The sequence below is a fragment of the Acipenser ruthenus genome, chromosome 41 (assembly GCF_902713425.1).
Source record: "Acipenser ruthenus chromosome 41, fAciRut3.2 maternal haplotype, whole genome shotgun sequence".
Taxonomy (NCBI): Eukaryota; Metazoa; Chordata; class Actinopteri; order Acipenseriformes; family Acipenseridae; genus Acipenser; species Acipenser ruthenus.
Window position 1 is genome coordinate 2268965 of NC_081229.1, and position 121896 is coordinate 2390860.

Below are 121896 nucleotides of genomic sequence, written 5' to 3' on the forward strand. Positions count from 1 at the left end.
GGCTCAATTTGATTAATCCAAACAGCTTCTAAATCTGTTATGCAAGCATGCTTGTGTAAACAGCACAGTACTTCTCATGATTAAAAAGCTTTAAAAAAAGGTATTTAACTGGAACAGCTTGGCTGTTTATTTATTTATTTATCTGATTGATTTATATAAAACAGAGGCCTACTCTTTTCATCCTTTCCCAGTGAAAAGTTCAGACGTTCAGTATCTCAATGATTTTAAAATGGCCAGATCTGTATTTTCTGTTAAAATCCATGTAACAGCTTCCCCAATGCGTTTATGTATGTATTATTATTTAATGTGTATTTAAGCATTACAAATAGGCTACTGGTGTATGTATCTATCACCCCTAACTGTCAAACCACTGCATGCTGGTATAAAACATAAAGAAACCAAGTGTCTTTAGTCGTGATGGTAGCCCTAAATGCTATCTATTTATTAGAAATTCAGAAGGACTGGGTAGAATATTTGTGCTTCATTTGTAACTTAAAATTCATACGTTGCCATTATGCAAATAGCGCACAATCTGGTGAGGACCTTTCTGCAGTTGCCCATCATGCCTTGAGCATTGTAAGGTTTGCGGTGCAGCAGTTTGGGTTTGAGAGGTCAGTGATCAGAGAGTGTTGTGTGTTCCTCCTTTTGTGCCAGCTACCTTACCCTGGTGTCGCCTGAAATTACAAGATCGTCGGGTTAGTTATTGAATTTGTTTCCTATTCATGGCGCCACGCTATTTCCTGACCTCCCTGTTTTTATGCAGTAATATCACGAGCGCTCATTTTACACAGCTCGTTTTATTTTGAGTCCGATTCTTTATTTCACTGTTGCTTTGGTATCATTAGTGTGCAATCCTGACATTTCAATACTCGCTACAGAGATCAGTTCCATGCCGTGAGGTTTACTGGATTTGACGTAACTGCATACAAACTGTTCTCCAGTTTCTGCAAAAAAAATAAATCATGTGCACTCTTCTCAAATCCACTTTTAACTTGCCTATGTAAGCTTTTATCTGACTTCTGTGATGGTCCTATTAAAAATGAAAAGCGTATCGACAATTCCTGCAGGGGGGAGGGCTAAGAGTTAAGAGGTAAGAAAGTGGATTCTGACCTCGTCTAGCGTCTCTTTAATCGGATCAAGTTGATGGCATTCCAGCATTCTCGTGCTTTACCTGAGAATAACTCGCTCTGCTACAAGAGTGGAAATCCCGATAATAAAAAGCTCGCTTGCTCAATCCCTTCCTTGACAAGCTTCAATCCCACTTGGCATGGCGGGGATTGATCAGCCTCGACTCCACTAAACAGAACGAAAGAGGCGGAGGGCCCTGCCAGCCTCGCTCCCTGCCGTGTATTACACAGAACCCTGTGGCTAGGCTTGCTGAACGCTTCAGAACTGGTGCTCTGGTCTGGCTGAATCTTGCAGACCAACGGAAAATGAAAAACCCTACGAGCTTCGGAAGGACTCTGGGCTTCGTCCTCATTCTGTGATTCTCTAATTCCGCTCTCTCTCGTTGTGAACTCATTATTACTAACACACTTAAAAAAAAACAGCCCTTCAAAAACGAATAGGGCCCAGTATACTACTGACAGATGATCCTATTATAAAGGGCAGACTGTCTATTTTGAATACATGCCATATCACATGACAGTTGTCTATGCTATTCACCTCCATTGAGACTCTAAATCCTGTTATTCTAGGATGACATGGTACAGATAAACAAACATCACAAAGGCTCCCATTAACAGCACACAGCAGCCAATACAAAACCTCTCTGCGTCTGATACAGAACAGAGAGCGTACGCAAACAACTGTTTATTAAAATCCAAAACAAATACAAGCCCAAAGCACTTAAGAGATTTCAATAGAGGATCAATTAAGTGGACTTGGAGATAACCGCCTACAGCACTAACAGAAAACCTCAGCCTGTGTTTAAACACTCCCTTAGCCATCTCTAGTTGTCTCTTAAAGGCTAACACAATAATGACCTAATGTAAGCGAACCCCACCGGCCAGGCGTCCAGTGAGCTCGGGCGGACACCTGCAGGGCTGGCCGCCATCCTCCAGAGGTCAAATAATTGGACACTCTAAAATCAGGGGTCTTCAACCCTGGTCCTGGGGGGACCCCTATCCAGCAGGTTTTCGAGGTGTATGTACATCATCAGTGGCTAAAGATCTGGAACATCTGTTCATCTTGACTAATTAAGCCAATGATTGGTTCAATTAAGTAGCTGAGAGATTGGTTGAAACGAAAACCAGCAGCCACAGCAGCTCTCCAGCAGGGTTGGAGAACCCTGCTCTAAATTAATAAAATAAAATACATGTTTAACATAATGTGTGCATCTTACAGGTGGGAACATGGGGGATCCAGGAAACGATGTTCATGCGTATTCGATGTAATGGAATCATTCTGTTAGCTGTGTGTCATTTAAATCTAGCTTCTTCATATGAACGTGATTGTGCCACACTGCAGCTTAAACATCGTGAATAAATATTACACAAGTGAAAGCAATGCAGCTTGTCATGGGTTTCATTCTGTGTATGGAAAGCATTGCGTTATTCCCCTCCACTCTCCTCTAATTTAGCATCACACTGAAATAATAATAGCAATGTCTTGTCACTCGTCCAATACTGCAGATTAGCACTGGCATTGTCACAGATGGATGCGTTGGCGCTTATCTCCGGTTCTTCCAATAGGGGGCGGGGGGAGAACTTTCAGCATTAGCTTTGCCCCTGCAGGAGGCTTGGTGGTCCAGTGGTTAAAGAAAAGGTCTTGATGTCCCTGGTTCAAATCCCAGCTCAGCCACTGACTCCCTGTGTGTGACCCTGAGCAAGTCGCATCACCTCCTTGGGCTCCGTCCTTCGGATGAGACGTAAAACAAACAAGCTCCTATTGGAAGAGACTCTGCAGCAGCAGTTGGGATGCATAGTTCACCCCCTAGTCTCTGTAAGTTGCTTTAAATATAAGCATCTGCTAAACGACTAAATGATAATAATGAGAACAGAAAGGGCAAACATGCTTCAAGCAGTCCTGACAAGTTCAAAGAGGTCAGATCATTTGGTTATGACCAAAAGTTTTGCATAACATAATTCAGATCTTTCATTTCATATAATCAAAGAAGCTGCAAAATGATATCGCGAAAGTCTACCGGAAGCCATAATACTGTGGTCAAACTCTCTAGGGGGCCCGCGATGAGCGTTCTAATATAATTCTAACAAAAATAGCCACATTACAAAATACAATTTTACAAATAAGTATAACATTTTTTTTTTGTTATCAGTTTGCCTATTATAGTCTAGTAAAACTACACTAAATAATTCAGAGGCCCGATGGCTGATTTTGTGTTCCCCCTGCATTGTCCGCTCATTCAATACATAATACACGCTGCTTTTAAATTCAGAGGTTTTATTTTTAATATCGGTGTAATCCGAATGTGGAATTGGAAGGCGTGCATTGTGTTTGCAAGCATTCCTTGCATAAAGTTTGGAAAAAAATGATGCATGGAGTCCTATTATGAAACCTCAGCTCCTTTTGACAGGAATAGCTGAGCTCCATGATATGAAATATTAATCGTACACTATTTAAAAGCGGAAGGGAAGGACGTGGTACTCAGTATTTCTGACAGCAATGCTTGGTGAAGCTCACAGACTGCAGTCTTTCTACAGGCAAGTCCTTTATTAATGTCTGCTATAAACATGCATCATAACTGTGAGAGGTGTACGGACAACTGCTCCCTTAAATATCTGTAAAAAAAAGGGAAATTTCAAAATCTAACATGATTGTGATTACACGATAAATAAAAAAGATCTAAATTATGTTCCTATAGTTTTTTTTTGTTCTGTCTCAATCCTAAAATTCTAGGTGAAGTTCTGGTCCCAGCTGTAGGTATGTAAAGCCATGCTTGTCTCTCTGTCTCTTCACATGCACTGTGTTATAGTTCACTATTCAATACTTTACTTCTGTGGTTAATTCAAGGGTAGATATTATTGTACAAGTCCTATATTTCCCTGTAATAGGCTGCTTCACCAGTACACTGTTTTCAATATGTTTTTTGAAATAGAAATCCAATAGTGATATGACTCAGTTGTTGTAATGAAGACCACTCACAAGAATTGCAATCGTGCCACATCTGAGAGATGGAAATATTATATATATATATATATATACTGTATATATATATAAAAAATGAACCTTGGATTCCACATCACGTTCACATCGGATTATTGCTTATCCCAGGAACGGTCGTGACCCGTGAAACCTTCAGACAGAGGTGTTTGTCCTGTTTGAAATGATTAAACTAAAAACTGAAAAAACACATACAAACTAGACCTTGTCTTGCTGATGAGGCTGAAATTATAGATAGATAGATAGATAGGTAGATATGAATTTGAGTGTACGGTTTTTTTATACTGTTGCTCTGCAGAAGCGTCAGCATTTCACGTGGCAGTCAGGCGGTTAAAGACCTTGTCCCTGTTTGAAACTGAAAGCTGTGAAAGACACCGCAGCCTGCCTCTCTCTCTCTCTCTCTCTCTCCTTCCCTTCTCTCTCCCTCCCTCTCTCTCTCCTCTCCCTCCCTCTCTTCTCTCTCCCTCCCCCTCTCTCTCCCTCCTCTCTCCTTCCCTCCTCTCTCCCTCTCTTCTCTCCTCTCCCTCCCTCTCTCACTCTCCCTCCCTCCCCTCTCTCCCTCCCTCCCTCCTCTCTCCAATCTCTCTCCCTCCCTCTCTCTTCTCTCTCTCCCCCTCCCTCTCTCTCTCCCTCCCTCCCTCCCTCTCTCTCCCCTCTCCCCCTCTCTCCCTCCTCTCTCTCTCATATTGAGGATTGTGCAAGGTCAGCTGTGTTTTGCCACGCTGCTCATGTATTGATCACTGCAGTATGCTTCCAGGACAGGGCTGCATTGCAACACAGAAGGAGGGGGAGAGGGGGGAAAGGGGACATACAATACTTTGGACCCACCCATGGCTTTGATTCTACACGAAGTGGACCTCAGTCTCGGACGCGACTCTGCAGCCGACTCACCCCCCTCTATGTCGCGTTGGATAAAATGACCCAGTCATAATAATAACGTGCTTGTTTTTGTCTGCAACCCCCTCATAAACGTTGACTATAATAAAAGCATAATTAAGCAACGTTAAGGTATGGGATATGGTCCGTTTATGAGGGCAGAAGTGGCGGCTTGATAGCCCTGGACAGTAGAGACTTTTACTAAAGCAGGGGTGCCCAAACTTCCTGACCCTACGAGCCGCATACCAACATTTCCATACTGTCGAGAGCCGCAAGACACGTACTGTAAAACGTGACATGTTTGCGAGAGCAAGACATTTTAAATACTAGCGTCACTGTGCAGTACTTGATGGCAGCAAAATACGCAAGAACAAGGGATAGAACATTGCCTGCACAGGTTCTGTGTAATCTGTATTGTACTGTAGATCTACAGTGTATTAAAATTCAAATGTAACACGGTGCTGTTTTCCCATTGTTTCTGTTTGTAAAGACAATATAATTAGTTATTATGAAGCAAAATACAGTAACCGACCTGATTACACTAAAAACAGACATTTTTGTAAGGATTTTTTTTTGACAAGCTCTTCCCCTGAATGCTGGGTTTAAAAAAAGACGCATTTTTGTGTATGGCTGTTAAATACTGTTCAAGTTTTGTGGATGTCAAATGCACTGAATTAATTTTGACAGGGATTGCACTCGGTACCTGCTCATGACGAGACGTAAGAAATACAATATGAATTTTAGACCTGCAACATAACGCGTCAACATGCATCCTCTAGTCTAGCGCCAACATCACCATTTTATAAAAAGTTTCATTCATCTGAATAAGGACGTTTGCCACGAGCAGCACCTTTACTTAATATTCAGATGAAAATGTTGTTTTTTTTCCGTGACGTTTGAGGTTGCTCGCTTTACAGGCGCGCAGGATTAGTGAAAGCGAACTCTTTCTCCCAAGTCTGGTTTTAAAGCCTCATATTTTCGAACGAGCACTCAGTTCAAAATTATGAAATTTACTTTCAACTGCACATCCGGCTTCGAAATACGCATGCGCCAGCGAGCCGTGTCGAAAGTGCAGCTTCAAAGAAACCGGCGAGAGAGAGAGAGATAAGAAAAAAAATAATTAACACGAATGAATACAGAGAACGCAAATCACAAACGTTGTGTTTTTTTTTTTTTTTTACTTTCTATCTTTTTGTTTTTGTTTGTTTATTCTTTCTTCAGTTCATTCGAGCCCCAAAGCGTGCGTCACCCAGCGTTTCCAGCAGGGGTCGCGCTTGAACTGCGAAAGAGCCGCGGTTTGGTCACCTCTCTATAGTAAAGAATAGCGACTGCGAGAGGTATAGCTTACTGGACTGCAGCGAGGTATAGCTTACTGGACTGCAGAGAGGTATAGCTTACTGGACTGCAGCGAGGTATAGCTTACTGGACTGCAGCGAGGTATAGCTTACTGGACTGCAGCGAGGTATAGCTTACTGGACTGCAGAGAGGTATAGCTTAGTACCGGACTGCAGAGAGGTATAGCTTACTGGACTGCAGCGAGGTATAGCTTACTGGACTGCAGCGAGGTATAGCTTACTGGACTGCAGCGAGGTATAGCTTACTGGACTGCAGAGAGGTATAGCTTAGTACCGGACTGCAGAGAGGTATAGCTTACTGGACTGCAGAGAGGTATAGCTTAGTGGACTGCAGAGAGGTATAGCTTAGTGGACTGCAGAGAGGTATAGCTTAGTGGACTGCAGAGAGGTATAGCTTAGTGGACTGCAGAGAGGTATAGCTTACTGGACTGCAGAGAGGTATAGCTTACTGGACTGCAGAGAGGTATAGCTTACTGGACTGCAGCGAGGTATAGCTTACTGGACTGCAGAGAGGTATAGCTTACTGGACTGCAGAGAGGTACTCAAGGGAAGCCCTGGTATATTTAGGATGCTGCCTTTACGCACGCTGTCCAGAGTATTGAAATTGAAGCGCTGATATTAATTTCCGGCAGTGTTTAAACGAACGAACTGGTAATTAGATTTGTGTCACTCGAGGGATACAGACTTGAGAGAATCGCGTGACTTTTGAGAGGTAATCAAGTCTCTGAAATCGGTTTCCTTTCCACTCATTAGCACACCAGGAAACGATCACTGGGCCCTCTTTTCTTCTTTTGAAGATGTTGCAGTTCTCTGATTTTTAAATGTCTATTGAAGAGGCTGTAGCTTTTTAATATATAATGGTGTTTTCTTTATTTTTACTGTATATAAATCTTCCCTGTCATGCCCTTTCAGTCACTATATCGGTCTGAAATGTGCTGTTTTGAAACACACATCATTGCAAACATCCATTTTCCTTATAAAACACCTGCCTTTCAGGAGGCCTCTCACTGCTTTACTGCCTAGGCTATTTCACACCAGCAATGCGTTAATGTAATCGAATTACAATTTTTAGTTATAGTTACTTGTAACTGTAGTTACTTTTAGCGACATCATTATTAAAAAAATAATAATAAGGAGTCGGTTCAATTGCAGGATCTTCAAAGACTATTTCGTGCTGCAGCCTGACCACGAAATATCTCTGTACCCGAGTTATCATTTGTAACTAACTAGTTAAAAATAAAAGTCAAAGTAATAAGTCACTGTAACAATTTTGTTTGTGATTACTTTAAAAGTAACTTCCCCACACGGTTCTCATCTCTCTCTCTCTCTCTCTCTCTCTCTCTCTCTCTCTCTCTCTCTCTCTCTCTCTCTCTCTCTCTCTCTCTCTCTCTCTCTCTCTCTCTCTCTCTCTCTCTCTCTCTCTCTCTCTCTCTCTCTCAGCGAGAGTCTGTTGGAGTGGCTGTGTGGAGGTGGAGTCCAGCACGGAGGCGGTCCTGGGACAAGGGTTCAAGCTGGGCTGCATCTCCTGTAAGCAGCGGCGCGAGGTGGAGGCCACCTCGTCAGTGCAGTGGTCCTTTAAATCCAAAGACGATGCAGACTTCAATTTGGTAAGACAGCGACACCGTGCTTCCTTCCAAATTTGTGCCACCCCACCCACCCATGCAATGTTAAAAAAAAAACACCCATCGCCATCCGCCATTGTCTGATTAATATGTGCAGCAGTATTATTTTTATTTAGTGTGCCTAATCAAAAAAAAAAAAAAAAACCCACGAATGCAGACAAGCCTGGCTGTTTTGCATTGCGGTCGCCAGTTAGCTCCCAGCCTCCTCCCTGTTTCACCATTCGATGATGGGCTTCTGCACAGCACAGTTTGGCCCCGTTGGGTATGAGATACAAAACCATGCTGTCTGAGGTGCAGCTGAGCGCCGGTGGAAAGACAGCCAGCTGCACCTCATCCAGACCCAGCTCAGCTCTACCAGGGGACACGCAGTGGAAACACAGCCAGCTGCACCTCATCCAGACTCAGCTCAGCTCTACCAGGGGAGAGGCAGTGGAAACACAGCCAGCTGCACCTCATCCAGACCCAGCTCAGCTCTACCAGGGAAGAGGCAGTGGAAACACAGCCAGCTGCACCTCATCCAGACTCAGCTCAGCTCTACCAGGGGACAGGCAGTGGAAACACAGCCAGCTGCACCTCATCCAGACTCAGCTCAGCTCTACCAGGGGAAAGGCAGTGGAAACACAGCCAGCTGCACCTCATCCAGACTCAGCCCAGCTCTACCAGGGGACAGGCAGTGGAAACACAGCCAGCTGAACCTCATCCAGACCCAGCTCAGCTCAACCAGGGGACAGGCAGTGGAAACACAGCCAGCTGCACCTCATCCAGACTCAGCTTAGCTCTACCAGGGGACAGGCAGTGGAAACACAGCCAGCTGCACCTCATCCAGACTCAGCTCAGCTCTACCAGGGGACAGGCAGTGGAAACACAGCCAGCTGCACCTCATCCAGACTCAGCTCAGCTCTACCAGGGGACAGGCAGTGGAAACACAGCCAGCTGCACCTCACCCAGACTCCCCTCGGTTATACCTGGGGGACCCACTCATCCATAAGCTGTCTCTTCCCTCTTTTTTCAGATCTACCAGTACGAGGATTACGAGCAGGAGATATTTGACGATCGGTTCGAACGCCGCCTCGTTTGGAACGGCAGCAAGAAGACAACTGACCTTCTGGACGTCTCCGTGTACATCCTCAACGTCTCCTTCGATGATGCCGGCCTCTACAAGTGCTACGTGGAGCGGACACTTTACTACGAGCACTACGAGTTCCACACCAACGCTTCCAAGTTCGTCAAGCTCACCGTTGTCCCCACAGGTATCCAGAATTTATTTATTTATTTATATTTTGTTTATTTAGCAGACGCCTTTATCCAAGGCGACTTACAGAGACTAGGGTGTGTGAACTATGCATCAGCTGCAGAGTCACTTACAACTACGTCTCACCCGAAAGACGGAGCACAAGGAAGTGACTTGCTCAGGGTTACACAGTGAGTCAGTGGCTGAGGTGGGATTTGAACCGGGGACCTCCTGGTTACAAGCCCTTTTCATTAACCCCTGGACCACACACTGCCCCAGAATCGGGGGCAGAGCGGCCGATAAATCGATTTGGTCGCCACTTTTAAAAATCAAAATCAATAAACGTATTTGATCATGTCTGCTGCTCTATCGGAGACCCCCGCCCCTGAGGGATAAAGGGCAGCAGTGTGGAGTAGCGGTTAGGGCTCTGGACTCAATGGGTTCAATTCCAGGTGGAGGGACACTGCTACTGTACCCTTGAGCAAGGTACTTTACCTAGATTGCTCCAGTAAAAACCCAACTGTATAATTGGGTAATTGTATATAAAAATAATGTGATATCTTGTAACAATTGTAAGTCGCCCTGGCTAAGGGTGTCTACGAAAAAAAAAAAAAAAAATAATATTAATAATAAAGTTTGAATGGTATCTTAATGGTCTCATTATTAAGAGGAATGGATGTGTGCTAATTCTGCAAGAATGGAACGCTAACCTTGCAGCGGTTCGCCTGGCTAGCTCACCACTTAGAACAGAGCAGTAAAATGCAAATGTAGAAATAGATACATGAAATAAAGACGTGAGAATTTTTAAAGTTTAGTTTGTTCAGGAGACGCCATTATCCGAGGCGACTTACAGAGACTAGGGTGTGTGAACTATGCATCAGCTGCAGTCACTTACAATTACGTCTCACCCGAAAGACGGAGCACAAGGAGGTTAAGTGACTTGCTCAGGGTCACACAATGAGTCAGTGAGTGAGCCGGGTTTCGGACCGGGGACCTCCTCGTTACAAGCCCTTTTCTTTAACCACTGGACCACACAGCCTAAAACACTTGCTTGGATATTTTTTGTTAAACTGTTTATTTAGGTTCTGCAGTGTTACATGGGAACGGGCTGCCACTGTGTGCTTCACAGTCAAAACTGGGTGCACAGTAGGAAAAAAAAAAAATGACCTTAAAACACGTGCCTGGATCTCACTGTCCTTTGATAAGAGTGTCCGTGTGTGTGTGCAGTGAACCGGGAGCTGACCTCGATCATAGGGGAGGTGATGATGTACGTCGCCAACATTGGGCTCACTTTCTGGCTGCTGGTGGAGATGGTGTACTGTTACCGCAAGATCGCTGCCGCGGGAGAGGAGGCGTTGCGGGAGAACGCGTGAGTGATGTAGAGCTGCACGATCCATTTCAGAGAATACATCTAGTAGCGTTCAGCAGGCGGATCGACGCAGGTGTACCAGTTGTGATATTGATGATCTACACACCTGCAATGTAATTGTAATCCCCCCCCCCCATCTTTTAAACAGAAAATGTCAGCTGTAACATGTGTTTCTTTCTAAACTCCACATTGAGACTAACAGCCAACGGAAGTGCAATTAACAGGTTGTGAAATACATCATTACTTTGTTCGCTGCTGCACTTGGTGTAAGATCCTTACACAGGGATTTGACTCCTCACACAGGGCTGAGTATCTGGCCATCGCCTCGGAGAGCAAAGAGAACTGCGCCGGGGTGCAAGTGGCTGAATAGCACTGAAGAAGACGGGAGGGGCAACTCAGACAGGTGAGCCTGCAGGGGAGAGAAATGTGACCCTGTCTGTCAGCGATCTGGTCAGATATTAATGCAGTTAAACAAAGCAGCAGGCCTGCTGAGCAATTTTGTTTTGGATTTTTTGCTCAGATCTCAGAGAAAGCTCGGCCGCTGCAGGGGTCTGGTCGGTATTTGTGTCTGGATCTGGTTTTAGTAACCCTGCTTTTCATTGGAGGGAAGTCTTACGCTGATGTCAGTATGAACTCATCACCAGCTGCTAGGAGATCTGTACAGCAGGGCCTCTCTTACTTCGGGCTACCAGACGTCCCGGGACAGCTGGGATAGTCCCAGTTTTAAGAATTGATTTTATCGTCCTGGTTTTGCTGTTTTGTATTCAGGTTTCTTTTTTATGAAACAATAGTAGCGGGCTCAGCAAGTTGACAGCACAGTTGTTTATTTTATACAAAGATAAATAAAGAGTTATGGCTTACTAGTTTAATAATTCTGATTGTGTTTAATAATTCACTTTTTTTTTTCAATATATTTGAAGTGCCACCAGCTAAGTTAACCTTTTGAGTTAGTCCCAATTGTGTGTGTGTGTGTGTAGTGTATATATAAATTATATAATATATATATATATATATATATATAGACACACACACACACGTACGTTTTTGCTCAAAGAGCCAACTTCCCAATGTTTCGGTACGTTTAACATGTTTTTGTCAAGGGAAAGTGTGTTTAAAAGGGAGGTATTAATAGGCTTTTGATGCCATGGTAAGCACACATTGATGTCTCTTTACATCTAATGTCTTTCACTACATAGCAAGTGATGCAACGGTCTACTGTTCCTTTCTATTTAAACCTTCAGGCATCGTGCTAGCTAGTCTATCCATCGGTTTTCTTTACTGTACATTATCAAATTTTATTTTCTCTAAAACCACAAACTTCAGTTCTTCCAAGGTGTGTCTGTTCTTTGTAAAGTGCTGAACTATTGGTTCATTTACATTATATTTGATGGGTGGTTCTGTATATGTATCTGTAGTTTCATTTTTAAATTATGATTGTGTTGTTATATACTTATTTTAACTGCTTCAGAGTTGCTAGAGCTTCAATGAATTGAAGAAAAAAAGAATAGCGTCCCTGTTTTTCTTTCTGGAGATCTGTGATCCCGTGTGCGATCCGTCCTAATTGGTGCTGGTCTGTGTGTCTCTTTCAGAACGCGACGAGGAAAACATGCTGAAGAAGGAGCAGAAAAAAAACTAATTCAAGAGAACGAACGAACCTTTGCAAACCTGCCAAAAGGAACGGAATGCTGCTGTAGAAAAAAACATACTAAATATATCATTTGGAGAGAAGGTTTCCTGGACATTTTATGGACTAGAAAAAAAAAAAAAGCATGTTCAGATGTTTTCATAAAAAAAAAAAAAAAAGAAGAAAAAAAAATATGTATTCACATCACCAAGCTTAACATCTTTTAGTTGGGCTTCAAGCACGACGAAAAACACAATTTAACGAAACAATTCTGAAGTGATGCGTGCACGACGAGTTACCAATACGAACCTGCAACCTTGTAATGCAAGTGGTAGAATCGTATACTACTTTTGGAAATATTAGAGATTTTAACTGTGGAAATGTTGCTTGCTTAAAAAACAAACAAAAAAAATAAAATACATGTGCTAAATTATCGATTTGTCATCACTCAATCAGAAGTCACCTTGATTCTTTTGAACCCAGTTTTTCTTTGAAATCAGGAGCCAAGGTGTATTTGTGTGAAAGTACAGGAGTTTTCACAGGTGGGGTTTCCATTTTCAGTTCTGGACGGACAATTGCGTCAAAAGTGAGGACAGACAGAAGTATTGCATTTCATATAGACAGTGCAGTTGTGTCACATGACCTCTGTGTGAAACAATGCAGAAATCCCTTCAGATTAACCCACTGAGTGCTGCTTGAGGACAGACTACATTGTAGTTTATTTGGCACATTTTTAACTGGCACCATCTACCTATAATTTCAATGTTCTCTCTAACTATATTGTAATGATAACTTACAGCAAAAGTGAAGTCTAAATGCAAATGCATCACATAACATACACAGCTTAATGTTCTGATTTTCTTCCAAAGAAATGTATTTGGTATTTAATGGGTTAAAATCAATTCATATTTTTGTTAAATTGAAACAAGCCTGAGTTAAAAGAAACCCAATAAATGAAAACACATGAATGAAAACAATCTGTTTAAAAATGGATTTACTAAGATAGCTGTCTTTATCCTGGTATTTTTTTTTTTTTACAGCTTAATTTCAATGCAAGGGATGAGTTACTACAATTCCATATGTATGGGACTCGAGATACAGAGATTCAATCGATTAATTGATCATTCACATGCTCCGATTAAAAAATCGATTACAAGAAAAACTTCCAAGATTACCAATTAAAATCTATAAAAAAAAAAAAACAACCAACACACAACACACGCCTCTCCTCAAAAACACACAAATAAATAAATAGGATTGTTCTTTCGAACTCGGAGTTCTGAACCGCACAGCAGTCACACTCCGGACGCCTTCAGTGCATTGGCAGGGAGTTTCACTAGGGGGAGAACTGAAAATCAACAAACCAACATAACAGTGTAGATTTCCCTTTTAAAAACGACACTAACAATAATAATAATAATAATAATAATAATAATAATAATAATACAAACAGTAGCATCATCAACAACAAATAAACACATAAACTGTCAACAGTTCAAGTCAGTCCGGAACACCTTCTGCATATTGAAATCCTTTTTTAAAAGGACACAGGGTCTTCTTGATCAATGATCTTGTTAGGTGGTTCAGTAACTACATCTCCTGGCTCGCTAGCGAAGTGTTTGCTTGCTTTGTTTTTGTTTTGAAATACAGCACGGCTGTTCTGGGAGATCCCTTCCGTTCGGAGTTTGTTTCTGCGAGGGAACGGAAGGATCTAGATAAGAAACGGTTCTCTTCTAGAACGAATCCGTCCCCATTTTTATTTCTGGTTTGAAACTCGCATTCAAGTTAGGAAGTCCAAAAACAAACAAACAAACAAAAAAAAGGTTCCTGTATTTTTCTTGTTTTAGTCTTGGTCCTCCCAAATCAGTCAAAGTTCGGAGAATGTGAAATCTAGAATAATCTAGATCAAAATCTACAGCGTACTCTTTATATATATATATATATATATATATATATATATATATATTTCAAGTCAGAACTAATACCGTCTGTGGTAAAAAAAAAAAAAAAAAAAAAGAAACACATCATTTTCCGAAATCTGTGGGAACTATTCCATGAAATATTCCACCACTCCTCAGTTTTTTTCCCCCTCATCCTCTACTTCTGGCACTACAGCAGTTGATCTCTGGGCTTTGCCATGTATTTGGGGGGGGGCGGGGGTTATTAAGCCCACGGAATTGCACGTTGCTCCAAAGTCTCTAGTGGCTCCGTGGAGTCGGATCACTGGGAGAGAGGCTCCTCTCCGCTCCCCTCGGATTCAAACGGGGTCTCTGCTGTCAAGATCCCTCTGTTCAGCTTCTCCAGAGAAAACTTCATCTGACAGAGAGCGAGAGAGGGAGAGCGAGAGGGTGAGAGAGAGGGAAAGAGCGAGCGAGAGAGCGAGAGAGAGATTGATTAATTCAATATATGAACTATTGTGAACACAACATATTAACTGCAGCTTCAACACTGCAGACCCACTGCCAGTTCCCATCCAGTGCTGCACAAAACAACTACTCAGATTGAGCTCTCTAATAGAAATCGGGAGGGTCACTGCTGTCCAAATCAGGCTAAATTTACCATTCAGAGTGAAAACGAGCAAAGAAACAGCTGTTCGGATTTGTGACGACCGACAGTGCGGAGAACGGCGAGCCACACAAACCCAAGCAGATGTTTTTCCCCTCCTTTCTCTCGGAGCGGCGAAAATCAGCCCGATCGACACCGACAACCCTCCTCCGCGGATCTCTGGATCCCAATAAGGACCGGTTCTCCAGCCGCTCACCTCGTCCAGCAGCCCGACGGAGGATTTGAGGATCTGCTTCCACTTGCAGACCTCAGCCTTGTGGAACTGCTTCTGCAGCTCCAGGATCTGTGCCCACTCCGAGGCCGTCTGAGGGAGCTTACTGTCGGGGAGAGAAGCAGAGACTGAGGCCCTGTGCCTATGTGTTTAAAATAAATAAATAATAAATACAAGCAAGCGTGCATGGTGTTCTCACCCTGTGTCCAGCATGTGTTTGTGTGTCTGGAGGTGTGTATTAAAGAGACAGAGAGGTTCTCTCTCTGTGCTGTGACTGCAGTGTGTATATGTCTGGTGTGTGTGTGTGTGTGTGTGTGTGTGTGTGTTGAGAGAGAAGGGAGGCGCTCTTACCCGTCTGAAAGTGCGTAGGAGTGCCAGGTCTCAAGGGTGTGTGCTGCCCGCTCCATGGACCACAGCTTGTAGAAGAGGAGTACGTTGAGAGCCACCAGCACCACCAGACTGAGAGGAGAGGAGAGGAGAGGAGAGTCAGACAGCACAGCACACAGTCCCACTGCCACGACCAATTCAGATGCATTACTGGCGATGCCTTTGTGTTTAGAAATATTAACAACATGATTGATTCTTGGGTTCGGAGTGGAGCAGAATTATCTTTTTTTTTTTAGTGACACTATTTCCTAATCTCTTGCCTTTAACCCGGGTTCAGTCTTGCAATTACACGTCTTGGGAGAAAATGAAGAAAAGATGAAAACAGACAGAAGGAAAGAAAGAAAGAAAGAAAGAAAGAAAGAAAGAAAGGAGAAAATGGCATTTGCATAAAATGTGGCAGTATGTACCACACCGGCTATTTAAAAAAACAATCAAAAATGATTTTAAATGACATCATACATTTTTTAAATTTGAAGTTTTTATTTTAAAACAAAACTCAGCAGTGCCACTTACAGTACTCCCTAAACATCAAATGTTACAAGGGTGCCGTCTGCTAGCCTTTCAGCGATGTACCCTATAGCAGTGACTGGACCTTCACATGCACCTCAACAGGGGCACAGAGCCCGGACTCCAGGGGCACAGAGCCCGGACTCCAGGGGCACTACTGGGATTCCTGTCCAAGCGTTTCTCACGCTGTGATCAAAAACGTGACTAAGATCACATACAAAAAAAACAGGCCTTCAATTAACCCCACTGCTCTGATCAGTTAGAGGGGAGGAGGATATGAAACCTGAGCTACAATAGAGACACTAAGACGAGGGTGATGCTGTCGATACAATACCTTATACAGATCCTATTGGGAAGCAGGAAAGGAAAGAGAGAAGACAGACACTCATCAGAACAGCCAGACATTGAGCTCAGACTCACAGGAACCTTTCAATCCACTTTGATTACGGCAGCTTGTCAGCTAGCCAGCAAACATTCAAGAGAGGGACTTTCTTATTAATTAAAAAGATCGATCACGACAGTGCTGGCCACAGGTGTTGCATCATCACCCTCTACAGAATTAACTAATTTCATAAAGTCGAATGAAACCTGCTGAATAATGTTACGTTAACATATTGAATCGCACACCGGCGCTTTGTAGTTTTCCATATAACTTATCGGAAAAAAACCTGACACATTAAAAAATGTGACATGTCGAAATCTGACATGAAATACTACTGTACTACTATTATGGCTTCCGGTATCATTTTGTAGTTTCTTTGATTACATGATGTTAAAATATCTAATTAATGTTCATACATATACATATATATATTATATAAAATATTTAAATTAATGTCTCAATCCTAAAATTCTAGGTGATGCAAAGCTTTCGACCCCAGCACCCTGGGCTGTGTGTTGCATTCTGGGGGGGTCAGGAAGCAGACAGGCAGACTCACATGAAGCTGATAATGAGCAGGATTATATTGATGCCATTTCGGATGCCAGGCTTCATGTAGGGAGAGCCTGCAATACAAACCAGACAGCAAACCAGTCAGCCTTTTACTTTATACACACGTCCAGACACACTCATGCAATACCTTTTTTCTCCACTTGGTCTCCCTTTCACCACATTTTCATTTTTTCTTTTCCTTCAAAATGTAATCGATGAAGAAATATTAATTTAAGAATAGCCAAGTGGATGACCGCAGTGGATGATCTTTGTAAGTGTGAAGAAAAAAAACAAAAACTGCTAGAGAGTTGCAATTTAAGTCTCACACACACACAGCTATCTCTCTGATCTCCACACTCTACTGACTGTTAGATATTTTACACAGCTGTGTCAAACTGTATGCCTGGGGTAAGGAAATTGTCGCCTGTCTTATTCGCTTATCTTGGTTTAGAAAAGTTTCCAAAAACTAAAAAAAACAGGACTGCTTCCAGCGATTGCAACTAACAAAATAATCCTGTAATATTTCTCATCCAGGCACACCCATTTATTATAAAAAGGTCTCAAAATGTGGAGTTTCGAAAGAAACACGTTGTGGAAAACATGTGTTAATTTTGAAAACATGATCTGGTACTACACTAGGTAAAAAGAAATCTCAGTTTGCAGGCCAAGCAGGGCTTCCCATCCCTAGTCCTGGGGACCCCCTCCTGTCTGCTGGTTTACATCCCAACTGAGCTCTCAATTACTTAACCAGACCCTTAATTGAACTGATAATCTCCTAAAATGTTGCAGAGTTCAAGTTATAAAATGTTGTAGCTGACTTGAAATCTGCAGCTGTTTAAGAGCTGAAAACAAGTCATGAATTGGAATGAAAACCAGAAGACCCTGCGGCACCTCGGGGACTGGAGTTTGACTCCCCTGCTCTAGAGGGTGAGGGGACAGATCTCGTACCTGCTCCACGGCCCCCCCTGCTGGTGCGCTCCTTGTCCGCCCCGATGGCTCCCAGCCCCTCCCCGAGGTGGGTCTTGCGGATCAGGTTGCGTTTCCTGCGTCGCAGTGCCGGTAGTTTCCCGAGATTCTCACTGCCGACCGTGTCCGCTTTCAACAGGGCCTCTACCTTCGACACCTCCAGCTCTGCACAGACACGGGTCAGGAAACACTCAGTCCACTGCACTGAATACATACAGCCACCCGGGCAGGGAAACACTCAGTCCACTGCATTGAATACATACAGCCACCCAGGCAGGGAAACACTCAGTCCACTGCACTGAATACATACAGCCACCCGGGCAGGGAAACACTCAGTCCACTGCACTGAATACATACAGCCACCCAGGCAGGGAAACACTCAGTCCACTGCATTGAATACATACAGCCACCCAGGCAGGGAAACACTCAGTCCACTGCATTGAAATACATATAGCCACCCAGGCAGGGAAACACTCAGTCCACTGCATTGAATACATACAGCCACCCAGGCAGGGAAACACTCAGTCCACTGCACTGAATACATACAGCCACCCAGGCAGGGAAACACTCAGTCCACTGCACTGAATACATACAGCCACCCAGGCAGGGAAACACTCAGTCCACTGCATTGAATACATACAGCCACCCAGGCAGGGAAACACTCAGTCCACTGCATTGAAATACATATAGCCACCCAGGCAGGGAAACACTCAGTCCACTGCATTGAATACATACAGCCACCCAGGCAGGGAAACACTCAGTCCACTGCACTGAATACATACAGCCACCCAGGCAGGGAAACACTCAGTCCACTGCACTGAATACATACAGCCACCCAGGCAGGGAAACACTCAGTCCACTGCACTGAATACATACAGCCACCCAGGCAGGGAAACACTCAGTCCACTGCACTGAATACATACAGCCACCCAGGCAGGGAAACACTCAGTCCACTGCATTGAATACATACAGCCACCCAGGCAGGGAAACACTCAGTCCACTGCATTGAATACATACAGCCACCCAGGCAGGGAAACACTCAGTCCACTGCATTGAATACATACAGCCACCCAGGCAGGGAAACACTCAGTCCACTGCACTGAATACATACAGCCACCCAGGCAGGGAAACACTCAGTCCACTGCATTGAATACATACAGCCACCCAGGCAGGGAAACACTCAGTCCACTGCATTGAATACATACAGCCACCCAGGCAGGGAAACACTCAGTCCACTGCATTGAATACATACAGCCACCCAGGCAGGGAAACACTCAGTCCACTGCACTGAAATACATACAGCCACCCAGGCAGGGAAACACTCAGTCCACTGCATTGAAATACATATAGCCACCCAGGCAGGGAAACACTCAGTCCACTGCACTGAATACATACAGCCACCCGGGCAGGGAAACACTCAGTCCACTGCATTGAATACATACAGCCACCCAGGCAGGGAAACACTCAGTCCACTGCATTGAATACATACAGCCACCCGGGCAGGGAAACACTCAGTCCACTGCACTGAAATACATACAGCCACCCAGGCAGGGAAACACATAGTCCACTGCATTGAATACATACAGCCACCCAGGCCAGGAAACACTCAGTCCACTGCATTGAATACATACAGCCACCCAGGCAGGGAAACACATAGTCCACTGCATTGAATACATACAGCCACCCAGGCAGGGAAACACATAGTCCACTGCATTGAATACATACAGCCACCCAGGCAGGGAAACACTCAGTCCACTGCATTGAATACATACAGCCACCCAGGCAGGGAAACACTTAGTCCACTGCATTGAATACATACAGCCACCCAGGCAGGGAAACACTCAGTCCACTGCATTGAAATACATACAGCCACCCAGGTCAGGAAACACTCAGTCCACTGCATTGAATACATACAGCCACCCAGGCAGGGAAACACTCAGTCCACTGCATTGAATACATACAGCCACCCAGGCAGGGAAACACTCAGTCCACTGCACTGAATACATACAGCCACCCGGGCAGGGAAACACTCAGTCCACTGCACTGAATACATACAGCCACCCAGGCAGGGAAACACTCAGTCCACTGCACTGAATACATACAGCCACCCGGGCAGGGAAACACTCAGTCCACTGCATTGAATACATACAGCCACCCAGGTCAGGAAACACTCAGTCCACTGCATTGAATACATACAGCCACCCAGGCAGGGAAACACTCAGTCCACTGCATTGAATACATACAGCCACCCAGGTCAGGAAACACTCAGTCCACTGCACTGAATACATACAGCCACCCAGGCAGGGAAACACTCAGTCCACTGCACTGAATACATACAGCCACCCGGGCAGGGAAACACTCAGTCCACTGCATTGAATACATACAGCCACCCAGGCAGGGAAACACTCAGTCCACTGCACTGAATACATACAGCCACCCAGGCAGGGAAACACTCAGTCCACTGCACTGAATACATACAGCCACCCGGGCAGGGAAACACTCAGTCCACTGCATTGAATACATACAGCCACCCAGGCAGGGAAACACTCAGTCCACTGCACTGAATACATACAGCCACCCGGGCAGGGAAACACTCAGTCCACTGCATTGAATACATACAGCCACCCAGGTCAGGAAACACTCAGTCCACTGCATTGAATACATACAGCCACCCAGGCAGGGAAACACTCAGTCCACTGCATTGAATACATACAGCCACCCAGGCAGGGAAACACTCAGTCCACTGCATTGAATACATACAGCCACCCAGGTCAGGAAACACTCAGTCCACTGCACTGAATACATACAGCCACCCAGGCAGGGAAACACTCAGTCCACTGCATTGAATACATACAGCCACCCAGGCAGGGAAACACTCAGTCCACTGCATTGAATACATACAGCCACCCAGGTCAGGAAAACACTCAGTCCACTGCATTGAATACATACAGCCACCCAGGTCAGGAAACACTCAGTCCACTGCATTGAATACATACAGCCACCCAGGCAGGGAAACACTCAGTCCACTGCACTGAATACATACAGCCACCCAGGCAGGGAAACACTCAGTCCACTGCATTGAATACATACAGCCACCCAGGCAGGGAAACACTCAGTCCACTGCATTGAATACATACAGCCACCCGGGCAGGGAAACACTCAGTCCACTGCACTGAAATACATACAGCCACCCAGGCAGGGAAACACATAGTCCACTGCATTGAATACATACAGCCACCCAGGCCAGGAAACACTCAGTCCACTGCATTGAATACATACAGCCACCCAGGCAGGGAAACACATAGTCCACTGCATTGAATACATACAGCCACCCAGGCAGGGAAACACATAGTCCACTGCATTGAATACATACAGCCACCCAGGCAGGGAAACACTCAGTCCACTGCATTGAATACATACAGCCACCCAGGCAGGGAAACACTTAGTCCACTGCATTGAATACATACAGCCACCCAGGCAGGGAAACACTCAGTCCACTGCATTGAAATACATACAGCCACCCAGGTCAGGAAACACTCAGTCCACTGCATTGAATACATACAGCCACCCAGGCAAGGACGCTGCGATATCTTCCTGTACAAACCGCGAGAGTGAAATGACTAATGAGAAATCCTCTTTTTCTACTTTCAATTGAGGACGAGACCTCCGAGGTCTTGAAAGCTTGCAATTAGTTATCGGTCAGTTCGTCCGATAAAAGAGATCGCCTCTCCTACTCTTTGTCTCTCATCTCTGGGCTGATACGGCTCCAGTTTCATCGAGCGATCAGAAATGAGACACACTGTACTGTGCTCCCTTATTTTGCTGTCTTGCACATCAAAAAAAAGAAATAAATTATGAAGAGCAGAATATGACAATTTATTGCGTAACTGCGAATTAGCCCGAGTTCGTTAATTACCGAAGGGAGAATTCTACGGACTTCTTGTTAAATAGCTTCTTTGTAATGTGTCTGAACCCTGTCTCTTACTCACCCAGAATTCTAATACTCTCAGCACGTACAGAACAGCATGCAAGAAGAACGACAATAGGATCGGTGATGTGTAAGCCCTAGATGTGATCAGGTGTTAACATCAGGGCGCAGCACATTCAAACAGGACTGATCAGCACGGTAGGTGGAATCACTGGTCGTGTTCTGAAGATGCCCGCGGCAGTGACAATGCTCTCTGAAGCCTCAGGGCTGCCCACCTAGGTGTCTGAAGTGCTCCTCAATGCCACTCCAGGTGTTCTTCTCGATCAGCACCTTCACCAGGTTCCAGGGCTGCTTCCGATAGCGGATATCGGACGACACTCTGGAAAAGAGGAAGAGGAGGATTGAGGAGGGTTACACACCCCGGGGAGGAGCTCAGGGGCTGCGTTACCCCCGCGCTACTGCACTGCGATTTGGTCACAAAAACTGCTTTCAACCCAACGCGTCGCTTCTCATCTTCCGTTGGATTCTAGTTGTATTTGCATAGCTGTAAACTATACAGTATTTAAAATGCTGTTTTTAGCAGTGTAGCATTGTATTGCCCTGTAACACCTGCAAAGCTTAATAATAATAATAATAATAATAATAATAATAATAATATGGAGTGCTGGGTTCATACGACGCAGTCATCGTCACTGATGTAACAATACAGTGCTGTCACAATACGAGGCGTATCGTGATAGAGAGATATGTATCGCGATAGACATATGTATCGCGATACATGCAATGGTCCTTATGGGCTACTTGTAAGATGCCGAATGCCGAATTATCAATTAATTGATAATTTAGTGATGGACCATTTTGTTAAAAGACAAGAATAAAATGAAATGAGAAGAGTATGAATTCATAACTATGAAAATTCACTTATTCTTCATTCGAGATTAATTTGGCGAGCTCTAAAACTGATCTCTTTGTGGGTTCACATTATTCCTTATAGCAACGGTCTTATTACTTAGCAGAACTGCAGCATCAGCCCTTTTACAGAGCGTGGTTAATGGATTGGTTTTTATGGAGTAAATGGGGGAGGTCAGCAGGTAATGGAATTGCTTTTGAAAGACACCGCCTCGGCAGTTTGTGAGATTGCTAGAGTTCTTGCTCTCTCTCTCTCTCTCCCTCGGGAGGCCGTGCAAACCCTCCGCACCACTCTGAGCTGCAGCCAATCAGCTCTCCTATGAATGAGGTCATCGCCAGCCAATCAAAACGCATTCCTTCATGAAATGGCCCGTGTGTCTGCATTATGATTGCTCAAATTCCATTATAAAATCAGATTTTAGTGGAAACCAAAAAAAGCATAAGCAAAAAACAAAACTGAATCCAGAATAAGATGAGAAGGCTTTGTGTAGAAATACCAAAAGAAACTACAATTTAATAAAAATGACATTGTAAAATCCAAAATCAGAACCGTTGAGTCTCTCAGTCTTTTTTTTATTTTATTTTTTACATATACCATTATGGAGGGTTTTATAGGATTCAAAAAACCCATGAATTGCGTTGTAGACCTGGGCGCCCCCTAGTGTTTACCTGAGGCGACTCTTGTTGCGGGAGACGCTGGTCAGACAGTAGCGGTGCATGGTGTAGAAGTAGTCCTGATAGGGAATGCCGTGAGTGATCACCTCCGAGTCCACCACATAACACTCATTCTTCTGACTGCTCTTATACAACGTCTGAGAGAGAGAGAGAGAGAGACAGCGAGAGAGAGAGGAGAGACAGCGAGAGATACAGAGAAAGAGAGACACAGACAGAAACACAGAGAGAAAGAAAGAAGAGAGACAGAGAGAGAGAGAGAGAGAGAGAGAGAGAGAGAGAGAGAGAGAGAGAGAGAGAGAGAGAGAGAGAGAGAAAGAGAGACACAGACAGAAACACAGAGAGAAAGAAAGAAGAGAGACAGAGAGAGAGAGAGAGAGAGAGAGAGAGAGAGAGAGAGAGAGAGAGAGAGAGAGAGGCGAGAGCGAGAGAGGAGAGACAGAGACAGAGACAGAGACAGAGACAGAGAGAGAGAGAGAGAGAGAGAGAGAGAGAGAGAGAGAGAGAGAGAGATACAGAGAAAGAGAGACACAGACAGAAACACAGAGAGAAAGAAAGAAGAGAGACAGAGAGAGAGAGAGAGAGAGAGAGAGAGAGAGAGGCGAGAGCGAGAGAGGAGAGACAGAGACAGAGACAGAGACAGAGACAGAGAGAGAGAGAGAGAGAGAGAGAGAGAGAGAGAGAGAGAGAGAGAGAGCGCGAGAGAGGAGAGACAGAGACAGAGACAGAGACAGAGAGAGAGAGAGAGAGAGAGAGAGAGAGAGAGACAGAAACACAGAAAGAAAGAAAGAAGAGAGACAGAGAGAGAGAGAGAGAGAGGCGAGTCAATATCTGTTTTTCAAAAAGCACTCATTCCAGCTGAGAAAAAAAAAAAACACCCTCATTGGAGCTGGATTTAAACCCAGGTCTCCAAACATGAGACGCTAATGCACTAAAACAGGCGTGTGTTCTTATTCCTTAGAAAGACTAGAAGAAACTTCAATACATTCAAATGACAAACGTTTTGACCAGACGTTTTCAATGACCTTCGGATGAAAACCCCAGGTCCTTGGGTGTTTTCATTCAGGCAGCATGTGGTTTGCATGTTTGCAATCATCCTCAGCATTATATTACACTGCGTACATCTCAATGCAGGGCAGGCTGTTCTGAAGCGAGAGAGAGAGAGCGCCTTGCACAGCCGCTGGTTTGGGCTCCTTACCTGCGTCTCCACAACGGGGGCGGTTTTTGGTCCCAGGGGGTTGTTGATGGCGATGGTGTAGGACAGCACACGGCTGGAGGTGCCACTGTTGTCCTGCTGCCAATCATTCAGCGCCAGATCTGAGGAGAGGAGAGAGGCAAGCATGGGTAGATGGGGACGGGACAGGAGAGGAGAGAGGGACCAAGATCTGAAGAGGTTAGGGAGAGATGGACCATCTTAAAAGAAACTACATCGCAAAACGATACCACAAAAAAAAATCTACTGGAAGCCATAACAGTACTATAGCAGTATTTCATGTTAGACTTCAAAATGTCACGTTGCAAATCCGTTTTCCATTAAGTACATGGGAAAACTACAAAGCGGTATGTAATTCAGTATGTGAACGTAACAGCAGGATTCATTCGACTTTATGAAGCAAAATGAAGCTAATTCTATAGGGCGATGCAAAACATTTGGCCACAGCTGTAGACTCATTAGTCAGCCCTGGGCTCTCTTTTTGAACCTGTGTGCTGCCTTCCTGACAGACGGTAAGGTACAGTAGGTTTGTATTGTATGGGGAGTGAGAGACGCAGGCTCGCTCTTACCGGTGAATCTGCGCTGCTCGAAGAGATCCTGCAGGAAGGGAGGGTCTGTGAAGAGGAGCTCATACAGCCTGTCCACGCTGATCCGGTACACGGCATTGATGTGCAGCCGCCCTTTCAGATCTGCACACAAGGACTCCACCTCCCCTGCTAGTACGAGAGGGCGGAGATTTCAATACGCTCCTCATATAGAAATGAGAATCCGAGAGTCACATGAACACGGACAATACGAGTCACAGACAGACGCAGCCCCAGTACCTTCGTCCTGCGTGTCCGAGGAGTCGCTCAGGTCAGTGGGTATGTCGTCATCGTTCACGAAGTCCAGCGACGACAGGTTCCCCAGAACCGCCTTCGCTCTCTCCGACAACGGGGTGATCGTCTGAGCGGACGAGTCGTCCTGCTGGCTTTCAGACTGAGGCTCTAGATCCTCCAGGAACTGGAAATGAAGGGGGGGGGGGGGGTTCAGAGCGTTTTAACCGCTGTGCAAGAGAGCTGGGCTCGTTTTTTTTTTTTTTTGAGAGCTTTTGACCTCATCTCATCTCGCCGACAGGGCACAGAATCCGTAACGGTAGCGCATCACACAACGCTGCCCGGGAAACCAACTATTTTTTTTAACGGAAGTGAGTGTTAGAAATGGACCCCTTTAAATTGTGTTGAAACACCCCTCCCAGTCTCACCGAAGGTCCCCCGTCGCTGCTCTCCACCGAGGGCAGGCAGCACTTGTTGGGTTGGTGGTCCACTAGCGGGCTGGCGTCCAGTTTGAGGTCCAGGCTGTTGCGAGAGGAGTGGTCATTGGGGAGGTCCAGCAGCTCTGATGCGACGTCATCACCGGGGCTGGAGAGAAAAAAAACGGACGGTGAGACTTAATAAACTGACAGGAACCCTGCTTGTACTGCAACTCCTACTAATGCAATCCTGCTTTCACAGAAACATACATTACATTAGCTTTTCAAAATGGAAAACTAAACCTTTTCGCTTTCTTGAGAAACGTCACACTCCCTTTGTATGCCTTTGGCAAGACTTGATTTCATACTGGATTAAAATGAAGGTTTCTCAAAATGGTTATCACTGTACAGCTATGGCCAAAGGTTTTGCATCACCCTGTAGAATGAACTAATTTGGCTTCATAAAGTCGAATGAAACCTGCTGAATAATGTTACGTTAACCTACTGAATTGCCTAGTGACTCGTGCGATACCATTTTAGAGTTCCTTTGAGAACATGATGTTAAACAAAATATCAATCCCCCCCCCCAAAATTATTAACTCAATCCTAAAATTCTAGGTGATGCAAAAACCCTTTGGCCGGAGTTGTAGATGCTGAAAGGACACGGACTCACATGATCCCGTTGATGTGGTCCGTGGGAGAGACATAGTCATCGTCCTCGCTGGTCAGTCCGAGCTCAGTCCCGTAGCACTGGTGGACAATGTGCCAAAGTTCCTTGGGGGACAGCGGCTTGAGGGGGGACCAGACGGGGAGGGACGCGTCAATTACAGTACAGACTGACAACCTTCTCAACTCTTATTGTTCGTAGTACTTTTTCAGTTGGGATATTTTCAGATATTCTCAGGGAACCCTTAGCCCTAGCCCCACCCCCACCACACACACGTACCTTCTCCATGAGTGCGTTCTGCCAAAGCCGGAAAATCATCATGTAGCTCCGGTCCCGCGCTCCGAAAGAGGTGAAAAAGTGCTGACAGAATCACAAGACGTGTGCGTTAGACAGGGAAACGCTCTACTGCCCCTCCTGGTGTTTATCTGGGTGCATTACATCCTCTAGTCCCGCCAAGAACTTCTCATCACTGATCTGGGTGTGTCTCCCCTCTCTTTCCAGTCTCCCCCTTCCCCCTCCCTCTCTCCATTCCCATCTCAATGCTGATCTGGGTGTATTACCCCCTCACCCCCCTGCCTTTCTCAGCCCTGATCTGGGTGTATCTTCCCCCTCTCCCCTGCCTCTCACCTTGTCCTGCTCCGCGCAGATCTGGATGGCGTTGGGAATGAGCTTGGCTGTCTTCTCCTTGGTCAGAGTGCTCACGTCCTTCAGCTGGAGGGTGATCTGAAGAACAGGAAGGGAACCTGTCACTGCAAAACTATTAGAAATGCACTGAAGAAAAACCTGGCAACGCTTTTATTGAAGCGGATCAAACAATAAAGAAATCCAGCCCAGTTTACCATCTGCATGCACGTCATCATGCAATCGCACAAAGGCTGCACATTATCCCAAGCACTTTGCTTACTGTGGTTTCCCAGCGGAAGATGTTGCTATGGAAACAGATCCAGTTCTCAGAGAGGTAGAGGCGGCCTTGCAGCAGAATGTCCTTCTGGAGCGCACAGGAGTAATCTGAGAGAGAGAGAGAGAGAGAGAGAGAGAGAGGAGGAGAGAGGAGAGAGAGAGAGAGAGCAGAGACAGACAGAGAGACAGAGATAGAGAGAGGAAGGAGAGAGAGAGCAGAGAGAGAGAGAGAGAGAGAGAGAGAGCAGAGAGAGAGAGAGAGAGGGAGAGGGAGAGAGGAGAGCGGAGAGAGATTAATCTAATAGGACTGCAGCATAAAAAAGCGAATGTTATTAAACCACGACAGCAATATGAATCATAATGATTCATCAACTCAAAATCCAAGGCAGTTCCTACACACCACAGGGGGGCGCTGTGCTATAGGCGGTTCCATTATTTGAGGCCTTGTCTAATCTGTGCACAGACACCTCCACTATATTCCTGCCCCCAAGATAAAGCTCTACAAATACCTTATTTGTAAGAAATGACCATCTAAACTTTAAAAACACACAAATCAGAAACTGAAAATAATGCTTTGACTGAGGTCTTTCAGTTCCCAAAACATCCCGTCTCTAGTCTCCTGCACAGACTTCCACCCCTGCGATGACGGCTGCAGTGCAAGACGCAAAAGAGAACAAACGTAAAGGAAGTAAGACACCCTGCAGCAAAAACTCACCAACTATGAGCCTTTCGGTCTCTGGCAGCTTCTTGAAAATCTTCCTGAAGTCTTCGTTCCGTTGCTTGTAAGTGGGGCTGAGGACCTAGGAGAGAATCAAAAAATACAAAAATAAAGAAATTAATAAAGAAATCTCCGGAGGTCTTGCGCTGGGTAAAGCCCTTCCTGCCCTCAGTGTGGCTCTCAATCCTGGGGTTCTCATCTGTAGGCCCTGAACAGGTCAACCCTTCAAGGCTTTGGGTGTGATTAGATCAATGTGCAGATTCACTGAAGGACATGGTCTAGTGCAGACTGTAAAAACGCTTTGTAAAGAAGGACTGGGGGAAGCTCCAAACAAAACAACCCAACCTCTATTCATCAAGCTACAAAAACTACAGCAACACCTTCTATTACCTGAGTTAACTGGGATGGGCTGTAGATAAACCAAACTGCACCTGTGGAATTGTTTATATGAATTTACACAATCAAGAACGTTTATCTGTAAATACTGTACTATAGTGCTGGACTGTTTTGTAAACACCACAGATATGAGGGCTGTATCATACGCCTACCAGCATGCAGCAGCAGCCACTTTTAATAATTCTGTAGAGCATTATATATATATTGGGGCTATATTAAGTATATCACATTTTATGCAAAGAACTTGTGTTGGCCACAGTGCTATAGCAGGGAAAGGGATGCTTTACTTTAACCACAGCACCCCCTGCTGGGTCTCCGGTGTACTGCACCCCAGTAGTTGACCGTTTATAAAGGTTTTTACCTCCGTGCTTCAAAAACTAATAACTGAAGCTTGATTTTTCTTTCGTCGGGTGGAATAGTTACTGTCCTCTATGAGAAACTGAAATATGGGATAGGAATACTTTCCGAATTTTATTTTAGACATATAAAAAAAAGATTTACTTACATTGTACCAGCTTTGCATTTTCTGGAAAAAAAATAAAAATTAAAAGTTATGCATTTGATTATAAAATCACATAAGAGATCAACTGTGTACAGTCCATACAAATCACTATGATTAATAGCAGTTCCGAAGAACAATGTGTTTAAGTTAATGGCTGACCCATATGAATTTAACTGGATGTAATACTTAGTATTTTTTTTAATGCATTTTATGTGATATATAGATGTATGCATGCATATATATATAGTCTTTGAAATTAACATATATATTAGTATTGTCATTTCTATTGCTACAATACCATATGAGACTTCTTTGAAATGTACTTGACATATCCTCCGACTAACTGATTCAGTCACACAGCCGTCCAACTTTCTTAGCTTAAAAAACCATGCAGACAACAACAACTCAAAAAGCAGCCAGATATCCCCAAATATTACACGACGCGCCCCTTGGTGGAGTGGCTACCGTCTCAAAGCGTACCTTGGCATTGCGTGTGAAGTTGCGTGCGGCGGGCGGGTAGTTGGGGGACTGGGCGGGGCCCTTCTCGGAGGAGCTGTCTGAACCCTTCTCCACCATGGCGTCCCCCTCACAGGAGCGAGACGAGGGCCCCGAGGCGAGCAGGCGTTTGCGCAGGGCCGGGGAGCCGGTAGGGGTAGTGCGTGGGGAGTTGCTGGCCGTACTGTCCAGGAGAGAAGAGACAGGAACATCGTTAGAAAACCACGCGTGTGAAATCAGCCACCGCTGTAGACATGCCAGAAGCACCCCTTCATTATACAGATGCTTGTTTTTGTGGTTCATATGATGTGTGTAGGGGGCCTCATTTTGCACAGTTTGAGCAGACCGAACAGTTGCCTGAACCGCATGACTTAAAATAAGGCACACCCTACACACAACGTATTAACTAAAACTAATACAAGCTAAAGAGGTGAAAATCACTCCAATACAGACCAAAACAAATACAGTATTTGAGTTCAAATCGCACAGGAGGATTGCAAAGGAGGACAGAAAAAAAAAATACATCTGTATAAAATCTCTATCTATAGCTCTATACATTTATACACTATCAAATCTCTAAAGCTATGTATACAGTATCTATCTATCTCTCACTACTGTATTTCTATCCTGTATCTAACTCTAGCTATTGTATACCTATATCTCTCTCTACATAGATCTCTCTCTATCTGTTTGAAGCTGCTTGCTGTTAAACAGCTGAGGGGGGTGCTTTACAGCTGCAGACTGAGTGACTGACTCACACAGGCAGAATGATCCCAGTGCACTGACAGCTGCTTTTCAAGAAGAGAAAGCTTTGAGAGAGGTTCCCTTGGTATTCACCTGTTGGCTGAACCAACTGGTGCAGAAGGGCAGGTGCTGCATGAAGGGAGCCCACCTCTCCCAGCACGGGGGCCCAAGCTTACACCGAGTCCGGAAAACTGGAGTTTGTCCGGCTGTCCAGATGATGGATTTTTTGATCAGAGTTAAAAAAAAAAGGAGGTCTACAAAAAGATGGCACAAAAAAGTTTACCCCAGCCGTTGCTTGATCTTTTAAATGGAACTACCGTACATGATATAACGAGGTTCGATGCGCAGGTCTGATCAAAGCACTTCTAAAATGAAGTTATTTCGGGATCTTTGTCATTAAGTGAACGTCCAACTACTCATGTGAACATTTTTTTTACACCGGATGAAAAACAATTTTTTTTCAGACAATCGCAACATTAAGCTTCCAATTCCCAGAAGAGCCAGTGCTGATGGAACGCTGCCTTGTTCCGATTCCTCTAGACGCGTCTTTGTGCAGAACAGTGCGATTGAGTCACACACTCCTTGCTGCTACTTGCCTAGTCGGCCTCAGAAATGAACTTTTGCCTTATTCTTCTCATTCGCGTGTCATCTAATACTGCAGCACATCATAAAAAAGCAAAGCTAATGGAGAGCTTCTCCTTGTTTTGATTGGCCACAATAATTCCCCAATACATTTGTTTAAACAACCTTAAAGGAGTTAAGAAATTAAATCTAACATGCCTAATTTGGTGATGTAGTGGTTCCTGTTACATAACCTCAGATCACAAAAGGAACTAGTCATCTCTTCAGCATTGCAACTCAGTATGAATGGCAGTGTGCTTGCAGCAGATGGCTCAGCTGCACCAAGCAAAGAGGCAGCTGCTCTCTACCATGAGACAATACAGGGAGGAACTCCCCCGGAGTGACTGGGACACACAGCACCGCGGAGGGCCGCCCCTCCTCCTCTCCTCCAGACAGCCCAGCACAGGCTGCAGGTGCAGGAATTATTCACAAATCACACTAATCAAATTGATTTGCATTATCCACACACTCGCTTACTAGGCGAGGACCAACGTGGAGGAGAGAGTTAGCTTCCTAGGAAAATGTAGGAGAAAAAGAAGCAGGGAGGGAAAGAAGACTACCACTGCATAGCAGTTTGATCCATGCCTGGTTTTACTAGTTTAAAAACACACCTGAGCTTGTTACCTGTACACTGTGGGCTAATCAAGCTCATAGTAAAACCTGGAATGGGCGACACTGCTTTGCAATAGGAGTCTTCTTTCCATCTCTGGGAAGCTGGGTGGGGGAGTAGTGACAATAGTACTGATAAAGGACAGGGAATCAGACTTTTGGACGGACCATTAACATTTGCTTTATATCCAACAAGCTTTAAAACTGTCCAGTATTGTCACCCTGCGTTCTAAAAAGGTGTTACCTGGTAGGCCTGCTTTCTGCAGAAGTAGTTCTGCTTGTGTTTTTAGAACAGGTTTGACATCCTGTTTTATAGGATTTACTCGCTCGCCACATCACAGTAGGGTAAATAAACAGCGGACACAATTGCCTGTAAGAGCTCTCCAAGAGAAGACAATGCTTTGTCATGATTTTAGGGTGCATTACATGCTCTTTAAAATGTCAAGGCTTTAAACTGAAGTGGTGAAATATCATATGAAACTGGAAGTCACTTCTCACCATCGCTACAGAGAAGAGCAACAGAAATTGTAACCTCAAGCTACGTGCGCTCATTAAACTGTGAAAAAAACACCAAACAGACCATCTCTGTCTCCCAAGCTCTATATCACAAGCCCTATGAAAGGAGTTCTCTTCCTCTTAGCACGGTTTGCAAACTAGGAGTAATTCAACAGCAACAGAAACACTTTTAAAAAAAACTACACTTCCTGTTAAACAAACCCAGTACTGGCCCTCCTAGGCTTCGCTAGCTGGAACACAAAGCACAGAAACTCTTTTTTCATGGTAATCCGCATCCCCCCCCCCCACCCACAATGAGAACGTCAGCAGCAGCAGGCTGGAGCTGTGATGTCACTGTTGCTAAGGGGAAGCGAGGCCTAGTACAGAATGTTACACCCGGTAGGACTGGCCTGTCTTTTTCTGTTACGCTCACCTGAATGCTTCTCTGAATGCACCGGTTCTATTTACCTATATATATTATATATATATATATATATATAAATTCAATGCTATACTGTGGGAGAGAGAAGTACTGATATAAATCTGCAATAACGGCAGTTTGTTTAATGCCTTCAAATAAACGCGTACACGTTGATGGTAGGGTGTACGATCACAGTGCTGGAGAGCTACTCCACTAAACCAAACAAACAATCTGAAATCCAAAAAAAGCAGCTTTTCAAAAATCATACAGCTACAAAAAACAAACAATGTAGAAATTAAACTAAAACTACAATGTTTCAACTTGTTTCAGACATCTGCATTGCTGAAGTGTCAGGACAGGCGCGATTGCCAGATCAGATGGTCCCAGCCAGGGGTCCTTGAATAAATAAAAGGTGTTCAGTCTGTGCCATGATAACAGTTTGGTTTGCTGCATCCCCTGTCCTTAATATTTCTATGCAATAAAATAAACAAGGTATGTAGGCAAGTTATTCCTGCACAGACCTTCAACCCAAAGCAGAAAATTATTAGTTGGACTGTTTCATTATTTTGAAAAAAAAAAAAAAAAATCTACCCAGCTAGTTCAGGAAACGAGGTGCAGCAAACCAGCCAATTTTTTGGGGGGTTGTCCTTACATGTGTGAATAATAAACCAGGCTCCTGCAGAACAGCAGGCAGTCTTCCAGGACACACACACACACACACACACAGAGTCTCGCTGGCATGCAGAGTGTTGAGGGCATGGCACTCTGTTAATTCATAGGAATCGGGTTGCTAGATCAATGAGGAATGAGGCACTCTGCGGTCCTGCAGGGAATGGGATGTTCTCCTCTGTTTATTAACAGTGACAGCCGGGAGCCACAGAGTGAAATGCATTATAAGGCTATGCTATTACAGCATGTATATACGGGTGGTGCTAAATACAGCAGCCCACAGGTTCCCAAAACCATTCCATCTTACACGAGAGCTCAATAGTCTCACTGGGCACGTCCGTTATGTAAACTGCTTTTACACAAGCTCTGTATTTATGTTCTTCATTCCCAAAGCCTGCTATTGCAGCACGTTCCGCTATGCAACACAAGCTCTTGACTGTACGGTGCACTGAGTCGGGCGCAAGACTCATTTTGCCATTGCCCGAACTTGAACAGGGAGGAGTGGAAGGGTGCGAAAACTTGTCGGTGCAAATTAAGCACAGAGCATCATACAAAATCAAGAGCTTGTGCAGCAAGCGTGGCGCACTGGAAAGAGAGTGTAAAACACACACGTGCTGGAAAAGCTAATCCACATGGAAACAGGAGTCAAAACGTAGCTGATAAAAATCAGCGTTCTTGTAATTGGACGGATCCCTCGGTCTGCTGGGCATGGCTTTGCCAGCCGTCAGGGATATTTGCAAGAGGCTGCTGTGCTTGTGTGTTGCATTCCCCTGTGGAGCAGTCTGAAGCTGAGGGACGTAGTTTCAGGACACTGTACGGCACACCAGGGGAGACTTGGGGGTTTTGATACAGCAATGTTGCATCAAACTAGGTGTCCTGGAACCAGGCTTCAAGCCACTGTTCTGAAAAAATGTCGCTTAATGAGCTTTATGGACTCCTGTTTAAGAACCGATGGACCAGACTTTATTGGAAAAACCGGAGCCACGCTACAGCCTATTCTGAACAGAAGCAATATTCTATATGACACCCGGTGAATTTGAATTTGAGTGTTCTGTTCTACTCCCCATTCGCTGATGTAAAAAGCCTTAGAATTGGTTGCATTTCACTATGCGGTACACGTTGTTCAATGATAACCCCACAGATTAGAGGTGATCCCCAACATCCTGCTGAGCGACTCCACAGCTGAACCACATTTGTTAAAGAAATGGAGAGACAGCAGCCGTGTGCGGAATATGAAATATAGAAAGGGCTTTCTTTGCAAACAGTACTTGTATTATTGCTGTAAAATTCAAACGTTAGTCTTTGCCCGATTAACCAGCGTCAAAAAAACACGCAGAGGTGTGTTAAGATAGTTTTAATTATCCAGCGTTGGCCCATTTTTTTTTATATTCAGTATTTGTTCACAGTCTCTCACACACAAATCCAATTTTAAAACGGACGGGCTACTTCTGATGGCTTTTAAAACATTCCCAACATGTTAAAACGTTTATGAAAATGGAACAGAAACGAACACCCTTAAATTTATAATCTAATCTGCTGTTTTTTTTTTTTTCTTTAATAGGGGTGTAACTAACGATGCACTAATGTCGCGATCCTGCATCGCTACACTGAATGCAGGTTGAAGTATAAAATGCATCGCCATGCATGGACCCAAGAGGCTACTTATAAGATCAGATGATCATTGAATGATGAGACTAATTAAATGATAGGGAGAGTATGCATTCATACCCACTGTACAGTAAAACACACTTATTCTTTATTCAAGAACTACATGGTGATTTGCAATGAGCCACATGGTGTCTTTGGTGTTGTATCCTGATACAAATGTAATAGAGGTATGCGTCGACACATCATGTTAAGCAATGATCTCCATTCATCCCTAGTTATTGAGGCTACATCTGTAGCTTGAAGTTCTCAACACATTCAAGCTGCTCCATAATGTATTTGACCTGCATCTTATGTGTATTGCAAGCTCTATTATTTTCTGCTTGGTCATCAGACCATTGGATTACAAATTAAAGAAACTGTTTGACCCGTACTTTGTTGTCTGTCTATCATTGGATTACTACACCTGCGCACTAATTACCACAAGGAGACATAAATCCTTGCACTGTGATCAATGCTCATTAAGCTTTCATTATCATTTGGACCATTCATGATGTGCTTGAAATCCTGAAGGTCGGAGTGAACACTGGGGTGCATTTGGTTTCACTGTGTCTGATCTGTTTATGTAGGCGATGGGAAGGGATGAGAACATGACCCCAGCTGAACAAAACCAGCAGGACTCAGCGTGCTGACTCTGCGCCAGGCTCTTCATTGGCAGGGGCTGGCTGTACGATCAACAGACACGCACGCAAAGCATGGAAAATCAGGAGGTAGGGTTACAGCATCACACAATGCAGAGTCAACCCATTTCTATTCAGCCAGTAACTAAGACATGAACCGACTCGGGTTTCCTGAACCGAGCGAGGAGGTAGGCTGGAGATCCCCAGTCCTGTTCCCCAATCGACTTAAAGCAGAAGCGATTGGGTATCGATTTGATCCGCTCGTCGTGCGCTTGCGTCTGTCACCCAGGCTGGCCCTGCTTTATCAAAAGCAGTGTGAAATCAAGTACCTGACCCGCATGTCACCAGGTCCTGACCCGGAAAGGTTCTGTCCCGGGTAGAGCATGCCAGTGTGAACGGGGCTTTAGATTAACTTTCTTTAAAAAAAAAAATATAATAAATAAAAGTATGCATGTAACTGTATTCCACTTCATTACCCTCCCTCTCACTGTGTTAAGCTGCATTTTAAAAAAGGCAACGTCAAGATAAATTTAGCCCTGAACGCAGTGGCATTATTACTGTCGCATTTCCTTTATAGAAATAATAAAAAGGGTTCAGTTCCCACGAAGCAGCTAGATTACAAACAGGAAGCAACAAGCAGAAATCCAATCTGTTGGTCACCTTCCACTGCGGCTCATCCCCAGAAATAGGTTTGAATTGAGAGAGTTGAGGGGGGGTGGGGGGGGGGGGGTTGAGGAAAATAACCTTGGGCAACCGATTTCTGAAACACAGCCAGCCGCATCTCAAGTCTTCATTTATCATGAGGAATAAGAGGCCGAGATCAAATTCTCACCATCATATATATTTTTTTTTTCAGTGCAGTCTCTCGTCAGTCGCTGTTTTTCTACCCAATTTAGAATGTCAGATCATGCCTCCTCAACGTAGCTCGGGAGAGCGGAAGGTCAGTAGGGGTCATCCGATCCGATCCAAACCCACGGCCTCTTCATGCCAAGGAGCTCTGTAGCGGATGTTTCTGATTTTGAATGTGACAAGGCTACATTTTGTTCTGTATATATTGAAATACCTACTTTAGACTGAAATAAGAGTAAAAAAAATAATAAAACACAGCCCGAATGACGATTTGAAGCCAGTGACCACTCACCCCCACCTCCCATGGGCAGCAGTGTGGAGTAGTGGTTAGGGCTCTGGACTCTTGACCGGAGAGTTGTGGGTTCAATCCCTGGTAGGGGACACGGCTGCTGTACCCTTGAGCAAGGTACTTTACCTAGATTGCTCCAGTAAAAAAACCCAACTGTATAAATGGGTAATTGTATGTAAAGAATAATGTGATATCTTGCAACAATTGTAAGTCGCCCTGGATAAGGGCGGCTGCTAAGAAAGAAATAATAATAATCTGAAACCCATTCCACCAATTAGTTTGTTGTTTTTGCCTGTTTAATTTATTTGCAATGCTTCACTGAACACACATTTACAAAACACACAGCGGGTCACTTGTCCTTGAAAGATCTAAAAAAGAAAGAAAGACTTTTTCTTCTCTCGCTCTCCGTGTTCTCCCACAGACTAAAGCTGCTGTCATCTTCAGCTGCCAACCAGGCAGCTCAAAACCTGGCTAAACAAATCAGTAACCACAGCGACGGCTCATACCGCTTCAGTGCTGTATTATTTCGTGTCAATCAGAAACCAGTGAACTGGCAAACTCGCAAAACAGCGAGATGGTACCATCCACCACTTCACCGTCTCTTGACAGAACATTTCAGAACCAGAACGCCTCTCCTGCGCCGCGAGGACCAGGTTTCAAAGGACGGATAATCTTAAAAGGGTCTGCAAGGCGAGAATGTTGCATGATGGCCTAGCATACCAATTCTAATTACTGCAGCATAATTAGCTGTAATTGAACAAAATATCCTTGTTATTTTAATTTCAGCAAACAATGCTGCTGTAAAAGTAATTATACATTGACCTCAGCTCTGGTTAATACATAGAAATAGATTATAATTTAGTGTAGAATTGTGTTCGGGACTCAGTCACAGGCCTGCTGGTCAAGCAAGGGTTAACAGCCTATTAACTACAGTGACCACTTTCAAGGGCAGCCTTTCTGCAGCGTGCACCTCTTAGGTGGACTGGAGATGCACAGCAGTATCATTACACCCCCTTTCCCAGCCCTGCAGCCCCTAGATAACAGCTGAAACACCCTCGACCCACGATAAAGGCAACCGCTGCAGATGCCTGCCTACTGAGGAACAGCTGCATGTTTTAACGGACGAGAAAACATGAGGAGGTTTTATAAAACCATTTAAAATGACATTGAAAGGCTTTATTTTTATTTATTTATTTTTTAAAAGAGAGAGCTTGCATCTTCAAATTACATTTCCCAAGTTTCAAAACCGCATATTGGAGATCCCCTGTACAACGAATGGATGTACACAACAAACAGGATTTAAAAGCATTATTTTGTACAGTTTGTTGTTTCCGTCCTTGGTTAATGTAATAGCTTTATATACTAATTTAAAGCAGAATTGCACGAAAATCTTTTTTTATAGCGGCCATGGCATCTTCAAAAATGATCGCGCTCATGCTTATATTGACAATTTAGGGCCCTGCATGCACCCTGTCATGGCACTAAAACACTAATGATCTTAATCCATTGTAAGCAATGGCCAAAAGTTTTGCATCAGCCTATAGAATTAAGTCATTAGAATGAAACCTGCCGAATAATGTTTAGGTTAACATATTGAATGTTAACTGCCAAGTAGTTTTCCCATATACTTCACACACAAAAAAACACTGCCAAATTTAAAAATGCGACATTTCAAAATCTAGGCTTCCGGGAGACTTTTGCAATATCATTTTGTAGTATCTTTGATTACCGTGATGGTAAATAAAAGATCTAAATTTTGTCCATACATTTTTTTTTTTTTATTAATGTCTATCTATAATTCTAGGATATGAAAGTTTTGGGCCAGGATGGCCAGGAGACGCCTATCTTCTAGCAGTTTCACTCAGAGGACCTGTTATGGTAACAAAGGGACTGTTTAGTTTATTGAGACCTGTCTCGTCACTGACAGTATACAGAAAAGAGCTGGACTCAATACTGAGTAAGTGACACTGCACACATCTCACTGTAGAAACGCTGCGGCTCACCTCTATATAACTTGGCATGCAGGGCAGAGGCTGACCGTGAACCGGTAAACACGCGAACACCTTAACCGCTGTGCAAAACAGCCAGGCTCCGCAGCATTCGTGTGTGTTTGTTCTGTCCCCGGTCCATCTCACGGACAGGGGACAGGACAGAATCCCTCAAAGCAGTGTATGACACAACACTGCCCGTTCCACATGCATATCACGGAGAACAGTTAAACGTTTGGGACAAATCCTTGGAAAATGTTTAGATTCTAAACAACTATTACCATCTGTTTCTTGCACAGTAGCATTTAGGACAAAAAAAGACTGCAAAGTATCTGTCAGCATACAGGTGTAAGATTTTGATTTGATTTTGCACCAGATTCTACTGTGTGGTCCAGTGGTTAAAGAAAAGGGCTTGTAACCAGGAGGTCCCCAGTTCAAATCCCACCTCAGCCACTGACTCATTGTGTGACCCTGAGCAAGTCACTTAACCTCCTTGTGCTCCGTCTTTCGGGTGAGACGTAGTTGTAAGTGACTCTGCAGCTGATGCATCGTTCACACACCCTAGTCTCTGTAAATAAACAAATAATAATAATAATTTGTGATGCAATTTCCATTAACAAAGTTTCTATTGTGATGTCATAATTAACATTCCACTTCCTAAAAAAAACAGGTTTTCCCTAAACAGCAGAACTGTGAAAATACATCTTCCTTTGTATCGTCATTCATGTGCAGTCTAAAAGACAATTAAATGGGATTTCTCTGGGCTTGATTTGATGCTGTTCCTAACTAACCCGTTCTTGAACTCTGTGTAATGGGTTAAATATGAATTATTAAAATGAACACATTAAAAAGCTGTTGGCTTACACAGTTGCAAAGGTGTTACATAATGAAATATAGTGGGTTTGTTGTGTAACTATATTGTTGGCATTATTTAAGGTAGTCAGATATTTCTATAGCACTATAGCCAGTTAGTACAATAGCATTTTTTTTTTTTTTTTAACTAAAGCACAACTTATCGGTCACCAACCTCTTAGAAATAACTTAGATGACAGTGTTTTTACTGTGTTAAATTCTGTTTGTAATATGTAGGACAATGGGAACTCAATCACTCCACCTTAAAATTAGCATCCTTTTTTCACGAGCATCCGGTGAAAAATTTTTTTTTTAAAAAAGACAAGAATTAAGACGTAAGACAACCAAACCTACAACAAACAATAAAAAACCATTCTGTATGTCTTTTTTTAAAACGTTAACAAAATCAGCCCTTTAGTGTTTTCTATCGAATCGATAAAACGAAACCAAAAATGACAATGGACTAAGAATGGAGATCTAGTTCCAGCACTGACTGACTGACAACGTTCATGTTATTTTTTAATGGCTCTCAAATATAACGTTTCTTAAAAGAAAAAAATAAATAAATAAATAATACATACATAAATAATAAAAACTTAATTATTAAACCCGCACGCAAGCGCGTTTACAAGTTACATACAGGCAATGTCATCTGGTCCAAAAGCATTTCATTTTTTTGTTCAGTTTTATTTTAAAATTTAACTACAGACTTAAAGCATCTACATTTGTTTTCCTCAGACAGACAGTAATAACAATACTTCAGAATTTGTACAACAACAAATACCGGCGTATAGGCAAAACACAATGAAACAAAGCCCCGAACAGCGATTGATGGATAACAGATAGCCGCTGGATAATAAAGACGTGGTTATTTAGAAACACAATGATTTTTCAGACAACGATAATATGGGAAGTTACAAAAGCGTCAGTTTTCTTTGCGTCGTTTTTGTTCTACGGGACTTGTCTAGTGACTCTAAGCAACAACGTAGTTACAAATGAAACCAGAAAGCAATAGTTTATTTACTTATTTTAATTTGCTACAGTTTCTTTCATTGAAACACCAAACGCTACCGTGAATATGTTTAATTTAAAACAAAATAAATAAATAAATAAATAAATAGCACCGAATTCAAACAAACCCCCCCTTTGTCGGCTACAGATACTAAAAAAAAATATATCTGAATTCTGCTCACGTTTTCAAATGCACCCAAAGCAATTCAGAACATTATCACCATACAAACATGTAAATACCCACCTAGTTTCTACACCACTGCCAAAACACAGCAAATAACGGGATTTATTCTCATGCACCGGTGAAAAAATATATATAAAATAAAAAAAAATACTACTTACTCGAACATGTCATGGAGGTTTACGATTTAGCCCGATTCCAGTATTTTGGCTTTTGTTCTAACGTCTTCGTCTTTTTTAAGCGGATGTGATGTAAAAGTCTTTATTTGAGACGCATCCCCTTGTTTCATAAAAACAACAACAATACTGCATTCAATAAATAAAAGTCAACGGCGAGCCCCCCGTTTCGCGTTGCGGTGTGAGGAATGGAAGCCGCCGGTCGGCCCTCCTCTCTCAGTACTGTTAACTCAAGAGCCAGGTCTTAACACAGCCTGGAGGTTTGCTAAAACAAGTCAGCCACCCAATCTCCACATGCACCGCCACCTACTGGCCAAGGCTGGCATTGCAGAAAGCAAGCCACAGTCACCCGCACTTGAAACTGTATTGCTACTTGGAAAAACACTGGGCCGCTGATTAAAACTGCTGAAAACGAACACTTAAAAAAAACTATATATATATATATATATATATATATATATATATATATATATATATATATATACACCACACACACACACACACATTTACTGGGCATGTGCAATACTTCAGGATTATTAAAGTCAAGGATGCGTGCCTTACAAAAATATGCAGCAGTGTATTTTGCTGTGCTGCATTGCGATATGAATTGAATATGATTATTACTGCAACAGACGCACAGTATGAATCAGTTGTCTGTACTATAGTAGTAATAGGATCAATGTTTCCTATTGGACGCATAGAGGATTTCTGAAGGAGAGTTTAAACTTTTATCAGCCCCCGTTCCGTTTGGACATGCAGAAGTGAATTGATACTACTAGCTTCACAGATTAGTGCTAATCAGAGTCTATAAAAACCAAGCAACAGTACAAAGATTCGCTTTGCCTAGGCCTTGCACCAAAAATAAGCTTTCATAACAATGTTAAATGCAAAGACAATGTTATTTAAAGCCTCTGTTTACTGACGCAAGTTCCCGCTCCTTCTTCCCCATTTCCCTGTGCTGTGGAGTTTATGTAAATCACTTTGTGTGTTATGTAAATACTCTGGGTTTCTGACGCCTGCATATCAGCCCTGGTCTGGTCTATCTCTCCTACCGCAGATCACACGAGGGAAATGTGGACCTTCCAAGATTATCTGTCCTTGAGAGTTTGATACCATAGGACTCTGTGTACACTGGGACAGTTTGGGACAGTTCAGGCTTTTCAGCTCGCACCCCAATGCATTCTGGTACACTTGACCTGTCTCCGGTACCTTTCACAGTAGAACTACACTTCCCAGAATGCATTGCAATGGGAGCTGAAAAGCCTGACCTCTCCTAATGTCCATGGAGTCATATGGAAACCCTAAATAAACCTCGACACACTGTGCATTGGAATTCCAGTGCTTTTAAGCCAATTGCAAATTTGACCCGTTTAATACAAAAGCCATGTTGCATTTTAACTTCTACAATGCACTACTCTGTTTTTTCTTGTTTTCTGCCTTTAAATGATAAACTTTACCTGCAGAGCCTTTTTTCAGGAGGAAAAAAAAAATTAAACAGATCATCGCCCAACAGGAATGCTTGATGAGGATGCCCAGTAAATGGTGCCTGAAACTACTGTACATATAAAAGTAATATATTCAGCTATCTGTATTGTGCCCCAATCCCTCAGAGAGACAAGAGCAGTGCGAGGGATTACAGCATGTAATAAACCACAAACAAATCTGATCCCCGCTGAACTGAAAACGTAATCTGTTTAGGGCTGCCGGCGCAGTGCGAGCTCGGACATATTAGAGAGATGAAAGACTGGGGGGGATAATGCGGAGCGTCGCTCAATCCCGGATTATTGCCATGCAGGAAAATGAATTAACAGTTTTATATCCCCACTGTAGCACTGAGGAATACAGCGAAGGCTGGGGGCCAGCCTTTAATGCTACGTAGCTCTAAATGCGATCTGGAGGAGATATCGTGCATTTAAAAGCAGAGGGAACATTGAGACAGGACATTGAGACTTTTCAGGAACAGTGTCTTGAAACCAGGTTCCGGGAGACCTAGTTTTGTGGCAACCCTACCTACTGCCCGCCTTGCAGACAATAACAGGATCGTATAAATGAACGTCCAGTGCTGTGGCAAGCGTCAAAGTGACAACAGTCAGGAAAACTAGAAAGACTTCACTTACGAGAAATCAACCCATCTAGTAGGACATCTCTTATGTAGAAGAAGCTGACCTTTATAGAACAAGATGATTTCTGGTAACAGTAAGAGACACTACGTGTTAACTTATTGCAAGCAGCCTGGACTGCTGCGCCTTTAAGAAGGAGAACAGCAGCGTCTCGTGATGTGAAGCCTCTCAGGTTCCAGCAGAAAGACGTTCTCATAACATGTGGAAAAGTTAGATCCTCCCCCCATAGATTTATATATAGAACCATATCTAACCACACTAAACGTTTCCGTTGAGCATAGCTTACAACAGGGCTGTCCTGTCCTGGGGACAACCAGCAGAGACAGGGGTTCATTCCAACTGAGCTCTCAGTGACTTAACTAAACTCTTCATTGAACTAATAATTTGCTTAATTAGACCCTTTTCCTTGTTTTCAGCTCTTAAAACAGTGGAAGATTCTATAAACATTCTATAAGTAATTTGAAATCTGCAGCTTTTCAGAAGCCCTGAGAACTAAACTGCCTTAAAAAAAAAAAAAAAAAAAAAATAAAAAGTGCCAAAATATTTAGTTTGTTGTCGACTTTCACCCTGTGTGGAGTTTTACCTGACTGAAGTTAGAAATAGTAAATAAAAATATAATGAGAGTCAATGAGGAGACCCCACAAATACAGGAATGCAAACATGTGTGTGAGAGAGAGAGAGAGAGAGCCCATTGGGATCTGTGAGATAAAGGCGCTATAGAAATGTGCATTGTGTTGTACTGTAGTGTATTGAATTGTATGGTATTGCTTTATACTGTATTATACTGCATTGCATTACAAATAAGTGGGACTGAAGCAGCAGCACCAACCTGCAGTCATCGCTCCCCCTGCCTCTGTCCCTGCGGTCCCGCTGCAGCCACTTCCTGAGCAGGAAACTCTGTCGGCGCGGGGAGGCGCTGGGGGTGGAGCAGGAGGACCAGGGCAGGGCCTCCTCGTCACTCGAGGGGCTGATCTCGACAGAGGGGGGCTGGAGGAGGGTCAGGGGTGGAGGGAGGGTCTCCGGGGGCGACAGCAGCAGGTTCACTGGTTCAGCCTTCGATTTCAGCCCCCAGTCCCGGTGCGGAGCCCTGCGGCGGCGCTTGAAGCTGGGGGTGGAGGAGCGGGACCAGCTGTCAGAGTCCGAGGTGGGGGGGAGGACTTTTAGAGACGGGATCGGGACAGGCCAGGCCATTGTATGGGTTTGGTGAAGTGAATGTGTTTTTTTTTTTTTTTTTCGGTCTGTGTTCTTGGCCGGGAACGTTGTTTCTTTTGATTGGGAATATCTGAAGACGGGGTTAAAATGCTGTGCAGGTTAGTGTTAATTGCTGCCAGCCAAGATAGTGTTGATTTTCCCCCAAAACTAAAAAAAGGCAACAGTTTGAAGGTTGAGAGTTTTGGAACACTCCAGGAACATTCTAGAATGGTTCCAGACACATTTTCTGTTTGCTGAATACTGCGCGTGGCAGCCACTGCCTCTTCTAGAGTCTTCTTTGTCAGGTTTTAACAGGTGATTCGTATGGATCCAGAAGATCTAGAGTTTTCCATCTCCACCACCACAGAACAGTTGCTGCAGAACACTGTTCTGTTACAGGTAGTTTGCAGTTATATAAATGAGCAGATTAATCTTACAGCAGAACCGTGTTACCTCCGCAGATTACCTTTAGGATAAGAAAATAAGGAAACCTGTTTGGGAATCAAAAAAAAAAAAAAAAGGGCAGTAATTCAGACCTTCAAGTAAACACCGTGATTTAGATCCTCCTGATTTTTCAACAGCAGAAACTAGATGTTTTAGGTCATGCCATTGCCACAAGCAGCAGAATGTGTTTCCCTCCTTTTGAGAAAACTGCATCCAAACAAGAAGGAAGAGGCCAGATGTGTCCGAGAACTGCAAGGAGAAACAGATGTTGCATCACCAGCGGTTATTTTGGAGAGTAAAATTAGAAAACTGAAACACGGTCACCCTACAGCTAGGGTCAAAGGTTTTGCATCACCTAGAATTTTAGGATGATGAAAATAGATCAACATAATTTAGATCTATAATTTCACATCATGTAAATGAAATAAAACTACAAAATAATATCGCAAAATTAATCTACTGGAAGCCATAATAGTAGTACAGTAGTATTTCATGTCACATTTTTTAATTTGTCAGTTTTTCTCTTATGCATATCCCAACCCCACCTAGATCTTTCTTAAGTGTATCATGTTGCCATGAAGGGTTGCTTATTTTAACTTGAAATGTATTTTGAAATCAAAGCGGTATTTTTAAAACGTTTGCATATTTGGAATCATATTTTGGAGACAGTTCGAACTGTCATACAGTTGCCATGAAACGGTCATGTCAGCTAAACTGGGTCACCGATGAGCTGTCCTCAGCATGTTTTGGGACAGGCGGACCAGCGCTGTCCTAGATGAAAGCAAAACGAAATGTGGAAAAACAGCCGGGTGGACTAACAAACTCAGAAAAGATGACACATTAACTTGCGCTAAAGTCAGTGCTTGAAGTTGAAAAGCATTTCTCTAAAAATCTGCAAACCTGTAAATTGTTACATGCATATGTACACACTGCTGTGCAAAAGTCTTAGACATGTTGCATTTTTCTACTCAGATGCATTATGAGCATCAACAATTTACTCAAAGCCTCCACTAGTGTTTTCTACTATTATAACAACCTTGCATAAAGAAGGAAACACATTGAGTGAAATAGCTTGCATCGCTCGATTTTCAAGGTGTGGTATCCGAAGCACAATCAACAAGTAGAGAGAAACATCACCTGTAATTGACAAACCCAGGACTGGAAGACCCAAAAAGCTGTCTAACAAGGATGAGCAATACTTGAAGATAATATCCTTAAGGAATAGAAAGAAGACAAGCGTTGAATTGACAACAGGACTGGTGTTCCAGTCCTGGGTTTGTCAAAAAATAAATAAATAAATAAATAACTGTTGGCTTGCATTCATATTTTAAAGGAGGCTGTGTGGTCCAGTGGTTAAAGAAAAGGGCTTGTAACCTGGAGGTCCCCGGTTCAAATCCCACCTCTGCCACTGACTCATTGTGTGACTCTGTGCAAGTCACTGAACCTCCTTGTGCTCCGTCTTTTGGGTGAGACGTAGTTGTAAGTGACTCTGCAGCTGATGCATAGTTCACACACCCTAGTCTCTGTAAGTCGCCTTGGATAAAGGCGTCTGCTAAATAAACAAATAATAATAATTTGCCTTAAGCATGCCCTTAAAAGGACTGAATCACAAGTATTGCTGTTCATATTTGGTATAGGACGTTTGTTAAACTAACATTGACACGATAGTGTTTGTACATTCATTTTGTATAAAGAGGTGCAATGGCTTTACAAACATGCCAAAGATCTTTAATCTAGGTAGCCTAGTGATTTATTTCCTATACACAAAAAAACAGGCATGCAAGTCTACAGAACACAATGATTGTATTCAGCATTAAAAAAGCGTTTTTCCAATCGCATTCGATGTGGTTAATGAGTAATTTCCTTCTCAATACGGTAACAAAAGGCGATTGTTTCCATTCCAAGTCTTATTCTAAATCAGCTAGTTATAATCTGGTTGGGAATGTGCGAGTTTAAGATGTTGACGTCTGTACGAAAACACACGTCTGGATAAAACTGCACAGCTTGACTGATCTGTTTCAAGGAAGTCAATGTTTTTTTTTTAAGGCTATGCTGGAACTCATATGACTGTGTGCCCCTAAAGGTCTTATCAATATGTCAACTTCTGAGATGACCGTTGATCTAAAGTGACAGTGAATCCATTTTACTGTCACTTCAATAGAAAACCTGTTAACACATTTAATCTCTTGTTATATATTTCCCTGGAGTGAGACAGTGAATTTCAAACCTAAACTACCGAAATGCATCTGACTGTACCTTTAGTAAAAATCCTTTTCAGTCCTTGTAGCGACAACACACTGCAATCTGTGCGACCCTGAGCAAGTCACTTCACCTCCATCTGCTCCGTCCTTCAGGATGAGACGTAAAACAAACGAGGTCCTATTGGAAGCGACTCTGCAGCAGCAGCTGTTGATGCATAACTCACCCCCCTAGTCTCTGTAAATCCCTTTGGAGAAAAGCGTCTGCTAAATGACTGATTAGTAATAATCTACATTACACCCCAAGTAAACACTAAACAAAGCTGAATGCAAACGAATTTACAGGACTGCTTGTTGAATATCAAATTGAGAACACGCCTAACACCCTGCAGATTCACACAGGCCGATTCAGAATTTGCGCAACATTGACTTGCGAAAACTGCAGGGCAAGCAACGCAGAAACGTCAAAGACAAGAGATACTGTGACCCCAGCAGAGGGCTGTTCAATAACGCCAACACTCAAGTAGAACAACGCAAAACAGCAACGTGGAATTAGGAAGCACACATACAAATACATCCAAATAAAATCACAGCAACGAAGGCTTGGCAGCGTTATGCTTGCCTGCACTTCGCAACAGCACACGTGCTCGGTTTTTGGTTCCCCGTTTCGTTTCGGTCATACGGAAGAGGATGTTTTTAAAAGTACTGTTATGAGCAAACCTGCCATCGCTGGTGTAAGAGGAGATGATCAAACACCGTGGTTTCCACAATCTTGTGTACAGATCAACAGGGGTGTCTGTGGGCGGGGAGGGGGTGATACGATTATAATAGGATCATCTTAATATGTAAAATTGTGGACGTGTAATCTGGGAGGGAATGCGTCAGTTGATCACCACGCTATGGTGATCTTGAACGGACACCTGCAGGGCTAGCCCTCCAGGGAAGGACAGCTGTGAGCTCAGGGGTGTAAAGAGGCAGGTGGACACCCACTGACCCTCAGCTCTCCTGGGCCGTTGCAGGGAGTCGCTTATGATTGATCACATGCCTCAACCACTACTCCGTAGGGCTGAATTGCGAAATACTAAATTCAACGGCAAACGTTTCGACTAGTCAATGCAATATTCCTGAGAGCCAGGCTGCACTGGGACGGTCTCTCTCCGCTCCGCACCCCAAGGCAAACCAGTTTTATGACATAGCCAGCGCGTGCCATTTCTGTGTATTAATTAACCAGGCAATCGAAGCCCAATGCTGTTGACAGCGCGGTGCTGTTCAAACGAGGGAAGGTTAAAACAGCACCCTTATCTCAAACAGCAGCACAATACCGATAACAGAAAGCCAGCCACGCTCCAGCAAAATGCAATGGATTCTATGCGCTACTACTGTGCAACAGATTTGATTCATTTGGCTATGAAGGTCCCCTATGTGCTAGAGAACATACAAAGAGAGAACTCTCTTAAGCTTCAGATATCATTGCATCTTACTGTTTTATGGCATTTTTCAATTATTCTGCAGGGTTGTGTGTCCTGTTGCTCCACTAGGATATTTTCCCTCCTCTAAATCTGCCTTAATCTGGGTTGAGTTGTCTGGACAATCCTAGACGCTGGGGCGATCAGGCTTTGTCAGTCCCAGCGTTAACTTTTTAATTAATTTTGCGTTTGCAAAAAGCGCCAAGAGAAAAACAAAAAAGTGAATTTCGCTACTTTTTAAAACCCCGCACACCACGATATTTAAAAGATAAATAACCCAAAGAACCACACAACGGTTTACGCGTCGATTTCGTATCTTAAAAACAAACTAAACGCGTTCTTCCCTACCTCACACGAGAAGCACATCCACTTGTGGTATTCCCCTCCGGTTCAATTTGGTAAACTAGCCTGGCAGTGGCTGTCGTAGAAATTAACTCGGTTTTTTCATACGAACACACCAACATTGTTGTCATTTTAGTCCGTATTTAAACGACAGCACACCGGTACTAGAATCATTCGCTTGGTTTGCGGTTATTACAATAATCCATTTAATAAATAGGTGTATTTATTATTTTTTTCAAATCTTTCCCAGCAGCTGTTCGGTTTTTCTTACACAAACTCTACCAAAGCTTTGGTGGTGGGTGGGGGGCTCAATATATAACTCCAAACTTTTAAACCAATTATATCTGATGAAATTAATCGGAACCTTGGATAAACATTGAGTTTAGGACGCCTTTAGAAATTCAAGTCCAATTTTATGATCTTTAAATGTATTGAAAAGGGTTTATTTAAACGTAACCCCAAATTGTACACCCCTCGTGTAAAACTTTTTGACCGGATCCACCCCTCCTATCTGAAGTAGCGGTGTTCTAGTCAAAGCAGCCCACTCGTGATACACCAATCCGAGCGGATTGCGTGTTTAGGGTGGGCTACAAAGGAGTGATATGTAATCCTGGAAATAAACACATACATAAACAAAACTGGCTCTTGTGCCGTGACGGCAACTACGGCAATAAGTTCGCCATGTTGGCTCCAGCTTCCCTTAGTGTACTGCAAAAAGTTCCTCTACGTCAAAGCCTAAATGTCGCCAGTTTCCCATCCACTAAGGTGAATGGCTGTTTTTTTTTCTTTGGCTGTCGCGCCACCTGCCGGGCTTAGGTTGTATTTCAGGTTATTTCCAACACTATCATAGCAGAAACTAATGCAGTGTACTGCACGTCGCAGGGATGTGAAATGAGACTCCTGTTGCATGCTGCAGCAGTCTCACCCATTCCAGGTTTTAATACGAGCTTGATTAGACACAGCGTATAGATAAAAAAGCAGGTGTAAAACCAGGAATGGATCAAACTGCTGTGCAACGGGAGTCTTATTTACATCTCTACATCGGTACTAGGGAGGTAGGCAACACAAAACACTAATGATATACACATACCGTCATTTTATAATATTGCATGTGTATTTTTGATCTACAAGTTAGTACACACTATGTTTAATTAAAGAAAAATATACAGTTATTACACTATTTGGTTACGTCTGCCCCCCCTTCTGAAAGAACACATGCTATTTTATGGACATTACAAACTGTGGTGTATTTAAAACAATCTAGATTTTGTTAAGTCCACCCTTTTTCTGAAAGAAACCGTACGTATTAATATAAGTTGCCATGGAGACCAAAAAGCAAACGACGTTGAGGATTCTCCCGTGTCCGCGCGCGGTGTTCTCCCACCAAGTTTACCTGCGCAACACCAGACTAGGCTACCAGTACCACCGATAACTATTTACTGTTTTTACGTTTCACCAGTTGATCGGGTGCAGATTTAGTACGGTAATAACTTGGCAGGTAAACGCCGGTTTAGTTTTTTTGTTGTTTTGTAAACAGTTTGGTATATTTATGTATTATTTTACAAATATGCCCCCCTTCACGCAACATCTGTAAAGGTGCAACGCATCAGCGTGATCTAAAGTCATGCATTCGAATGTAAAGATCTCTATTAAAGACTTTGCCAGTTTTATTAAAATGTTTGCGTTTGTATGTACAAAACTAACTAAATACAAATTCGATTGATTTTATTGTCATTTATTTTTAAAACAGCACTATAACGTATAAAATATCCGTATATGTAAATTAGTACCCTAAGAAAATTAACAGCATAGGCCTTACCTATTGAGTTTGTAATAGTTTGACACATTTTACATAAATATTTAATTTGCATAACCTTTCGTTCTTTCTTTCTTTCTTTCTTTCTTTCTTTCTTTCTTTCTAAACATTTTATTTTAATCTTTCAGTGAAAAACCTCTTTAAAAATCAAACATAACCCTTTTATATTTCTATTAAAAATATACTGGCCTTTTTTTTCTTCCTTTTCAGTATTTTAACTGCGAGTTAAAGAAAGCGATAAATGATCGACCTTAAATGTGCAGTTTTAAAATCCTTTACCATTTCCAATGTATCTGTTATGTCCCCAATTCGAGTTTTTCGCAAAATCAACCCTCAGTAACGTTTGTATAAAAGGTTACTGTACTACAGTAATACAACTTTAATGCTATATTTTCACTTAACATTCTTTTTAAGCTAATGTGTCGCACTGTGTGGTGCACAGAGACTGTACAGCCGAGTCTTACCCGAACCCTGCATGCTCATGTCCGGCGGTCCGTTGGCTGGAGGCGTTTTCCTCAGCAGGCGGTTATGCTGCAGCTGGGAGACACACCGTCTCCGATGTCATATGCAGATAGATGGCACAGTGCTAAAGTCTAAATGACCTTGATCTGTTGAGAAACAAACAGACCGCGTCAAAACGCACTGCCTCACATAGCTGCAGTGCTGCACACCGAGTGTTTTAAAATAAGCTGATCCTATACGGTGAAATAAAGATTTGTTTGGGCAACCAGTTTTTAATCTTCTTAATCTTTTCATTAACTTCAAAAACGAGCGTCGTTTTATATCCCGCCCCTCGGTCACACATTTTTAATTAATTTTCTTTTATTTTTAACTCGAGTTTGAGAAGTTGCACTGCCGGTTATCAAATTCAGTTCCCCGTGAAATTCTGTGCCACCTGTTTGTTTTTTTTCTTAATATAGAGTCACATTATGGGCAACGCGGTTATAGGTGCGGTTTATTTAGAAAACATAGATATTACATTTCAACTTAAAAAGCATTGAGGAACTGAATTTGATACTCTGTCTTATTACATTTTATATTAGTCTGTTTTATAATTGAATAGTTTAATTGTTAATTTAAAAAAATGTGTAGTTCTCTGTGATGAAAACGCTATAGAAACGTGTATTTTATTGTATATCTTTACCAGAGGAAAAGGACGGCATCTGGTTTGATATCTGAACAGGTTTCACAGATTGGTTTAATGGTGCGGGTGGAAACCTTAGCTCCGACTAACCCCACAACTCTCCCACGCAGGCTCCACATCTTATCTCTCTCCACTCTCCTGGAAGTGTGCGACCTTGTCAGCCGGAGCTGAGTGACCTTGCTGTTCCCAAGGGGAGCGTCATGGCTGGGAGATAGCGGTGCTTGTGTAAGAGATACAGGCACGAGATTATGGGGAGCCTCTCCTTGAGTCTAATGGAGAGATAGGATGGAGACAAGGCCACACTGGAAGATAACCAGCAATGCAACACTCCTTTGTCATATCCTAAGCGAAGACCAGTGACTTCATACAGCCAGGAACCTGCGCTCCCCTGACTGTGTGACTCCCCCCCTGCACACTACACGGCCGTGCCTTTACCAGGGGAGACCCTCGGGGACCCCTGCGCTCCCCTGACTGTGTGACTTCCCCCCTGCACACCACGCAGCCGTGCCTTTACCAGGGGAGACCTTCGGGGACCCCTGCGCTCCCCAGACTGTGTGACTCCCCCCCCCCCCGCACACCACACACCCGTGCCTTTACCAGGGGAGACCCTCGGGGACCCATGCGCTCCCCTGACTGTGTGACTCCCCCCTGCACAGCACGAGGCCGTGCCTTTACCAGGGGAGACCCTCGGGGACCACTGCGCTCCCCTGACTGTGTGACTCCCCCTGCACACCACGCGGCCGTGCCTTTACCAGGGGAGAGCCTCAGGGACCCCTGCGCTGTCCTGACTGTGTGACTCCCCCCTGCACAGCACGCGGCCGTGCCTTTACCAGGGGAGACCTTCGGGGACCCCTGCGCTCCCCAGACTGTGTGACTCCCCCCCTGCACACCACACACCCGTGCCTTTACCAGGGGAGACCCTCGGGGACCCATGCGCTCCCCTGACTGTGTGACTCCCCCCTGCACACCACGCAGCTTTAAATTTACAGCTATGGCCAAATGTTTTGCATCAGCTAGAATTGTAGGATTGAAACATTATTTAACGTCATGTGCTCAAATAAACTGCAAAATGATATCGCAAAAGCCATAACAGTAGTGCAGTATTTATTTCATGTTAGATTTTGAAATGTCAATTTGTCCGTTTTATTTTCGATATGGAAAACTGGTAACGTGTCGCTCAAAATAAAGCGCGGCCCGAATATTTGCCTTTCTGGTTTTCTGTGGGTTTTCTCATGCCATCGTAGGATTTAATAAAAAAGCAGGTGAGACGACAAGCAGGCTTTACTCGACCTTTATAAATCAATATTGACTCGGGGACCTCGTGTATCAATCTATGCTCGCTCCACAGGCTTCATACTGTATGATGTGGGTCTATCCGTCCCGTTTGAATACTACAGATACTCTGTAATATGGGGTGCCGTTTTTTTTTTGTCCACAAAAGTGCATTTTGTCCCATAGAATGAGTATTCTGTGCCACAAAATTGTATTCTGTGCACATAATTAGCATTTTGTCTGACATAATGAGTATTTTGTGGACATAATTATCATTTCGTCCGACAAAATTGCATTTTGTCCCATAGAATGAGTATTCTGTGCCACAAAATTGTATTCTGTGCAGAGAATTAGCACTGTGTGCTACAAAATGTGTATTTCGTTCCACAGAATGTGTATTTTGTGCACATAATTAGTTTTAGCCCCACAAAATATGCATTTTGTCCCACAAAATGATAACTGTATGTTGAATGATTTTGTGGACGGAACTGAAAACTTACTTTGCTTTTCGTGGACAGAATGTATACTTGACTGTTCATTATGTCCACAAAATGATCTAAGAAAAAGTGTGTTTTGTGCACAAAATGAAAACATTCAATTTCATTTTGTCGACATAATGAAAACTCTCTTTTACCTTTTTGTCCACAAAATGAAAACTGTCTTTTGCCTTTTGTGGACAATATTATATGCATTTGTTTTTCGTTTTGTGGGACGAAATACATGTTGTAATGTATTTTGTGCACAAAAGCCCTTTCGTGGACAAAATTGTGCATGACACAAACGGCGCCCCATACTGTTAGCAATCCCACTACATCACAACTAGTTGGATTACTGAATAAATACTACTGGAGAATAATTGCAAGCACCGTAAAACAGTATGGGGGGAAAAAAAGCAATTTGACATCACTCTGGGAATATACATTAATAATAATAATAATAATAATAATAATAATAATAATAATAATAATAATAATAATTAAAAAATCAGGTCATATTTTAAGACCAATTTTATTTCAACACCCTGTACTGTATAGCCTACTGGTTAAAATAATAAGGAAATTGAGTCGTGTCAGTAAAAAAAAATAAGTTCCTAATAATGCGTCAGTGAGTAACCGCTTAAGTACTCGAACGACCGCAGCTGTTTATCATCGACTAAACATTTTTGAGAATGTCCATAAAAAACAAAACACTGTTGATCGAAGAAATAGGAGCCGTATCTGTCCAGAGATGAGAGACAAAGAGAAGTTGAGGTGATCTCTTTTATTGGACGAACTAAACGATAATTAATCACAAGGGTATAGTTCTCTTCTTCAGGATAGAGAAACTGATGTTTACATTTAAAGAAACTACACAACGATATCGCAAAAGTCAACTTGAAGCCATAATAACCCATTTGTAGTTTCATAATAATAGACCTTTTGTAGTTTCATTTTGTATTTATTTATTTTTTTGTTACCGACACGACTCAATTTCATTAAAAAAAAAAAAACCCAGAACAAAACAAACAATGTTATCAAAAGCCACAAAACAAACAAGAATCCTAAGATATTCAACAACGACATGTATAAAACAATATTTAACTTGGGATTACCTGGCATCTAAAAGGCAAAACTGCGGCGGTCGGTTTATTAAAGGAAGCCGAGCGCCTTATTTGTGTGTTTGCGAATGAGCTCAGAGTACTAATTACACCGGCAATACCGTAACCAAGGAAACGGCATGCACAGGGATGGATGCTGTAAGGGTTAGAAGGAAATGCATTTCACATCTGGGAGCAGGGCCCAACTCACAATGGACACAGGTTTCAACAGCCATAGTTCTACAGAAATCTGGATTTAAAAGAAATAGTGACCAGTAAAGTCAAGCTGCCTGCCATAGACATAGTTCATGTAGGCTAGATGAGCCACACTGCCATTAGATTAGTAAGCACCAGCGCCATCTAGTGCACAGCTAGTATATTTCCGGAAAAACAAAAGGAAACTTGAGTCAAAGTGGCAGATCATTGGAGGGCGCTGGCAATTGCGTTTATAAAGACACGTTGGATGATTGCCTAAATCTACGGCAAGCAACTGAAACTCTTTAAAATAACGTCTGGTAATTCATAATGAGTTCCGGCTGAATATCACAGGAATATCACAGCTGAATATCTTCTGCAAGTCCTCCGAGTTCTGAAGTCATTCATTTTGAATTCCGCCCCCTGTTGATTCATCATGTGAGAAGTGTTCATTCATGAAAGAATGCATGCCTTACACACATGATCCACGTCGCTTGTTACAAAGGAACATGGAATGAAGAAGGGTGGTAATTAATTCTACATGAATTTAAAATGAATGACTTCAGAACTCAGAGGAAGTGCAGACGATATTCAGCTGTGATCCCTGCGGGATTCAGCCGGGAATTCATTAGGAATTTGCAGCCATTATTTTAAAAGTGTTACCAATAAAATATCTAAATTATGTTCATATATATATATTATGTCTCACTCCTAAAAAAATTCTTGGTGGATGTATTGAATTGAATTGAATTGAATTGAATGCCTTTATTGTCACTATACACATGTACAATGAGATTAAAATCTGGCCCCACTTGTTAATTTCAATACTAGAAATAGCACCACAAATTTGCATTGTTTTGGTATTTGCATACACACGTCACCACTTTGACAGCTGAAGTACTGTTCTGCGTCTTCCCCATTATTTAAAAAAACACAGTCACTGTATGTGAATGTAAATATGTGGCTTAAAAGTAATGCAAACTCTGTTGTGTTTAATGGCTGCCAGTAAGTATCGCATTGGCTCTAGTTTACACTCTCATTGCAAGTATCTTTTTTTAAATTCCAGGACCCCCTTGTAAATGAGGCCACAGTCTCTAAGAGTACATCTTTTGGTTAAATAAATAAAGCTTTCCAGTATCAGTCCTATTGCTACACTGTAGTGCATTTTGCTATTTTCTTATTAACGGATGGAGTTTGCTTTCTGTCTACAACATAGACGCACTGTGCTGTACATGTATTCTGCTACTGCCTTGAATCCACATATCCCGTTATTATCCTGAAGATTATCACAGCAGCTGCCCTTGCCTCGTCTTTCTGTCAGTGCCACACTATTGCTGCCTTGCTATTGAAGATCACGTGTAAAGTTGTAAGTTAGCACTGCTGTTATAAATACACACAATATACTCACGACTTAGAAGAGGTAAGCAGTTGCCAGCGCTAACTTTAACTAAACAGCCGGGCGCACTCTCAGTCTGAGCAGAGTGGAGTAAATGTGTAAGCTTGTTGAGCAAGCTGTCTCACACACACACTGCCTACAAGCAACCAATCAGAGCCTAGACAGCGCTAGAACAGGCACCAGGAAGGCTGGACTCTTGCAAAAGCTGTTAGACTGACAGCAGGCTCAGTTGGGCAGCAAATACAGTGGGGCTCTGGGTTTGAAAAGCAGGTAAAACACGTTTGTTAAGAGCATCCACCCTACCCATTGCCATGTCTGTAAATTCAAAACTGGAGGTATCAATATGGCTGAAAAAAATGGATGACTATGACATGTCAGGAATATGCAAGGTGTCGTAAAGCACGAGAAACGGCAATGGACATTAATTGCAATAAGTATGACTAAATATGATTACATGTGAAAAAAATAGTAAAATAAAAAACAAATCAAAATTACTGATAATATATCCTCATCATCATCATCATCATCTTCAGCCTTTTTCAATGCAATGCTGGATGAAGACCTCCCCAAGATTCTTCCACACAAGCCCGTCTGCTGCGTCTCTCATCCACGTTGCTCCAGGCGTGTTTCCTAATTTCATCTTGCCATCTTCCTGGAGGTCATCTTCTTGGTCGCTTTATATCGCTTGGGATCCAGTCTAGCATCTCCTTGGTCCATCGATGGTCTGTTCTTGCCACATGTCCGGCCCACACTGCCATTTCAGTTTCTTTTTTTCGCTCTTATTATCACATCGCAGACTTTTGTTGGTGCTCTTATCCATTCCTTCCTTTTCCTGTCTCTTCTTGTTATTCCCAGCATGCATCTTTCCGTACTCCGTTGAGTCGTTTGTAATTTGCGAGTCATTTTTGCATCCAGGGTCCAGGTTTTGCATCCGTAAGTTAGCACTGGCAGCACACATTGGTCAAAGACTTTCTTTCTTGAGGCATAAGGGTAGTTTCCCTTTCAGAACCACATATATATATTAGAAACCCTCCATTGCTTCTGCAGTCTTGATTCGTTGTGCATATGAAATAAAACCACTAACTGAAAAGCTTGGAAAACCATCAATAGGCAAATCAGTGATTGTTTAATTTAATTAATGACTTGAATAGGCCACACATGCAATTTGTTAAAAAAAAAAAAAAATAGGACGAGAAAAGGAACACACAGCCACAAATGGTAAAATGCACGAGACTTTTTCAAAGTTGTTTAAGATGCTTTGTGGTGTGCAGGGTGGCCAGTTTGAGCCCAGATCGCACTCTCTTACAACAGCATCACACAGCACTGCCTGAGACAGTTACAACATTAAGAAAACGTACGAGAACATTAGTGTTGGATGAAGTGTTCCACGCTGTGTACTGTACACAAACGACATTCTGATCTGGCTTTCCAAAAAAAACTTCTTTACTACGTGGAAGAAACAGACCCTTCAATACTCCAAGTCGATCCTACAAGAGACTGATAATGACCGAGTCACATCTAGATCAAACCTGCAAGCTGCATTTCTTTAGGCTTCTTTGCCGATGAATCTGACAACACAGCGAGCGGAGAGCGAGGACGGGAGTAACTGGCTATATTTAGATGCATGTTTTCTAAGAGGGTGTGCGTTCCGTCACATGGATCTTCACTAACACCATCCCCCACAAACTCACACATACCAGACCTGTCAGGAGAAGAAAGTGACCCAGCGACCAAGCAGCTGGTTTCCTGCACTGTTTAATTGCCTCATAGTTCCACTGTTGTGTTCTTACTGCAATCAGTGTAGGCCAGGGTTCAACAGATTCATTCCGTTGATAGATTTTAATGCCCATATGGGCCTGATTATTTTACTCTGTATTCTCTCCAGTTTACAGTGTCCAATGGTGTTCCCCTCACTGCAGAAACTCTCCACAGCAGTTCAGGAGAACTTAATGTCAGCAGGCGTCCTCCGATCCCCCAAGCCAAGCCAATGGCCTCTTTACACCCAAGAACGCTCCTGTTGGAACCCTCAGCAAAGAATGACTCTCCCTGCACACCATGTGGTTAAATTAAATCTAAAACCAGTTTACAATATCACTATACAAATCACACAGCCCGTATACACTTTTACCACAGTAAAAGCACAGCAAAGTGTGATATACCATGGTGACACGTGTGGTAAAGCATAGGCAAGCATTGTAAAGCACAGAGAGTTATGGTAAAGCATAGGGAAGCATTGTAAAGCACAGAGAGGTCTGGTAAAGCATAGGCAAGCATTGTAAAGCACAGAGAGGTCTGGTAAAGCATAGGCAAGCATTGTAAAGCACAGAGAGGTCTGGTAAAGCATAGGCAAGCATTGTAAAGCACAGAGAGGTCTGGTAAAGCATAGGGAAGCATTGTAAAGCACAGAGAGGTCTGGTAAAGCATAGGCAAGCATTGTAAAGCACAGAGAGGTCTGGTAAAGCATAGGGAAGCATTGTAAAGCACAGAGGTGTGGTAAAGCATTGGGAAGCATTGTAAAGCACAGAGAGGTGTGGTAAAGCATAGGGAAGCATTGTTAAGCACAGAGAGGTCTGGTAAAGCATAGGGAACCATTGTAAAGCACAGAGAGGTCTGGTAAAGCATAGGGAAGCATTGTAAAGCACAGAGGTGTGGTAAAGCATTGGGAAGCATTGTAAAGCACAGAGAGGTGTGGTAAAGCATAGGGAAGCATTGTTAAGCACAGAGAGGTCTGGTAAAGCATTGGGAACCACTGTAAAGCACAGAGAGGTCTGGTAAAGCACAGGGAAGCATTGTAAAGCACAGAAAGGTCTGGTAAAGCATAGGGAAGCATTGTAAAGCACAGAGAGGTCTGGTAAAGCATATTATGGCAAACCACAGTATGGTAAAAGCATGGGAAAACTGTCTTCATTCAAAAGCTGGACAAACAAGTAATTTTATTTTTTTATTAAGATTAATTTTACTTTGTGTTGTAAAGTTTATTGAATAGCGGTAAAAAGATGAAGGAAAATGTCTCCTGCTTTCGACAGATCTGGAATATCGCACAGACCAGCGCGTCCTTTTTTTGTTTAAATACAAGATCTCAACTATTTAAAGAGAGAGAGAGAGAGAGAGAGAGAGAGAGAGAGAGAGAGAGAGAGAGAGAGAGAGAGAGAGAGAGAGAGAGAATTTAAGGCATAGTGGGTGATTACAAGAAATCTGATATATATTTATATAAAATATCAGTCAAAAACATTCATTCCAGAAAAATTCTAACAATTTCTGGTAAAAGCACATCCGTGTGATAGAAAAAAAACCCAAAAACAAATACAAATAAAAAAGGCTTTTCTACTATGAAAAAAAAGAAAAGTCTTGTCTGTAGTTACTGTGTTTCCATTAAAGTGCCAGTAGAGTTTCAAGGAATAACAGAGTTTGTTTTTTGTATCAGAGAGAGGTGAGAGGAGATGTGTCCTCAAGCGGTTGGAGAGAGTATGGCGCCGCCCTAGGGGCTGGTTTCACGTTTTGGGGTGGAACCCCTTTTCTGAGCCTATGTCCACAGTGATGTTAGTGTAGAGTGGTCTGAACTCCTTAGACAGCACCTCATACTCCATCGTGTTCATTCCATCCTGCTTCCATGTGCGCCTTGTCTTCGCCAACATGTTAAACCTGCAAGACACAAAACAGTGAAAAAAGTACAGACATCGTTATTATTATTAATCAGTCATTTAGCAGACGCTTTTATCCAAAGCGACTTAGAGAGACTAGGGGGTGAACTATGCATCACAACTGCTGCTGCAGAGTCACTTCCAATAGGACCTAGTTTGTTTTACGTCTCATCCTGAAGGACGGAGCACAAGGAGGATTGGGTAGGTCTGTATATCCTGATTTAACTATCACTATTATCTGCTGTATTATTGAATTGTGGTTTGTCACACTTGAACAAAAGTTATTGTATTTCTTGCTCTTATTGTATTACTTGTATTGTAACACTTGAAATGTATTTGCTTACGATTGTAAGTCGCCCTGGATAAGGGCGTCTGCTAAGAAATAAATAATAATAATAATAATATTGTATTCACTGCGAAATATCTTGTTAAATGCTTACCTGAAACAGTAAATGCTAAACTGTAGACTATTTATGTCCACCTTTTAAAAATGCATTCTAATTTTCACCAAATCGGTGAATTAACAAACAAAGTAAAAACATAAAAACAACAGACACGTGAAAATATCCCCTTCCTGAACTTCACAGAGCGATCTTCAGAATAAATATGTCTGATCTTTGATGCATCTTTATGCAGTGTGTTCAATTCTTTACAGGAAACTAAACCGGCTGCCAGGTTCCTAAGTGTAACAGGCAGCGCGTCAATAAGGCAAACGTCTGCTGTATTTGTTTTTAAGCGCACTGCACACTGCAGATTAGGCTTTGAAAGATGTTTTGAGAATGATCATGCAGCACACCCCTTTGTCCACTAGAGGGCAGAGTTGGTAAACATTTACAGCATGACTTAAACTAATACCCAGCATGCCATAGGTTTTATAGCAAGGAGTGTTTATGACCCAGTCCTAGTCATGGAAACTTTTCCCTTGAGCTAAAGCAGAGCTTAAATGTGGCTTTCAGACCAAGATACCAGAATCACCAATCTACAGCTTGTTTCGTATCGGCTGTGGGCAAAGGTGAGCAATTCTGAGAGGGGGGGGGGGGGGGGGTGCAGATACTTAGCAATTTCCAAGTAATTACCGTTTGGGGTTCTCTTCATTGCCTTTATCGTGCTCGTGTTTAATCATCTTGTAGCGCCCCACCTGTACTGAGGGTCGTGAAATCAGCATGCCACTGAGAGCCACTCTGCAGACAGAGAGAGAGAGAGAGAGAATTTATTTGAAAAAGTCAATCAGATGTGCTACTCTGCATACACAATTATATATTTTGTTTCATTCAATACCTTTATTAAATTATAGCGTATTAAAAAAATAAATCTTAATGCACCGTGTTCAATTCCCTGAGAGAGAGAAAAGGAGAGAGAGAGAGAGAGAGAGAGAGAGAGAGAGAGAGAGAGAGAACAAAAAGAAAGGAGACAGACAGAGAGACAGAAAGAAAGGAGAGACAGAGAAAAAGAAGACAGACAAAGAAAGAAAGGAGAGAGAAAAAGAAAAGAAAGAGAGACAGACAGAGAAATAAATAAATGAGACAAAGAAAGGAGGAAAGACAGAAAGAAAGGAGAGAAAGAAAGAAAGAAAGAAGACACAGACAGACAGACAGACAGACAGAGAGAGAGAGAGAGAGATACTGTATATATAGTGTTGCCGCACAAGCATTGCCAGATATCAACAGTAGAGGGAGGTTCGGTCAAGCACCGTCACTGTAAGACGCTCTAAAACCCGATCTAGGCTACAGAACCTCGCAACCCAGCTTAGCTTGCTCAGGCCCTTGAATGAATGCTATACGAATGGTCAGGACTTGAACGCTGCAATTTCTCCCCTGGCCCGGTGCAGAAACCGGAATGTGTGGCTTATTGGAAAAAAATGTCGTAAACATCAGCGTGACTCTTAAGCTGCTTGGAAATGTCAAACCTGCGTTTTGAAATTAAAAAAACAAAACAAAAAAAACACTAGTTGGGGAACTCCAAAAGCAAAAAGGAGCCTGCCCCATTCTGCATGGGCTAGTACCAACCAAGGGTTTTATAGAAATGCTCCTGCATGACACACAGTAACCTTTCAACTCTGTAAGCTCCGCCCACTCTCGCTGTCTGCATGCAAAGTGGGTGGGGCTAGCAGAGTTGAAAGGGCACATACAGTCGGGCGCGCATGTATTAGAACACCTCTTGTCATTTATATACCCACCTGCATGAAAACCTCTGGGTGTGAGAACATTTTTGGTCTGTAATATGGAAACAATAGGCACTTGTGTGTGAACATTTTACACCCCTTTGTGCTTTAAAACAGGTGTCTTAAAACAACTGCTAAAAAGTCTCGCGCATTTTAACATTTGTGGCTGTGCGTTCAGCTGGTCAGACCTCTTTCTGTCCCCAGATTCGACAATGCCAATATTATTCTCTTACTAGGGCAGCAGTGTGGAATAGTGGTTAGGGCTTTGGACTCTTGACCGGAGGGTCGTGGGTTCAATCCCAGGTGGGGGACACTGCTGCTGTACACTTGAGCAAGGTACTTTACCTCGATTGCTCCAGTAAAAACCCAACTGTACAAATGGGTAATTGTATGTAAAAATAATGTAATTGTATGTAAAAAATAATGTGATATCTTGTAACAATTGTAAGTCGCCCTGGATAAGCTAGGATTTGAACCCCCTGGTTACAAGCCCTTTTCTTTAACCACTAGACCACACAGCCTCCTATATTATTTGTATGTTTCATCACATGCAAAGAAGCGGTTGTTCCAGATATATGCAAAGCTTGCGTCAAATAATAAACAATTATCAGGGAAATCAAAAAGAACAGATCAAGCGCTTCACAAAACGTGATAGAACTCCCGGAGTCCCATTCACAGCATCTTCACAAGCAGGGTGTAAAAAAAACACACACAGCAACAACAGACAATAGCTCCCCTTGTTTGAGTTCCAAAAACACTTACAAGCAGCTTCAGTCTGCTCCTAATTACTGCCTCTGGGAGGCATGTTGAGAACATCTTCTCCCTGCATGCACTCTGGAGTGCATGATAAGTGCATCATCGACTCTGCATACAGCAGGCTTTGTTTGCTTCGGATAAGGGATCTACAGCTATGGGCAAATGTTTTGCCTCACCCTAGTACAGAACAAACTGATTTTGCTTCTTAAATGCTGATTGAAACCTGCTGGGATAATGTTACGTTAACATATTGAATTACACACCGCTTTGTAGTTTTCCATATATACACAAACAATTGAAAAAATGTGACACTTTTTAAAAACTAACATGAACTACTGTACTGCTATTATGGCTTTTTTTATTAGACTTTTAGCGATATCATTTAGTGGTTTCTTTCTTTGCTTACATGATGTTAAATAAAAGATCATAATTATGTTCTTTTTTATCCTAAATGAGTACACATTATGTATTTAGTTTATGAAGGAGAATCCTAGCCTATGGTGTTCTGGTGATCCCTCCTAAAATGTATCTCAGATCCCTGGAAGACCACGGAGAGTTCAAACAGCGATGTAATCGTACACTTCAAACAGAGTAAGAATGTGTCTTATCTGGGACACAATGGTGCAGTAGCCTACAGCCCATCTAGTGAAATCGATACAATTATCGACCAGCTTGCTTGTACATTATTGCATAATAGTGAATGCACAAGCGAGGGTTGGGGTCAGTTCCGGTTTTACAATTTCATACCCTTTTTTTTCAAAAATCAATTCCGATTCCCATTCAAATCGATTCCAACACACCGTTGATCAAAACTGCAATTGGCAGTATTCTGTTAAAATAAGTTTCTCACAGTGGCAACCAGTTACTGTAACTGAAGTCAGGCTGTGACACAATACAGTGTAATACAGTTTAAGACCGTGCACCCCCTCACAATCAAACACGGTGAAACAAGGAGCCTGATTGATAGAGCGTCGCTCCAGCTGTGGGGAGACCGGGGCTCACCTGATCGCGATGTCATCGTCCTCGCCTCCCCAGCCCCAGTAGTTGTTTGGGAAGCCGTTCATCTTCATGTACTGCTCTGGGGTCAGAGCAGACACCCCTCCGAAATAAGTTTTGTAAGGCAGCCTGGGAATACAGGGAGCAAGCCCACAGTTACCAGACACATCTCTGTGTAGAAACGCCACAACTCTTTAGTGATAGTCCAACATTTAAAAAAAGTGCCGGTACAAAAATGGGTTTTTCATATTGTATTATAAAATATTAAAAACGTTCTTAGCCCTGTAACGCTCATTTCTGTATCAATGCTTACCCACCCCTCTACATTATTAATTTTAAATCCAGACTCCCAAGCTAGAATTTGTCATTACATGATTATTATTATTATTTATTTCTTAGCAGACGCCCTTATCCAGGGCGACTTAGTCGTAAAACAAAGATACATTTCAAGAATCACAGTACAAGTAATAATACAATTAAGAGCAAGATAAAATACAATGACTTTGGTTCTAGCAAGTACAAGTATATGACAAAATAAGATTCAATAACGGAGCAGATAACAGTGTCAGTGATAATTACATCAGGATATAATTAAATACAAAATACTACAGATTAAATAACACGTGACAGACTACAGTACTCTAAAGTACAGGATTAAATGCAGTAAAATAGTGTTGTCGGACAGGGAGAAAAGGGGGGTTTGTAGTTCTCTCTTTTTTTTTTGTAGAAATTGCAATTATAAAATGACTGCAGAGTAATTGTAACTGGAGTAGAGAGTTGTAATTTCATCACACAGTGCTGCTGTAGAAGCTGGGAGTTGCTATTGAGAATTGGAGCAGGGGGTCTCACTTGTATCCGAACTTGTCCATGGCGATGGAGGCGTGCTTGGGGTACTTGTCGCAGGTGTAGAGGTTGCGGTCATCCTCCGGTATGAGGTCCACGTCGTGGTAGAACATGCAGCTCCAGTCCTCGTCCTTCATCGCCTCCTTGAAGCCCACGTTCAGCAGCTTGGCCCGGTTAAATGTGTAATTCCCAGCCTGGAGAGACAAGCCAACAGCAGAGCCATTCAACACCATGGATTCCAAGAGTGCGTCCCAATACTTGTTTTAATCTTTGTTGGACTCTTGCAACAATAAGGAGAGTTAATATGTACAGTTTTGTTTCAGCTAGAATTTTAGGATTGAGAATTTAAAATAAATAAACTGTATGAACATAATTTTGTTACTTATTTCTTAGCAGACGCCCTTATCCAGGGCGACTTACAATTGTTACAAGATATTATTTTTGCATACAATTACCCATTTATACAGTTGGGTTTTTACTGGAGCAATCTAGGTAAAGTATCTTACTCAAGGGTACAGCAGCAGTGTCCCCCAGCGGGGATTGAACCCACGACCCTCTGGTCAAGAGTCCAGAAACCTAACCACTACTCCACACTGCTGCCCTATAACATCATGTAAAACAAAGAAATTGCAAAATGATAGGTCTGCCAGAAGTCAATGTGTCAGTGAGTTTTCAATGTGTCAGGTTTTCCGTGAAGTATATGGAAAACTACAAAGCGGCGTGTAATTCAGTATGTTAACGTAACATTATTCAGCAGGTTTCATTCGACTTTATGAAGCAAAATAAGTTCGTTCTGTAGGGCGATGCAGAACTACGGTGTAAGAGAGTTGCCTGGTTTTGCACTGAATCACTCACTTGACTCTTGCACCCTCAAAGTGCTCCCGAGAAGATAAATCACAAGAGAACAGCACACAATTGACTTCTATAATAACATTTTACAATAAACACCTGCAAACAGATAGTGTCCCACAAAGGCCTCCGTTTCAAGCCTGTACGAGGCACGGCGCCTTTACCTTAAAACCGCGTTCCTTCGATTGTACTCGCGCTGCGGTCCCTAAGCGTGTTTAGAGCGCGCGAGAGCGCCCCCTGCAGTACCTGGTGGATGATGTAGATGCCGTAGTTGAGTTGCTGCCGCTGCAGGAAGGGGTGGAGGAAGTAGAGGAGGTATTTCAGGTGGTGCTCTCGGTTCCGGTGAGGGATGATGATGGCAGTGCGATGAGTCGACTGGCAGTCCGGCGGCTTGTACCGTCCCCCGGCCCTCACGAACGGGTTTTTCTGTTCCACCTCGGCCATGGTCAGCATAGGAGGGAACGTCACCCTGAACGGACCGTCTGGGGGGTGGGAGGGGACCACAGGAAACAGGAAGTGGTCAGTGTGTAAAACCAGCGCCCATTTACAATTCTGAAGAATCTTAAGGTCTTCTAGATCTTAAATTGCATTTTAAAAATATTAAACAGGATGAGAATTCAAAACGAGACTCAAATTTATAAAAAGATAAAAGCCTGGAAATAAGACATAAAAGAATTGAAAACGACGTAACATGAAGGATACGTACGTGAATATTATATGGGATATTTAAAATTTTGCACATCCGATTTATTCCACCTTCAAAATGATCACACATATAATGAATCCACTCATCTCAAAAGCATGCTTGAAGCACTTCACGAGATTTATTATTTACTAAGCCTTGGAGAATGACTCACTGAGAGCCCAGCCAGGGGGGATCAGTTATAAAATGACAAGCCTGGAAGCAAGCATGCAAGCCAGCCCCATTAGAGACAGCTGACTGCAGTTAATGCTGGAAATGAGGCAATCAGGTCCACCACAGCATCACACTGAGCCCAACACTGCGCTGCCAAAAGACCATCTCAATTCTGTGGGGTGTGGCCTAAGTGCTGGTAAAATGAAGTGGTTTTAGTTTCACGGTGTCAGCTCTGTGCTCTAGCACTAGCTACACCATTTCTGCACCCCCACCAATACTGATAATCATACTGATGCAGAGACTCACACCCCCCTATCTGCTCCCTATTTTACTGCATTTAATCCTGTACTTTAGAGTACTGTAATTTGTCACAAGTGTTATTTAATCTGTAGTATTTTTGTATTTAATCATATCCTGATGTAACTATCACTGACAATGTTATCTGCTCCGTTATTGAATCGTATTTTGTCATACTTGTTAGAACTGAAGTCACTGTAATACTTAATACTTGTACTGTGATTCTTGAAATGTATTTTTGTTTATGACTGTAAGTCGTCCTGGATAAGGGCGTCTGCTAAGAAATAAATAATAATAATAATAATAATAATAATAATAATAATAATAATAATAATAATAAATAATAATAATAAATAATCATCCTGAGCTGAAGAGAGTGCTCAGCATGCCCTGTCACATTTGAGCCCCCTCTCTGTTTTGTACGTAGAGGCACTCCACATCTCTATTGATAAGCAGATTAAATGAGATGGCTGCGATGGGCATCTCAAAGAAAACGTAATGACACTCAGCGATCAATGTAGGGAAGTATCACTCTCCACTGACACACATACCGCAGCCTGCGTGCGGGTAGATCTGTGTCCCCCCTCTCCCTCAACCTCCCCCTGCATCAGTTCCCGTCTCAACAATCCAACAGAACATCTGCTTGGAAGGGATCCGCTTTTAAAAGCACACAGCTGGACAGATGAGCAAGCTGTCTAGAGTGCTCTGATCCTCCCAATAGTCTCCACGCGAGTAACCTAAAAAAGGATTCTGCTGTACAGGCTAAATCAGGGTACTGGCTACAGCAGCATGTGTGTCTGAAAGAATCAATAGAACATCATATATTGTACTGAATTCATCTCAAAATGAACATGTTGTTGGATACTTGAGTATTCAGTCTGTAGCATTCTGCATTTAATCGTATCCTGGTGTAAGTATCACTGACGCTGTTATCTGCTCCGATATTGATTCGTATTTTGTAATATACTTGTACTTACTAGAACCAAAGTCATTGTATTTTATCTTGCTCTTAATTGTATTAATACTTGTACTCTGATTCTTGAAATGTATTTTTTGTTTACGACTAAGTCGCTCTGGATAAGGGCGTCTGCTAAGAAATAAATAAATAATAATAATAATAATAATATTTACTAATCCTGGGTCAACGAAGGTTAAACACATAGTACTAAAGCTCAGCTGAAGTTGTGATACTTAGAACATAAGAAGGTTTACAAACGAGAGGAGGCCGTTCGGCCCATCTTGCTCGTTTGGTTGTTAGTAGCTTATTGATCCCAGAATCTCATCACTCAGCTTCTTGAAGGATCCCAGGGTGTCAGCTTCAACAACATTACTTGAGTCGCTATCAAATGTATTTTTAGACGAAGAAAGCTTTTGAACAAGCAGCACTCGATTCCTTGTGTACTTGAAGGAGCTAAAGCAAAAACTCCTCTATACTCACTGATCAGGGGCGATTTCTCCGGGCAGAATGGCAGATCTTCCTCGCGCATGGCGGGTTTGACGATGAGGCTCAGGTTGGCGTACACGTCCCCAGGGTGGGTGAGGTTCCCTTGGGCGATGGCTGCAGGAGTCCCGCCTTTCCGAAATATGCCCAGGAAATACCCTACCCGTTTTCGGTAGCCCTCGCGATACATCAAGGCCATCACTACCATCTGCACGCACACGAAAAGCATCAAGTACCTCCCCTTGGACAACAGCATGGTCACGCAGTTCACAGAATTTGAAATTTAAAAATAAGAACGATATAATAAAAAGAAAATATTTAAAACATACATATATATGTATTGAATTAGTCTCATCTAACCATCTTCAGCAGCATTTGGTTTTGGGAGGGGAAGTTGGAAAGGCACTCAAAAAAAAAACGTAGAATAAAAAATAAATAAATGACAGAAGCCGTTGGTGGTTCTCCTTATCCCCACCCCGGTTTCCTTTCAGGAAAAAAAAATCTGGAAAATTTTACAAAAGGCAAAGCTGGAATAAACTGCTCTAGAAAAATCTCTCCTCAGGCCCTATGAAGATGTCTTCTCTTGAGACGACCTCTAGTTTTCCAGAAATGGGTTTTCCACAAAGCACGGGTCATGAAAGATAAAAAACAGGGATCACAACTGGAATAGCTTCCTTCCTACTGAAAACCACACCGGTCCAAGAAGAAGAATCCTTGGGACTGGATGGAGCTATCCTCATTCTGAAGCCTTCCGGACTCCACCTTACTGAAAACGTTAGCGAACCATCCGACCATCTGAAAAAGATTAAAAAAAAGTTTAAAAAAGAAAGAAAAAAAAAAAAAAACACAACAACAGTCACGACTTAAATTCACTTAGTCCAGGGGCGGCCAAAATCAGCCCTTTCACTACTGGTTGAACAAGTCAAACCTGTTAAACAAGCTGGAGTGGAATGGCCCTGCAGAACCGGCATTGATTGGACACCACTGACGTAAGCCATAAAAAAAAATAAAAAAAAATATCTTGCTTTGCTTGAACCTCTAAAACAACAAAATCATTTTTTTTATATTTGTATTACAAAATCAACACACCAGCCAGAAACCGAAAACTTTACCTGCATACCAGAAAACCGTCTAACTTGTTGAGCAGAAACTAAATCCCTAGAAACTTGGGTTAGAGTGGACCAACACTGTCTTTAAGGATGTCCTTCCCATATTACCAAACCGAAATGATCCGGATCTCAAATGGGAGCCAAAGGGATCAAGCCTCTGGGAATGAAAACTTGATAGACCTTCTCACTCAGACTAACAGTAATACATTTTCTTGAGACACAACCAAGTGTTAATTAACCCACACTGTGCCAGCTTAAGAGAACCACTTCCAGCCTTTTAATAGCAGCCTACAGATATATCTGTCCCTCCTAAACTGCTAATATACTGTAGCAAGGGTGTAACAAGAGTATCCAATAAAATATAAAAGCTGCATGACAGCAAGTTTTATTTTACCTGTATAATAATAACTTTTATATAGCGCCTTTAAAATGCTATCATCTCAAAGTGTTTTACAAGAAAAACACAACAAAAGAAATGCAAAAATTCACAAAATTGCCTTTCCTAAGTCTTTTTAAGCTGGATCCCTGATTTCTATAGGAATGGGGTTCCAGAGTTTTGGGACATAACAAAAGCCCCGGTCACCCACAGAGCGTAGATGAGCAGGAGAAAGACATACCAGTCTAGAATCAGCTGAGCGAGGGTTGCGTGAGGGAGTGTAAAACAGATAAAAAGATCAGAGAAGTACAGTGGAGCCAAACCATGCAGAGCCTTAAAAGGTAAGACAAAGAATTTTAAAATGAACTCGAAACCTGACAGGTAACCAATGCAAGGACTCCAAAACAGGAGTGATGTGATCACCTGCATGTGACCTAGTCAGGATTCTAGCTGCCAAGTTCTGATCATATCGTAATTTGTTAAGTATGCTTTTAGAAATGCCTGCGAGCAGGGTGTTACAATAATCTATCAGTGAGAAAACAAAAGCATGAGCCAGTTTTTCAGCTACAGATGCAGAGAGCAAAGGTCGCAGCCCAGCAATGTTTCTAAGGTGGAAAAATGATGCCTTAACAGTATTCAAAAATTAATCCAGGATCAAAAATCACTCCCAAGTTTTTCATTTTGGATCTAAACTCAAGCATGGTACCATCAACTGACACGTTTACAGCATTGGTTTATATGTAGCTGACAGGAAGTACCTAACAACATAACCAGTCTGATAACAATTTAGATGCAAAAAAAAAAAAAAAAAAAAAAACCATGTAAAGAATAGCCGGGTATGGGTTCATACCCGGTTGGGGCAGCAGTGTGGAGTAGCGGTGAGGGCTCTGGACTCTTGACCGGAGGGTCGTGGGTTCAATCCCAGGTAGGGGGACACTGCTGCTGTACCCTTGAGCAAGGTACTTTACCTAGATTGCTCCAGTAAAAAAAAAAAAAAAACTGTATAAATGGGTAATTGTACGTAAAAATAATGTGTAAAAAATAATGTGATATCTTGTAACAATTGTAATTTGCTAAGGGTGCCTAAGAAATAAATAATAATAATAATAATAATAATAATAATAATAATAATAATACCAAAGTTTCAAATATGTTAAAGTTAAATTAAAGAGAACCTAACAGCCCTTTTCCTGCTGTGGTCCAGTAAAACAGGAATTCAGGTGTCAAAGTACCTGCACAAGCCTGGGTAGTCTCAACCCAGCTAGGTGCGCAGACTGAAAGAGCAGGTGAAAGCTTCTGACTCCTAGTCAAGCCCTGTTCGTCTCAAAAAGCTGCCGTGTTAATGATTGCTGGTTGAATAGCAGTCTCTCGGGCATAGGTGTCCTGTGATTCAAAGGTAAGGAATGCTGTGTTCTGAGGAAAAGCTGCAGGAACAGGACGCAGGCAGCCCCACCCTGTGCTTCAATGTACTGCTAACAGATCTGCCTGCACTGTTAACACCCCAAGATCATTCTCATGCAGATAAATCACCAGAGGATCTGCTGAAGCCCGAACTGCAAAAGCTAAATAAAAGACTCCAGTGCTGGGAGAAATGGCGTTTATATATAGTCTTACCTTTTCATTTAAAAGCAGAAGCGATTCCTCTTTATGTAGATACAAGTATGCATAACTATTGTAATAAAGAGTGTGTCCAGCAGAAAATACTTTAATTCACTATAGTTTTAATAAAGATTAGTCTCTTAGTAACTGTTTGTAAGTCTTGGCTGATTTAAAAGCCAATTTAGTTGTTTCACACACACAAAACAAACGTTAATTAAATCAATTTTACTATTGATGCGTTTCTCAGTTGTGATTGAGAGACACAAATGGCTTAACAGGTATCGATTGAATTCTTAAAAGGAGAGTAGAAAAGTCATTAAAAACACAGAAAATCAGAAGCCCCAATTATAAACACACACACACAGCCGTGTGCTAATGTAGTTGAACACTCCCACTGCTTCTGTCGTTTCGATATGAAATCAAACCACGGGAACTCGGAAAATTGTTAAAATACACAAAATTAGTGTTTGTCTCATTTAATTCATGACTAAAAAGGCCACATCTGCAATTCATTTAAAATAGTAAGAGAAAAGGAACAGTGTCACCAATGGTAAACTGCATGAGACTTTTTAGAAGTTGTTTTATTCCTAATTAAAAAGCACAAAGTGGTCTAACATTATCACATACAAGTGCCTACTGTATCTTTATCACGGATTACAGAGCGAAAATTGAAATTCACACACCCAGAGAGACATTTTCATTACAGGTCAGCAAGTTTAACAGAAATGCTAAAGTATTAACCCTCTGCAAAAAAAATTAAAAAAATAATAAAAAAATCGCCATTGCATTTTGAAAATCACCTAAGAATTGCACTAAAAGACCACAAAAACAAACAAAAAGACAAAAACTTACTTTCAGATGAGTTTCTTCAGAATACACCAAAATATCTAACAAAACAGCAAGCCTCTCTTCTAGTTAGTGAATCGGTTCAGTTTAGTCGCGCCGCAAAAGACATGAAACCAATCAATCCCTGTGAATGTCTGTGCCTGAGCTGCCACACAAGATGAAATCCAACCCCTGGGCTTTGTATTCTCTGAAGAATGAAATCATTCTAGCACAAAACAGCCCAGCTCCCAACAGACCTCTCCAAGCAACGCAGCCAAGAAGCTCAAAGGGAACGTGATCCTAGAAGGTGCAGCAGTTACACTACCAGCCAACTTTCATTGTCACCTATTGAGCAGAACTACAATGAGGTGTTAGATTTGTATACTGTGTAGCGTGACACCGACAAGAGGAACTCACCTCCAAGCATTATTATTATTATTATTATTTATTTCTTAGCAGACGCCCTTATCCAGGGCGACTTACAATTGTTACAAGATATCACATTATACATTATTTCACATTATACAGATATCACATTATTTTTACATACAATTACCCATTTATACAGTTGGGTTTTTACTGGAGCAATCTAGGTAAAGTACCTTGCTCAAGGGTACAACAGCAGTGTCCCCCCACTGGGGATTGAACCCACAACCCTCCGGTCAAGAGTCCAGAGCCCTAACCACTACTCCACACTGCTGCCCAGAGCATGAGAGAGAGAGAAACATGTGTTCTATTCAGCCACAACATGTAGCTCCCATTGCCCAGACTATAAGGTTTAGTTTCCCTGTAACAAATCGCAATTCCCCTTTGGGTTTCCTTCGCAACCTCATCTCTAGACACAAGCCTGTACCTTAGTGAAGGGTTTGTACACACGCGGAAGCTATAGAAACGCTCGGTTTACTGTTATTTGTGAACGTCAATGCTAAGGGCAGACCAAATTCACCAAGACTCCCAATCCAATGACCAGCAACAGACCAGGCCAAAGTCGTCTCTTCCGCTTCAGGTCTTTGTTCCAACCCTGTTCTAAATGGAAAAATGAACCCTCCTTCCAGACCCTGAAGTAATGATCTCATTGCACCTGTTAAACAAACTGGAGTGGAATTGCGCGCCAGGGCTGTGATTGGACACCCCTGCAGTAGACACTGAAACAACTGGCTGAAAGTCACCGGACTGAACAAATTTAGTGGCTTAAAAAAAACTCAGGTTTAACCGCTAAATGTTCTTGCTATAGCCAGCTAGAACAGGAGCATACGTCACCCCTGCTATGGCTGTGAACTCAAAATACAGACGAGGTAAGCAAAGGACGTGTTGATGTCATGGTACAGTAAAGAGAATGACTTACTAGTAAAAGCAGAGTCGTTTTACCAAGCTGATTTACGACTCATGTTGAGTGAATAACAGCATCTGCATGTTTTGTCGTGTTTAAAAATAGATTGCTGTCATTCAGAAAACAAAAGGTGAAATCATGCCGATACTGTAAAAAAAAAAAAAAAAACACACAGCAGGGTGTTGTGCAACACAATCAATAAGAGAACCTTTAACTACCAGATATAAAGGAGCTTCAGCTTCTCTTGTTTCTTTATTATCTGTGCAAATCTTCTACTTTGTTTCCGGGGGTGACCAAAACGTCTGCTGCTACAGTGTTCGGCTTCCCCAACAAACGTGGCAACACAGTCGAAGAAAGTGAAAATCCGGTTCCTCCGATACATTTTCTGCTGTTCTGCTTCCAGGAGACAAACTCCTTTCTTACTAAAATATATATATATACATATGTAAAGTACAGTAAGGGCCTGATCCAGCCCCCTTTTATAAACTGTTCATTCTGTAGAATGATTTTTTGGGTCTCAACCAAATCCCTATTGAAATGGTGTGATCCCCTCTACAGTCCAGAACCCATTCATCCAGCATGATGTGCCAGTCTTCTCTGCTTAAAATCAATGTAAATATAACTGTGTTTTGTAAATGTCCCACGGGTACAGCACAGCAAGATTCTTGTTTACTTAATGAAAGATAGAAAGAAAGAAAGAAAAGATCACTGGGAAGTTTTATAGCTAAACACAGCATCAACTGTATTCAGACTAAAATGCATTATTTAAACTGAGAATTAAATAAAAAGTTAGTTTTGCTGTAACAGTGCATGGATATCTCCAATGATATGATTTCATTGCATGTAAAACTGAACTGTGGGATGAATTTGGAAGCTGTTCGGTTTTTACAAGTTAGGATAGTTCACGTGCTTTGTGATTTTCATTTGTTTCCCTTGAGATGAAACTGGATTCCCTACAGCTGTGTTACATGACTGTAACATCGATGCTATAAACGAATAAAGCTGAGGTGAGGGCTTAAAACTTGTGCTCCAAAAACAGGACACAATTGTTCAGGGTTGGGGTCAATTCCTGTTTTTCAAATTTCATTTCTTTTTTTAAAATCAATTCCCTATTCCTCATTTCTGCAGTTTAACAGAATCTAAAAACACAGCTAGGCCTTAACATTCAACAAAAAAATAAAAAAATACACCGATCACGTTGCTTAACAACCAGTTACAAGTTAAATGGTGCCACTGTGACAGGCCTGTAGCATCAAGTTAAAAATCACAATCATTATTTACGGGGGTTGGTTGGGCACAAACCTTGCGTAATGGAGGCTGTGTGGTCCAGTGGGCTTATAACCAGGAGGTCCCCGGTTCAAATCCTACCTCAGCCACTGACTCATTGTGTGACCCTGAGCAAGTCACTGAACCTCCTTGTGCTCCGTCTTTCAGGTGAGACGTAGTTGTAAGTGACTCTGCAGTTGATGCATAGTTCACACACCCTAGTCTCTGTAAGTCGCCTTGGATAAAGGCGTCTGCTAAATAAACTAATAATAACAATAATAGTAATGACCAGATTGTTTGGAGGAGGGGGGGAGGGGGGGTAATAATACAGCCCTATAAATCGACCGCCAGAGACAAGTGTCTTTTGAAACAGATTTGGTTACCCTCGTTTGAGTATCTTGAAACCGAATCCAGGCTTAAGCCGAAGGAACACAAAACCAGTTTTTTCAGGAACCTAGTTTGAGGCAACTTTGCCATATCAAACCCCAAGCTCCCCCTGCTGTCCCACGCAGTGGCCTGAAACAGTCTCCTGAAACCAAGTTCCAAGCCACAAAGTGGCCCAGCTTTAGATTGGGCGAAAGACAAATTCAACAAACAGAAAACACTTGAAAACAGCAGCATCAATGTCTGTTCTCGTGCTGAGCAACATAAATCATGTTTAAAGCTTCACACACGCCTGCCAGCGCTTTCAAATCACATTAGACCTTAAACACAAATGCGTTGGTGTATGTGGGTGTGCGTGTTACTCAATTATCTCTGTAATAATGGAAGTGTGTACTGTCACTTTGCTTAGCATCGCCTAACCCCAATGTCCCAGTTTTTCTATCTTCACCCCAGGGAGAAAAGACGCAACATTCCTTCTTTCAGGATGGATTAATAATGCATTCTAATCCGTAAATGGGAATCCATCTCGGAATGCTGCGGTTCCCAGGGGAAAATGAGTTGTGTGTGTGTGGGGTCTTTTATCCCTTTGATGGCTCACTTGTGCAGTACTCAAAGACGCTTTCAAAATCGGTGCCATGATCAGCGTGAACAAAAAGACCTGTTTTACTCAATGATCAGTATTAGAAAACAGAGAGAAAAAGTACAGAATTAAGCTCCAGTTGGTAAAAGAGTTAATGCAAAGACTAGCAGTACAAAACTGATGGTGTGTTCAGCTGTGTAAAGTACGCGGTTATCTGGCTGCTAAACAAGGAAGTAATGCTTTGTTCCTTAAGAAAGTATCAATGAAAGTGTTAGAACGCTAAAGTGAGGTCTAAATGTAGTGTTTTTTTTCAAACAAAATCGATTTGGGACTTTAATGGGTTAAAAGAACTACTAAAAATGAGATCGCGGATGGCAGTCAAAGGGTTAAACGGAGAGAGCTGATGATTGACAGGAGTGTTAATGATTGACACAGTGGCAGTTATGAAAAGTGAAAGTTTAACTAGTCAAGGTCGACTTCCCTTTTGGTTACAGAGGAATAAATACACGTGGGGGGGGGGGGGGGGGGACGACCACGGGTCACTGCTGACCCAAATCAAGGGTGTCATGGAAAGTGTAGGCGATACCGTTGCAAAAGTACTTCATCCTTATTTTTCAGGTACTGTGAGCTTTAGAAAAATCCGACGGGTGTTTTCAGAAGTGAATTTGTTCTGTATTAGGAGTCTCAGATCTTGTGAGGACTGTAATGCACAGACAGCTACACATGGTGCGATAACAGAGGATAAATCGCAGAAGTATTGCACCTGGTGGGGCCAGAGTAAGGGAGGATATGTAAACAGGGGGATAAATAAATCCTGTTTTAAATACCATTACTCACCGCTGTACTACAGCAGTTAAAAAATGCCCAAAAAATCTTCAAATGAGGACAGTCATAAATTAATATATTATATACACTGTATATATATATATATATATATATATATATATATATATACACACACACACACACACACATACTGTACATTTAATGGGAAATCATAGGTGATTTGTAAATAGAACATAAGAAAGTTTACAAACGAGAGGGGGCCATTAGTTGGAATGAGAACTTTATAAGGATGTTAATAGCTTACAGGTTAAGTGTTAACTTTTAGAACTCTTCTAAAATGTCAAAGGCATGTAACTGTAGAGGTCAGCCTGGCTGTGTAGACAGTGGGATGTGTACAGTGGAAGGCTATTTAAATCAAGAATCATGAATTTCCCCCCCCCCCCACACACAAAGATTGACGCACACACACACACGCAGTCTCGTACACAATGTGGTATTGCATTGTAAAAACAGTAGGGATGGCTTCCCATTTTTGATTTGTTGAAAATACGCAGTATAATTTACAGTAACCTTAAAAGGTTAGACATGTAGGAAATGAAACCTGTGCTCTGGAAGCCAGCAGACTCACAAGCCAGCAGACTCACAAGCCAGCAGACTCACAAGCCAGCAGACTCACAAGCCAGCAGACTCACAAGCCCACAGAGAGACAGCAGGATGGATTGGCATCATATTAATGCAACCCTTCTAAGAAACAGCCAGGATATTCAAACCTGATTTAAAAAGCGAGTTCCGGTGTTGCTTAAGAAAATACACAAATGTCCTTTTTTAAAATTAATAATAGGTTTATTATAATACATGCAGGGAATCATGTCCCAAGCGCAGAACAGACAGATTCAAAGTTATTACGACTACAAGATGTTAAATACCCCTCCCGTTTCTGGTTCGTTACCAATGGTAAAGCGACCTGTTAATGGGTGTTGGTATTTTCACGTGACCCCCACCCAGCCAAAGCCTGAATTTCATAGGGTCCTTTGAAATTCAAAGTAACCTTATCCCGTTTCCCCAGACAGACAGGGTGTGAGATTACAGGGGGAGAGATAGTTAAGGATTTATTCCTTCTTACTAGAACAAGAGAGTTGTAAAACGGTTAAGAATGTCTGTCCATGTTGTTGCAGGATCTGAGGGAGATACTTAAAACATGAAGAAACTGAAAAGTTCTGGTTTCTCAATGCACACACATACACCGAAATGAAAGTGGTGTGTGTGTGTGTGTGTATCCCAATTGAGATCAAAGGACGTGACTATATGAGGTAGCCTTGAAAATGGCTTGCCAGCAAGAAATGACCATTTATGTTAACCAGCTGTTGTGTTTATTATCTTGGGTCAGTCCGTTTTTTTTCTTCCCCCCCCCCCCCCCTTGTCAGCTGCCAGCAGTTGTTCTTTGGAGACGGTGCCGAGAAATAACATCTGCTGTTATTTCTCTTTTCCACGTTACAACAAAACTTTTCAATTTGGTCAATTTTCTCGATATGGAAAGCTACAAAGCGGTATGCAATTCAATACGTTAACGTAACATTGTTCAGCAGGTTTTGTTCAGGAGACATCTGTTCACCTGTTAAAGGAAACTGTGGTGAGGATTTTCAACAAGAGAAAAATGCATCTTTCAGTGTGATGCAGCAGCACGGCTTGCACTGACTACCGCATTGAAACGACTGTTCAAACCACATGCCCTTTAGGAAGAGCAGTGTCTTTTGCATAAATTTATTTGGTGGCTCATGCATTAATGGACTAGCCACGGGCCTCAAAGGCTTCCAAGACTGGCTTCTTGGCTTCCAGCTCTGACCAAAAGTTTTGCATCATCCAGAATTTCAGGATTGAGACAAAACTGTACGGACCTAATGTAGATCTTTTATTTCACATCATGTTATCAAAGAAACTACAAAAGGATCTCGCAAAAAAAGTCTACCGGAAGCCATAATAGTAATACAGTACATGTTGGATTTCGAAATGTCACATTTTTTCAATTTGTCAGTATATGGAAAACTACAAAGCGGTATGTAATTCAATATGTGAATGTCACATTTTTCAGCAGGTTTCACAACTTTTGGCTATACCTGTACATTGTGGTCCACTGTAGATGCTGTTGTTTTTTATATAAAAGAGACACACTGTGCAGGACTGGAAGCATTACTAAGACTTGGGCTACTGCTTGCCCCAATCACAGTCTTGACAAAGAGTCCACATTATCGTCTTCAAAAGTACCAACTGCAAATCAGGATTCGTGGACTTAAACCGCTATTGTCCTCAGTAACCAGGGAACAAGACTCAACCGTCACTGTTGACAGACCTACACAGCCCAGGTGAAATCTGAGAAAAGATTCTGTTGGCTGAGTATCAAACTAAACTATTAGCTTTTGATTGTCAAAAAACCTGTTAACAGTAAGCAGTTATCAGCGAAAGCTTCTTTTTTTTCTTCTTTGTTCTATCCCTACTGTGTAGAGTCACATCTTGTCTAACTCCAGAATTACCTTCAATACCTTCAGAGACATGATACTGAACTACTGGCTTCAGTAACCCTCTACTCACTACTGTACATCAACTTGGGCTTGAAGCTACAGGCAAAAAGCTTAAAAAAAAAAAAAAAAAATCTTATTTAAGAAGGCATGTTAACTGTAATCATATCTCTCGCTTGACTGAGTCTAGTTGCATGGCAAATGGAGTTGAGGCTGAGAAACAATCTTAAAGGTTAGTTTGAAGAAGCAGAAAGCAGGAAGGATTGTCGTGGGTCGTGGGTTCAATCCCAGGTTGGGGGGACACTGCTACTGTACCCTTGAGCAAGGTACTTTACCTAGATTGCTCCAGTAAAAAACCCAACTGTATAAAAGGGTAATTGTATGTCAAAATAATGTGATATCTTGTAACAATTGTAAGTCGCCCTGGATAAGGGCGTCTGCCAAATAAATAAATATCAGTTTGTCAATAGCACTTGCTTTTTCAATGTTTAATAAAATAGGACACACAGCATGAAGCTGCATGTTTTAAAAAAAATCGTCTTTACGGTTTTAAAACCTGTTTTCCCCTGAAACTAATTACATTTACAATATGGTGTTTTTGAAGCAGACAGCTTGTTTGCTCCCAAGCCTGGAAACGCGATTGCTTGTTTTGATTTTTTTTTTACAGAAAATGTGGCCTTCTGTCGTTAACTGCCTCCTCTCCTCCTTTTTTAATCGTTTTCAGACTGCAGTGGAAAACGAGAGCAAAGAAAATCTTTTTTTTTTTTTGTAAATAACTCCAGCATGAAAAATGATTGCTGAGGGCAACATATTTTTATTACAGATTACCTTAGCGCCAGGGAACACCGCGTTCCTGTTACTGAACTAGACTCAGGGGAGCCAAGAGAACCTCATAAGACTGCCTCACTCCATTAACCTTTTCCTCAGCGCTCTACCCTTTAAAATAAAGAAATTTAGCTGTGGATCAAAAGCTTCGCATCACCCTATAGAATAAACTAATTTTGCTTCACTTAGTTGAACGAAACCTGCTGAATAATGTGACGTTATCATATTGAATTACATACCGCCACTTTGTAGTTTTCCCATATACTGACAAGTTGAAAAAAGCGTCATTTGAAATCTAACATGAAATACTACTATTATGGTTTCCGGTTGACTTTTGCGATATCATTTTGTAGTTTCTTTGATTAAATAAAAGATCTAAATTAGATCCGTACAGTTTTGTCTCAATCCTAAAATTCTAGGTGATGCAAAACTTTTGGCCAGAGCTGTAGTCCAAGAAGCCTTTGAGGCCTGTGGCTAGTCCATTAATACTCAGCACAGCCTCTCAGGAGCAACGCGAGAGAACGGATTTCCCCTGCCTTGGGTCACCCGGCTCACCCTGCAGTCATGATCTTTCTGGTGCTGGTGTGGGAAGCATCTGGTAGCTGTCAGCGAGAGTCACGCCTTTTCCTGCTGGCTGCCATAGAAAACTGATTTGGACGTGCGTGTGTGTGTGTGTGTGTGTGTGTGTGTGGGAGGGGTTATAGAACACCGAGTGCCAACATTCTCATTCTGATTCTCATTCTCATTCTCATTCTCATTCTCTGCATTCAAATACTGGCAAAGTTCGCCGTTAACTTCAAACACTCACAAAAAAGGGACCAAAGGAGTTTAAATGTAGAACAATTCTGGAGTCGGTCGAGTCCAACGACAGCACATTTTGTACTGTCTCCTAAGTAGTCATTTCAGAGTGATTCTTATTCAGGGTTAGCCTAGGACTCCAAATCAATTATTATTATTATTTGTTTATTTAGCAGACGCAAGGCGACTTACAGAGACTAGGGTGTGTGAACTATGCATCAGCTGCAGTCACTTACAACTACTTCTCACCCGAAAGACGGAGCACAAGGAGGTTAAGTGACTTGCTCAGGGTCACACAATGAGTCAGTTGTTGAGGTGGGATTTGAACCGGGGACCTCCTGGTTACAAGCCCGTTTCTTTAACCACTGGACCACACAGCCTCCTTTCAAATCAAATTGATCAGGAGCCAATTGATTCTACAAGGACGACCTGGCGAGAGGCTCACACCACCACAGCAAACCTAATAAAACACGATAAATAAGGAGTCCATGCTCGCTGGGACAGATGTTCTTTCCAGTGCTTACCATCGCGAAAAACGAAGGTCATAGTATCCCTTTGTAGTCCCCCTCCCCCCTCCTCCCATATACTTAACCAAAGAAACTGTGACATTTCGAAACCTAACATGACGTACTACTGTATTACTGTTCGATAGCATTTTGTAGATCCTTTTGATTACATGATGTTTTTAAAAGAGGTCGCAATCCTAAAATTCTAGGTGCTGCTCAAGTTTTGGCCACAGCTGTACGGGTCAGCGGAACACTTTCTTTAGAAAAGTCCGTGCTTCTTTTATCAAACACCCCAGACCCTTTAGAAAGATACAGACAGTTGGTTTTGTGCACAGGCAGCCCGCCAGCCAGCCTGAGCAAGACTTTTTCCATCTGGGTGCCTGTTTCTCTTCCACACGCTCCATTAACTATTCACAAACACACCGCTGTCTGCAGAGAGGCAGCAGGGCTGAACCCTTCTCAATCCAATCTGGGAACGCACTGGGGGATGTTTAAATGGTGCAGGGGAGGAGAGACACAAGCAGCCTGTTACTATCTGAATGTTTCTTATGTCCCCCGATGTCTTGAAAGCCAGCGTTTCCCCAATCAGATCTTCAGATCTGTTACCGCTGTCTGTATCTCAAAAGGGACACGACTGCACGTTTTGTTTTTTAAAAATCGCCTGCACATCAACTGTTCAGTTCCTAAATCAATGTCTCGTTAATTGTCAGGCCAGCATCTTGAAAACGATCTGAAAAAACAAAAAACAAACCACAATCTTCACCTTGTTTCATTTAAAAAAATTATCAGAAACAAAAACTTTTTGGAACCTCTTGGAACGAACATTCTACTCTGACATCATAATTGTTCTGACCCGGGACTGGAACACTCAACACTTCTGAGTTCAGTAGGTTTATTTCATAGCGAGTCAAACTGCTTATTATTATTATTATTATTATTTATTTCTTAGCAGACTCCCTTATCCAGGGAAACTTACAATTGTTACAAGATATCACATTATTATAATTGTGCAAAGTCCCTGTGTAGCGGACCTTGAAAGGGTTTGAAGGTACTTTTAGCATCAGCAGTAGCGGTAAAGCTTTTTACTATACAGTACTCTGCTGCACATGAGATATACACCTAGACTAGAGCAAGCCCGTTCATCTCTCGCTTTGAGATCAAAGAATAGATTACGTCTGGTTTGATTGACCTACTCTGTGATAATCATCCTCAAAGTGCAATTACGGTAGCTTTGCAATTGTATAGTGTACAGCTGTAAAGTAGATGCTATTGGTGTCATATAGATGGCTACTGGATCTGCTGAAAAATGCAAGCAAGCACACCCAAAAGGTGTGTCCATGTATCTCCATGACGTGATACGTTCAAAACCTCAAACTATGCAAGTGTTGACATCTAGCTTCTAATTCTTACATTCTTACATGACTGTGTATTATTCAAACAGATAGGGTTCACAGATATTGTAGACTAGGGATTTGTAAATCCTGTTCATTCATGCACACACGCACGCACGCACACACACACACACATACAATTGTCTCAATCCTAGCCTTCTAGCTGATGCAAAATGTTTGGCCAGACTTGTATTCAATGTATTAAGTCCCTGCATTTTGGAGTGTTCCGGGACAGCTAAGCAGCGATCATTTCCTTAAAACCAACTGGGCAACATATTTTGTAAGGGGGGGGGGGGGGGGGGGCTATAAAAAGACAGATGTAAAAAAAAAAACAACACACAGGATATTAAAAAGATGATCTGTAGAAAGACTGAAATTTCACTCAGGAATTAATGAACTGCAACTGAAGAATACAGATTGAAACCAGACGGAGAGCTTCAAAACAGGGTCATAAATCCAAGTTGCACTGCACCAAAAAAAATAAATAATAAATAAAAAAAATACTGCTGGGGTACAAAACTTTCTTGGCCCCCAGTCAATCAGCGAAAACGGTTTTGAGTTTAAACTTCGGCTGAAGTGTCTTCTCTCCCAGAGAAAGCCGCAGCTCCTCTCACAGCAAAAAAAGTAAATACACTAGGAAAGATAACCATGTAATAGGCCTAACATTTATTTAGTTATAAAAACGAATGATATATATATATATATCTGTGTTATAAAGTGCCAGCACAGCTTTTCTACAGATCAGATACTATCAAAAGGGAGAGACAGAAACGGAAGTTAGACTGAGAATTTTACAGTTTGAACACCGGTGCTGTATGTACTGTAGAAATACTGCATGAATCACTAGTATAGGGAACTGGGGGACCTGCTGTAGGAGTGTTATATCCCAGGCGTGTTATAACAGAGAGCCTTATAGCGAGGGAGCACTGTATATAGATAACACAAATGGGTGTTATTAGTTGAAACATTATGAATTTAACCTTTGTCAAACATGCAGGCCAGTCATCGTAGTTTTTACATAGCAGGAAGTGTCTAGTGTTGGCATATTTATACCATATTCAATATTTCTTCTCCGTCTTTTCCATACACAATGAAATTCTGTACGCATACTGTACAGCCTTACATGCAAATACATGAGGCACTCAATGCAATCGAGGATCTTCTGATAGGATAGAAGCAAATATGACAAAGTTTACATAGCAAAGTTTAAACATTTGGAGATTAAACAGAATCCTACAGTCTTGTATGCAATTGGGGAATTTATTTAAAAACACTTATCACCTGTCTCTGTCTGTCTGTATTGCAGGTGCAACACTGTTTGCAAACCACATCCCCCTACAAAAACACAAGCCTGATTCACTAACCGTTCTGGGAAATTCACAGTACTGTCAGATTTTAAAAAAAGAAGTGACAATGGCTGACTGTGACAAACACTTTAGCTCCTTCAATGCAGTAGGGAATGAATTACTTGGTACAGTGCAGGTCCCAGTGAAGAGCTAACTGAATTTGCAAGGGAAATGGATTTGTTTTTAATTACAGGGGGCTGGAGATATACAGCCATCCCAGTTTCTATGGTAGAAACTGCTTGGGGGTAAAACGAAAAAAAAAAAACCTGTTTGTTCTGTTATATAGAATTGCATAGAATTTGAAGTGTTTAATGACACTTTGATCAGCTGTGCTCCAGATCAATGCAGAAATGAGACGTACAGATGGACAGAAAGACATCCTCACAGATCCTCAGACTCTGTCTTTCTTAATACTAATGTTAATACCAGGCTTCATGACCACTGGAGAAGCGACTCTAGAAAAATACTGCTTCGGAGCTCCTCTTAGCTTCACACCTCAGCTTATCTTTGCAGTCACTGAGCAAATATAACCCTGACCACATTACACACAGGAATGTGCAGGAACTTTGCCCTGTCGCAAACCAAGCGATGAGAACGTGTTCTTCATAAGCCCTTGCCTGCAATACAAGAAACGCCATTGACCAAACGCTTGGACATTTCTAGTTATTGCTGTAAAATGATCAAAACTAAAATGGGACCCAATCAAACTGCCTAAATTACTTTTGCAAAAACAGTTTAAAAATGACATTCCCCAATCAAGAGACCTCAGGAAGCAATTACAATAGGATCCCTGTATCTTGAACTGTGATGTGCAGTACTGTGTCTGCTGCAGAAGGATACTGTATTAGAAATGCTACAGTGGGGTTTTTTTTTTTTGACTCATTTGGAACTACAAAAGACGGCAACGCTCACGACTGCAAGGTTTGGTTTGGAACACTATTCTGAATGAAGAGAAAAGTCAACACGTTGCAGGTACAGCCAGGAACACAGCTACCAGGTGGAAAGCAAGCAGTGCCTTCTCTAGAATGGCCTTTTATGGTCATGACTGTTGAGGCTGTAGACGGAAATAGGAGGCTTGGTGGTCCAGTGGTTAGAGAAAAATGGCTGAATACCAGGTTTCCTGTTCATAAGAACATAAGAAAGTTTACAAACGAGAGGAGGCCATTCAGCCCATCTTGCTCGTTTGGTTGTTAGTAGCTTATTGATCCCAGAATCTCATCAAGCAGCTTCTTGAAGGATCCCAGGGTGTCAGCTTCAACAACATTACTGGGGAGTTGGTTCCAGACCCTCACAATTCTCTGTGTAAAAAAAGTGCCTCCTATTTTCTGTTCTGAATGCCCCTTTATCTAATCTCCATTTGTGACCCCTGGTCCTTGTTTCTTTTTTCAGGTCAAAAAAGTCCCCTGGGTCGACATTGTCTCTACCTTTTAGGATTTTGAATGCTTGAATCAGATCGCCGCGTAGTCTTCTTTGTTCAAGACCGAACAGATTCAATTCTTTTAGCCTGTCTGCATACGACATGCCTTTTAAACCCCGCCTCTGCCACGGACTCCCTGTGCGTGACCCTGAGCAAGTCACTTGACCTCCTTGTGCTTCGGATGAGAAGTAACAAGGTTCTGTTGTAAGTGACTCTGCAGCAGCAGTTGTTGATGATGATGCACAGTTCACTCCCTAGTCTCTGTAAAATGTTGATGACCATGGCAGGATTACAGAACAGCTATGCAATGGGTCTTACTTCCATCCCTGGAGGACAACACCTAGTCTTAGATCAAGAAGCTACGGTCAGCACTCTGTCTGTGTGTGTGTCAGAGCTGCTGTCTCGCCAGGCCTTGGGAGGAAAACTAAAAGGCCATCATGCAGCTTTTAAAGAATATGACAGGGCTGCCATCGACCTACCTGCAAATGTATTATAATTATTATAACTGAGCCTTGTAATGCAGTTACGCAGCCTCTTGTGGTTTCTATCAGCAGGCTATGAACTTTTTATTTGCATGTGGTTGTTAATTTTCAAAACAAACCTTTAACTACCTAACAGCGCAATGACTTGGTCGACTTAACAGGAAATAGATCGTTTTGTTAAGACTATATACATATATATATATATATATATATATATATATATATATATATATATATATATATATATATATATATATATATATATATCTCAATGTTGAACGGTTACAGCACCAAACACTATAAGGCATTCATAAAGTAGTAATATTTAACTTTTAATATAATAATAATTAGTAGACGATGACCAATATGTTACGTTTGGAAACATACCCCATTTACTTTGTCAACGAGTGTGTAGATCTGTTGAACTCAAACAGACCCGGATCGAGATCGGGATTATTAATTGCTACATTCTGACCCGACACTGAATTTCAACTGCTGCCTTTATACTTGAGTTAATATGTACAGTATGTTTATTTAACTCATGGTAAAGCGGAAACGTTAAAGCTATTTCTATTTTAGACTTTATATATATATATATATATATATATATATATATATATATATATATATATATATAAACTGTGTAAGCAGTCATATCATGACGTATTACTAAAATAATATTTTTTAATAAGTGAACTTTTAACTAACAAGCAAATTATAATGTAAAAAAAAAGTAAAATACCTTGTTTTGTTGACATGTCTGCGTTTTTACTTTTTTTTTTTTTTTTAATTATTTGCTCATGCTATCAAATGTGCTGTATTACACAACAACTCAAAAAACGACCACAGAACAAACCAAGACCACTTAAGGCTGCGAACGCGGAAACAAAAGTAGAATATCATTATTTATTCACTAGAAATTGAGTTTATAATACAATTTAAGGACTTTCGAGATGTATAACTAAGATAAGGCAGGGCGTTGAGCGACGATTGCACAACAGTACGCGTGACTAAATTCAAAGAATCGAACTTAACTTTAATTTATCAATAGTGTTACTTATTATTTAAACACACACACCAAGGCTATATAATAAAATAAAACGTTATTAATTACAAAAATTTCAGACGACGAGTAGCGGGGTTGTACACATTAATAAAAACGGCGTGCGGAACTGACCTCATATTTTTGTACTCTCACAAACACAGAGCACACGAAGAGTTACATTATCGGGGTCTAGCTGTCTGATATATAGATCTGGCTGTTTTTACTTGGGCAAACAACCCCCCAAAAATAGGAATAATAATACTAAACCACATTATATAAAACTCCGTCCCTTTGTGAATAGATTCGGTAAGATCTGTTTTTTTTTTCCAACGTGATACTGCCTGTAGCGTTACTTGAACTCGAGTGTATATATATATATATATATATATATATATATATATATATATATATATATATATATTTTTAAAGTATAGACATACTTTGAATATACGTCAGACAGTGAAAACAATTACATGACGTTAAAAAAAAAAAAAAGTTATCCTACCTTTTTAAACGTCCATCTTAAAACTTGAGTGAACGGAGCTTTCCTTTTCAGTACATGTGATATTCCCCGTTTTTTTAATTTTGTTTTTTTTTACGTTTTTCTTTTTCAGACTACAGATGAAGTTGACGTAAAGCACATTTCGAGCAGCAGGAAGTGATGCAAAGATCAAATAAGTCAGGTGGGCGAGTTTTGTCAGAGAAAGCTCCCCCGGCTTCAGTGTCTTTGTCTCTTTTATATTAGCGCTGTTCAGTAAAATAAACACATGGGATTGAGTTGGTGTCATTTAACGGGGCGTAGGAGGGCTGGATTTTAAAAAAAAGGTTGCATACATGTCCGTCGTTGCTATTAGTTACCACAAAAAAGTTCCCCTCCTACTTTGAAAATATACAGCGGTGACGTCAACAGAGGTTAAACTTATAAGAGGTCGAGTCGACACACGTTTAGGCTTGGTCAGACCTAGGGTGTATTTTTTGAGTAGAAAGCGACATTGAAGTCCTTATTTTAAAAAGGGAGGAAGCTATTGTCTCTGCTTCTGAAATTGCCTAAATAACGGGCCTGTGTACAGTGTGTGTGTGCTTTATGATTGCCTGTGTGCAAAACAATTCTGAAAAATTAAAAAATAATTAGCACACAGACATTAAAAAAAAAAGGTAGTTAATGTTTTAGTGGATGGATATGGGAAAACGGCATTCAAACTAAATGGCTATTAATTAGGGTAGTGATTCAAGTTTAGTGAAATGTCGTTGCTGTGTAATATAAATTACCAGCATCGTGAACAAGTAGTTTTCTTGTCAGTAAAATAACCTTTGCAGCAAAAATAAATAAATAAATAAATAACTGTTTGCGGATTAATAGAAGAACAAATATCATACCTACAGTCATTCAGCAGCCATTGCAAAGAGTTCAGTGTCTAGCTTAGATGACCTACTTTATACATATCAGCAAGATTATGATGCTAGAGTCAGTTAAAAGTGGTACTGAAAGTCTTCAGTGCTGTGTAAAAATGTGTTTCATTTTAAAACACGATGTCTGTTGTTGCGCAATTAAATACACCCTGTTTACTAACAAAACTTAAAGATAGTGCGGCACTTCATGGGTCATTTTGCACCAAGGGTGAAACTGCCCCCTCCTCTTCAGCGCCTTCTTTCCTGTCGAAACGGTTTCCTGATAGCAAGGCATGTAAACAGAGAACTTTCTTTAACCTACAGTTGTAACAGGTATTTTAAAATGGCACATTTGAGAGCTGCTAGTAAACGTGGAAAACAGGCAAGACTGATGGAATTGTTTGCATTTGACTGGGCGTGTGTGGGACTCTGTGAATGAGTGTAAAGACACAGTAATACATTAATCCTTGACACGTCACACTTGATAAATCACCCGTGTGTGTGTGTGTGTGTGTTCTAAAGCGTGTGTGTGAACTCTCTGTAATAATCGATTTTATTACCTAATGAACCTGTATTAGCAGGACATAGCCGGGCGTATCCTGCTGTCAACCCTGCACTCTTGTTTGTTACAAGGCTGGCTTATTTTAATACTTATTCTCAGCCTTTTGGAAATCAGGGACTGGCTAAGTATGTAAAACTTGTCAGACCACTTTTAAAGCACAGACCTCTGCAATGTAAACCTATATTTGGACTGTTCCCTTATAAAAGTGTCCAATTGTAAAAGCATAGCAAAGTGTAGTAAAGCATAATGAAATAATGAAACCATGGTAAAGCATAGGGAAGCATTGTAAAGCACAGAGAGGTCTGGTAAAGCATAGGCAAGCATTGTAAAGCATAGAGAGGTCTGGTAAAGCATAGGGAAGCATTGTAAAGCACAGAGAGGTCTGGTAAAGCATAGGCAAGCATTGTAAAGCATAGAGAGGTCTGGTAAAGCATAGGGAAGCATTGTAAAGCACAGAGAGGTCTGGTAAAGCATAGGGAAGCATTGTAAAGCACAGAGAGGTCTGGTAAAGCATAGGGAAGCATTGTAAAGCACAGAGAGGTCTGGTAAAGCATAGGGAAGCATTGTAAAGCACAGAGAGGTCTGTGAAAGCATAGGGAAGCATTGTAAAGCACAGAGAGGTCTGGTAAAGCATAGGGAAGCATTGTAAAGCACAGAGAGGTCTGGTAAAGCATAGGGAAGCATTGTAAAGCACAGAGAGGTCTGGTAAAGCAAAGGGAAGCATTGTAAAGCACAGAGAGGTATGGTAAAGCATATTAAAAAAACATGCCACCCATGATAAACAATGGTAAATGCATAGTATAACCATAATGGGAAAACTGTAATGTTACTGTGCAAATGTTCCATGGTAAGGGGTCTGAAAGCTTAAATTGATAACAAAATCTTACCTGTTTTGAACTTTCATTTGGTCTTTTATGTGCAGTTTGGAAAGAAACACGTGTGGTAGCTGTTGGAAAGCATGAAAGAATATGAAATCAAATTTAAAACAGGTTTTGTAGCGGCTCTGTTAAATCAGTCCTGAATAAAGGGGTGATGTTAGCTGGTTTCACTAGAAAGAAACAGGATGAAACAGGATGGACAAAGCCTGGACGTTCAGCCAAAGGACCTTGACTTGTAACCACAGTCGCACAAACAAGACTGAAATGGGGTAGGGGAATAAAACATTCTGTGTTCTATCATACGATGAGAAACTTGTAAGCACTGTACAAAAAAAAAAAGAACTTGAGGATTAGCAGAAAAGCAGAATAACGCAAGATAATACAACCCCCAAGGGAAACAGATAGGGATGCAGAGAAAAGCCATTAACTCACACCTTTAAATAAAAGCCTCTGGATGCAATGTGGTCTTCAAAAGATAGATAAATAACCTGTATTTGGTACAAGGCAAGTTTAGTTTAGGGGGTTAAAGTCTGCTTCGAATACTCATGTGCTTATGAGGTGTGTCTCGTGCATAATGTACTAAAAATGACAACCGTATCAAAGGACTTCTTTATTTTTTTTACTGACGTTAGTTTTAATTATTCCATATAGTTCTCCTGACTATTTGACTAAAGGTATTACTCTACATAATTAATGCATGCGGTATAAAATAGCAATGACATCACCATACTGTCCTGAGCTACTCCATACTGCCTTATGACATCACCAAGGGTTCTAACCTTGAAATCAATTACAAACATTCTCAAGTTTATTTTTTAATAGATTTCATCTCGTAAACTGCTTTATTTGTAGAACACTCCTGTAAAACCAAACAAAAACAACCCTTTTTTTCACAGATCTTCAACTAAAAGTCGTTGAAAAAGTTCAAGGAAACCAGGTAAGTTTCATTGCAAAGGTTTAATTTATCAAAGGCATTTTTCCGGGAAAATGTGAAAATGGCATTTACACTGTAATGAATCTTGAATTAACCAATGGCCATGTATTTTAACTGAGGTCATTTAAATACCTTACGAAAGGGTAATTATTCAAGATAAAAAAGTAAAAAAAAATAAATTAGAAAAATGCCTTTATTTAAGAAAAAAACAAATTGATACCCCAGTGCCATTAAGAATTAATCCGATAATCCTATATAACGTATAACTGAAGCTTTGTGTGTCAAGCGCAGTATTGATCATACCTAGACTTAGAAAGAGTATCAACTCTTATTAAGCTTTTTTCTTAGTTAAAAAGTTGGAGTTATCAAATGGTTTTGTGGTAGAATCAGATAAGCCTGCAGCCATTGTAATTTTCAAACCCTCTGTGGCAACTAAGTGACTAAATAGAACATCTCTATAGAAACCACAGACGGAAATTACATTGGTCATTTTTTTAATCCACATTTGCTTCAGAAACTCAGAATCACTGGTTGGTATTTTACCTGGAATAGCTATTATTTTAAGCATGGCACTTAATGATCTAATCCAGAAACAAGAATAGAGACTGACAGAAAACGCCCTATTAAGAAATGCAATCTAAACGCAGGACTGCGTTGGTGGTGAGTGATGCTAAATATTTCAACATACCAACAGTGACACTATTGGAAGGCAAGCCTTTGCTATTTGCCACCCCCTCAGATTGGAATAAACGCCCCACAGAACTCAGATCCAGTGTCACGTTCTCATTTTCAGAGTGTTGCTTGATCGTTTGAGCCAGCCTTGTGTGTTTCTTTCTAAACTGCACATTTCAGCCCTATCTAGTGAATGGGCGTGCATGGTGGGTAATGTGTCTAAGGTTATCATGTGATTAGCTACACTTGAAATGAGCATAACCGCTCCTCTGTACGTTTCTGCATCTGGTTCTGTAGAAACCCCGCAGGCTTATTTGTCAGTGGAGTGGAAGTTTCCCTCTTGTATCCTCAGAATGACGCAGTACCCACAGTTCCAGCTGTGGCGCTTATATCCAGAGCTTGACGAATTCTTCCAATCCCTTTGGCGAAACATCTTCCCGGACAGAGAGGTGGGAAAGGGAGAGGAGCTGGGGACCCCGTTTTCGGAGATATCCGAAGGGAAGGAACATTCCCTGTCCCTGTACCGTAACTTCTTTAACCCTGTCACCTGCCAGCTCCCACCTTCCACAGACAGCGCCCCCGCTGGCCAGCAAAGAGATTACAACCTGGAGCTCAGCTGCTTTGACTCCTGGGTTTGTAACCTGAAGGACCAGGGCATGGCTAGACGATGTCTGTTGCATGAGACCGCCCCCATGTCCTACAGAATGCCTACTTCAGCCTATGTCTCCCGCACTTCTAATTATCCTGTTTCCCTGGAAAATGCTTCAGAGGTCTCTGTGGATGAGCTATTTTATAAAATGTACAGTTTTGATACTTCGCACATGTGTATATAAATGAAATTCTTGTTTAGTTCAAAGGCTGTTCTTTTGGTTCCTTGTACACCTTGAAAGGAGTTCTTTCAACATCGTACTCGTCATTCTTTTCCATCAACTATGTATAACAAACATGTATTTCGTTTTTAGAATATGATACCTGGTATTGTTAATATGTTGCGTGTCTCTTATTGTATAGAAGAGATGTCATCGTGTGCAGTTTGGGCAAGTGGACTGGCAAGCAAAACTGAACCATTCCAACCATCTCAACCAAATTTAGTTTATTAACTTTGTGCCCACAGGGCCAGAACATTGAATAACTTTGTCATATTCGATATTACTGCTAATAAAAAGATTACCACAGTCATTTTGCAGTGTTTCCCCATGCTGAAACGTGTTTATGATCTGGTGTGAGACTTACCTGGAACATCTGACTTGCAGCGTACTGGTTATCAAAAGCTACATAGCGAAGGGAAATACATGACATGTAAGATTAATGAAATTCTAGATTACATTGTAAACTTTTACTATGCTACACCTCTTTTTTTACGATAGCTTTCGTCACCGTTGGAATCCGGGAACTGTGACCTAACGACGCAATAACTTCACAGGATGACGATCGTTTATTCTTTGATCTTGGTAACCCAGGAAATTAAAAGATTAAGAGCCACGTAATGTTCTAGTATTACGCACCTCTCTGTACGGTTTGTGTAATGTGTTGAAATCCACACAACATAAAAAATAGGATCTGGATCTAAATACACGGATAAGGATGTTGGCTCAGTGGTTTTTTATCTCATTTGGTTTAGTTTGTATGTGCACAAGTCCTTTACATTTCTACGTCTGAAAAACGTAATCCCTAAACCCTGTAATCTAATTTGAGAACAGATACTGGAGGCAATATCAACACCACACAAATAAAAGAGGACTGACTGACGTCTGAATAAATTTACAGAAGAGCCAGCTTTAGATACTTTGGGCTTACAGAAACCAAAGCCTCTCTTCTGTAACTTTTCTTGTTTTGTTATGAAGGAGGCAGTGATAATGCTGCCTAGGCTCGTAAGAGGTAAGAGAATGACTTATTATTATTATTTATTTCTTAGCAGACACCCTTATCCAGGACGACTTACAACTGTTACAAGATATTACATTACAGACAATTACCCTTTTATACAGTTGGGTTTTTTACTAGAGCAATCTAGGCAAAGTACCTTGCTCAAGGGTACAGCAGCAGTGTCCCCCACCTGGGATTGAACCCACGACCCTCCGGTCAAGAGTCCAGAGCCCTAACCACTACTCCACACTGCTGCCCGATAAACCACTTTACAACTGCAGTAACAAAGGAATTCAATTATCAATCTGTACTTGGTGTAAAAGGCAGATGCAGGAGGACTAGTAATTGCTTGGTTCTAGAAACACAACATCAAATTTGTATAGAGGTTTAAAACAAACAAACAAAAAAAAAAAAACACAGAACAGTAAATGACTGATTTTTGTGAAAAGAAACTTTATTCAAACATACGCCCCTGCACATAGTTAATAAACGAAAGTTAACATGCTACAGATTTCTGTTTGTCAACTGGGGAAACAGCACAAGCCCTGTGGTAAGAAACACACGCCCTCGAAATCTCAGACCATCTCACTATTTGTAAAACTCGTGCTCCTGTTCGTCTTTCTTAATGACCGTTTTATACGCCTTCTCAAAGTCCTTGGCCAGCACGATGTAGCGGTTCTCTCGCACAGCCAGCATACCAGCCTGTTGGGAAAGTGGAAGGAAAACCGTAAGGGTGCTGTAGGTTTACTGGTTCTGCTGGACCAGTGCTGCCCAAATCCGGTCCTGGAGAGCCCCTATCCAGCAGGTTTCAGAGGTAACCTTTAATCATCAATTTCTTAACACCTGGAACAATTTTATTGTGATCAGTTAAGCAGGTGATTTATTAAATGAAGTCATTTAGAGATCATTTGGTACAAAAAATGAACTACCCTTTTCAGCCCTCAGCCTGGATTACATGCTGGGAAAATGTCATGACTTATCTGTCTACTGTCATGACTTATTTAAGGTGGCACAGCTGAATTATAATTTTAGATCGTTTTGGTTTGTTTAATTTAACAATCCCTGCTTTGAAACTTAATATTGTATTTGATTTTTTATATAACGTATTACATTTGTATTCAAACATAAACTACACATAAACCAAAACTAACAAATTGTAATCCAAACCATGCCACCTTAAATAAGTCATGACAGTAAACAAGTCATGACATTTTTCCAGCATGTAAACTGGCCAAATGACCAGAGTTCCCTTAATTGAACAAGTTATTTGCTTAATTGATCAATAACTTCCATGTGATCCCAGTCTTTAGAAATTAGCGATTTAGGGTGACCTACAAAACTTACCGGATCGGGGCTCTCTAGGACCGTGTTTGGGCAGCACTCTGCTAGACCTTTTTAACTGCAGCGCTGTCCAAAAGTTTTGCATCGCCCTACAGAATGAACTAATGTTGCATCATAAAGTCAAATAAACACCTGCTGAATAACGTCACGTTAACATATTGAATTACATACTGCTTTGTGGTTTTCCCTCCATATACTGACAAAAACTGAAAAAATGTGGACATGTTGAAATCTAACATGAATTAGTACTGTACTACTGTTATGACTTCCGGTAGACTTTTTTTTTTTGAGTATACTTTTGTAGTTTCTTTGATTACATGATGTTAAATAAAAGATCTAAAATTATGTTCCTATAGTTTTTTTTTTGTTTTTTTTTTAATTGAATGTCTCAATCCTAAAATTCTAGGGGATGCAAAACTTCAGACCATAGCTGTACGAGACTAGTTGTAAACGGCAACTCAATTTGATAATGTCAGACCCTGTTCTGCAAAACTATTTGCTGACGAATGCACTCAGTCACAGATGTAATGTATCTGTGCTTCAGAAACTACAGCAGTGGTTTTACATCACCTACAATCTTAGGATGGAGACAATAAAAAAGTAACAAATACTGAAAAAAGAAGAAAAACTATATGAACATAATTTAGATCTTTTATTTACCTTAATGTAAGCAAAGAAACTACAAAATGATATCGCAAAAAGTCTACCAGAAGCCATAATAGTTAAGTTCAGTATTTCATGTTTGACTTTGAAACGTCACTTTTTTTAACTTGTCAGTTTTTCGTTCAGTATATGGGGGGGGGGGGGGGGGGGGGGACGACTGCAAAGTGTTATGTAATTCAATATGTTAACATAACAATATTCCAGCAGGTTTCATTCGACTTTGAGTTCGTTCTGCAGGGTGATGCAAAGCTTTTGGCTGTAGCTGTATGTCCTGTTCCTGTTTTCTATAATACTTACCTCTTGGCAAATTGAGTTGATGTCTGCACCGGTAATCTTATCAGGCCGAGCCACATCTGAGGAGGATTGTCAAGAAACGTGTTCATGCATTCATGTATTCACTTTCTGATGCGGAAGTAAGTTCCCAGCTTTGAAACTGCTACGCCCTTAACCCTTTGCGGTCCATTTATTAAATGCGCGTCAGGCACGCCAGGTCTAATTAATTTTCACACGCGCAGTTAATTTTAGACGCGCTGTTTAAAAGTATTTTTTTTCAGTCAAACGGGTTTAAATGGCCCTGCATATCAACAAAGCACTCACTAGGCATCTCCAACCCTGCCCTACCCTTTCGTTCGCTATCGCTTTCACCTATGTAAGAAATAAATAATAATAATAATAGTCGTACATACCGATCAATCATCTCCTGATCACTCGTTTTATCACCAAACTCCTCAATAATGCGATCCAAGTCATTATTTTATTACTACAACATCTCAAAAAAGCTCTGCAAATGTCCGTGTTCTCTGTGCGCTGATTCACAGGCAGCCAGCTTGTTTACTTACGACCGCCCCGTTATCTGATACCAGGGCCATGTATGACTAATCATGAGATACGCCTTTTTTTTTTTTTTTTTTTTTCGACTTGTCTCGGCTCCTGTCGCTCCCACTCGGCCATTGAATGGTTTTCTCGACTTTTTCCGGAGAAAAAACGACTAAAACCTGGTTTTTGCGTTTCTATAATGATGTCGGACAGGGTCCGACAATGGACCTGATAGGAATAATTGCAATGTTGGACCAGGTCCGACAATGGTCCGCAAAGGGTTAAGAATGTATTCTAAAGCTCAGTGCACTTTCTTTGTATTTGTAGAAGATGCCTGTGTATTTTAGATGTTTTTTCCCCCCGGCTCTTTGGAACTGTGTAATGCATTGAGGCTTGCTTGTAAATGGAAAAGAACCGATTCTGAAAACTCCAGTATCCCTTGACAAGCCATCTATGACTTACGCTGATGCCTGTAAATGCCGGCGTGGAAAGTATACGGTAAAGCAAAGCAATCTCGACACTGTACTGCCTCACACCATACGCATCAATACAGAGTTTGTGTATTGGTATACACGAGCAAAAGCACTTCCATTCAACACATTTAAAAAGGAAAAACTAAACAGCAATACAAATTGAGGGAAATCGGGTAATCAATAAATGCAAAGACCGAGGGGTATCATGCTTTAAAAATCGGGTTTAAGCCTAAAATCAGAATCCTTACTCTTGATGAATGAATGGGAACGGATGCATCCTCCCACCTATATCATGTAAGCTTAGTCTTTGAACAAAACTAACTGACCAATTTCTCATATTAAACCTCATGCAAATTTAGCCCACCAGGGCCATGTTATGCATTGCGAGGAGCGTGGTATTTGGTTCTGCGTAATTACGATCTGCACTGTAGTGTAACTTCAGCAAATCCACAAGCTGCAGGCTTGTGAAAGGATACAGTCCTCAAGGTCGACCTCCTCGGACAGGTTCATCTTGCTGGTGATGGTGCTAAAGACCAGACGTTTCTGACGGCGGTCAGGAAGGGGGAACTCGATCTTCCTGTCGAGTCGGCCGGGCCTGAGCAGAGCGGGATCCAGCGTGTCTGCTCTGTTAGTGGCCATGATCACCTGCAGCACACACACAAAGCCATTGCTGCACACTGTATTATTAATTAGTCATTTAGCACGATGCTTTTATATCCAAAGCGAGTTACAGAGACTAGGGGGTGAACTGTGCATCAACAAACTGATTGAGAAGCATCGAGAAGCAGGCTGCCCTTCTCTTGCGCTCACCTTGACATTAACGTTCTGGTCGAAACCGTCCATCTGGTTCAGCAACTCCAGCAAGATCCTCTGGACCTCCCTGTCAGCTGCAAAGAGACCACAGAACACTCAGAGTAAAAGAGTTCTTTACAAACAGTTTAATGACTTATTGAAAAAAGGAAAGCAGCACTCTTCTGTACAGTAGAATGTATTTCAGAATTTATTTATGAATTTGGTAATTTCTGCCACTTAACGAATATATTTCCAGTAATGGTTGAAATATATTTAATATTTGTTCCGTCACATACAACAGAATATGAATACGTTACAATAAAAAACACAGGCAGCTCGCCCCAGCTGCGTACCTCCTGTCTGTGCGTCAAATCTCTTGGTGGCAATGGCGTCGATCTCATCGATGAAGATGATGGCAGGGGCGTTCTCCTTGGCCAATCGGAAGACGTCTCGCACCATCCGGGGTCCCTCCCCCAAGTACTTCTGGACAAACTCCGAGCCGACAACTCTGATAAACGCAGCTGTGAGGAGACACACGCACACGCACGCACAAACACACCGCAATGGTTAAGAACTAGTTTCCCATCTTCCAAACCTTGCACCTTTCAAACCAGGTTGCAGCTGAAAAGTAAGGTGACACTTTGATTGCCAGTAATGTTATTATTATGAAAAATGTCCAAGGTACGGATAAGGTATCTAATTCCAGTGATGAATGCATTAGCTGGTCTGTCAACTTGATTCACTGAATTTTTATCTTGATTACATTTTAGGATTGAGTGTTTTATACCGCTATTTAATCCATTTTTACCACCAAATCATAAATGGTATAGATAAAGTTAACCCAAGACATTACTTCAAATTTAGCACAGAGAAGAACAAGAGGGCATAAGTGAAAGCGGAGTAAAAGTTTAGAACAAAGGACTTCTCTAAAGCATGCCTGCAAAAATCCAGATAAACCAAAACGCATTTCCCTGCCCAGCCAGATTTACCTGTGGTGTGATGTGCTACTGCCTTCGCCAGCATAGTTTTCCCACAGCCAGGAGGTCCGTACATCAACACTCCTCTGGGGGGATCGATTCCGATCTGATAAGAAAAAGAAGGCAGGCATTATTAGGCTGCCTATTTACAGCCGGGACACAATGCAGAGAGGATATCCTAATGCAGAGAGGATATCCTTGCAGGAGTGAGTTGAAGATGATGGCTCAGAACTTTTGCTCATAATCATTAGATCACACTGCCCCCTTGTGGAGTTTTCAGTGCATTAAGATCGACTTGTATGTCTTAACTTTTAATGGCCAAGAGGCAAATTGAATTAACATATGCCATCAGCTCTCGATTATCCGGGGGTGGATTAACCAGTTTGCGGATTAACCGTGGAAAAAAATAATAGCAGATTGCGTATTTGTGAAAAAATTTAAATTATGTACTACAAATCAGCGAAAACATCAGAAGGCGTGAGGTCGCTTGGCGGAGAGGAGGAGAAAGACAGCGATAGCGAGGGGGAGGGGCTAGCTAGCAAAAACAAGATCACGCATGGTGCTGCGCTGAATCACCTAGACTGTCTGCTGGACTATTCAGAAAGCGAAGAGGACAGTTTGCTCAGTGACAAACTGATGTTGCGTAGGCTTCGTTCTAATATTCGAAAAAAGGAGAGCTCAGCTAAGAAACAGACAACATTAACAGACTATTTTAAAATACAGTAGTGTAACCTTTTGGCCGTTTTTCGTCAAGCAATTTATGTGATGTTTTGTGCTCCTAAACTATTGTACTTGTATTGTTTTTACACTTTTGGATGGTGTCTGTAGAAAGGTAAATGTGTTCCTAAATATTGGATGTAATTTTAACTAAATAAGTTTACATTAAATCAATTTTGTACCACGTTTTGACTAGTTTTGTTTTAACCGTGATTTTGGGTTATCTGTGACCTCCTTCTTCCCCCATTACCCCGGTTAATCGAGAGTTGACTGGAATATATATATATATATATATATATATATATATATATATATATATATATATATATATATATATATATATATATATATATACACATACAGTTTAGTGACTTCATTTAAGGTTGTATTTCAGGTGTGAGCTGGTACCTGTTTATAGAGTTCAAAGTGCGTTAAAGGAAGCTCTACGGCCTCCCTCACTTCCTGTTTCTGGATGTCCATTCCTCCGATGTCAGAGTACAACACGTCTGGCTTCTGATCTGAAGCAAGAAAACAAAAAACAAAACCAAAAAAAAACACACATATCAAACTGAACCCCGAACAAAACTAAAACAGAAATATCACAAACGTTCCTGCGCCAGTAATTCCTGTCTGGATCTTGATAAAAGTACATGCCTCCACCCTAATCAGATACAGAAAACGTAAATTGCAACATGCACCCTTTATTGTGGGTATGGATGCATGTTCTACCTTATTTCATTAACAACAATTGTATCTTACTAGGGTTTTTATCACCTCAGAAACACATAAGATTGCACGCCAAGTGTTCTGATTCACACTCCGAGAAAAGACTGTGCGCTGGATTAAGATACAACCGGACGTTGAAGGTGGGTTTTGTGACGTCACTATACCTGATGTGAGCATCATGATACTGCTGTCTGCCTCTGGTGGCAACACATCTACCAGGGCATTGCTGTGCTTGTGCAGCGCGACGGAGGCGTTGGGTTTCAGCAGCTCCCTGTCTATCGTACTCAGGATTCGCACATAGTAGTTCGATCCTGAAAGTAGAAAGACAACAGGCAAGCAGTTAAGAGACTCGAACTGGAATCTTTGGAGTTTAAAAAAGGATCTGCTCTCTGGTTGAAACGATGGGGGGGGGGGGGATATGAAATTGAGGGTTATATTCAGTTTCGGTTCTTGAATGTTTAATGAAACGTCAAGATATTTTAAACCTATTCAGAAAATACATTGTAAAACATCCTCCAGTAAAGTGCAGTTCTTTATGAATTGCTAACACACAAGTGCGTACTGTACACGGTCACATTTGTGTGTAAGATTACACAGTTCCAGAATGCCAATATTTTAATTCAGAAAGCCGCTACTCCGTTATATAAAGTGAATTCTGTTTGAGTAGCAGCGTTACTACGGAGTTGAATCAATTGTAAACATCACCAGTAATCCCGTAAGCCTTCAAATACAACTGTTATAGGGTACAAAACAATCAATCAATCAATTGATGTTTAAAATCGAGGCCCGCGGTATAAAAATAATGGATTCGTCGTGGCATCCCTACAGGATTCCAGCGGTTACCTGTGGTGGAGCCCACGATGGCAGTGTTCTGGTCCACAGCCTCCAGGAACTGCCCGATGACCAGCGGGATGCTCTGGATCCTCTTGACCTCCTCCTGAGCGTGCAGGAACTCCTTCTTCAGGTTCTTCTGCTCATCCTTGATGTACTCCTCTTGGACCTCCAGGAACTCCAGCTCCTGCTGCAGCTTCTACAAGAGATCAACCAACACAGCTGACACGGACACTGTCTGAACCGAATCTACCTTGATAGATTGCACATCAGAAGCAGACCGTCTTTGAGAGCTCAACCTACGAGAGATCAACCAACACAGGCGCCGCTGACACGGACACTGTGGCTAGCCCACAGTATACCTCAATACTCTGTGATCTACAGCTATGGCATCACCTAGAATTTTAGGATTGAGACAGAATAGGAGCAAGTACAGTATTTCATGTTAAATTCCAAACTTTCACATTGTCAGTTTTTTTTTTCGTGAAGGATATGGAAAACTACAAAGCGGTATGCAATTCAATATTGTTAACGTAACATTATTCAGCAGGTTTCATTTGACTTTATGAAGCAACATTTTTTCTTAATTCTATAGGGTGATGCAAACCTTTTGGCCATTGCTGTACTCAAACTTGTGTCATTTCTGCCATATAAGAGATAAACAAACTCACTGTCTGAACTCCACAGTCTACCTCAATATATTCTTATATAGTCTCACCTTGTAGCGGCTGTAAAGATCTTCTAGGTCCTCTGGCTCCGGTGCTAGAAACGAGAAGGCGGTCTGAGGCCGGGAAGAGGTCGGGACAGCGATCTCTTCCTGCAAACACAACATTACACTCACAGTCAGAGCTCACTTTTATGAACTTTGATTTGGGAGAGTAGCGTGTCAACATGTCTCGTAACTGAAATGGTAAATTAATGCTTGTAAATTAAGGTAGGATTTTGTTTATTTTTACACAAAGTATTTTTTTTTTTAATTAAAAAAAAAACAAAGACTAACCTACGTAACAGATTACCGGTAACATTTAAACATCAACTGAACTTCACAATAACACCTACTCAATTATTATTAATAAAATCTACAATAACGAGAAAAAAAAAACACAAAGACTTGATCAACTTCAGTACTAGTCAACACAGTATAAAGGCCTCCTACAATATGCATGTATAAACTAATTTCTGTTAAACGTTACGAAATGAAAACTAAACATAAATTAAAACCTAAACCTATTGTAAACACGTTTGATAATCTTTAGGCCTATTAACATGCAATGAATCTGCATGTTTTTCACTATGACAACGCGGATCTGTTATTATCTGTGTACCTATTTAAATACCGTTTTCACGTTGTCTCCGTCCCAATTTGTCAGTATAAATACCCAGCTTACTACTCACACTAAAATAAATACGTCACATATCAATTCTTACCTGACATTTCTCCACAACTATCCCAATCTCCTCCATTTTATTTTCTTCTGTCTTTACCAGCGCACACTCATACCGGCCCGGAAATACCGTCAGATGTATGAACACGCAAAGCAGCCTGGGAATTGCAGTCTTTTAAACGCAATGTAACGTGTTTGTCAACCTCGTGTTATGGAATATTTTCATTATATAAAGGATATTGTATGTTAGCGTATAACGCCGTATATTGACAAACTATATGTACTAAAGGAGGCCATTTTGTCCAGCTAAGCTTATCCGGTTCCTAGTAGATGATTGATCTCAGAATTCTGTCAAGTTGGGTCTTAAAGGATCTCATTGATTCAGCCTCAACAGCATGGCTAGGTAGCCCATTCCACACCCTCACCACTCTCTGTGTGAAGAAGTGTCTCCTTCCCTCTGTCCTGAGTCTATCTCCACTTCATTTCCAATTGTGTCCTCTGGTCCTGGCTTCTGCACTGCGCTTTAAAGTACTGCTGTGGGTTGTCAACTCCCTATAAGACTTAAAAAACGTCAACCCCCCCTAATTCTTCTGTGTTCCGGGCTTTGCTTCTGTCTCAGGATCTTGTGTTTAATTATTATTATTTATTTCTTGGCAGACGCCCTTATCCAGGACGACTTACAATTGTTACAAGATATCACATTATTTTTACATACAATTACCCTTTTATACAGTTGGGTTTTTTACTAGAGCAATCTAGGTAAAGTACCTTGCTCAAGGGTACAGCAGCAGTGTCCCCCCACCTGGGGTTGAACCCACGACCCTCCGGTCAAGAGTCCAGAGCCCTAACCACTACTCCACACTGCTTAACAATGTCCTTGAGATTTCTTGGTTTAGCACATTTAAACTTGTAATTGAACACACTATATCTACATAGGCATAACGGTAGTGCAATAGTGCAAGGATAGTGCATCAGCCAGTAACATGGTGTTGAGGTCATGCGAATACAGTACATAGCAGAAGAGCATTGAGTGCATTCAAAACAGGTGAGTCCTGAGGAGGCGGTGGAAGACAGTGAGAGGCGGAGCAGTCCTGAAGCTGGACAGAGAAACACTCCTGGATTGTGATACACTCAATAATTTAAGCTAAAGAACGTCCTTTTGAAGTTTCATCACAATTTCACAAGGGTTGACCAAATACGGACTGGCAGACGAACTGGCAAACAGACTCCATACACCCACCTGGTTATGATACAGACAATAACTTTTTAGCTGAATAAGGTACGTAGGCCCTCCTCCACATTTCCCTTGACACGAAGCGTCGACTGCTGTGACTCTCCATTCCATGAAAGAGATACCAGCAAAAAAACTAACGGACTTCAACTAAAGAAAAGGCGCACCAGTAATAATATTATTAGCGGTAACGTAAAAACATTTATTTCAAAACCTTGGTTAGCAAGGGCACATTTTATTAAATAAATACTGTTTCATGAATATTACTCTAGATTTTTTTTTTAGATCATCGTTTTTGCGGTGATTGAACTTTGTGAAGATGGCATTAATTTTGATTGCTAAAGAAGCGAAACAAATTATCAGAAGTCTTGCTTACTGACGATAGACCTAGTTAAGAACTGTATGTAACAACATGTGTCAGTTTAAAAACAGGATGTGGTAAGTCTGTTTCTAAAAACTAAACAATAGCAGCGTTTATTTTTAATGACTTGTAATCTAAAAACATGGGCAACCTTTTAGCTTGTTGGATGAGTAGATTCCTGAGGCAGGATTAACAAAACAAAGCATGAGAATTTATTTAAATTATTATCAGCCACAAGGAATGGAAAGCCAAAATACTTAACAAGTGACGGTTATAGGTAAGAAATAATTATTTTCAATGAATTGGCTTCAGAATAAGGCAAAGTGAAAATAGATTTGTATTCTGCTAAACAAGCTTCATTCGCATTTAGCTGTTGCAATTAACTAGAAAGTTAACTTAAAACTAGTCAGTGAGGGGGGAGATGTAAACGCAGAAGGAAGTGATGTTTATGTCTTTATTCACAAAATGATTATTTTTGCCTTACCCATTTTCTGTTTCCTGTTTGTATCACACTTAATAAACCGCTAATTTATTTATGATGATAGATTTGTCAATTGTTTTCTTAATTAAAACATGCTGTGGGGAGCTCTGAATTGACAGCTACTCGATGGCCATTGAAATATATAGAAATAAGGTAACACTTCCCATTGTGTCTCTAATTACTGTGTATTTGCATAGCAGTTACTTACTAAGTGCATGTGTACTTACACATATGTAATTACAATGTTATTATGCATAGTTACAATGTACCTAATGCGTAAATATATTTGCAAAATATAAGAAGGTACACAATTGTATTAGAAAAGGGTTAGAGTTAGGGTTAGAGTTAGGGTTATAGCATGGATAAAGAATTACACATGAAGTACATTGTAACTATACGTTATAACATTGTAATAATGTGTAAGTACACATGTATTTACTACTATGTAAATACACAGTAATTAGAAGCAATTAATAAAATGTCCCAGTTTTTCACTTTGAAAATGTGGTAAACCCTATACAGGGAGACAGGTTAATGGTTACAATCTAGAGTACCTGCTGTACTTAGGGGGTAGACCTGTTTGAGAGAAGCCTACAGGTCATAGGGATATTTGAACTGATCAGATGTAAAGAAGTAAAAAAATACATGAATTACTAGAACTGTGATATCCTACCAGATGACTCTTTATTAACATACTGGTTTGAAATGGTAATTATAGTTTTTTTAAATAAATAATTTAAATTACAGTACATATTTACATCCTCCTCAATTTAAATCCATTGAATAGGCTTTTTGTGCCGCGCTATTAAAAAATGCAACATCAGTTCATTAGAATAAAACAATTCTCCATTAAAGGTCAACTTCTTATAACCCTCAAATTGAGACGAATTTTCCACCACAAGTGAGGGAAGGTGTGACGTGTTTTTTAACTGTAGAAAAACAGCCAAGTTTTTAAACTGCATGCCATCGGCTGACAAGTTTCCATCGTCTCTTTGAAAGCTGTTCGGAATCTCATCTTGTTTCAATATGAAACCCGGTCTGCCAATCAGCAAACAAGCATTACACAAGAGACCCCCAACGTTCATGTAGAATTGCTATTTAGAAATGAGTTGACCGGCCTCCAATATCTTTCTGGAGAACCACTTATCCAGTCACTTGGTATAAGCACTATTCGACATAAGGTATTGAGAGTATCAATTTCTGGAGATATAAAAGTGTGTCTGTCTGTTCCTACGTATAGCCATCTGTATGTCGCATGTTTGTATATATCTAAGGAACTGCTTGTGTAGTTGTCATGAGACTTGGTTTGTAACGTGGTTTAGCATAAGTTACAGAGACTGTCGGATTCTGTGCATATAGAGGGGTGTCTGTATGTCTGTCTGTTCATCCATCCATCTGTGTGTCACACTTGCATGTTTGCATGAATCTGAAAAAAGCACTGTTGTAAAATGCAGTGTAACGAAGCCAGATTGAAATGTACCACCACTTTCACTTCTTGAGAATCTCTTTTTCCTTCTCATTTTAATCTGACATGAGTCTCAAATGCTTATCCTCAGACCACTGCTGGAACTGACAAAGTTACACCATAAGTGCAGTACAGAAACCAGGACCAGAGGACACAGCTGGAAATTAAGTGGAGGTAGACTTTAGGACAGAGGGAAGGAGACACTTCACACAGAGAGCGGTGAGGGGAGGGACTGGGCTACCTAATCATGTTGTTGAGGCTGAATCACCTTAGGACCCAAATTGACAAAGTTTTGAGATGAATCAGCTAACTAGGAACCTGGTGAGCATGGATGGGTAGAATGACCTCATCTAGTTTTGAAAATGTCTCATATTCCTTTGAAGGGACTAACTTGATTACTTTGTGTACGGAAAGAAAAAAAAGGAACACATTACTGTGCAGTATCTTTAAAATAATTTATTTGAGATGCAAAAGAGACAAGATGACTAATACATGTTCTTTTCCTGTGAAATAAGTATATTTCTCTGGTTGTGCTGTGGTCAGGTTTTACAGTAAATTGCATAAATAACGGTTCAGTTTCTAGCGAATTTTGCTTACAAACTCTGAAAGTGCTTGCTATGATGTAATATCTTCTCTGTTCTTGCAGTGCTGTCAAGCTTGACATTAAAATGAGTCTGCTGGCTCTGGTGCTTTTGAGTCTGATGCAAGGTAAGTATTGTTAGTTTATGACAGTTGTTTTTTGTGGGGAGCGGTGGCGGGCTGTGCATGATTTGCGGTAATTTAAACCTCATTTATAACAAGTATGACTCCATCAACAAATTACATCAAATGGTCACATGGCTGCATGGAAGCTTTGACTTTGGTTCGTGATTGGATAGATAATGAGAAAGAATGCTGGTGCTGTGTGAAAGTTAAATGCTATACGTTTAGAAATTGGCAAAGAAACTTAATAATTCAATGACAGCCAAGGCTTTTTCAATGTATGCAATCAAACTTCTAGACGAAATGTTGGTCATTGGATTCATTTAGAATCTAAGTAACACTATGCAATGAATTTAAAATAGGAAGAGAAAAAGAACACAGAGCCACACATGGTAAAAGGCAGGAGACTTTTTAGAAGTTGTTTTAGATGCCCAATCAAAGCACAAAGTGGTATTATCACTGATTACTGACCGGAAATTGAAATTCTCACACCCAGAGGTTTTCATGCAGGCAGGTATGTCAAGGATATACATGACACATCTTGAGGTGTTCTAATACATGTGCACACAGCTGGTTAACAAAAATGTATTATATATAGCAAAAAAAACATATTTAATACATGGATTTGAAATGCTTGTTGTTCGAGCCTCAATTGCAAGAAAAACAATCTTCTGTTCCACCCCAGTAGAATTCTGTTAATGTTTTTGAATAACTGTACTAAATAAAAGGACACACAAGTAACCTGCAGTTTCAGTTCCACGTGGGATATTCCATGAGTAAGAATGTGAAACTGACAGCAGAAGTAAAGTAACCCACAAAACCCGAAACACTTTGATGCTTCTGTTTGTTTTGTGAAAAGGCTACTCATTTTAAGATGGCCCAATACGATCTGGAACATAGTTTGCAGCGAGGCGACCCCACAGGAATGGCTGGGTGTGTTATATAGGGCTGTCCTGGATTATTGAAACTACTTTGTTTTTTTCATGTTATTATGCAAACAACACAGGCTTTGTTGAGATACCATTAAACTTGAGTCAACTTGCTCGTAAAAATATTTTGCTTATATTGCATAATTCCCTATGCAGGGATATTAAAATATTTAGCAATCAATGGGTATAATGGATAGAAGAGACATTATACATGCATACATACATACATTCATACATGAAGGATTATAAAGAAATTGTGTAGAAATTGAGCTTTAGCTGGAAAACAATAATAGCAAAAAACAGAAGCCGTTGTGTTTTGACTGATAAAATTGCAAGAGCTTGCAGGGGCTAAAATGAAGCTTGAGGTAACCCAGAGTTTATAAACCGCAGGAGCATATTGTATACAGGAAGCATGGGGCTGAACCGTGGGCAGGAAGCGCTTTGTTCAGTATAGAAACTCTTGTATTGAAGTTAAACAGAGCAGGAGCCAACCGGAGCCTAGCCTGTGCAGCAATGGGGTTAGGACTACAGAAATGAAGTTAGCCGAGAGGGACAGACCAGCCCATGTGTAGCCAGATGATGAGCTAAGCTGCTTCTGGCCAAAGGTTTTGCATCACCTAGGATTTTAGGACTGAGACATCATTAAACACCTCTTGCTTAACTATTTAAATGTATAACCTATAAATTATAGACTAGATCATGGGTGGCCAACCCTGGTCCTGGAGAGCCCCAATCCTGCAGGTTCTTTAAATCATCAATGGCTAAAGACCTGGAAAAATTATATGAAAGTTGACCAATTAAGTAATTGAGAACTTGGGTGGAACGAAAACCAGAAGACCCTGCGGCTCTCCAGGACTAGGGTTGGCCACCCCCAGCACTAGATCTATACAAGCATGTAACCCAGGGAAAGTCGTATTGGGTAGATGAGCAATCTCTCAATTATATCTTGCAGGTACCCAAACTGTTCATGTTTCCCAATGGCCGGAGCTGGTGACTGCAGCGGTAGGAGGGAACGTCACTCTGAAATGCAACATCTCCTACATCAGCAAAAACATCAGGCGTAGGATAGTGTACTGGTTCATTCCCGGGGCTGGGGATGACGATGACGATATCCCTCTCCATCCCTCCCCTGGATCTCAGTACCAGGGGCGAGTAGCCCTGGTGGGAGCGGAGAACACATCCATGCAAATCTGTGAGCTTCAACTCCAGGACTCCTGCAGGTATTACTGCATGCTGTCCTATGTGAATGGGGACACTCCGAACAGGACCATCGGAGGTGGAACACAGCTCTACGTTCACGGTAAACACTGAGTGTCTAGGTTTAGATCAATCAGGTTACAAGTTACATTGCTGTGTGCAATTTATGGGGTACCTCGAAAGGGCATGTAGCGCCCATATGTGTAACGTAGTAGTGTTTTAATAAATAATCTATCGCAAGAGTTTCCTGACTGAACTTGGGTGAACTTGCGCCAACATGAACACTGTCCTGAAAATCACTTGCAGGTCCCCTTCATTTCAACCTGACAGCTGAGAATCCCTTTGTGCTGTACTGTGAGATCAACGTGGGCAACTTCACAGGGCTCAGCCTGGTTTTTCAGAGAGAAGGTAGCGAGATGGGCGAGGCGATGACGATCACGCCGCTAGAGAACGGATCATTCCTCATATCCCGGGAACTCTGTGTCAAGCAAGGCACGCTGCAGGAATACCAGTGTCTGCTGAAGCATAGCTCTGGGGTCTTTCTACTGAAGAAAAGTCTGGATGTGCCCCCATTCTGTAAGTGTTGGCAGATTCCATTTTCTATGTAAAGTATTTTATTAAATCTTGTGATTCATTAAAAACCATCAGGTGGCAGATTTTACTAAGGACTCAGAAGTCCTTTGTAACGGTACATAGCAACAATATCGTAATGGTACATATACATAGCAACAACATTGCAACGGTACACATACATAGCAACCAGTCATAGCAACGGTACGTCTCCATAGCAACATGCTCACGGATGATTGCGGCAACGTAGTTTCATCAGCGTTCTGATTGGATTCATTAAGCAAATTCTAAACCAAAAAGAGGCGAAAAACACAAGTAAATAAAAAGAGCTATCGCCATTTTCAACAGTATCTCCCATCCGGTCCCGGCTCAAACTGAGCGCCTGTTTGTTTTTTTTTGTTTTTTTTTTTTTTATCTCACAGCTGATATTTTCGCTGGTTTTTAACTGGTTATCCACGTTCAAGAGAAACAGAAACAGTCACTTCAAAATTTGTTGTCTACACTGTAAACCCGTGCTGGCTTTCGTATAGCAGCTATCCAGATAGAAAACACTGAGGGTGCGTTAAGTAATGGAGCATCTCAGGGTGAGAATTTTTCCGCTCACTCGGATCTGTTATGAATCCTGCTCTGCAGCGCTCTGAGCTGCTCAGAGGGAACAGAACTGAGCGTTCCGTTAAGTGCGTTCTTTCCCTGAGCTGCTCTGAGCGACTCGCTTACTTAACACGCTCAATATTTCACAGGAAGTGTTTCTGGTTAACAGCTCACCAGCAGTTACTGCAGTTGTCAGCAGGGTTCTGTCTATATTTCTATCACATGTGAACTTACACTGTATTCTGTTCCTTTTTCAGATCCTGAAGAGTATCCACAACCCATACTCCTCTATGCTTGTATTCTTGTGTTCCCATCCACAATGCTCATTGTTATATTGATAGTAGTCCTCATAAAAACGAAACACTGACAGATTGCAAGGTAACTGTAATCTATCTATCTATCTATCTATCTATCTATCTATACATTTGCAAGGGTCAGCAACTAAGATATAGATAACTAAGGAGGCTGTGTGGTCCAGTGGTTAAAGAAACGGGCTAGTAACCAGGAGGTCCCCAGTTTAATTCCCACCTCAGCCACTGACTCATTGTGTGACTCTGAGCAAGTCATTTAACCCCCTTGTGCTCTGTCTTTTGGGTGAGACGTAATTGTAAGTGACTCTGCAGTTGATGCATAGTTCACACATCCTAGTCTCTGTAAGTTGCCTTGGATAAAGGCGTCTGCTAAATAAACTAATAATAATATATATATATATATATATATATATATATATATATATATATATATATATATATATATATATATATATATATGTATATGTATATATATATATATATATATATATATATATATATATATATATATATATATATATATCAAAAAATGTACTATGGACAATTTGGAGTCAATACCTTATAGAATCTAACCTAATTTTTATGAAATGTACTTTATCATTTATACAAATATGAATGAATAAATAACAAAATACCACATGGATTTGTGTATAATGTATCATTTTTATTTAGTAGCATTCAGAAAATGTCATGCAGCAAATGTTATAAAATCAATTTGATTATAGATTAATTATGAATACATGTACAGGAGCAATATTCAAGACACACACAACATGATTTAACAGAACGGTGAAGCAACTCACCAGAACGGGAAAACCCAAATTGCTCGTTGACTTGTCTCTGATTCAGGATTTTTTCAAGAGCTCATACAATTTCCAACTTAACCCTACCATTGACTCCAGTGCGCTGTATGCTAAAGAAGACTTGGTTTCTAGGCTGTAGTAACCTTAAAATAACTAAGAAGGAAGATGATACCTCACAATATATATACATATACTTTGTGTCCTGCTTTAAATCCAGCCTGCCAGCTACAAATCATGGCTGTGGGTTGTTCCTCTCAAAATATTTGAAACCAATTACTCGTCCCTGAACCTTTTCAACCTGACCACCTCTGATCACATCCAAGTTCCCTCTGGAACTATAGTGAAATAATTTCTGAGTCTCGTGTTTGATGACTTCTGTCTGTGGGAAGTTCCCTAGATTCATGTCTCTTCTGAAGCTATCCATCACCTCCATTAAAGGATCCCTGCCCAAACTCATACCACTGAAGTAAGCACGATCGCTGGATGCCGGATTGAAAGGAACCATTGCTCCCCCAACATCAGGTATTCTATAAACACTTCTCTTTTCCACGGGATCATATAGCTTTTTTGTCACCTCTGTTGTTCTACCTTGAAACATTGGATTGGAAATAAGCGCATCATCAATATATCCCTCCCTCTTGAAAGCCTCCCCAGCCATTTCTATGTCCCCCAATATCTGTCTCATTTCAACTCGCTGACATGGATTGGTATAGACCATTTGACTCACTGATTTAGCATATGGCATTCCCTTCAGAATTTCTTCAACATATCTGCAGCCGCATTTCTCCGTCTCAACTGTGCTCCCTAGGAGCAGCTCAGCTATGATCTTCCCCATAGCCCAGATGTCGGTGCTTTTATTTCGATCGGAGCCTTGGCAGACTTCTGGAGCTGCATAAGCTCTATTCCCGTTATTTGTTGCAGTAGAGAAGCCTGTGGAAGATGTTATTTTGGCCACTCCAAAGTCAACTAGAACAGGGCGGAATGTGCCATACTCAATCTGAAAGGTAGAAATAGAAGAAGCATTATAAATATCTCACTGATCATCTCAGCCAACCTAAAGAACTCCTAACGGAACCATTACCGGACAAAGGCACTGCCAGCAATAGCAACGCAATGGACTATATGTTGCTTACTGATCTCAATATGGTAGCACCAGTAGACTGGTACATATATGGAACCATGGTGGACTACCAGTGCTTCCAACCATCATAATACCATTGTGAAAATATGAAAATGTCAACTCTGAGGTACAGTTCTACAGTTGGCAGACTCATGCCACTGCAGCTGTCCCTTTGTCCTACATTAACCCTCAATGTTTTTACCATGATATTGTCTGGTTTCAGGTCCTGATGCACAATATTCTTATCGTGAAGGAAAGATAAGCCTTGGCACATTCCGTTGATGATGGTAACCTTGGCTGACCTGGACAACTGTGGTGGGAACAAAACAACAACTTTCAGAGCAAAACAACAATTTTCTTTTGACATTTTTTAACACATATCGTGGGTCATCCATCAAGCAGTGTTCTGTAAGAACATAAGAACATAAGAAAGTTTACAAACAAGGAGGCCATTTGGCCTGTCTTGCTCGTTTGGTTGTTAGTAGCTTATTGATCCCAGAATCTCATCAAGCAGCTTCTTGAAGGATCCCAGGGTGTCAGCTTCAACAACATTACTGGGGAGTTGGTTCCAGACCCTCACAATTCTCTGTGTAAAAAAGTGCCTCCTATTTTCTGTTCTGAATGCCCCTTTATCTAATCTCCATTTGTGACCCCTACTAATCTCTATTTGTGACGTTATGGATCCTGTCGATGCGATGAGGTTAAAAGCTCTAGAGCCACGACTGTAGAGGTGACCGGCTCTTTTGGTGGGGTCGCCAGTTTGTGCCCAGCCTCCACCCTGTTACCTGGGCAATACATTTCTCAACTTTTACTTGGGAGTGTTCGCCAGGAGAAGAAAAAAAAAACTTCTAAGCAACGCAGAGTACCCAGATAAAACGGACCAAACAAACATTCCTTCGTCACTTGTATACATCCTGGCTACATTCCACACTTTTCCAATTAACATTGCAGTTAATGAATTACACCAAACTTTATTTACATGTGGCTCTGAAAACGACGGCCATCTTGACTCCTGGCTGTTTGCCCCAAACCCAAGCCAAGATGGCTGCCAGCCACAAAATACACACAAGTACAGAGCCTCTGCTCAGCAATTTAGATTCAGTAGGAGTAGAAATGAATGAATGTTTTCCATTCAGGTTAACCCCACTGTAGAGTACCTTGATTCTGGATTCCCTTTGTTTGAAGAGGACCTTCTCCAGATCTTCTCCGTCAATAAACTCCAAAGGGAAATTCCAAGTACCATCTTCTTTCCAAGGGTCAAAAAGCAACTTAACAATATTCAGGTGATTCAGCTTCCTTAAAAAGAAAGAACATTGAGACAAGGTCAGCGTGTTCTATAGTTCTCAAGAAGTTATTCCACACCCTGCCATTTTAATATACTTTAGCAAGATAATACAACTTCTTTTGCTTAGCTATCCAACAATAATTTCCATTCAAATATCAATTGGCATTTCTTTTTCTCTTTTTTGTAAGTGCTGATCTTCATCATTCTGTTAGCTCTAATTTTACATTTACAGCCATGCATACTTGCCATTTGAAAGGAAACCTAGAACGAAGCAACTTGAATTGAAGGTCTCTCGAGCCCCGCACTGCAGTTGTTTCTCATTTTTGTAATGCATTATACATATTGAAACAAGCCCTATCTTATCCCTACCTATTGGAGATATCAGATATCAATTACAGGTTTCAAGAACTAAAGACGCTGCAATGCTGTAGACACTTGAAAAAAAAAACAAAGCAATAGTTACAAACATTAATATAATGCAGATCCCACCCCCCACCCCCCACTACACTTATCTTAAATTAAGACAGAGCTTCTAATAGAATAGTAACCTTATAGTAATCTTCTTACAGTAATCTAATAGTAATCTCAGAGAAGTAATCTTCTAATAGAAACCGTGGCCAGCTTTATTCTAGCAGTGTGGAGTAGGGGTTAGGGCTCTGGACTCTTGACCAGAGGGTCGTGGGTTCAGTCCCAGGTGGGGGGACGGGACACTGCTGCTGTACTCTTCAGCAAGGTGCTTTACCTAGATTGCTCCAGTAAAATCCCAACTGTATAAATGGGTAATTGTATGTAAAAATAATGTGTAAAAAAATAACGTAATTGTATGTAAAAATAATGGGATATCTTGTAAGAATTGTAAGTCGCCCTGGATAAGGGTGTCTGCTAAGAAGTAAATAAATAAATAAAAATATATGTTTACTTTATTTAATTACTATATTAACACTTGAAATGTATTTGCTTACGATTGTAAGTCGCCCTGGATAAGGGCGTCTGCTAAGAAATAAATAATAATAATAATAACTATACACATGCATGCACTTACTGGTATATTTGGATTTCTCTATCAATGTTCTTCTGTTTTATATTCGATTCAGGAATTTTTTTCATTGCTGTTATTTCACCTTTGTATTGTGTTTTGTACACTTTTCCAAAGCATCCTTGGCCAATAGTTCTTCTGGAATAAGTGGCCATTTTTTGAAAGGACGGTCACTACAAGAAAATAAATGATACAGATGAATTCGAGAGAAGGTAAAATAGGCAAACCAAAAGTCATTTCAGAGGCCCTGTGATTCTGAGATGAGAAAACAGCCTAATAGCATACCATGGCTACCATATGATGACTCCATGTACACTGGGACAGTTTGGGACAATTCAAGCTTTTCAACTCACACCCCAGTGCATTCTGGTAAGTGTAGTCCTGCTGTGAAAATACCCGAGACAGGACTACACTTACCAGAATGCATTGCAATGTGAGTTGAAAAGCCTGAACTGTCCCAAACTCTCCTAGTGTACATGGAATCATATGGTAACCCGAAATGATTTAATGGCCCATTGAAAAGCATAGGATCCGCACATAGAAGCAACAAAAACATATTAAAAAATCTGGAGGAAGGAGCAGTTTGTCCACAGAGGTTTAAGGAACAAAAGAAAAAAAAAGTTGCCTTTACTTTAGAGGTTTGCAGGTTGCTATCGTCATTGTGAGTGTGTTAATAAAAAATGCTTTCTCTGTTGATTCTAGCGGCAGATACAAGCTTCAGTCTCAAGTTCCATAGAAAACAGATGCGTTGCGTTGATTACCCCAGTTTATCTTGTTAAACAGACTTTTTTTTTTTTTATCTACAGCTAAGGCCAAAAGTTTTGCATATTTATGTGTACCTGTCACTAGAAATATGTATAAATGAAGGAAGCATTTTTTATTTATCTATTTATCTTTTACAAAGCAGGTTATATTTACAACGTAGCTAAATACCATGGGCTTTTGTTGGCTTCTCTAGAAATAAAACTTGTTTTTAAAGTATCAAAACAAGCTTTTTTTATTTTTTAAATTGTTTTCTACAGAAGAAGTGTTTGTTTCCTTCTCTCAAAATGTGATCCTGAGTCCCCTCAGACTACAGTCAAACAGAACAGACCCCACAGAAAAATCAAAGTCCTGCTGGATAAAGTACTTACTAACTACTCTTAATGGAATTTACTCTTAGAAGCAAATATTTTTACTGTAAGTTTAGCTGCTCTTAGTCGAACTCGCTCTCGCAGTACAGCGTGGATGCTGTGTGGTCCAGTGGTTAAAGATAAGGGCTTATAACCAGGAAGTCCCCGGTTCAAATCCCACCTGAACCACTGACTCATTGTGTGACCCTGAACAAGTCACTTAACCTCCTTGTGCTCCGTCTTTCGGGTGAGACGTAATTGTAAGTGACTCTGCATCCGAGTCTCTGTAAACCGCCTTGGATAAAGGCGTCTGCTAAATAAATATATTTTTTATACTCGTTTATTTGAATTTGCTCTTAATTACCACAGACTTTATTTCATAACTGCTCATCTGCAATTGATATTTTGCAATGTGATATTTTGTAACAACTGTAAGTCGCCCTGGATAAGGGCGTTTGCTAAGAAATAATAATAATAATAATAATAATAATAATAATAATAATAATAATAATAATAATAATAATAATAGAGAGGAAGTCCACCTCATTGTTGTATAGCAAATGGCTACTTTACTGCAGAATAATAATGGACTTTTAATAATAGACTAATAATAATCAGAATTGAACTCATCTTTAATAATCTTTGGACCCCCACATAGATAAAGTAAGATATATCTTACTAAACTTTCATCAAAGTGTCAACATATATATAAATTCTGGTTATAATTGCAAACCTTATAGTCCTACATAGTGTTTTTTTTTCACCAAGCCTGTGTGCGGAGAGCAGCTATTACAGAAGAACGAGGTGCAAGCTTACCGGTTCTCTCTCGCCTGCCTCCCTCGTAATGAATGACGCTGTTCTGCGGGTTTCTCTTCTTCTGGGAATCCCGGGTTGCTGCTTCTTATAACGCGCGCGCTCCCAGTCCCACTCAGGCCAGGTGCCTTGTCAGTGCGCATGTTCTGATTGGTCCAATGTTACCTCACAGAGCAGCACCTGCATCCCTATTAGATAGTGTTTCAGTCTGGCAGGTTTATCTCCCAGATTCAAGCTTTTCTGTGCTGTGAACTTGCAGTGGAAGCAGGGTAGTTAGTTAGAGGCGCAGCTAGTTTATCGTGGGTTTGGAGTGGTCTGTGCGTGCTTTGTTATAACGTATACTAAGGCTGAATTAACATTTCATTGATAAATGATTGCCTAATGCCTTGGCTTTATCGTAATGTTGTTCTGGTGTCATATGGACTGCGTCATTGTTTTATTTGATATCGAGAAAAGGTTTATATATTATAATAAACGGCAACAAAATAACAAATCATACGTGTTGTGCACTCCCATTCGTTTCAATACACATGTATTTTTAGTTTTTATATTTATTAGCATTATATATGCTACTGCACTTAAAGAAAGCGATGCTTTTAGTAGTGGTTGCTTTGTCATTCACCTGTCAAAGAGAAGTGCTTTTACTGGGTACCATGTCGTGGTCTAGTCCCAGAATCTCAAGGTACCGATACGTCACTGAAATATAGATGTTCTTAAACAAGACTTATCTGTATACTGAAAGGTTCCACATCTTGTCAAAATGCTTTACTTTACTGACGTGTTTCTCTCTCTCTCTGTGTGTGTGTGTGTGTGTCAGTGGCTTCTTTGTGTCCACAGTCGTACTCGATGCACTGTTGCTGTCAGCAATTCTAGTCTACTTGAAGAAGTAGATGGTAATAGAAGTTCCTAATGCTTTTTTCACTGCATCAAGAGGACTAGGGACTGAATCAGAGAGCTGATCGGGAGATGCAAGTCACGTGACTTAGCTTGCCTATTATTTGAGTTCTGTCTATAGACTACCACATATATGCATGTTATTTTTATTATTATTATTATTTATTTCTTGGCAGACGCCCTTATCCAGGGCGACTTACAATTGTTACAAGATATCACATTATTTTTACATACAATTCCCCATTTATACAGTTGGGTTTTTACTGGAGCAATCTAGGTAAAGTACCTTGCTCAAGGGTACAGCAGCAGTGTCCCCCACCTGGGATTGAACCCACAACCCTCCGGTCAAGAGTCCAGAGCCCTAACCACTACTCCACACTGCCGCTGTATAATTTAATTCTGCTAACTTTTGTTCAATAATAAAACTAGACATTTTATATATTTTTGTCTCTCCTGTTGCTTGCATTGTATCAGAATAGAACCTATATAGAAGCATACATAAAGAAAATCTTTTACCTAGCCACAATGCTTTATACTCAATCTTTTCCCCCAAATGTAAACATATTCTTTGGGCAGACAGAACCACAACCAAACTCCGAGTCCCATAAATGCTTTATTCCCATAAATATTTAAAATGTAATACAATACGATGCCCCAAAGCAACAATAGATTGTGTATAGTTTCAGAGAAGCGTTTTGTTATGCATACCTTTTGAAAAGGTATTTTACAAGGAAGTTGATCAAATTAGACAACATTTTTTTAAACCAGGAAAGCGTTTGCTGATTTCTCCTTGTGACAGGCTTTGGGCTGAATGGTATGCTGGAGATATTGAGGTGAGGATTGTAGTGTCCCTCCTTGCCTACAGAGCTTTTACACTTTTCCAAGGTTTTCATTTGCAGCGGTTTGATATCATCTGCACAACAAATCAAAACTACAGAAGCGACGGGGTGTTCTAATACATGTGCACACGGCTGTGTGCTGTACTGTAGATGAAGAAAATGACAGCAGAGAGAAATGCAGAAAAATATAATACAACCAATCAGGATGCAATTAAAAAAACCTATACAGTGATACAGATTGCATTACAGATTAGGAGCTACCGTACAACACTTCTGAAATGAAACCAGTCTTTGCAATTCAAACATATTTCAGGCTGCCTTTAACATATGGACTCTGCTTATGGCCACTTCCTTCATCAGAGGCAAATTCTGGCAGTAAGCCACAATCTTTACTGATGGTATAAAGTCCCTATGAACGTGGTGGTCTCAACCTAGCTCCCTAGAGGACACAATTCCACACGATGTGGTGCAGACCTGTGAGCCAGTGACATTGTGCCTCAGTTTTTTAGTAGCAATTACACAAAGAAAAAAAAGAAAAAGTAAAGAGGAAAAACTGTGATACTGTCAAAAAAATAAAAAGGAGTAAAATCTTTATAAGAAACAAAAGCCGAAGGGCTGAAATTCACAATGCCATTTCCTCATCATTAGCACTAAAAGAAGGAAAATGAAGTTACAAAACTTGAAAAACAGAGAACTCAAAATATAATAGATCATATTTCTAGTTTTATAAGACTTGCTTAAAAAAAAGGGTGCTGATAATGCAAATAAAGTGATTTGTGAATTTCTTTAAAACCCCTCTTTTCAAACAGAAATCATGGCCGTGGACTAAATTCCTTAAGTTTGGCCACTCTTTCGACTGGAACCTTTTCAACCTGACCCGCATTGATCCCAAAACCTCCCCTACGAGACATGCCTCCCAAACTCTTGAAGGCCTCCCCAGCCATTTCTATTTCCGCCAATATCTTCTTAATTTCAACTCGCAGTTGTGGATTGGTATAGACCATTCGGCTCACTGATCTAGCATACGGCATTCCCTTCAGAATTTCTTCAACGTGTCTGCAGCCGCATTTAAGCGGGTCAACCCTTTTTTGCAGAAGCAGATCAGTTATGATCTTCCCCATGGCCCAGACATCAGAGGGTTTATTTCGAACGCCACCATGTTGGATTTCTGGAGCTGCATAAGCTCTATTTCCATTGTTTGTTGCGGTAGAGAAGCCTCCAGTAGTTACCAATTTGGCCAATCCAAAGTCAATCAGAACGGGGCGAAATGTGTAGTTCTCAATCTGAAATGCAGAAATCAAATAAACATCATAAGCCTTATGGATCAGACAACTTAAATGCCATACCCTTATGAAATCCCAGCAGAAAAATTCATATTTGGAATCAAATGTTGCACAATGGGTGGTTCTAATACAGTAGCACACTGTCCGATATTGGTATAGCTTAATCAAAATAGGAGCATGCTCAATAATCTGTGTCATCTACTTCTATCAAAAAGAACATCTACATTTTTGTCCTAACCAGCATTGTAACTAGAGCTGGCATTCTACCGAGGTCAAACTGAGGTTTCAGGCTCTAGCTGGCAGTATTTATATGACTGCTTGGTATTTACTATACCACCTCCAAATCTATGTTACGCGGCAAACCAGCAGAGAAAGTCTTTTGTACTTGACCAGAATTTTTACATGAGCATCAACATTGATGATGCAAAAAAAAACCAAGGACATGACCTTGGTGTCCTCATGGCTAGTTATGGCCTTGGTGTCCTCATGGCTAGTTATGGCCTTGGTATCCTCATGGCTAGTTATGGCCTTGGTGTCCTCATGGCTAGTCACGGCCTTGGTCCTACCATGATGTTGTCTGGTTTCAGGTCCTGGTGCACAATGTTTTCCTCATGAAGGCAATTTAAGGCTCTACACATTCCAGTGATAATGGTGGCCTTGACCAGATTGGTCAACTGTGGGGAAAACAAAAACAAAAAAAACAAATAAATGAATGAATAAATAAATAAATAAATAAATAAATAAATAAAATAAACAGGTCAACATTGCCATTGACATTACTGGTCACTTTGTCTATGAGGTAATGCATTACCAAACTACAGCTCATTACAAACTACTAGCTAGCATTTTGAAAGCAATTTGAAATCCTTCTTGTTTGATTCTATCAATGAATCCATTCTGCTGCACCTTAAATGGTTTAACTTTATTATTGAAGCATTTATACTCTGGTTTCTCAATCAGCTTTGTACTCGCTAACAAGTAACTAGCACTTACAACTGCCAATTAAATGTCCAAAGGACTAACCTCATACCATACAGTACATGAATTGTAAACCCCTAGTGCCCCACCCAATTTTGGCCCCCCAGAGTACCTGGATTTTGGATCCCCGTGGATTGAAGATGACCGTCTCCAGCTCTTCTCCCTCAATGAACTCCAACGGGAAAAGCCAAACGTCATGCTCTTTCCAAGGAGCTCCAAGCAGCTTTACAATATTAACGTGATTCAGCTTCCTGTAAAAGAATGTGTTGGCTGTTATTTCTGTTTGCATACAAAACAGCGGAGCCTGAAAAATACAACTAACATGGTCTCTCATTATTAATTTCTTTAGCAGACGCCCTTATCCAGGGCAACTTACAATTGTTAGCAACTTACAAGACATCACATTATACAGATATCACATTATTTATTTATTTATTTACATACAATTACCCATTCATACAGTTGGGTTTTTACTGGAGCAATCTAGGTAAAGTACCTTGCTCAAGGGTACAGCAGCAGTGTCCCCCACTTGGGATTGAACCCACGACCCTCCGGTCAAGAGTCCAGAGTCCCTATCCACTACTCCACACTGTTGCCCTGTACTCTCATGGTATAGAGGGTCTTCGAGAACACTGTAGATGGGTGAGAGGATTGCGAAACACAATGGCACTCCTATAGCATGAGTCAGGGTTAATTGTGCATACTCACTGGTATATTTCAAGTTCTCTTTGTAAATGACTTTGTCTTAATGTGGATTCTGGGATTTTTTTCAATGCTGCTATTTTGCCCTTGTATTTTGTTCTGTATACTTTCCCAAAGTATCCCTGGCCAATGGTTCTTAAAGAAGGATCCATTTCTGGAAAGAAAACAAAATAAAATGATACATTCGTTATCTGATTCAGATGCCCGCATCATGTTATCACCCTTTCCAAATAAAAAGCTGTTTAACAAAGAAAAATGGGGGCATTGGAATTGAAACCCATTCTGAAGTGTTTCCACGGAACAGGTTATCTGTCTGTAGAAATATGTACTGTTCACAGCAGGAAGTTTTCTAATGCTTAGAATCTTGGATAGCTGCCATGGAGGAAAGTTTGGCGTTGTAAAAGAATAGCAAAGCATATGGAAAGCAAAAACGAGCACTTTAAGCCCAGCTAGGGATGGTAAAGCCTATTAAAAAACATAGACTCTGCTCTCTATAAGCAATGTATGGCTTGGCATACCCTGCTGTAACAGTCGTTTTTGCCACTGGATATTTTTCCCTAATATTTGAAAGTCTGTCCCAGCACTAGTTTCACTTATTTCAGGGTGTTAATATATTTTCCATTTTGCTGAAAATTTCAACATGTTTTTTTTTTTCAGAGTTAGTATATTTTCAAATGTCAAAATTGTGTTTCTTCCAAATAATGTATTTTTTTTTATCAAGGTTGTGTGCCTACTGCATAGTAACTAGTAACATTAAAAATCTATCTATCTATCTTCTGGTTATAATTGCAAACCTTATAGGGCAGCAGTGTGGAGTAGTGGTTAGGGCTCTGGCCTCTTGACCGGAGGGTTGCGGGTTCAATCCCCAGTGGGGGACACTGCTGTTGTACCCTTGAGCAAGGTACTTTACCTAGATTGCTCCAGTAAAAACCCAACTGTATAAATGGGTAATTGTATGTAAAATAATGTGATATCTGTATAATGTGAAATAATGTATAATGTGATATCTTGTAACAATTGTAAGGCGCCCTGGATAAGGGCGTCTGCTAAGAAATAAATAATAATAATAATAATAATACATGGTGTGTTTTTTTTCACCAAGCCTGTGTGCGGAGAGCAGCTATTACAGAAGAACGAGGTGCAATCTTACCGGTTCTCTCTCGCCTGCCTCCCTCGTAATGAATGACGCTGTTCTGCGGGTTTCTCTTCTGCTGGGAATCCCGGGTTGCTGCTTCTTATAACGCGCGGGCTCCCAGTCCCACTCAGGCCAGGTGCCTTGTCAGTGCGCATGTTCTGATTGGTCCAATGTTACCTCACAGAGCAGCACCTGCATCCTTATTAGATAGTGTTTCAGTCCAGCAGGTTTATCTCCCAGATTATAGCTTTTCTTTTGCTGTGAACTTGCAGTGGAAGCAGGGTAATTAGTTAGACTAGAGGCGCAGCTAGTTTATCGTGGGTTTAGTGTGATCTGTGCGTGCTTTGTTGTAACGTCAGTATATACTAAGGCTGAATTAACTAATATTTCACTGAATTGTTGCCTAATGCTATTTATTTATTTATTTATTTATTTATTTATTTATTTATTTGACAGGGAGAATGTACGTGCCATACGATGTATTGCACACAGATTTAGCTTGGAGCTAATTTTCATTGGCAGTCCCTGGACAGGTGTAAGGAATTAACAAACAAACACAAAATCAGAAAAAAAAAATAATATAAAATAATGAAGCATTTACAGAAAGGGAGCAATTTATCAATCTGCAGTTTCATCAATAACTTGAAGTTAATGCGATCATTATTCCCTCCAAACAAATACATAGTTATGATAGCGAAAAGAAAACTCGTTGGTTTTTATCGTAATGTTGTTTTGGTGTGATACGGACTGCATAATTGTCTTATTTGATTTTCTGACTATATTGCGGGATTGCGTGCTTAATTAGTCTATTGGTTTGAATACAGTCTGAGGAAACCTGTTTTGATTGGTCCAATGTTACATCACAGAGCAA

At 41.3% G+C, this 121896-nt stretch overlaps 7 protein-coding genes and 1 long non-coding RNA gene across 16 annotated transcripts in view; 3 read left to right on the forward strand and 5 right to left on the reverse strand.

Annotated features, from left to right (window-relative positions):
• LOC117434161 (sodium channel subunit beta-1-like) overlaps positions 1 to 13404 on the forward strand; it is a 15975-nt gene extending 2571 nt beyond the window's left edge. Inside the window, exons 2-6 of the mRNA XM_059010774.1 lie at positions 7794 to 7960; positions 8988 to 9225; positions 10434 to 10575; positions 10879 to 10978; positions 12165 to 13404. Of these exons, the coding sequence (XP_058866757.1) occupies positions 7794 to 7960; positions 8988 to 9225; positions 10434 to 10575; positions 10879 to 10945 (614 nt within the window). The 3' untranslated portion in view covers positions 10946 to 10978; positions 12165 to 13404. The remainder of the gene's footprint in view (positions 1 to 7793; positions 7961 to 8987; positions 9226 to 10433; positions 10576 to 10878; positions 10979 to 12164) is intronic.
• Positions 13405 to 14172: 768 nt separating this feature from the next.
• Positions 14173 to 50735, reverse strand: LOC117433627 (protein Aster-A-like). 6 transcript variants are annotated; one of them, XM_059010768.1, is made up of 20 exons: positions 43537 to 44360; positions 29383 to 29581; positions 28906 to 28926; positions 28002 to 28086; positions 27291 to 27394; positions 27014 to 27109; positions 26666 to 26746; positions 26393 to 26508; positions 25732 to 25888; positions 25313 to 25490; positions 25058 to 25201; positions 24474 to 24592; positions 23273 to 23415; positions 21970 to 22073; positions 17749 to 17931; positions 16808 to 16874; positions 16204 to 16215; positions 15327 to 15434; positions 14961 to 15081; positions 14173 to 14515 (listed from the first exon to the last, which is right to left on the reverse strand). In XM_059010768.1, the coding sequence occupies exons 1-20, from the start codon at positions 43896 to 43898 to the stop codon at positions 14420 to 14422; spliced, it is 2496 nt and encodes an 831-aa protein (XP_058866751.1). In that variant the 5' UTR covers positions 43899 to 44360; the 3' UTR covers positions 14173 to 14419. The 6 variants fall into 6 exon arrangements, with proteins under 6 accessions (XP_058866751.1, XP_058866750.1, XP_058866752.1 ...); XM_059010767.1 differs by having other exon boundaries at positions 25058 to 25204; positions 43537 to 44358; XM_059010771.1 differs by lacking the exon at positions 43537 to 44360 and adding an exon at positions 48355 to 48608 and having other exon boundaries at positions 14176 to 14515; positions 25058 to 25204.
• A 7940-nt stretch (positions 50736 to 58675) lies between these two features.
• Positions 58676 to 86965, reverse strand: LOC117433631 (beta-1,4-galactosyltransferase 3-like). Its single transcript, XM_034909811.2, has 7 exons — positions 86671 to 86965; positions 67585 to 68382; positions 65240 to 65475; positions 64151 to 64338; positions 63308 to 63430; positions 60465 to 60569; positions 58676 to 59389 (listed from the first exon to the last, which is right to left on the reverse strand). The coding sequence occupies exons 2-7, from the start codon at positions 67841 to 67843 to the stop codon at positions 59239 to 59241; spliced, it is 1062 nt and encodes a 353-aa protein (XP_034765702.1). The 5' UTR covers positions 67844 to 68382; positions 86671 to 86965; the 3' UTR covers positions 58676 to 59238.
• LOC131708970 (uncharacterized) lies at positions 72601 to 91894 on the forward strand. The gene is made up of 3 exons (XR_009311330.1): positions 72601 to 72791; positions 89891 to 89931; positions 90953 to 91894. It is a non-coding gene; the product is annotated as an uncharacterized LOC131708970 (long non-coding RNA).
• Positions 91895 to 92899: 1005 nt separating this feature from the next.
• On the reverse strand, positions 92900 to 101339 carry LOC117433560 (26S proteasome regulatory subunit 6B). The gene is made up of 11 exons (XM_034909797.2): positions 101231 to 101339; positions 100521 to 100619; positions 99815 to 100001; positions 99136 to 99282; positions 98654 to 98763; positions 97541 to 97634; positions 96905 to 97072; positions 96570 to 96646; positions 96236 to 96404; positions 94768 to 94823; positions 92900 to 93168 (listed from the first exon to the last, which is right to left on the reverse strand). Exons 1-11 carry the CDS (start codon positions 101264 to 101266, stop codon positions 93055 to 93057), a joined length of 1257 nt encoding a protein of 418 aa, XP_034765688.2. The 5' UTR covers positions 101267 to 101339; the 3' UTR covers positions 92900 to 93054.
• A 1150-nt stretch (positions 101340 to 102489) lies between these two features.
• LOC117433672 (uncharacterized) lies at positions 102490 to 109398 on the forward strand. 4 transcript variants are annotated; one of them, XM_059011294.1, is made up of 6 exons: positions 102511 to 102605; positions 104817 to 104944; positions 105372 to 105433; positions 107309 to 107656; positions 107860 to 108129; positions 108972 to 109398. In XM_059011294.1, the coding sequence occupies exons 3-6, from the start codon at positions 105394 to 105396 to the stop codon at positions 109079 to 109081; spliced, it is 768 nt and encodes a 255-aa protein (XP_058867277.1). In that variant the 5' UTR covers positions 102511 to 102605; positions 104817 to 104944; positions 105372 to 105393; the 3' UTR covers positions 109082 to 109398. The 4 variants fall into 4 exon arrangements, with proteins under 4 accessions (XP_033911977.3, XP_058867277.1, XP_058867276.1 ...); XM_059011293.1 differs by lacking the exon at positions 102511 to 102605 and adding an exon at positions 102651 to 103056; XM_034056086.3 differs by lacking the exon at positions 104817 to 104944 and having other exon boundaries at positions 102490 to 102605.
• A 255-nt stretch (positions 109399 to 109653) lies between these two features.
• LOC117970562 (calcium/calmodulin-dependent protein kinase type 1-like) lies at positions 109654 to 115324 on the reverse strand. The gene is made up of 5 exons (XM_034918341.2): positions 115198 to 115324; positions 113276 to 113442; positions 112106 to 112244; positions 111151 to 111258; positions 109654 to 110825 (listed from the first exon to the last, which is right to left on the reverse strand). Exons 2-5 carry the CDS (start codon positions 113422 to 113424, stop codon positions 110061 to 110063), a joined length of 1161 nt encoding a protein of 386 aa, XP_034774232.2. The 5' UTR covers positions 113425 to 113442; positions 115198 to 115324; the 3' UTR covers positions 109654 to 110060.
• Positions 115325 to 116688: 1364 nt separating this feature from the next.
• Positions 116689 to 121303, reverse strand: LOC117970563 (uncharacterized). The gene is made up of 5 exons (XM_034918342.2): positions 121041 to 121303; positions 119897 to 120044; positions 119301 to 119439; positions 118777 to 118884; positions 116689 to 118210 (listed from the first exon to the last, which is right to left on the reverse strand). Exons 2-5 carry the CDS (start codon positions 120040 to 120042, stop codon positions 117740 to 117742), a joined length of 864 nt encoding a protein of 287 aa, XP_034774233.1. The 5' UTR covers positions 120043 to 120044; positions 121041 to 121303; the 3' UTR covers positions 116689 to 117739.
• Between the last annotated feature and the right edge of the window lie 593 nt (positions 121304 to 121896).

Bases quoted from the DNA above. Each gene is read 5' to 3' on its own strand.
- LOC117433627 (XM_059010767.1), bottom strand. From the start codon at position 43,898: ATGGCCTGGCCTGTCCCGATCCCGTCTCTAAAAGTCCTCCCCCCCACC. The intron at 26,509-26,665 runs GTACGTGTGTGT...TCCCCCCTCAAG, and splicing joins AGAACGCACTCATGGAGAAG to CCGCTGTCCCCCAAGGAACT. The intron at 22,074-23,272 runs GTAAACACTAGG...CCTCTTTTCCAG, and splicing joins CGCAACAAGAGTCGCCTCAG to AGTGTCGTCCGATATCCGCT.
- LOC117433631 (XM_034909811.2), bottom strand. From the start codon at position 67,843: ATGCTGTTGTCCAAGGGGAGGTACTTGATGCTTTTCGTGTGCGTGCAG. The intron at 63,431-64,150 runs GTGAGACCCCCT...CTGTATTCCCAG, and splicing joins ATGGACAAGTTCGGATACAA to GCTGCCTTACAAAACTTATT. The intron at 59,390-60,464 runs GTAATTACTTGG...TGTGTCTTGCAG, and splicing joins AATGAAGAGAACCCCAAACG to GTTTAACATGTTGGCGAAGA.
- LOC117433560 (XM_034909797.2), bottom strand. From the start codon at position 101,266: ATGGAGGAGATTGGGATAGTTGTGGAGAAATGTCAG. The intron at 98,764-99,135 runs GTATAGTGACGT...TTCTTGCTTCAG, and splicing joins TATCATGATGCTCACATCAG to ATCAGAAGCCAGACGTGTTG. The intron at 96,647-96,904 runs GTACGCAGCTGG...GTCTCTTTGCAG, and splicing joins ATTTGACGCACAGACAGGAG to CTGACAGGGAGGTCCAGAGG.
- LOC117433672 (XM_034056086.3), top strand. From the start codon at position 105,394: ATGAGTCTGCTGGCTCTGGTGCTTTTGAGTCTGATGCAAG. The intron at 105,434-107,308 runs GTAAGTATTGTT...TATATCTTGCAG, and splicing joins GCTTTTGAGTCTGATGCAAG to GTACCCAAACTGTTCATGTT. The intron at 108,130-108,971 runs GTAAGTGTTGGC...TTCCTTTTTCAG, and splicing joins TCTGGATGTGCCCCCATTCT to ATCCTGAAGAGTATCCACAA.
- LOC117970562 (XM_034918341.2), bottom strand. From the start codon at position 113,424: ATGGCCACTTATTCCAGAAGAACTATTGGCCAAGGATGCTTTGGAAAA. The intron at 112,245-113,275 runs GTAAGTGCATGC...TTTCTTTTTAAG, and splicing joins AGAGAAATCCAAATATACCA to GAAGCTGAATCACCTGAATA. The intron at 111,259-112,105 runs GTACTCTACAGT...TTCCCACCACAG, and splicing joins AAAGGGAATCCAGAATCAAG to TTGTCCAGGTCAGCCAAGGT.
- LOC117970563 (XM_034918342.2), bottom strand. From the start codon at position 120,042: ATGGATCCTTCTTTAAGAACCATTGGCCAGGGATACTTTGGGAAAGTA. The intron at 119,440-119,896 runs GTGAGTATGCAC...ATTCTTTTACAG, and splicing joins AGAGAACTTGAAATATACCA to GAAGCTGAATCACGTTAATA. The intron at 118,885-119,300 runs GTACTCTGGGGG...TTTTCCCCACAG, and splicing joins CACGGGGATCCAAAATCCAG to TTGACCAATCTGGTCAAGGC.